Below are 144,179 nucleotides of genomic sequence, written 5' to 3'. Positions count from 1 at the left end.
TTAAAAATTCCCTAGAAGGAATCAATAGCAGAATAACTGAGGCAGAAGAACGGATAAGGGACCTGGAAGACACAATAGTGGAAATAACTATGGCAGAGCACAATAAAGAAAAAAGAATGAAAAGAATTGAGGACAGTCTCAGAGACCTCTGGGACAACATTAAACACACCAATATTCGAATTATAGGAGTCCTAAAAGAAGAAGAGAAAAAGAAAGGGTCTGAGAAAATATTTGAAGAGATTATAGTTGAAAACTTCCCTAACATGGGAAAGGAAATAGTCAATCAAGTCCAGGAAGCACAGAGAGTCCCATACAGGATAAATCCAAGGAGAAACAGGTCCAGACAAATATTAATCAAACTACCAAAAATTAAATACAAAGAAAAAATATTAAAAGCAGCAAGGGAAAAGCAACAAATAACATTCAAGGGAATCCTATAAGGTTAACAGCTGATCGTTCAGCAGAAACTCTGCAAGCCAGAGAGGAGTGGCAGGACAAATTTAAAGTGATGAAAGGGAAAAACCTACAACCCAGATTACTCTACCCAGCAAGTATCTCATTGAAATTCGACAGAAATTTAAAACCGTTATAGACAAGCAAAAATTAAAAGAATTCAGCACCACCAAACCAGCTTTACAATACATGCTAAAGGAACTTCTCTAGGCAGGAAACAGAAGAGAAGGAAAAGACCTACAATAACAAACCCAAAACAATTAAGAAAATAGTAATAGGAACATACATATCAATAATTACCTTAAATGTAAATGGATTAAATGCTCCAAACAAAGACATACACTGGCTGAATGGATACAAAAACAAGACTTGTATATATGCTGTCTACAAGAGACCCACTTCAGACCTAGGGACACATACAGACTGAAAGTGAGAGGATGGAAAAAGATATTCCAATCAAATGGAAATCACAAGAAAGCTGGAGTAGCAATACTCATATCAGATAAATAAGACTTTAAAATAAAGACTATTACAAGACAAAAGAAGGACACTACATAATGATCAAGGGATCAATCCAAGAAGAAGATATAAAAATTGTAAATATTTATGCACCCAACAAAAGAGAACCTCAATACATAAGGCAAATGCTAACAGCCATAAAAGGGGATATCGACAGTAACACAATCATAGTAGGGGACTTTAACGCCCCACCTTCACCAATGGACAGATCACCCAAAATGAAAATAAATAAGGAAACACAAGCTTTTAATGACACATTAGACCAGAGAGATTTAATTGATATTTATAGGACATTCCATCAAAAAATGACAGAATACGTGTTCTTCTCAAGTACACAATGAACATTCACCAAGATAGATCATATCTTGGGTCAAAAATCAAGCCTTGGTAAATTTAAGAAAATTGAAATCATATCAAGTATCTTTTCCAACCACAAGACTATGAGATCAGAAATCAATTATAGGAAAAAAAAACTGTAAAAACTAAAAACCCATGTAGGCTAAACAATATGCTGCTAAATAACCAAGAGATCACTGAAGAAATCTTAAAGGAAGTAAAAAAATACCTAAAAACAAATGACAGTGAAAACACAATGACCCCAAACCTATAGGATGCAGCAAAAGCAGTTCTAACAGGGAAGTTTATAGCAATACAATCCTACCTCAAGAAAAGAAAAATCTCAAATAAACAACCTAACCTCACACCTAAAGGAGTTAAAGAAAGAGGAACAAAAAGACCCCAAAGTTAGCAGACCAAAGAGATCATAAACATCAGATCAGAAATAAAAGCTGGTTCTTTGAAAAGATAAACAAAATTGATAAACCATTAGCCAGACTCATCAAGAAAAAAGGGAGAAGACTCAAATCAACAGAATTAGAAATGAAAAAGGAGAAGTAAAAACTGACACTGCAGAAATACAAAGGATCATGAGATATTACGACAAGCAACTATATGTCATTAAATTGGACAACCTGGAAGAAATGGACAAATTCTTAGAAAAGCACAACTTTCCAAGACTGAACCAGGAAGTAATAGAAACTATAAACAGCCCAATCACAAGCACTGAAATTGAAACTGTGATTAATACTCTTCCAACAAACAAAAGTCCAGGACCAGATGGCTTCACAGGAGAATTATATCAGACATTTAGAGAAGAGCTAACACCTATTCTTCTCAAACTCTTCCAAAATATAGCAGAGGGAGGAGCACTCCCAAACTCATTCTATGAGGCCACCATCACCCTGACACCAAAACCAGACAAAGATGTCACAAAAAAAGAAAACTACAGGCCAATATCACTGATGAACATAGATGCAAATATCATCAACAAAATACTAGGAAACAGAATCGAACAGCACATGAAAAGTACCATACACCATGATCAAGCGGGGTTTACCCCAGGAATGCCAGGATTCTTCAGTATATGCAAATAAATCAATTTGATACATCATATTAAAAAACTGAAGGATAAAAACCATATGATCATCTCAAGAGATGCAGAAAAAAATCTTTCAACAAAATTCAACACAAATTAATGATAAAAACTCTCCAGAAAGTAGGCATGGAGGGAAACTACCACAGCATAATAAAGGTCATATATGACAAACCCACAGCCAAAATCGTTTTCAGTGGTGAAAAACTGAAACCATTTCCTCTAAGATCAGGAACAAGACAAGTTGCCCACTCTCACCACTATTATTTTACATAGTTTTGAAAGTTTCAGCCACAGCAATCAGAGAGAAAAAGAAATAAAAGGAATCCAAATCAGAAAAGAAGAAGTAAAACTGTCACTGTTTGCAGATGACATGATACTATACATAGAGAATCCTAAAGATGCTACCAGAAAACTACTAGAGCTAATCAATGAATCTGGTAAAGTAGCAGGATACAAAATGAATGCACAGAAATCTCTTGCATTCCTATAGGCTTACAATGAAAAATCTGAAAGAGAAATTAAGGAAACACTCCCATTTATCATTGCAACAAAAAGAATAAATTACCTAGGAATAAACCTACTTAAGGAGACAAAAGACCTGTATGCAGAAAACTATAAGACACTGTTGAAAGAAATTAAACATGATACAAACAGATGGAGAGATATACCATGTTCTTGGATTGGAAGAATCAACATTGTGAAAATGACTATACTACCCAAAGCAATCTACAAATTCAGTTCAATACCTATCGAACTACCTATGGCATTTTTCACAGAACTAGAACATAAAATTTCACAATTTGTATGGAAACACAAAAGACCTCGAATAGCCAAAGCAGTCTTGAGAATGAAAAATGGAGCTGGAGGAATCAGGCTCCCTGACTTCAGACTATACTACAAGGCTACATTAATCACGACAGTATGGTACTGGCACAAAAACAGAAATATAGATCAATGGAACAGGATAGAAAGCCCAGAGATAAACCCATGCACATATGGTCACGCTCTCCTTTATAAAGGTGGCAAGTATATACAACGGAGAAAAGACAACCTCTTCAATAAGTGGTGCTGGGAAAACTGGACAGCTACATGTAAAAGAATGAAACTAGAACACTCCCTAACACCATACACAAAACAAACTCAAAATGGATTAAAGACCTAAATGTAAGGCCATACACTATAAAACTTAGAGGAAAACATAGGCAGAACACTCTATGAGATAAATCACAGCAAGATCCTTTTTGACCCACCTCCTAGAGAAATGGAAATAAAAAGAAAATTAAACAAATGGGACCTAATGAAACTTAAAAGCATTTGCACAGTAAAGGAAACCAGAAACGAGACAAAAAGACAACCCTCAGAATGGGAGAAAATATTTGCAAAGGAAGCAACTGATAAAGGATTAATCTCCAAAATATACAAACAGCTCATGCAGCTCAATTTCAAAAAAAAAAACTAAACAATCCAATCCAAAATTGGGCAGAAGGCCTAAAAATACATTTCTCCAAAGAAGATATACAGATTGCCAACAAACACATGAAAGGATGCTCAACATCGCTAGTCACTAGAGAAATGCAAATCAAAACTACAATGAGGTATCACCTCACACCAGTCAGAATGGCCATCATTAAAATTCTACAAATAATAAATGCTGGAGAGCGTGTGGAGAAAAAGGGATCCTCTTGCACGCTGGTGGGAATGTAGATTGATACAGCCCCTATGGAGAACATTATGGATGTTCCTTAAAAGACTAAAAATAGAACTACAGTATGACCCAGCAATCTCACTACTCTGTATATACCCTAAGAAAACCATAATTCAAAAAGAGACATGTACCACAATGTTCATTGCAGCACTATTTACAATAGCCAGGACATTGACACAACCTAAGTGTCCATCGACAGATGAATGGATAAAGAAGATGTGGCACATATATACAATAGAATATTACTCAGTTGTAAAAAGAAACGAAATTTAGTTATTTGCAGTGAGGTGGATGGACCTAGAGTCTGTCATACAGAGTGAAGTAAGTCAGGAAAACAAATACCGTAGGCTAACACATATATATGGAATCTAAAAAAAAAAAAAATGGTTTTGATTAACCTAGGTGCCAGACAGGAATAAAGACACAGACGTAGAGAATGGCCTTGAGGACACGGGGAGGGGAAAGGGTAAGCTCGGATGAAGAGTGAGAGTATCCTTGACATATATACACTACCAAATGTAAAATAGATAGCTAGTGGAAAGCAGCTGCATAGCACAGGGAGATCAGCTCAGTGCTTTGTGACCATCTATTGGGTTTGGATAGGGAGGGTGGGAGGGAGACGCAAGAGGGAGGGGATATGGGGATATATGTATACATATAGCTGATTCACTTTTTCATACAGCAGAAACTAACACAACATTGTAAAGTAATTATACTCCAATAAAAATGTTTAAAAATAAAAGAACTTATTATTGGGCAGGTTCTCTTCTTGGCACTTAGATGGTACCACTGGATGAAGTGGAAGGAAATCCCTGGCTTCATGGAATTTTCATTCTAAATGTCCCCAGTTTGTGTATAAGCTTAGGAAGATTTCAGTTTAAATTCACAAATATAAATCAATTTTTCAATGCATATTTTAGTTTAGAATTACAGATTGACGTTTTAATAAGCTAAACCCTTTTAAACAAGTTATTGACACTTAAAATTCCAAAACATGAACATATTTGGTAAAAATTTTAATACCATGGGTTTCATTCTCTTAAAAATTTCTATACAGAATTCTAAATCTCAGGCTTTAAAATATGCACAATTACTAAAAGAAAAAATTTTGGCATCCTAAATGATTTTGGGAGATAACATCACAGATTGTGATGGTTAGTTTCATGTGTCAACTTGGGTAGGCTATGGTGCTGGTTGTTTGGTGAAACACCAATTTAGATACTGCTGTAAAGGTATTTTTTAGATGTGATTAACATTTAAATCAGTAATATTTGAGTAAATCATTTTACCCTCATTAATTTGGTCGGTCTCATCCAGTCAGCTGAAGACCATGAGAGCAAAGACTGATCTTCCTTGAAGAGTAAGCAATTCTATCTCAAGATTGCAAGATAGAAGGAATCCTGCCTATATTTCCAGCTTGCTAGCCTGCCCTGCAGATTTTGGACTCAAGATTGTAACGTCATCTCTTACCTTAATCTCTAGCTTGCCAGCCTATCCCACAGGTTTAGGAGTTGCCCGCCTCCACAATCACATGAGCTAATTTCTTAAAATAAATTACATATGTATGTATATGTATATATATATACATATATAAAAAAATATATATATATGTATGAATGAATGAAATGGTGAACATGTTACATGAATACCCAATTTAGATGTTAGTTTTTTTATTTGATACTGAATGAAAATTAGAATACTAAAAATAGCTAGTCACCATCTTAAGCACTTTACATGCTTTACCTAATTTGATCATCCGTCAAACTACTCCTCCTAAAAATTTTAATAAGCTTCAGGTTCTTCCATCATCAGAATACTGTCCTTTGTTTAGCCCAGGACATGATGGATCAATGCAGTTATTAACCACAGACATATGTCAAGATGCCACGAGTATTTTTACATGAACTAAATTGAATGAGACAGAAATCAATAACTATGTTAAGAAAACCAGACTCAGTACCTGAAGTACAGCACATGTTAGTGGAAGGTGACAGGTAAGGAGTGACATAAAAAGAACAAAATATTGTGAGCAAAATGCATTCAACCACTAGGAAGGCTGTTTACTGTTCCAGTGACCAGTATATTCAATGGTGAATATAATATACTTGTACATCCCCCATTCCCCACTGTTACTTATCTTCATTTTCACCTTAGAACGTATGCACAATATTTGCCTCATAGATCACTGTATGTAAGAAGAGATATCAAATCTCAAACTATAGAGTAGAAAACTATTTTTGCTTTGAGTTTTGGTACCATCCTGCCTTTGGATCCCACTAAAGCAATTATTGCATTATCACCGTGAAAATACCATAGTAATTTGTTGCTGGAAATATAAGTATTAAATGTAACTGATGTGCTGTGGGTGTTCATCTAATTGCCCAGCCAAACTTGTTGGCTGAAAGGCCAACAGATTCTCTTGTGGTATATCTCAATCAATGCACCGTTTACAACTGACCTTGTTCATGGTATACTTTTTTCTTAGAAGCCCCTTGTATTTGATCTTCTGACTGTGACTATGCTTTTTATACAAGATGTTTGTGCATTTGTGTTTTGTGCACAAAGCCTCATTTGTGTTTATTGAGGCTTTGCAGACATCTTAGCTGTCTATCCTTTTACTGTTAAGAGTACTACCTAACTGGACTTCCTTAGCCATCTAAAGGCACCAAGTACAGCCATCCATTTCTTTTTATTTATTCCCTGTCATCAAAATTAAGTTTGGTTTAGAGGGCTAGGTAGTCTCTATATTTGAACTCCTATAATAAGAGGGGATAATCATAGTGATTAACCTTTGGTTATGGACTAGTTGCATATAGTTGGAAAAAGTATCTGTATACTTTACTAAGGGTCTTAAAGTTGAGAAGACCAATCCTGGAATTTAATTGTTTTTTCTTAAATACTATGGTGGGGTATCTTTGACATAATAAGCAATGTATTTCTAACTCGTAGCTTTGGTACTACCACTTTAAAAATCAGAGGACACTTCTCTCTTGGGAAAATAGTCAGCATCCTAACAGGAAACAGAATTTACTCTAGATGGTACAAATGAAGGGACTTTTACTGAAGGGACCATTAATGAAATGTGCGCAGGCTACAGGGATAAACAAGGAATATTACAACACTTATAAATAAGCAATTGTGGAAAACCACTAGCACTCCTAGGATCAAGTGGAGGAAATAATGTTATCAAAACCCAGTAAAAAGTGTTGCAGTACAGGAGAATTTCCCAGTGGGAAACTGCGTTCAAGGCCGGAGATGCAACTATTATCAGAGGCATTGTGCCAAAATAGGAGATGTATTAGCTACCTCAGACCGCCATATCAAAATAACATACACTGAGTGGCTTAAGCAACATAAATTTATTTCTCACATTTCTGGAGGCTGGGAAGTCCAATATTAAGGTGCCAGTTGATTGAGTTCCTGGCAGGGCTCTCTTCCTGGCTTGTAGATGTCCACCTTCTTAATGTGTGCTCACATAGCCTTTCCTCAGTGTGTGTGCTTAGGGAAAGAGAGAAGAGAGAGAAAAGGGAAGTGAGAGAGGAGAGGTGAGGAAAAAAGAGATTTCTACCTCTTCTTTTTTTTTTTTTTTTTATAAATGTTCAATGGAGTATTGAACATTTACTTTTACTGCTTTTTTAAAAATTTATTTATTTATTTATTTATTTATTTTTGGCTGTGTTGGGTCTTTGTTTCTGTGCGAGGGCTTTCTCTAGTTGTGGCGAGCGGGGGCCACTCTTCATTGCGGTGCACGGGCCTCTCACTGTCGCGGCCTCTCTTGTTGCGGAGCACAGGCTCCAGACGCACAGGCTCAGTAGTTGTGGCTCACGGGCCCAGTTGCTCCGTGGCATGTGGGATCTTCCCAGACCAGGGCTTGAACACGTGTCCCCTGCATTGGCAGGCAGATTCTCAACCACTGCACCACCAGGGAAGCCCTACCTCTTCTTATAAGACCACAAGTCCTTTTGGATTAGGATTCCATTTTTATGACCTCATTTAACCTTAATTGCCTCCTAAAAGCCCTACATCCAAATATAGTCACACTTTGAGGATTAAGGCTTCAACATATGGATCTGGGGACTGGGTCACAGTTCAATCCATAGAAGCGAGGGAGCAGCTAAGAAAACTCAGGACCTCTTTCTCCCTCTGTCCTCCCATATCTTACCAGTTCCTACCATTACTCAAAACCAACCACAGGCCAACTAGCAAGGGAATCTAGATAAGCAGTACATAAGCATCAGTATCTAAGGACACAGAACAGGCAAAGGACAGATTGCAAATATGGTGAGGCAGCAAGTGGAGAACTTACAACTCAGCTAATCCATGTGGCATCTTTACATCTGGAAAGGGAAGTTACAATATAAGCTTAGGTTCTGATATTACTCAGGGAGAAATGTGGTACATGACAGGGAGAGAAGTTGCTGAGGCCCTGGACAATGATACTGGATATGGTGAGCTAATATGGATTTGAGTAAAGAAATTACATTCTGACCACTCAAACCAGCATTGTCCAGGAATTAATTGGAAACTGAACTAGCTACCATAAACCTGAATTGAAAACCAGTCAAGTCAACAAGAAGTTACTCTCCTTAGGACCAAGGAGGCGCCCTCGCACCTGCAGGGCAACTTGTTGTCCCAGCCATAGGGAGGAATAAGCTTCCTGTTACAGCTGCAACTGCTGAGAAGCTGGCCTTGCTGCAGTTTCTCCCAGATGTTTTTTTAGATACACAAGAGGAAAGCAGCATAGGTGACTACTCAGTAGCAGAGGGAAACAGTTGACTCCCTAATTCACAACCATCACTCAATGAAAGCAAATACTCATAGACCCTAATGAATAGCCGTGGGAATTGCATTGCTGGAATTCTAAAAATAAAAGTATCAAAAAGCTTCTTTACAATGGAAATAATGGCAAAACAGCACACCTAAGACACCAAACCTGGAGCAAAGCAGTATTTCCCTGACATGTAAGAAATGGATCATTCTGACATCAAGGACTTCAAGACGGCTTCAATGACCTGTGTGCAGTTTTTGTGTTTAAAAAAAAGTCTCCATGCAGCCATGGGAACTCGGAGGAGGGTATCCATTAGGCCACACATGACCATAGGAGAAGTATGAATAAAGACATAAAAATACAGGAAACATAATACAGAAAACTATAAGCATTAAAGAAAAGATAGAAGTACTAAAGAATAAGGGAAGAAGAAATATAGTACATATCCATTATCATTCCACCTGTGCCTGCCATTAACCACTGATTAAGCCATGTGGCTGACAGGGTCTTGGTGCTCCTGCCGAGTGTCAGGCCTGTGCCTCTGAGGTGGGAGAGCTGAGTTCAGGCATTGGTCCACCAGAGACCTCCCAGGTCCATGTAATATCAAACGGCAAAAGCTCTCCCAGAGACCTCCATTGAAATTCTAAGACCCAGCTCCACTCAATGACCAGCAAGCTACAGTGCTGGACACCCTATGCCAAACAATTAGCAAGACAGGAACACAACCCCACCCATTAGCAGAGAGGCTGCCTAAAATCATAATAAGGTCACAGACATCCCAAAACACACCACTGGATATGGTCCTGCCCACCAGAAAGATAAAATCCAGCCTCATCCACCAGAAAAGAGGCACCAGTCCCCTGAACCAGAAAGCCTATGCAACCCACTTAACCAACCTTAGCCACTGGGGGCAGACACCAAAAACAACAGGAACTACAAACTTGCAGCCTGCAAAAAGGGGACCCCAAACAAAGTAAGTTAAGCAAAACGAGAAGACAGAGGAACACACAGCAGATGAAGGAGCAAGGTAAAAACCCACCAAACCAAACAAATGAAGAGGAAATAGGCAGTCTACTTGAAAAAGAATTCAGAGTAATGATAGTAAAGATGATCAAAAATCTTGGAAACAGAATGGAGAAAGTAAAAGAAACGTTTAACAAGGACCTAGAAGAACTAAAGAGCAAATAAACAATGATGAACAACACAATAAATTAAATTAAAAATTCTTTAGAAGGAATCAATAGCAGAATAACTGAGGCAGAAGAATGGGTAAGTGACCTGGAAGATAAAATAGTGGAAACAACTACTGCAGAGCAGATAAAGTAAAAAGAATGAAAAGAATTGAGGACAGTCTTAGAAACATCTGGGAACACATTAAAAGCACCAACATTCGAATTATAGGGGTCCCAGAAGAGGAAGAGAAAAAGAAAGGGTCTGAGAAAATATTTGAAGAGATTATAGTTGAAAACTTCTCTAATATGGGAAAGGAAATAGTCAATAGAGTCCAGTAGGCACAGAGAGTCCCATACAGGATAAATCCAAGGAGAAACACGCCAAGACACATATTAATCAAACTATCAAAAATTAAATACAAAGAAAAAAATATTAAAAGCAGCAAGGGAAAAACAACAAATAGCATACAAGGGAATCCACATAAGGTTAACAGCTAATCTTTCATCAGAAACTCTGCAAGCCAGAGGGCAGTGGCAGGACATATTTAAAGTGATGAAAGGGAAAAACCTACAACCAAGATTACTCTACCCAGCAAGGACCTCATTCAGATTTGATGAAGAAATTAAAACCTTTACAGGGAAGCAACAGCTAAGAGAATTCAGCACCACAAAACCAGCTTCACAACAAACGCTAAAGGAACTTCTCTAGGCAGGAAAAACAAGAGAAGCAAAAAACCTACGATAACAAAAAGAAAATTAAGAAAATAGTAATGGGAACATACATATCGATAACTACCTTAAATGTAACTGGATTAAATGCTTCAACCAAAAGACATACACTGGCTGAATGGATACAAAAACAAAACCTGAATATATGCTGTCTACAGGAGACCCACTTCAGACCTAGGGACACATACAGACTGAAAGTGAGGGGATGGAAAAAGATTCCATGCAAATGGAAACCAAAAGAAAGCTGGAGTAGCAATTCTCATATTAGACAAATAGACTTTAAAATTAAGACTAGGGCTTCCCTGGTGCCACAGTGGTTGAGAGTCTGCCTGCCAATGCAGGGGACACGGGTTCGAGCCCTGGTCTGGGAGGATCCCACATGCCACAGAGCAACTAGGCCCGTGAGCCACAGTTACTGAGCCTGCTCATCTGGAGCCTGTGCTCCACAACAAGAGAGGCCGCGATAGTGAGAGGCCCACGCACCACGATGAAGAGTGGCCCCCACTTGCCGCAACTAGAGAAAGCCCTCGCACAGAAACGAAGACCCAACACAACCAAAAATAAATAAATAAATAAATAGATAATGAAAATAACTTAAAAAAAAAGAAATTAAAATAAAGACTACTATAAGGGACAAAGAAGGACACTACATAATGATCAAGGAATCAATCCAAGAAGAAATAACAACTGTAAATATTTATGCACCCAACATAGGAGCACCTCAATACATAAGGCAAATTCTAACAGCCATAAAAGGGGAAATCGACAGTAACACAATCATAGTAGGGGACTTTAACACCCCACTTTCCCCAATGGACAGATCATCCAGCATGAAAATAAATAAGGAAACACAAGCTTTAAATGATACATTAAACAAGATGGATTTAATTGATATTTATAAGACATTCCATCCCAAAACAACAGAATACACTTTCTTCTCAAGTGCTCATGGAACATTCTCCAGGATAGGTCATATTTTGGGTCACAAATGAAGGCTTGGTAAATTTAAGAAATTTGAAATTGTATCAAGTATCTTTTGTGAACACAATGCTATGCAACTAGATATGAATTAGAGGAAAATATCTGTAAAAAATTCAAACACATGGAGGCTAAACAATACACTACTTAATAACCAAGATGTCACTGAAGAAATCAAAGAGGAAATCCAAAAATACCTAGAAACAAATGACAATGAAAACACGAATACCTAAAACCTATGTGATGCAGCAAAAGCAGTTCTAAGAGGGAAGTTTATAGCAATACAAGCCTACCTCAAGAAAAAAAAAACATCTGAAATAAACAACCTAACCTTACACCAAAAGCAACTGGAGAAAGAAGAACAAAAAAACTCCAAAGTTAGCAGAAGGAAAGAAATCATAAAGATCAAATCAGAAATAAATGTAAAAGAAATGAAGAAAACAATAGCAAAGATCAATAAAACTGTAGCTGGTTCTTTGAGAAGATAAACAAAATTGATAAACCATTAGCCAGACTCATCAAGAAAAAAAGGGAGAAGACTCAAATCAATAGAAGTAGAAATGAAAAAGGAGAAGTAACAACTGACAGTGCAAAAATACAAAGGATCATGAGAGATTACTACAAGCAACTATATGTCAATAAAATGGACAACCTAGAAGAAATGGACAAATTCTTAGAAAAGCACAACCTTCCAAGACTGAACCAGGAAGAAATAGAAAATATAAACAGACCAATCACAAGCACTAAAATCGAAACTGTGATTTAAAATCTTCCACCAAACAAAAGCCCAAGACCAGATGGCTTCACCTGCCAATTCTATCAAACACTTAGAGAAGAGCTAACACCTATCCTTCTCAAACTCTTCCAAAATACAGCAGAGGGAGGAATACCCCCAAACTCATTCTATGAGGCCACCATCACCCTGATACCAAAACCAGACAAAGATGTGGAAAGAAAGAAAGAAAACTACAGGCCAATATCACTGATGAACATACATGTAAAAATCCTCAAGAAAATTCTAGCAAACAGAATCAAACTGTACATTAAAAGGATCACACAGCATGATGAAGTGGCATTTATCCCAGGAATGTGAGGATTCTTCAATATACATAAATCAATCCATGTGATACACCATATTAACAAACTGAAGGATAATAACCATATGATCATCTCAATAGATGCAGAAAAATCTTTTGACAAAATTCAACACCAATTTATGATTAAAAACTCTCTGGAAAGTAAGCATAGAGCCAACTTACCTCAACATAATAAAGGCCCTAAATGACAAACACACAGCCAACATCATTCTCAATGGTGAAAAAGTGAAACCATTTCCTCTAAGATCAGGAACAAGACAAGGTTGTCCACTCTCACCACTCTTATTGAACATAGCTTTGGAAGTTTTAGTCACAGCAATCAGAGAAGAAAAAGAAATAAAAGGAATCCAAATTGGTAAAGAAGAAGAAAAGCTGTCACTGTTTGCAGATGACATGATACTATACATAGAGAATCCTAAAGAGGCTACCAGAAAACTACTAGAGCTAATCAATGAATTTGGTAAAGTAGCAGGATACAAAATTAATGCACAGAAATCTCTTGCATTCCTATAAACTAATGATGAAAAATCTGAAAGAGAAATTAAGGGAACACTCCCATTTACCATTGCAACAAAAAGAATAAAATACCTAGGAATAAACCTACTGAAGGAGACAAAAGATCTGTATGCAGAAAATTATAAGACACTTATGAAAGAAATTAAAGACGATACAAACAGATGGAGAGATATACCATGTTCTTGGACTGGAAGAATAAACATTGTGAAAATGACTATACTACCCAAAGCAATCTACAGATTCAAGGCAATCCCTATCAAACTAACTACCACTGGCATTTTTCACAGAACTAGAACAAAAAGTTTCACAATTTGTATGTAAACACAAAAGACCCGAATAGCCAAAGCAATCTTGAGAAAGAAAAATGGAGCTGGAGGAATCAGGCTCCCGGATTTCAGACTATACTACAAAGCTACAGTAATCAAGACAGTATGGTACTGGCACAGAAACAGGAATATAGATCAATGGAACAGGATAGAAAGCCCAGAGCTAAACCCACGCACCTATGGTCACCTTATTTTTGATAAAGGAGGCAAGAATATACAATGGAGAAAAGACAGCCTTTTCAATAAATAGTGCTGGGAAAACTGGACAGCTACATGTAAAAGAATGAAATTAGAACACTTCCTAACACTATACACAAAAATAAACTAAAAATGGATTAAAGACTTAAACATAAGGCCAGACACTATAAAACTCTTAGAGGAAAACATAGACAGAACACTCCATGACATAAATCACAGCAAGATCCCTTATGACCCACCTCCTAGAGAAATGGAAATAAAAGCAAAAATAAACAAATGGGACCTAATGAAACTTAAAAGCTTTTGCACACCAATGGAAAACATAAACAAGACAAAAAGAGAACCCTCAGAATGGGAGAAAATATTTGCAAATGAAGCAACAGACAAAGGACTAATCTGCAAAATATACAAGCAGCTCATGCAGCTCAATATCCCAAAAACAAACAACCCAATCCAAAATGGGCAGAAGACCTAAATAGACATTTCTCCAAAGAAGATATACAGATTGCCAACAAACACATGAAAGGATGCTCAACATCATTAATCATTAGATAAATGCAAATCAAAACTACAATGAGGTATCACCTCACACCAGTCAGAATGGCCATCATGAAAAAATCTACAAGCAATAAATGCTGGAGAGGGTGTGGAGGAAAGGGGACCCTTTTGTACTGTCAGTGGGAATGTAAATTGATACAGCCACTATGGAGAACAGTATGGAGGTTACTTAAAAAATTAAAATAGAACTACCATGCGACTCAGCAATCCCACTACTGGGTGTATAACCTAAGAAAACCATAATTCAAAAAGAGTCATGTACCACAATGTTCATTGCAGCTCTATTTTCAATAGCCAGGACATAGAAGCAACCTAAGTGTCCACCGACAGATGAATAGATAAAGAAAATTTGGCACATATATAAAATGGAATATTACTCAGCCATAAAAGGAAATGAAATTGAGTTATTTGTAGTGAGGTGGATGGACGTAGACTCTGTCATGCAGAGTGAAGTCATTTAGAAAAAGAAAAACAAATACTGTATGGTAACACATATATATGGAGTCTAAAAATAAATAAATAAATAAATGGTTCTGAAGAACCTAGGGGCAGGCCAGGAATAAAGACGCAGATGTAGAGAATGGACTTGAGGACATGGGGAGGGGGAAAGGTAAGCTGGGACCAAGTGAGAGTGGCATGTACATATATACACTACCAAATGTAAAATAGATAGCTAGGGGGAAGCAGCTGCATAGCACAGAGAGATTAGCTCAGTGCTTTGTGGCCCCCTAGAGTGGTGGAATAGGGAGGGTGGGAGGGAGACGCAAGTGGGAGGAGATATGGGGATATACGTATATGTATAGCTGATTCACTTTGTTATAAATCAGAAACTAACACACCATTGTAAAGCAATTATACTCCAATAAAGATGTTAAAAAAGAAAAAAAAAAAAAAAAAAGAAAACCAGTCAAGGATAGAATAAGAAAGAATTAAAAAAAGAAAGAAAGAAAGAAAAACACAGAGATTAAGCTCACGTATGAATAGGGATGTGAAAATCCAGAATAAAATATTAGCATATTGAATCCAGAAGTAAATATAAAAACAATCCATTCCTACCAAGTGAGATTTACCTTATTAATGTAAGGTGAGTTAATACTATCACTAAAATAATAAATATTAACAGGTTATAGAGGACCAATTCAAATGTTCATTGTAATATATCCAGCAAATCATGTGCTAATATTCAATGGGCATTCGTGACTTAACAGATATCCTCTTGGGAGTAATGTCAGCAACATGCTGACATTTGTTACTAGGAGGAAGGAAATAATTTGTTAGTAGGAGGAAGGAAAGTTAGTTGTTTAACTCCTGCTAACTTTGTGGGTTGCCCACCCAGGGGTATGAGACTTGACTATATCACAACTCTGCCTCTCCTACTTGTCTTCTTTATGTCTTTAGTTGTAGAAGATCTTTTATGGTAGGTTCCAGAAAAGAAGATCTTTTCTGATAGAAAAGATCTTTTTTATCAATGATTGTTCTGGAAATAGTTGTGATTTTTATGTGCTTGTGAGAGGAGGTGAGGTCAGGTTCTTTCTACTCTGCCGTCTTCTCAAATTAAAATTTGGGATTAAAAGTGCTGACATGATAAAATGAATGACTTACAAAGGAGACATAACAGTCATAAACATGTATGCAACATCAACATAGCATATGTGAAATGGAAATATTTTAAATGATTGGAAAACAATAAAAGTACTATCGTAGTGGAAGACTTTTAAGACACTCAAAATAAGACATGTCCATTAGGAAAAAAGAAAATAAAAAAAGAACTGAATGATATAATTAATAAAGTCAATTTAATCAATATCTATAAAATTTTGTAAAATTTGAATGATTCTCATATATCCATGTTTATTATATATCCATAAGTTGATTGGAAGAGGAATAAAAATATGCCACTTTAAAAGATGTGAACACCAGACCATTTCATAGTTGAGTTTCATGTAACCATAAAAGACAGGTAATACAATGTTATCTAAGCCATTCAAGGCTATGAATGGAAAGAACCTCAATTCATGAAGCAAGTAGACCCTAGTGTTCTAACCTGATAAAGATAGTGCCAAAAGAAAACTATGCACTAACCTTATTTAATAATATAGATGCCAAAGTTCTAAATTAAATATTAGAATATTTGACATTTCAGTATAGAAAAAAGTAAACTCTGTCCAAACAAAATTCATTCTAGAAATATAAGAATCTCAACATCAAGATATCTAATAGCATATTTAATTATTTTAACAAGTTCAAGGGAAAATGTGATCATGTCAATAGATATATTTGATAAAATTCAGCATCCCTATTCCTTATAAAAATTGACATATAATAGAAAAAGAAAGGAAATAATTAAATCTGAGAAAAAGTATTCATCAAATACCAACAGCAGAAGTAATTTTATGTGGTAAAATGCTGAAGCCATTTATATTAAAATAGTAGAATACTGTTATCATTATTATTTGAAAATAAATTATAATGCAATAGAAAAAAGAGGAAAATTAAATACTTGATAGAAGTAATGGAAAAGAAAAAGAAAATATTCTTTTCCTTCATCACGATATTATAGTAAATAAACTCCTAGTGTTTATAAGGGAATTTTGTAAATTAGCTGGGCATTAGATAAATACCCAGAGTTCAGTGCTGTTTCTCTTTACTAGCAATAACCAAAGCTACATATGGAAATCAAAGAAATTCCAAATTTTAAAAAATTTATAAAATAATAAATTCTACGTGGACTTATATATGCTTGAGTACAGGGAAGAAATCACGAAAAAAAGAATAATAGGGTGGTTTAGCTTTAGGGTTGAGGATAGGCAAGTTAGTGGAACAAAATAAGGAGCCCACAAATAAATCCGTGCATACATAGAAATTTAATCTATGAAAAGAAATGGTTTCATTTCAGTAGAAAAGAATGATTTATTTAAATAAATTGCCTTGGTGTATCTGGAAGTAAATAAATTTGTACTCCTACCTTATAAGATATGCAAAAATTAACACTGATGCATAAGTACTTAAGTTTTAAAAATACACTAGAAATTATGCAGAAAATTTAGGAAATTGTAGTGTAAAGTATGGGTTGGGTAAATATTTCTAATGAAGAAAGTGAATCCAGCTTCCATACTAGTTGTCTTGGAGGGCAATGCTGCCATATGAAGATCCTTAATGGTTAAAGACCACATGAAAAAAGAGGACAAACTGAGACCAGCATCAACCTCCTGATGTGTGATTGAGGCCATCTTGAACCTTCCAGGCCCAACTGAGTACCAGATGATATGGGCAAAACCAATAGAAGAACTGACCAGCTGATCCTAGCTCAACGTGCTAACCAATAGAATGCGGAACAAATAAAATAGATATTTTTTTAAAGCCAGTAAGTTTTGTGGCAGTGTTATAGTGAAAAATAACTAATATAATAGTCTTGATGGTTGTGGTAAATATTAAAGACAAAGTAAATTCTTCCCTAGTTTGCCTAAAGTAATATTTATGTGCTTGAAATACTTATTCATGTATTTTTTAAAAACAGGGAATAAAATCCAGAAGTATAATTAAAAGAAAAAAAAGAAAGTGAATCCAGAAGCTTTGAAAGAAAAGATGGACATATTTGACAATATAAAACAAAAAGTTTTTATGGCAAAGTATACATAAACAAAATCAAAGAGTACATAGTATTTATCCACTTTCTCAAATTTCTTTGTGTATTGGGCCTGTTTGTACTTACAAGATATATTACAGAAAACGATATCAGTCATACATAAGAAGACAAATAGCTAAATAGAAAAATGGCAAAGCATACAAATGGATGATTCATTTAAGTACAAATTGAAACTGGCTAAGATGTGATAATATGCCTATGGGAAAATGCCTATGAATGCCACCAGGGAAATGCTAATTAAAATTGATGTAGCATTTTTCACCCAAAATAGTGGCAAAAATAAGAAAAGGTGTGCTAATGGAAATGTGGGTGAAATGTAACTTCCAGTTTTGCTGGTGTAATATGAATTGTTCAGGCCTTTAGGGAAAGTAATTTGGTCCTTGCGGAAATCTACAATAGATATAAAGGCACCACTATGTAAGGATATATGTAACACTGTAATACTAAAACAAACAACCAAGACCAACATCAACAACTAGAAAGAAAGGGGAATGGTTGAAGAAAATGTGGTTCATTCATATAATGGAATATCATGCAAATGTTAAGATACCAAGTTATATTTATACCAACCAACTTATAAGACCTTCCACAATGTAATTTTAAGTGAGAAAAAGGAGATCTAGTGAAGTTTAAATGATTTATTTACATAAAACGAAGACAAATCCCATATATGCAAATATGTATTATAGGTTTATGTATAGTTTTTTGAAGATGGAGAAAAGTATTGAAGAGTGTATATCAGGCTATAAGCATTGATTATCTAGGGTTGGAGTGGAGTGATAAAGTGAGTTGGAGGAAAGTAAGGGGAGAAGGAAGAAGAGAAAGGAAAAAGTAAGAGCAATAATTACAGGTGGAACTTTGAGTACATGGATAAGTATAAAGTGCAGTACTCAACAGAAAAAGGATAAGGACACAAGCCATCAACTATATGGAACGAATATAGTGTGAGACACGCAGAGGAGGATTTAGAATATTTAGAACTATTCCCTTAAGCCCAATGGTTAAGAGTTATATCTGTTCTCTAAGCAGAATGAATTGGGGACTGATGTCAAGACCTGTTATGCACCATTTGTGTTTAGTTTTGTATATTATAAATTGTATAACTTTCTCATTAGAGAAAAATAGTACTAGAAGAAAAAGTGACTTAGATTCAACTAAATTTGACTAGTTATATTTCAGATATGCTGACACTGGGATAAAGGTGTCATTGTAATTTTTTTCATTTTGATGATATTGAATATTTTTCACTTTTTTGAGATTGAATTAATAATATTTTTGAATTAAAAAAAATTTATTGGAGTATAGTTGATTTACACTGTGTTAGTTTAGGTGTACAGCAAAAGGATTCAGTTATACATATATATATATTCATTCTTTTTCAGATTCTTTTCTCATATAGGTTATCAGAGAACACTGAGTAGAGTTCCCTGTGTTATACAGTAGGTCGTTGTTGCTTATCTATCTTATATGTATGTAATATATATATATTATCCATAGTAGTGTGTATGTTAATCCCAAGCTCCTGATTTATCCCCCCCCCCCCCCACATTTCCCCTTTGGTAGCCATAAGTTTGGTCTCGATATCTGTAAGTCTGTTTCTGTTTTGTAGAAAAGTTCGCTTGTATCATTTAAAAAAAAATTAGATTCCAGATATGAGTGATATCATAATATTTGTCTTTCTCTGTCTGACTTCACTTCGTGTGATACTCTCTAGGTCCATCCATGTTGCTGCAAATGCCATTATTTCATTCTTTTTCATGGTTAATGTCGCATTGTATATAGTACCACATCTTCTTTACCCATTTTCTGTTGATGGACATTTAGGCTACTTCCATGGCCTGGCTATTGTAAATAGTGCTGCCATGAACATTGGGGTGCATGTATACTTTCAGATTATGGTTTCCTCCAGATATATGCCCAGGAATGGGATTGCTGGATCATATGGTAGTTCTATTTTTACTTTTTTAAGGAACTTCCATATTGTTCTCCACAGTGGCTATACCAATTTACATTCCCACCAACAGTTCAGGAGGGTTCCCTTTTCTCCACACCTTCTCCAGCATTTGTTTGTAGATTTTTTGATGATGGCCATTCTGACTGGTATGAAGTGATACCTCATTGTAGTTTTTATTTGCATTTCTCTAATAATTAGTGACGTTGAGTATCTCTTCATGTGTTTTTTGTCACCTGTATGTCTTCTTTGGAGAAATGTCTATTTAGATTTTCTGCCCATTTTTTGATTGGGTTGTTTGGTTTTTTAATATAGAGCTGCATGAGCTGTTTGTATATTTTGGAGATTAATCCCTTGTCAGTCACTTCATTTGCAAGCATTTTCTCCCATTCTGTGGGTCGTCTTTTCATTTTGTTTATGGTTTCCTTTGCTGTACAGAAGCTTTTAAGCTGAATTATGTCTGATTTATTTATTTTTGTTTTTATTTTCATGACTCTATGAGGTGGATCAAAGAAGATATTGCTACAACTTATGTCAAAGGGTGTTCTGCCTATGTTTTCCTCTAAGAGTTCTATAGTACCCTGTCTTACATTTAGGTCTTTGATCTATTTTGAGTTTGTTTTGTGTATGGTGTTGGGGAATGTTCTAATTTCATTCTTTTATATGTAGCTGTCCAGTTTTCCCAGCACTGCTTATTGCAGAGACTGTCTTTTCTCCATTGTATATTCTTGCCTCCTTTGTCATAGATTAATTGACCATAGGTGTGTGGGTTTATTTCTGGGCTTTCTATCCTGTTCCATTGATCTGTATTTCTGTCCTTGTGCTAGTACCATAATGTTTTGATTACTGTAGCTTTGCAGTTTAGTCTGAAGTCAGGGAGCCTGATTCCTCCAGCTCCATTTTTCTGTCTCAAGATTGCTTTGGCTATTCAGGGTCTTTTGTGTTTCCATACAAACTTAAAATTTTTTGTTCTAGTTCTATGAAAAATGCCATTGGTAATTTGATAGGGATTGCATTGAATCTGTAGATTGCCTTGGGTAGTATAGTCATTTTGACAATACCGATTCTTCCAATCCAAGAACATGGTATGTCTTTCCATCTGTTTCTGTCATCTTCAATTTCTTTCCTCAGCATCTTATAGTTTTCAGACTACAGCTTTTTTTCTCCTTAGGTAGGTTTATTCCTAGGTATTTTATTCTTTTTGATGCAATGGTAAATGGGCTCAACAAAATACTAGCAAACTCAATCCAACAACACATTGAAAGCATCATACACCATGATCAAGTGGGATTTATCCCAGGGATGCAAGGATTCTTCAGTATATGCAAATCAATCAGTGTGATACACCACAGTAACAAACTGAAGAATAAAAACCACATGATCATCTCAATAGATGCAGAAAAAGCTTTTGATAAAATTCAACACCCATTTGTGATTTAAAAAAAAAAAAACTCTCCAGAAAGTGGGCATAAAGGGAACTTACCTCAACATAATAAAGGACATACATGACAAATCCATAACTAACATCATTCTCAATGGTGAAATGCTGAATGCATTCCCTCTAAGATCAGGAACAAGACAAGGATGTCCACTGCCACCACTTTTATTCAAACATAGTTTTGGAAGTCCTAGCCATGCCAGAGTAGAAAAAGTCATAAAAGGAATCCAAATTGGAAAAGAAGAATTAAAACTGTCACTGCTTGCAGATGACATGATACTATATATAGAAAATCCTAAAGATGCTACCAGGAAACTACTAGAGCTTATCAATGAATTTGGTAAATTTGCAGAATACAAAATTAATACTCAGAAATCTCTTGCATTCCTATACAGTAACAAAGAAATATCAGAATTTTTCACTTTGAAATATTTATTTTAAACCTTATATACAGAAGATTCCACATATATTGATGTACAGTTTTATGTATACAGATAAATGCATAGTTGTGTAATCACCTCCACAAATAAAACCAGTTCCATCACTCCCCAGAAATTCCCTCATAGTATCCCTTTGTCACACCTTTCCCTCTAATCTCCAACTCCTTGCCACTGTTCTGTTCTTCTTTCCCACATTGTTGCCTTTTAAAGAATACTGTATAAGTGGAATCAAACAGTATATAGCCTTTTGAGTCAGATTTCTTTCACTTGGCAAAATGAATTTGAGATTCATCCAGATTGTGACATTTTAATAGTTTGCTGCATTAATAACTGTAATAAAGTATAAGCATAAAGGAATTATTAGCTTAATATATTGACTTGCCAAAGAAATTCTTTCTTCTATATTGATGTATAGTTGATTTTCAATATTATATTAGTTCCAGGTGTACAACATAGTGATTTGATATTTTTATAGATTATGCTCCATTTAAATTTGTTATAAAATATTGGCTATATTACCTGTGTGCTATACATTGCATCCTTCTATCTTATTTATTTTATACCTAGTTGTTTGTACCTTTTAATCCTCTTCCCCTATCTTGTCCCTACCTCTACCACCTCACTGATGACCACAAGTTTGTCTACTGTATCTGTGAGTGTATTTCTGTTTTGTTATATTTATTTATTTGTCTTAATTCTTCAGATTTCACATATAAGTGAAGACATACATTATTTGTCTTTATCTGACTTCATTAAGCATAATACCATCCAGGTCCATTCATTTTGTTGCAAATGGCAAAAATTCATTCTTTTTTATGGCGGAGTAATATTCCATTGTGTGCGTGCGTGTGTGAGTGTGTGTGTGTGTGTGTGTGTGTGTGTGTATCATAGCTTATTTATCCATACATCTGTTGATGGACATTTTAGGTTGTTTCCCTCTCTTGGCCATTGTAAATAATGCTGCTATAGACATCGGGGTATACATATCTTTTCAAATTAGTGTTTTCCTTTTACTCAGATGCATACTAAGGAGTGGAATTGCTGGATCACATGATAGTTCTATTTTTAATTTTTTAAGGAAGCTCCAACTGTTTTCTATAATGGCTATAACATTTTTCATTCCCACCAACAGTGGACAAGGGTTCCCTTTTCTCCACATCATCACCACCATTGATTATTTGTTGTCTTTTTGACAATAGCCATTCTGACAAATGTGAGGTGATATCTCATTGTGGATTTGATTAGCATTTCTCTGGAATAGATCCCAGTTGATCATGGTGTATGACATTTTTATGTACTGTTGAATTCAGTTTGCTAATATTTTGTTGAGGATTTTTGCATCTATATTCATCAGAGATATTAGCCTATAAATTTCTTTTTCTTTTGTAGTGTCTTAGATTTTAGTATCAGGGTATGGGTGGCCACATAGAATTACATTGGGAATATTGCCTCCTCTATAATAGCTTGAGAAGTATAATTATTAACTCTGTTTTAAATGTTTGTAGATTTACCCTGTGAAGCCAACCAGTTCTGGGTTTTGTTTGCTAGGAGTTATGTTGTTTGTTTTCACTGATTCAATTTCAACGCTACTATCAGTTGGTTTAGATTATTTCTTCTTGATTTAATCTTGGAAGATTGTATGTTTCTAGGAATTTATCCATTTCTTCTAGGTTGTTCAACTTGTTGGTATATAACTTTGTAGTAGTCACTTATGATTGTTTTTATTTCTATGATATCACTTGTAATTTCTTCTCTTTCTTTTTCTTTTTAACATCTTTATTGGAGTATAATTGCTTTACAATGATGTGCCAGTTTCTGCTTTATAACAAAGTAAATCAGCTACACATACACATATGTTCCCATACCTCTTCCCTCTTACATCTCCCTTCCTCCCACCCTCCCTATCCCACACCTCTAGGTGGTCACAAAGCACACAGCTGATCTACCTGTGCAATGTGGTTGCTTCCCACCAGCTATCTATTTTACGTTTGGTAGTGTATATATGTCCAGGCCACTCTCTCTTTGTCACATCTTACACTTCCCCCTCCCCATATCCTCAAGTCCATTCTCTAGTAGATCTGTGTCTTTATTCCCGTCTTGCCACTAGGTTCTTCATGACCTTTTTTTTCCCCTTAGATTCCATATATATCTGTTAGCATACTGTATTTGTTTTTCTCTTTCTGACTTACTTCACTCTGTATGACAGACTCTAACTCCATCCACCTCACTACAAATAACTCCATTTTGTTTCTTTTTATGGTTGAGTAACATTCCATTGTATATATGTGCCACATCTTCTTTATCCATTCATCTGATGATGGACACTTAGGTTGCTTCCATGTCCTGGCTATTGTAAATAAAGCTGCAATGAACACTGTGGTACATGACTCTTTTTGAATTATGGTTTTCTCAGGGTATATGTCCAGTAGTGGGATTGCTGGGTCATATGGTAGTTCTATTTTTAGTTTTTAAGGAACCTCCATACTGTTCTCCATAGTGGCTGTATCAATTTACATTCCCACCAACAGTGCAAGAGGGTTCCCTTTTCTCCACACCCTCTCAAGCATTTATTGTTTCTAGATTTTTGATGATGGCCATTCTGACTGGTGTGAGATGATATCTCATTGTAGTTTTGATTTGCATTTCTCTAATGATTAATGATGTTGAGCATTCTTTCATGTGTTTGTTGGCAATCTGTATATCTTCTTTGGAGAAATGTCTATTTAGGTCTTCTGCCCATTTTTGAATTGGGTTGTTTGTTATTTTGTTACTGAGCTGCATGAGCTGCTTGTAAATCTTGGAGATTAATCCTTTGTCAGTTGCTTCATTTGCAAATATTTTCTCCCATTCTGAGGGTTGTCTTTTGGTCTTGCTAATGGTTTTCTTTGCTGCAAAAAAGCTTTTAAGTTTCATTAGGTCCCATTTGTTTATTTTTCTTTTTATTTCCATTGCTCTAGGAGCTTGGTGCGAAAGGATCTTGCTGTGATTTATGTCACAGAGTGTTCTGCCTATATTTTACTATAAGAGTTTGATAGTGTCTGGCCTTACATTTTAATGTAAGGTCTTTAATCCATTTTGAGTTTATTTTTGTGTATGGTGTAAGGGAGTGTTCTAATTTTATACTTTTACATGTACCTGTCCAGTTTTCCCAGCACCACTTATTGAAGAGGCTGTCTTTTCTCCACTGTATATGCTTGCCTCATTTATCAAAGATAAGGTGACCATATGTGCGTGGGTTTATCTCTGGGCTTTCTATCCTGTTCCATTGAACTATGTTTCTGTTTTAGTGCCAGTACCAAACTGTCTTGATTACTGTAGCTTTGTAGTATAGTCTGAAGTCAGGGAGTGTGATTCCTCCAGCTCCATTTTTCATTCTCAAGACTGCTTTGGCTATTCGGGGTCTTTTGTGTTTCCATACAAATTGTGAAATTTTGTGTTCTAGTTCTGTGAAAAATGCCAGTGGTAGTTTGATAGGGATTGCATTGAATCTGTAGATTGCTTTGGATAGTAGAGTCATTTTCACAATGTTGATTCTTCCTATCCAAGAACATGGTATATCTCTCCATCTATTTGTATCATCATTAATTTCTTTCATCAGTGTCTTATAATTTTCTGCATACAGGTCTTTTGTCTCCTTAGGTAGGATTATTCCTAGATATTTTATTCTTTTTGTTGCAATGGTAAACGGGAGTGTTTTCTTAATTTCACTTCCAGAATTTTCATCATTAGTGTATAGGAATGCAAGAGATTTCTGTGCATTCATTTTGTATCCTGCTACTTTATCAAATTCAGTGATTAGCTCTAGTAGTTTTCTGGTAGCATCTTTAGGATTCTCTATGTATAGTATCATGTCATCTGAAAACAGTGACAGCTTTACTTCTTCATTTCCGATTTGGATTCCTTTTATTTCTTTTTCTTCTCTGATTGCTGTGGCTAACACTTCCAAAACTATGTTGAATAATAGTGGTGAGAGTGGGCAACCTTGTCTTCTTCCTGATCTTAGTGGAAATGTTTTCAGTTTTTCACCATTGAGGACAATGTTGGCTGTGGGTTTGTCATGCATGGCCTTTATTATGTTGAGGAAAGTTCCCTCTATGCCTACTTTTTGCAGGGCTTTTATCATAAATGGGTGTTGAATTTTGTCGAAATTTTTCTCTGATTCTATTGAGATGATCATATGGATTTTCTCCTTCAGTTGTTAATATGGTGTATCACATTGATTGATTTGCGTATATTGAAGAATCCTTGCATTCCTGGAATAAACCCCACTTGATCATGTTGCATGATCCTTTTAATGTGCTGTTGGATTCTGTTTGCTGGTATTTTGTTGAGGATTTTTGCATCTATGTTCATCAGTGATATTGGCCTGTAGTTTTCTTTCTTTGTGACATCTTTGTCTGGTTTTGGTTCAGGGTGATGGTGGCCTCGTAGAATGAGTTGGGGAGTGTTCCTCCCTCTGAAATATTTTGGAAGAGTTTGAGAAGGATAGGTGTTAGCTCTTCTCTAAATGTTTGATAGAATTCACCTGTGAAGCCATCTGGTCCTGGGCTGTTGTTTGTTGGAAGATTTTTAATCACAGTTTCAATTTCAGTGCTTGTGATTGCTCTGTTCGTATTTTCTATGTCTTCCTGCTTCAGTCTTGGTGGGTTGTGCATTTCTAAGAATTTATCCATTTCTTCCAGGTTGTCCATTTTGTTGGCATAGAGTTGCTTGTAGTAATCTCTCATGATCGTTTGTATTTCTGCAGTGTCAGTTGTTACTTCTCCTTTTTCATTTCTAATTCTATTGATTTGAGTCTTCTCCCTTTTTTTCTTGATGAGTCTGGCTAATGGTTTATCAATTTTGTTTATCTTCTCAAAGAACCAGCTTTTAATTTTATTGATCTTCGGTATTGTTTTCTTCATTTCTTTTTCATTTATTTCTGATCTGATCTTTATAATTTCTTTCCTTCTGCTAACTTTGGGGTTTTTTTGTTCTTCTTTCTCTAATTGCTTTAGGTGCAAGGTTAGATTGTTTATTCGAGATGTTTCCTGTTTCTTGAGGTAGGCTTGTATTGCTATAAACTTCCCTCTTAGAACTGCTTTTGCTGCATCCCATAGGTTTTGGGTCGTCTTGTCTCCATTGTCATTTGTTTCCAGGTATTTTTTGATTTCCCCTTTGATTTCTTCAGTGATCACTTCGTTATTAAGTAGTGTATTGTGTAGCCTCCATGTGTTTCTATTTTTTACAGATCTTTTCCTGTAATTGATATCTATTCTCATAGCGTTGTGGTCGGAAAAGATACATGATATGATTTCAATTTTCTTAAATTTACCAAGGCTTGATTTGTGACCCAAGATATGATCTATCCTGGAGAATGTTCCATGAGCAGTTGAGAAAAATGTGTATTCTGTTGTTTTGGGGTGGAATGTCCTATAAATATCAATTAAGTCCATCTTGTTTAATGTATCATTTAAAGCTTGTGTTTCCTTATTTATTTTCATTTTGGATGATCTGTCCATTGGTGAAAGTGGGGTGTTAAAGTCCCCTACTATGATTGTGTTACTGTCGATTTCCCCTTTTATGGCTGTTAGTATTTGCCTTATGTATTGAGGTGCTCCTATGTTGGGTGCATAAATATTTACAATTGTTATAGCTTCTTCTTGGATCGATCCCTTGATCATTATATAGTGTCCTTCTTTGTCTCTTGTAATAGTCTTTATTTTGAAGTCTATTTTGTCTGATATGATAATTGCTACTCCAGCTTTCTTTTCATTTTCATTCGCATGGAGTATCTTTTTCCATTCCCTCACTTTCAGTCTGTATGTGTCCCTAGGTCTGAAGTGGGTCTCTTGTAGACAGCATATATACGGGTCTTGTTTTTGTATCCATTCAGCTAGTCTGTGTCTTTTGGTAGGAGCATTTAATCCATTTACATTTAAGGTAATTATTGATATGTATGTTCCTATTCTCATTTTCTTAAATGTTTTGGGTTTGTTATTGTAGGTGTTTTCCTTCTCTTGTGTTTCTTGCCTAGAGAAGTTCCTTTAGCATTTGTTGTAAAGCTGGTTTGGTGGTGCTGAACACTCTCAGCTTTTGCCTGTCTGTAAAGGTTTTAATTTCTCCATCAAATCCGAATGAGATCCTTGCTGGGCAGAATAATCTTTGTTGTAGGTTTTTCTCCTTCATCATTTTAAATATGTCCTGCCACTCCCTTCTGGCTTGCAGAGTTTCTGCTGAAAGATCAGCTGTTAACCTTATGGGGATTCCCCTGTGTGTTATTTGTTGTTTTTCCCTTGCTGCTTTTCATATGTTTTCTATATATTTAATTTTTGATAGTTTGATTAATATGTGTCTTGGCATGTTTCTCCTTGGATTTATCCTGTATGGGACTCTCTGTGCTTCCAGGACTTGATTAACTATTTCCTTTCCCATATTAGGGAAGTTTTCAACTATAATCTCTTCAAATATTGTCTCAGTCCCTTTCTTTTTCTCTTCTTCTTCTGGGACCCCTATAATTCGAATGTTGGTGCGTTTAATGTTGTCCCAGAGGTCTCTGAGACTGTCCTCAGTTCTTTTCATTCTTTTTTCTTTATTCTGCTCTGCAGTAGTTATTTCCACTATTTTATCTTCCAGGTCACTTATCCGTTCTTCTGACTCAGTTATTCTGCTATTGATCCCTTCTAGAGTATTTTAAATTTCATTTATTGTGTTTTTCATTGTTGCTTGGTTCCCCTTTAGTTCTTCTATGTCCTTGTTAAATGTTTCTTGCATTTTGTGTATTCTATTTCCAAGATTTTGGATCATCTTTACTATCATTATTCTGAATTTTTTTTCAAGTAGACTGCCTATTTCCTCTTCATTTGTTAGGTCCGGTGTGTTTTTACCTTGCTCCTTCATCTGCTGTGTGTTTTTCTGTCTTCTCATTTTGTTTATCTTACTGTGTTTGGGGTCTCCTTTTTGCAGGCTGCAGGTTCATAGTTCCTGTTTTTTTTTGGTATCTGTCCCCAGCGGCTAAGGTTGGTTCAGTGGTTTGTGTAGGCTTCCTGGTGGAGGGGACTAGTGCCTGTGTTCTGGTGGATGAGGCTGGATCTTGTCTTTCAGGTGGGCAGGTCCACGTCTGGTGGTGTGTTTTGGGGTGTCTGTGGCCTTATTATGATTTTAGGCAGCCTCTCTGCTAATGGATGTGGCTGTCTTCCTTTCTTGCTAGTTTTTTGGCATAGGGTGTCCTGCACTCTAGCTTGCTGGTCGTTGAGGGAGCTGGGTCTTGGTGTTGAGATGGAGATCTCTGGGAGATTTTCGCCGTTTGGTATTACATGGAGCTGGGAGGTCTCTTGTGGACCAGTGTCCTGAAGTTGGCTCTCCCACCTCAGAGACACAGCCCTGATGCCTGGCTGGAGCACCAAGAACCTTTCATCCACATGGCTCAGAATACAAGGGATAACAAATAGAAAGAAAAAAAGAAAGAGTATAAAATAAAATAAAGTAAGATAAAATAAAATAAAGTTATTAAAATAAAAAATAAAAAATAATTATTTAGAAAAAAAGAAAAGAAAAAAATTTTTAAGTAAAAACAAAACAAAACAAAACAAAAAAGGACGGACAGAACCCTAGGACAAATGGTGAAAGCAAAGCTATGCAGACAAAATCTCACACAGAAGCATCCACATACACACTCACAAGCAGAGGAAAAGGGGAAAAAATAATATATCTTGCTCCCAAAGTCCACCTCCTCAATTTGGGATGATTCGTTGTCTATTCAGGTATTCCACAGATGCAGGTACATCAAGTTGTTTGTGGGGCTTTAATCCGCTTCTTCTGAGGCTGCTGTGAGAAATTTCCCTTTCTCTTCTTTGTTTGCACAGCTCCCAGGGTTCAGCTTTGGATTTGGACCCGCCTCTGCGTGTAGGTCGCTTGAGGGCGTCTGTTCTTCCCTCAGACAGGATGGGGTTAAAGGAGCAGCTGCTTCAGGGGCTCTGGCTCAGGGCGGTGGGAGGGAAGGGTACGGATGCGGGGCAAGCCTGGGGCAGCAGAGGCCTGCGTGACGTTGCAGCAGCCTGAGGAGTGCCATGCATTCTCCCGGGGAAGTTGTCCCTGGATCACGGGACCCTGGCAGTGGCGGGCTGCACAGGCTCCTGGGAGGGGAGGTGTGGATAGTGACCTGTGCTCGCACACAGGCTTCTTGGTGGCAGCAACATCAGCCTCAGCGTTTCATTCCCGTCTCTGGGGTCCGCGCTGATAGCCGCAGCTCACGCCTGTCTCTGGAGCTCGTTTAGGCTGCACTCTGAATCCCCTCTCCTCGCGCCCCAGGAAACAAAGAGGCAAGAAAAAGTCTCTTGTCTGTTCGGCAGCTCCAGACCTTTTCCCGGACTCTATTCTGGCTAGCTGTGGTGCACTAACCCCTTCAGGCTGTGTTCACACCGCCAACCCCAGTGCTCGCCCTGCGATCCGACCGAAGCCGGAGCCTCAGCTCCCAGCCTCCACCCTCCCCGGCGGGTGAGCAGACAAGCCTCTCGGGCTGGTGAGTGCTGCTGGGCGCCAAGCCTCCGTGTGGGAATCTCTCCGCTTTGCCCTCTGCACCCTTGTGGCTGCGCTCTCCTCCGTGGCTCCGAAGATTCCCCCCTCTGCCACTCACAGTCTTCACCCGTGAAGGGGCTTCCTAGGTGTGGAAACCTTTCCTCTTTCACAGCTCCCTCCCACTGGTGCAGGTCCTGTCCCTATTCTTTTGTCTCTGTTGTTTCTTTTTTCTTTTGCTCTACCCTGGTACGTGGGGAGTTTCTTGCCTTTTGGGAGGTCTGACGTCTTCTGCCAGCGTTCAGTGGGTGTTCTATAGGAGCAGTTCCACGTGTAGATGTATTTCTGATGTATTTGTGGGGAGGAAGGTGATCTCCACGTCTTACTCTTCTGCCATCTTCCCTGGGTCTCTGTTTCTTTTTCTTTCATTTTGTATCTATATGAGATGATGGATATCCACTAAATTTATTGTGGTGATCACTTTATGATGTATGTAAGTCAAATCAGTATGCTGTACACCTTAAACTCATGCAGTGCTGTATGTCAATTATATTGCACAAAAACTGGGAAAAAATGAAGTCTTGCCATTTGTGACGACATGAATTTCTTTTATGGCATTCTTGGTCACATAAGTCAGACAGAGAAAGACAAATACCATATCTCACTTATATGTTATATTAAAAAAATAAAACCCAAGCTCATAGAAACAGAGCAGATTGGTGGTTGTGTGGTTGCCAGAGGTGGGGATGGGTGAAATGGGTGAAGGGGGTCAAAGGTACAAATTTTCAGTTTTAAAATAAATTCGTTATGGGGATGTAATGTACAGCATGGCATCTATAGTTAATATTACGGTATCACATATTTGAAAGTTGCTAAGAGAGTAGATCTTAAAACTTCTCATTATAGGAAAAAAAATTGTAACTATGTATGCTGGTGGCTATTAACTAGATTTATTGTGGTGATCACTTCACAATATATACAAATATTGAATCACTATATTGTATACCTGAAACTTATATGAAGTTATATGTCAATTATACGATATTTTATTGTATGTATATAACACATTTTGTTTATCCATTCATCTGTAAAAGGACATTTGTGTTGTTTCTACTGGTTGGATATTATGAATAATGCTGCTATGAACAATGATGCACAAATATCTATTTAAAGCCTAGGTTTCAGTTCTTTTGGGTATATACCTTGAGGTGGAATTGTTGGATCACATGGTAATTCTATGCTTAATTTTTTGAGAAACCACTGTACTGTTTTCCATAGTGACTGCACCATTTTACATTTGCACCAGCAATGTACAAGGTTTCCAATTTCTCCTCATTCTTATAACACTTGTTATTTTTCTCTGTTTGTTTATTTGTTATAATAGCCATCCTAATGAGTGTGTAGTGGTATCTCGTTGTGATTTTGACTTGCATTTCCCTAGTGATTATTGATTTTGATTATCTTCTCATGTTCTTATTGGTCATTTGTGTATTTTCTTCAGAGAAATGTCTATTCAAGTCCTTTGACCATTTTTTAATTGGGTTGTTTTTTTTTTTTGTTTTTGAGTTATAGCAGTTCTTTATATGTTCTGGATATTAATCCATTACTGGATATATAATTTTTAAATATTTTCTCCCATTTGGTGGGTTGCCTTTTCACTCTGTTCATAGTGTTTTTTTGATGCACAAAAGTTTTAAATCTGAATGAAGTCTGATTTTGTTGCCTGTGTTTTGGGTTACATACTCAAGAAATCAGCACCAGATCCAATGTCATGAAGATTTTCCCCTATGTTTTCTTCTAAGAGTTTCATAGTTTTAGCCCTTATATTTAAGTCTTTGATCCATTTTGAGTTAATTTTTATATATGATGTAGTGTTAGGGTCCAATGTCATTCTTTTGCATGTGGATATCCAGTTTTCCCAGGACCATTTGCTGAAAAGAGGTATTCCTTTTGAAGCAAAGAATTTGCTCTTTTTGAGTGCCTACAATAAACTTTGATACAAATTGCAGCATTGATAGTTAACTTTAAATTGTGTCATCCAATCACATAAAGTACCCTTTATTTCATTACATTTACTTGCTTAATATGAAATCAAGAAAAAGGCCTCAAGAGAAAATATTTATGTAGTTTAGAAAAGGAACACACTGAACAGTAGACAGGGATAGGTGCATTAGATGCTCTTCCTAGGCAAAAGGCCTCCTTTCTCTGGAATCAGTAGAGGATTCCACCTTCCCCTTCACTCTTCTTCTTCATTATATTGGGGAGTGTTATGGGCCTGAGGAGGAAAAATAATCCTTCTGGAAGCAGCAGTATCCTAAAAGGTTAAAGTTCCTCTCAAACAAATTAAGGTTTTAATTGGTTCTACCAAGAAATGACATAGGCTGAATTGCCATCAAATAATTGGTTCCAGTTATTTAGTGGTACCTCAGTCATCATATATTAATACACTCGATTTGCTGGCATTTAACCTGTAATTTAATGATAGTCTAGACAGAACCATTTGATTTTCCATAAAGAAAAAACTATAGATGCAATTCATGGAATTGACTTAAAGAAAAAAAATTATGCCTAATTGTTTTCATAACTTTCCAGAAGTTGTTAGGGAATAAAAATGGTTTTATAAACTTAAATATTAAAATTAACGAGCTATATTCATCTGGTGTCTCATATTCTGTATGAACAACTTTAGCATGGTTAAGAGTTTAATTAAACATGTATGACAGCTGAATGTGAGGAAAAACAACCCAAGAAAACCATACAACATACAACTGAACTACATAAAATTAAAAAGCCAAAAAAATTATATCAAAAAATGGCATCATGAAATTCTGAAGAACAAAGAGATTCTAGGTACCCACTTTATCTTTCTAGGTTCTTTAAAACAAACTACCACAAACTGGGTGACTGAAAGCAGAAATTTATTCTTTCACATTCTGGAGGCTAGAAGTCTAAAGTCAAGATGTCAACAGGACCATGATCCCCCTGAGACTCTGGGCAGAATTCTTCCTTGCCTCTCTCTAGGTTCTGGTGGTGGCCATCAATCTTGGCATTCCTTGGCTTGTAGTTGCATCACTCCAGTCTCTGCCTTTGTTGTCACATGGCGTTCTTTTTAGTTCTCAGAATGCTTCCGTGTCTTCATATGGCATTCACTTCCCTGTGTACCAGTCACATTACATTAGGACCTACCCTAATTGAGTATGACTTCATCTTAACCTGATTACATCTGTAAAGACTCCATTAACAAGTAAGATTACATTCACAGGTGCCAGGGAGTAAGACTTCAACATATTTTTTGGGGGTATAAAAGTTAACCCATAACAGTAGCTATCTCACTTTCTTTGGGATCTAGGCAGAGGGAAAAAGAGCAACTATAATTATCACTTATCAGAATAGTTATCTACAACCTTGGTTCTAGTCTTACTTGTAATGACAGGGTTTGGGGTCCTTAAATGCCATATAGTAGTAGAAAGTGCAATGACTTTGGAGTCAAAAAATCTGAGAAATCCCTCTGACCTCCTAGATTTATATTATTGAATAAGTTAATTTACCTCTAACTCCCATTACTCATCTCTGAATTGGAGCTAATAATGTACAAATTTCTTAGGGTTATAATGAGGATTGTGATAAAATACATAAAGCCCTTACAAAGTACCTGGGCCACTGTAAGTGCTCAAAAATATTAGCAAGTATTATTATTTCCATGCTAGAGCACACTATGAGGTACTGTTTACTAAATTTGGCCTGGGTTTACATTTCTTAGTCCTATGTGGGTCATCAGGAAAAGGTCTTCAGGAATCTAGACCAGGTGTCAGCAAATATTTTCGCAAAGGGCCAGAGAGTAAATATTTCAGGCTTTGTGGAAGTTGCTCAACTCTCTTGCAGTTCTCTGTGGAACTGCTCAGCTCTGCCAATGTAGCACAAAAGCAGTCACAGATAATATGTAAATGAATGAGTGTGGATGTGTTCCAATAAAACTTTAATTATAAACACTGAAATTTGAATTTCATATAAGTTTCACATGCCACAAAATATTATTCTTCTTTTAAATTCTTTCAACCATTTAGAAATGTAAAATCCAAAGGAATGATGTTAACAAAATGGCATAATAGTAAGCCCCCAACCCTTCTTCTTCCATGGATACACTGACTTAACAACAATACATGGACCAATTACCTTTGTAAGAAATCCAGACTAGTTAAGAGGTTTCTGCATCCTAGGTGACAGTTAAGCTAACTGCATCAAAACATGGTAGGAACATTTGTGGCAGTCACTGACCAGAGCCCTTCCTCCTAGTACAGAACTGCAAGATTTGGAGAAAACTCCAAACTTCTGACTTCTCTCTGGAGAAGCAAAGAGAAGAGTGGAAAATTCACCCAATGTTGTTACTGGTTGAATTGATTAAAAAAAAAAAAACAGCATCCAACAATATGCTGTGTATAACAGATTTACTTTAAATTTAGGACACACATAGACCAAAACTGAAAGGATAGAAAAGGGTAGTCTACGAAAATGGAAACCTAAAGAGAGCAGGAGTGGCCATACTTATATCAGACAAAATAGACTTGAAGACAAAAGCAATCATAAGAGATAAAGAAAGACATTGTATAATGATAAAAAAACAAATTCAGCAGGAAGATAGAACAATTATAAATGTATATACACCTCACATTAGAACTCACAAATATATAAAGCAAACATTGATAGAACTGAAGAGAGAAAGAAAATAATGTCAGTAGACTTCAATACCCAACTTTCAGTGATGAATGGACCAACCAGACAGAAGACTGATAAGGGAATAGAAGAATTGAGCAACACTACAGACCAACTGGACCTAACAGACATATGCAAAACTCTACCCAACATCAACAGAATACACATTATTCTTAAGGAAATATGAAACATTCTCCAAGACAAACCACATACTGGGCCACAAATATATATATATATATATATATATATATATATATATATATATTAACAAATTTAAGGAGATTAAAATAATACCAAGTATCTTCTTCAGCTACAGTAGAATGAGACTAGAAATCAATACCAGAGAGGAACAGGAAAATCCATAATTTGTGGAAGTTAAACAACTCACTCAAACAACCAATGAGTCAAAGAAGAAGTCACATGGGATTTTAGAAAATATTGGAGACAAATTAAAACGAAAAGACAACACACCAAAACTTATGGATGCAGCAAAAGCAGTTCTAAGAGGGAAATATTGATAATACAATACATAGTGATAAACACATTAAACAAAATCTCAAGTCAACAACTTAACTTTACACTTCAAGGAACTAGAAAAAGACAAACTAACCCAAAAGTTAGCAGAAGGAAGGAATTTTAAAATATTAGAGCAGAGATGCAAAATGGAGAACAGAAAAACAATAGAAAATAATCACTGAAATCAAGTTTTTGTTTTTTTTTTTAAGATCAACAAAGTTGCAAATTCTCAGCTAGACTAAGAAAAAAGAAAACTCAAAGAACTAAAATTAGAAATGAAGGAGGGGACATTACGATGGCTGCCAAATAATTAAAAAGAATTATGAGAGACTACTATGAATAAGTATAGACCAACGAATTTGCTAACCTAAAAGAAATGGATAAATTCCTAGAAACATACAGCCCACCAAGACTGAATCATGAAAAATAAAAAATCTGAACAGAACTATAACTAGTGAGGAAACTGAAGTAGTAGTCAAAAACCTCCCAACAAAGAGCAGTGCAGAACTAGATGGTTTCACTGGATTATTATACCAAACATTTAAAGATGAACAAACACCAATCCTCCTCAAAACCTTCCAAAGAATTCAAGGGGAGAGCAACACCCTGATACCAAAACCAGACAAAGACACAACCAGAAAATAACACTAGAGACCAAAATCCTTGATGAATATTGGTTCAAATATCCTCAATAAAATATTAGCAAGCTGAATTCAACAGTATAGAAAAAAATATTGTACTATGACCAACTGGGATTTATACAGGGATGCAAGGAGTTTGGTTCAACATATTAAAAACAATCAATATAAATACCACATTAACAGAATAAAGAATGAAAACCACATACTCGTCTCAACTGATATAAAAAACACATTTGACACAATTCAACATCCTTTCAAAACTAAACAATTCAACAAAAATTCAACAAACTAGGAACAGAAGGATACTACCTCAACATGATAAAGCCATATATGAATAGTTCACAGCTAACATCTTTAACAGTGAAAGACTAAAAGTTTTTCCTTTAGATCAGGAACAAAGGAAGGATGACCACTCACCACTACTATTCAACATAGTACTTGAAGTTTTAACTAGAGCACTTAGACAAGAAAAAGAAATAAAAGCCATCCAAATTGGAAAGAAAGAAGTAAAATTATCACTGTACACAGATGACATGACCTTATATGTACAAAACCCTAAAGATTTCACACACACAAAAAAAAAACTGTTAAAAATTAATTTCATCAAATTTGCTAGATACAAAATCAACACTCTAAGTTCAGTTGCATTTCTATACACTAACAATAAACCATCTGAAAGGAAATTTAAAAAGCAATCCTATTTATAGTAGAATCAAAAAGAAACACTTAGGAAGAAACTTAGCCAAGGAGGCAAAAGATTTTTACACTGAAAACTAAAAACTATTGCTAAAAGAAATGAAAGAAACAAATAAATGAAAAGACATCCCATGTGCATGGATTAGAAGTTTTATATTGTTAAATGGTCCATACTATCCAAAGCAATCTACAGATTCAATGCATTCCTTATCAAAAACCCAATAGCATCTTACACAGACATAGAAAAAAATACTCAAAAATTCATATGGAATCTCAAGGGATTCTGAATAGCCAAAACCAATCTTTAAAAAGAAGTTGGAAGCTTCATACTTCACAATTTCAAAATATACTATGAAGCAACAAAAATCAAGATGGTGTGGTACTAGCATAAAGACAGATATGTAGACCAATGGAACAGAAAAGAGAGCCCAGATAAACCCTTGTATACGTGGCCAAGTGATCTTCAACAAAGGTGCCAAGACTACACACTGGGAAAGGACAGTCTCTTCAACAAACGGTGCTGGGAAAACTGAATATTCACATGCAAAAGAATAAAGTTGTACCATTACCTTACACAGTATACAAAAATTAACTTAAAACAGATTAAAGACCTAAAACTATAGAACTTCTAGAATAAAACAAGAAAAAATTTCAGGACATTGAATTTGGCAATGATTTCTTGGATATGACTTAAAAAGCAGAGGCAACAAAAGCAAAAATAGATAAAGGGTTCTACATCAAACTCGAATACTTCTGCAAAGCAAAGGATACTATAAACAGAGTGAAGAGCCAACCTACAGAATGGAAGAAGATATTTGTAAGCCACATGTTAGATAAATGGTTAATATCCAGAATATATTAAACTCCTACAACTTAACAACAAAAAACAAATGACCCAATTAAAAAATGGGCAAAAGACATTTCTCCAAAGAAGATACAAAAATGGCCAACAAACATATGAAAATATGCTCAACATCACTAATAATGACAGAAATGCAAATCAAAACCTCAATGAGATATCAACTTACACCATTAGAATGGCCACAATCACTAAAACAGACTACAAATACTGAAGGGGATGTGGAGAAATTGGAACCTTGTGCACTGTTAGTAGGAATTTTAATGGTACAGCCACTATGGGATACAGTATGGAGGTTTCTCAAAAAATTAAAATTACCATCAGTCCAGCGATTTCACTTCTTGATATGTATCCGAAAGAAAAAAAAAAACAAGATCTCAAAGAGATATTTGCACACCCATGTTTACTGCAGTATTATTAACAATAGCCAAGAGGTAGAAGCAATCTAAAATCCACTGATGGATAAATGGAGAAAGAAAATATGGTATATATAAACACTGAAATATTATTCAGCATTAAAAAAGAAGGAAATACTGTCATACACTACAACATGGATGAACCTTGAGGACACTATGCTAAGTGAAACAAGTTTGAAGTCTGTCCCCAAAAGACAAATAATGCATGATTCCAGTTATATGAGGTATCTAAATTAATCATATTCATAGAATCAGAAAGTAGAATGTGGTTACCAGGGGCTGGAGGAGAGGGGGAAATGGGGAGTTTTTGTTGAATGGGTATAGAGTTTCAGTTTTTCAAGATAAAAAAGTTCTAGAGATCTGTTGTACAACAGTGTGCATGTAGTTATTTCTACTGTACTGTACATTTAAAAATGGTACAGATGGTAGATTTTGTTTTATGTTATCTCTACCAAAATTTTTTTAAATGTAAATTCATTCTTAGCTTATGGGCTGTACAAAAACAGGTGGTGGGTGAGATTTGGCCCATGGGCTGTAGTTAGCCAACCCTCGGTCTAAGATAAGAGGGAAATTGGAATGGAATTAAAGAGTAGGTTTTGCACCCAGTCTAGAGTAGAATTTAAGTGACAAATGAATTACAAAAACCTTGTCTTTTCCCAAAACACCATGTTATATGTTGCTTTGTATCCCTCAAAAAGATATGTTGAAGTCCTAACCCCTGGTACCTGTGAGTGTGACCTTCTTTGGAAATAGAATCTTTGGGAAATAGAGTCTTTGCAGGTATAATCAAGTTAAGATGAGGTCATTAGGGTGGGCCATAATCCAATATGACTGGTGTCCTAATAAGGATAGGGGAAGAGACACAGGCGTACACACAGGGGAGAATGCTATTTGAAGACAGAGGCAAAGATTGGAGTTATGCTGCCACAAGCCACTGAATACCTAGGGCTGCCAGAAACTGTAAGAGGCAAGGAAGGATCTTCCTCCAGAGACTTTGGGGGAAGCCTGGCACTGCCAACACCTTGATTTTGGATATCTAACCTCCAAATCTGTGAGAGAATAAATTTCTGTTGTCTTACCTATGCAGTTTGTGGTACCTTGTTATGGCAGCCCTAGGAAACTAAACTCCACTATTTGAGAGAAAAGTTACAATTTGTTATTATCTATTACATTCTGTGTTGCAATAAAAGAATGATGTAAAACAAGAATTGTTACCCAGAGAGAAAAACCTAGTTGGGCAATCAAATATAACACTCGTGAAACAATCTGAGAGCACTGTATTATTTAAACACTACATTGTGTTGGGTATTGCAAGGAGTGGTAAAGAACATTTAGTGATCCCACCATAATTTAAATTGTTCCTTGAATAAAGTTTATAATGTTAATTGGTATAATTTAGTGTCTATGGTGAACAAGTCCAAATGAGTTGCCCTTATATTGTTATATTTCATCTAAAAGTGATTCTTTCCAGTCTATTTCAAATATTTGCCAGTTGAAAAATATTTAGCATAATCACTTGTTAAATCATTCTGCATTTCATTAGTTATTTTTAATATAAATATGAAGTACACTCCCATTTACTAAAGAATATTGACTCCTAAAAAAATTTGCAGCCAGTGAGAGCAAAATGTTTGTGTGAGGCAGAAGACATTCCTTCCCTCGCTATGTCCCTAATGCTCCTGCTCTCATTGGAACCTAGCAGAAGCCTAAATAATACTGGCAATACTGGAGCCTACATTAAAAATAGAAGCAAATGTCAAGTCTTGTAGTGCATGGAAAATAAAACTGAAGACTGTCATAAGAAATTGCTATGATAAAAGCCCAGCTGTGTCTGGGCTTTTATCATAGCAATGATATGCTATGATAAAAGCCCACAACTAACTAGTTGTGTGGGCAATTTATTTAACACGATTGTCTCAGTTTTCTCATCTATGGAATGGAGATATAAATACCTCCAGCTACCTATTTCACAAAGCTGCTGTGAGAATTTCATGATATTGTACTGGTAAACCACTTAGCACAATGTCTGGAATATAATAATGATAATAATAAGTACTTAATAAATGAAGTCTAGGAAAAGAGACATTTTAATACAATAAAACACGGGAGGTATTCTGGCAAGAAGTTAATCTTAAGAAAAATAAATGATTTTGAGATATTTCAAACTGGCATCAGACCATGGTAAGGGACTCTATCCAGGTATCCACCAATAAAAGTAGATGAAACAGAGGAAACTAGTAACAAACCCTGTCAGATGCTGAAACGAGAAGAGGCTGGACCTTGGTGTGAAAAGAAGAGTTCAACAAAACTGAAGGGTGAGGAGGAATTACAACTGAGAGAGTAAAGACAGACACAGAATGAATGCAATCAGAAAGTATGATCTGAATGTCTTTAATAAAGAATTCAATTCAAGACACAAAGATCAGGGATAAAAGTAATAGAACAGGGAAGCCACTTCCAAATATATGCCTCTTGGTAGACTGTAGTTTGGAATATGTTTGGAATATATTGCTCAAACCTGCCATGAAGGATGTATTAAACTTTCTCAGGTATTCTGTGTACATCTTAGTCCAGCTGAATGTGAAGTCATTTTATCATGAAATGCATGTACCACCAGTTGTTACTTCCATAATAAATGTGTAGTGTCAAGGACAAAACTGGAATCAAAATCTAACACTTCTGTAAGTATTAGTGAGCATGAAGTGAGTAAACTGTGACTCCCCTGAGCAAATTCTGAGTGACTACTGCTCATGGCTAAGGGGAAACAGTGGTCGATAGAAGGAGAGGTCTTTAATTGTTGAGCTGAAGAAATGACTTGGAGTCCGTTTTTCCACACAGTAAAATATCTAGTTAAAGTCAAAACTCTAAGCAGAAAAATGAGTATTCACAGTGAATAAGTTTTAAACTTGGCAACAATAACAGTGATCCTTTACCACAGAAGTAGCACACAGATACCATAGAGAACATAGGTTCTCAGAATGGAAAGGTAGAAAAGCACACCCATGGCATTCAGTTAAGCACATTAAAGGGAAGGAAAACCCTCTATAAACATCAGTGATTGCAGATTTGGCACTTAATTAATGGCTGTTCTTTGAGCTCGTGCATAAATGACCAAGAATCAGTAAATAATCGCAAAGCCAGTGTCTCAATAAGATCAGGCCATGTGAAACTAAAATTATATGAGACATGGCACATGGGAACAGATTGAACTATCCAGAAGCTATTCCCTTGGCCACACTGGTCAAAGATTATTACAAGTTCCTTAGTAAGGTGAACTAGAGATTAATATCAGGGTCCATGAAATAAATTTTATAGTTCATATATACGTATAGTGAAATCATATCTACTACCTAACTTAGGCAACAAGTTCTCTTATCTTCTTAAATTCTAGAGTTAAACAACCACTCGAGGTACTCATATTTTGATAACTGGACCAGTGTATTATAGCTGACTGTTAAACTCAACACTCAGGTATCCACAATGCGCAAATACAAGTAACCCTTTTTATAAGATTTTTTTTTTCTTAATAAGGCATATTTATCTCTGGTGATTCTACATATTACAATCCATTCTATCTGTCCTTAATACTTCACATAAAAGATGACTTTATTAAACAGTAATACTGTTGCATTTATAAGAGAAAACATGGTGAAAAAATATAACATGCATGTTTTTATTTCACACTTTCCTTATTAGCTTTAGCTTTGGGATATAGGGGAAAGAGACGAATCTAGATGCTTTAGCTCTAGCATTTAATTCCTGCTAATGTCTCATCTAGAAAAAAATGAAATCACGTTGGAGAGTTGACAGTAATATTTCTTTTTAGCAGGTAAGGCAAAATGCAGATGTAGAAAAGAGGAAGAACTAGGGCTGGGGTTGGCAGGCAGGCTATGGGAGAGAAATAAGTCAGCCAGTAGCAGTGAGTGCCATTTTCTAGTTCTTAGTTTCTAGTTCCCCATAATCCATCCCCAAATAAATTTTATTATCTGAATTAAGCAAATTTAAGTAGGTGGAGAGATAGAACTAATATGCACAAACAAATGCCAAACTCCACGCTACTCTCTATAATTGCAATAGTAGCTCAGAGAAGGGAGCCACCAAGACAGTTCCTATGTTAATTTAGCTCTTTGTTACCCCTGGCAGTAGTGATTATTGTTTTATACTAATATAATGTGAAAAGTAGGGTTGAGGTGATGGGGATTACATAAGAAAATATATTCTTCATTTTTTTTCTCAAAATGTGTAGAGAAGATTGAGCAGAAATGTAGGAAACACACATGCAGAAGGAAACTAACAATAATAAACTCTCAAGATAATCAAAATGCAATAATCAACATATATAGGCATCCCATAGCATTAAGCTTCCCTTTCAAAACAAGTAAATAAAATTTTGTTTCTTGAAATATTAAGAAAAAATATAACAATAAGATAAGATTTTTAAAAGTCATTATCTTACAAATGGTTATTAAATGAGTCAATGTTATAAGTGGAATCCATCTGTGATACATCACTGTACTATATAAAAATGGTTTCAATGCACAGAGTATCTATGGTAGTTTAGAAGAAATAAATTGATAAATGGTAGAAGAAAACACTTGACAAGGATAAGTGGAATTTTAAGCTGAATGTGTTTCTGCTGTCTGATTTTATAACAGGTTGTCTGATTCTCTGCACATGAAACAGTCTTCTCTTGCGTTATCTGTAGAGAAGAGATAAGAATAGAGCAAAGTATTTTGTCTTAAAATCTGTCTCATGAGCCTCAATATCCCAACCACATATTGATAGAAATATCTGCCTCTGATGCACATGCAATTTTTTGAGGTGGGGAGGGAAACTATATGGCAAGTCTCCAAAAAAGATATTTTTCTATCACACTCCAATATGTCTGTGAAGGATATCCATCATAACTGAAGCAAAACCATTAATTTTCAGAACTGTCAGTCTAAGCAGATAGATAAACAATGGGAACCCAATCTAACACTAAAAAAAAAAACAGACTATACTTCCTCCATTGAAGTTTATCATTTTAAGGTGAACTCTGATGTGCACAAAGTTTTCCTTCCTGGCAGTTGTTTTTTTACCTTTGTAATAAGCAGCTCAAGTGTCATTATAAAAGCAAGCACATATTAACTCAGTAATACCAGAAGAAAGCATTTGCAAAATTTGTTGAAGGAGTAGATCAACTAAAGTTAAAGAAAAAACTGACAGCAAGCCCACTGTTCTGCCTCAAAAAAATATGAAGGTGATGGTCTTATATGACACTGGCAGTCTCTGGCCTTCTGTTTGATATTGCATCTCTAGCGACAATTTACCTGTGAGTAATCCAATTATTTAACAGGGGAATAGCAAAGGCTGATGCAACCAACAACTAGAACACCAAGATATTCAATAACTTTCAGAGCCTTTTAAAGAGGTTTGCTTAAAGGTCATTGTGACAAGTGTTCTTTAACCAGCTAGCACTTTAAGGCAAATGATGTTTTTGGCCCTTTGTTGAAGTGAGCCTAGGCAGTGATTAACTTAGGTCCAATTTGCAGCTAGTTGAGTCACACAAGAGCAAAGCTATGCTATCACACCAGATGGTGACTTGTTAATATGTCATACTTTTGATCATACCCTAGCAACTGTCTTCTGGGTTGTAAAATAAAATGGCAGCTCCTTTTCTTGTCAGAAAATAGAGGTTTTTATTATTGGCCATTGTAGAAACTTGATAATAATGGGTGCTTAAACCCTGCAATTATATAAAATCTGGAGAATTTTCTAGACCGGAGGTGAAATCAGCTAAAAATGAGAAAATTAATGTTTGTGTCTCTTAGAGTTTCAAAGTTTCCTTTAATGTACTTAGTTTTCAAACCATCATATTATCTTACTACTTGTTGTTATCAAGTATAACAAATGATCAGACAATTACTAAGGAAGTGATGATTACTATGGTGACAATACTGTTGCTGAGGTTTCACAATCTAGAGAACTATCTCATATATAAATCTCTTAAGCAATACCCCATAAATGTACTAATTTAATTCATTGATTCATTTACTCTTGGAAAGATGTTATAAAATGATATATATTTAGTTAGGAATTGGCTAAATAAAAACCTTCCTTAAATGATTTCCATGAAGATAATTACTTTAAAAATGTTTCACTAACATATTTTTGAGGTGAATGTGCTTAAGGAATGATGGTTATCTGAGTTGACTTTCAATTTAAGCATCAGCTTTTTAACGTGGATATTTTGAATGAGAGCTTATAAAATTAAATAATGGTAAGATAATAAAATGGGTTGAAATTTCTCAAGGAAGTGTGGTAACTTTGTATCAAGGAATAAGCAGACTATTGCTATCTTGTGTTATTCATACCAGATTTCTCCACAACGATAGCGTTTAATCATGACTATCATGATTATCTGCTTCCATGTAGAGCATTGTCCTAAAAAGCCTGTGTTTATAACTGATCAAACAAAACACTAGTGTACAATTTAAATGGTATCTCTATAACCTTGTAAGCATATGGGGTAGGAGTAGGGGAGTGAATAAATTTGTTTCATAAATGAACTGCACTTTAAGTCCAGAAAGAAAACTACATACTGAATTCATAAAGACAACCAAAGTAGCAAAGTCTGGAGCCACTTTGGAATTTTCTTTAGAAAAGAATTATTTAAAATGTGATTAAAAGGGCATTTCATTTAATAATTGGGAAGATACTGTTTGATCATGTTACTTCCCTGATCAGAAAGTTTTGGTGGCTCCCTACTGAAACCAGAAGAGTGTCCAAACTCTTAAACAACACACTTCTCAAATAAAACACTGCAATAGCCACTAATGGGTTTGGCTGCTTCCACTTTTGCCATGCACACTTAACCCCTGTTCTGAAATCCATTCTCTACACACCCAGCAGACAGAGTGATATCTTTAAAATACAAATCAATCAGTGCCCTGATCTAGACTCTCAAGCAGCTTCCCATCACATACACCATCTTCATCACTAACACTTATTCAGCAATTCCCCTGTGCCAGGCCCTGTTCTATGGGCTTTAATTAGTATTCCCCACTCATTTAATGAAGCAAAATCCCCTTAACATGGCCTGCTGTGCCCAGCATGATATGGGCTCTGCCTACCTCAGGGTGCACCACTCCCCTACCTCCTCAATTCCCACTAGCTATACTAGCTTCTTTATTGTTCTTGGAGCACAGCAAGTTCATTTCTGCTCCAAGGCCTTTGAACGAACTGTTGCCTCTGCCTCAAGGATTCTTGTCCCAGCTCTATGCAAGACTGTCACGGTTCCTGACTTCAGACTATACTACAAAGCTACAGTAATCAAGACAGTATGGTATTGGCACAAAAACAGAAATACAGATCAATGGAAGAGGTTAGAAATCCCAGAGATAAACCCATGCACCTATGGTCACCTAATCTATGATAAAGGAGTCAAGAATATACAATAGAGAAAAGACAGCCTCTTCAATAAGTGGTGCTGGGAAAACTGGACAGCTACATGTAAAAGAATGAAATTAGAACACTTCCTAGCACCATACACAAAAATAAACTCTAAATGGATTAAAGACCTAAATGTAAGGCCAGTCACTATAAAACTCTTAGAGGAAAACATAGGCAAAACAGTCCATGACATAAATCATAGCAAGATCCTTTTTGACCCACCTCCTAGAGAAATGGAAAAAATAAATAAATAAACAATTGGGACCTAATGAAACTTAAAAGTTTTTGCACAGCAAAGGAAAACATAAACAAGACAAAAAGACAACCCTCAGAATGGGAGAAAATATTTGCAAACAAAGCAACTGACAAAGGATTAATCTCCAAAATATGCAAGCAGCTCATGCAGCTCAATATCATAAAAAAACAAACAACCCAATACAAAAATGGGCAGAAGACCTAAATAGACATTTCTCCAAAGATATACAGATTGCCAACAAACACATGAAAGGATGCTCAACATCACTAATCATTAGAGAAATGCAAATCAAAACTACAATGAGGTATCGCCTCACACCAGTCAGAATGACCATCATCAAAAAATCCACAAACAATAAATGCTGGAGAGGGTGTGGAGAAAAGGGAACCCTCTTGCACTGTCGGTGGGAATATAAATTGATACAGCCACTATGGAGAACAGTATGAAGATTCCTTAAAAAGCTAAAAATATGTATAACTGATTCACTTTGTTATAAAGCAGAAACTAACACACCATTGTAAAGCAATTATACTCCAATAAAGATGTTAAAAAAAAGAAAAAAAAAAGAACTGCAATATGACCCAGCACTCCTACTACTGGGCGTATACCTTGAGAAAACCATAATTCAAAAAGAATCATGTGCCACAATGTTCATTGCAGCACTATTTACAATAGCCAGGACATGGAAGCAACCTAAGTGTCCATCAACAGATGAATGGATAAAGAAGATGTGGCACATATATACAATGGAATATTACTCAGCCATAAAAAGAAATGAAATTGAGTTATATGTAGTGAGGTGGATGGACCTAGAGTCTGTCATACAGAGTAAAGTAAGTCAGAAAGAGAAAAATAAATACCGTATGCTAACACATATATATGGAACCAAAAAAAAGAAAAATGGTTCTGAAGAACCTAGGGGCAGGGCAGGAATAAAGATGCAGTTGTAGAGAATGGACTTGAGGACACAGGGTGAGGGAAGGGTAAGTTGGGACGAAGTGAGAGAGTAGCATTGACATATATACACTGCCAAATGTAAAATAGATAGCTAGTGGGAAGCAACTGTGTTGCAAGGGGAGATCAGCTCGGTGCTTTGTGACCACCTAGAAAGCTGAGATAGGGAGGATGGAAGGGAGAAGCAAGAGGGAGGGGATATGGGGATATATGTATACATATAGCTGATTCACTTTGTTATACAGCAGAAACTAACACAACATTGTAAAGCAATTATACTCCAATAAAGATGTTAAAAAAAAGAGAGAGAGAGAGAGAAAAAAAAAAAGTCTGTCACTGAACCCATGGCAACATCCTGTGGAAAAGACTCAGCCTCTAATCTACTTCATAATTCAGTCCAGACTTTCACAAGTAGCTTTGCCAGGGTCACCATATAAGATTACATAAGGGGCAACATTTACAAAGATTATGATATGAACTATGTCCTTTAGAGTTGTGGGTGCATAACTGCACAGCTATTCACGGTGTCCTGAGCTGTTGATGCCTTTAGCAATGTTCCACACCTCCCTACATAATAGATTGTGTATGATCATTCTGAGAATGAGTAAAGCATCCTATATTGCTACTACCTGATGTCTATGAGGCAGCTGACACCAGAGCTTATCCTATCCTGTCATCCTAGGACAGACTTTCATACATGACTGGATGAAAGAAAATAACTTTATTTCAAAGAGCCCTCACCAGTTTGTTAGGGAGCCCTTTCACTGATTGTAATAACACCTGGAAGTGAGCATCTCCCTTTGAAGAATCTCCAAGAAAGCAGGTGATGTCACTCAGCTTTCCTGTTTCACTTGATTTATCAGCAGCCAAAGCCCTTAGATTGTAATCAGCACAATATAAAAAGGAGGGCCAATAAAAACAACTCTTCCTACCCTCAATCTCACAAAAAGATATTCACAAGAACTTAGATATCCCTGGATAACAGACTGGGAAGAGAGAGATACTTGGAACTTTGTAAAAGAATAGACTGACTTTCTGAACTCTCTGATATTACCCATAGGGAAGGCATAAGCATTTATTACACTTTGGGGATTGATACTTGAAACCTTTTTCACCTAGAATTGCATAGGAAGTCTCTAATTTCATTTGCTTCCCCGCAGCAATTTAGGTCAGTGCTTTGCATGTAAGAGGTAGTTAGTAAATATTTATTAAGTTAAAATTAGTTACTCACTACCCCCACCTACATCCCATGCAATTAATGAAGCAATTATTTTAGTTCAAGTTCATGTGTAGTCTCAATTTTTATTTCAATGTATTCCTAACTCCTGGGTCCTTTTTGTAGAGAAGGATTTATGTGAATTTCTATTTCTTTTTTCCTCTGTTCTTAATGCCTATGAAACCATTACTCTGTTGTTTTATTGCCAGCCTTTGTATACCTTCTGTTTATCGTTGACTCCTACTTTTTACTTTGCTATCACTGTTAAAATAAATTGCCCATCTTTGCTCATTTCCACAGCGTCTCACTTTCAGACTCTAAAAGTATTTTGTAATGTTTAGGTCTACTCCAATGTTCTACTGATTGTGTAACAACATCCACCATGATTTCCTTGTAATTCATTCCTTGATAGTGGGAAAAGAGGTGACAGACAAAGTCAGCAAGGGTAGGAGGGGAAGCAATACAGGGGAAAGCATTGAGGAAAAATATTTTTTGAAAGTCCTTCCTATAACTGCAATAAACCATCATGCAATTCCATGGGGGGGGGGGGAAGAAAAATGACTTCTACACAATCAGTGTAGATGGAAATTGAACAATATAATAATCTTTCCAAAAGGGTGAATGGTAGAAGGTAATAAAAAGGAGAGTCATTCTCTGGCTTCTTATAATATTCAGTATGACTCTATTTATATTATTGTGAAAATAAATGACCATTTGTCCTCTACCAATAAACTATTCATAACAACAATAAAATAACAAGCCAAAAGCAAACCAGTGACAAATGCTTTGGGTGGTGGCCAGTGTGTGGTAGAGGTCATTGGATTAGAAAATTACTATAATTTAGAGTGATGAACAGGTTTCTGCCATTATCCCATTTGTATTTCACTTGAATTTCTGGGAAATTATAATTATGAACCACTCGGGTGGTATTTTGAAAAAAAAAAACAGCTCCCCACCCATGAGCCTGACCTAAGCAAGTTAATGAGGATAACAGTGTTTTAACCTTCTTCATTCTTGGCATACTCTAGGGAGAAATCGCAGATGATAGTGAAAAATCGCTACCAGATTAGAAAAGAAGAAATGCAACTAATTACCAACTGAAGCCTACTGCTCATATTTTGCAAGAAAAACATATTTTGAGTATATAAATTATGCAATAATAAGGAAATGTAGAAGTTAAAAATAGTTGGATATTTCACCATGGACTAACCTTAAGTGAGAACAGAATATGAGAAAAAAATAGGTGGAAATAGATAACGAAAATAAATGGGAAAGTAGATTTAAATAATATTATCAAGTAAGAAATGTACTTTTAAAAAACAAAATACAAGCACAAGCTCATCTTATTTTAACTAAACATCTTAAAAAGAGTTTTGAACTTAGTAAAATAAGATATTAGGTGATGATAACTATAGCAAATCATGGACAAAATATTTTTCAGGCAGAGGTACATCACATTTAAAGATTGCATTCAATTTTAGAGGTTCATCCAGCTTTTAGCCTCTGTAAATGACCAGACAAAATAAAGAGAATAGATAAATCTAAGGACTTGTAAGAGATTAATAATTGCCTTAGTACCTGCCCAATGAAATGTCTTTTGTTGACGTGCATATTTTCTACACTTTTACTTATAAGCTCCCTTTACACAGTGCTCCACATAGCACAGGGTAGAACCTTTCCTTTGTAACATGTTAACATGAATATTGAAAATACTAATTTCATTTTTTATTACTCCAAGAAAAAAATAAACTCTATGATCCTTATTTTCTCCATCTGAAAAAATGAAGATGACAAAAAGACCCCCTTGACCAGGTTGTTATGAGAATCAGATGATGAACATACTTATAAACCTACAAGGAGGCTTCCAAAGTGAGATATTTTGGCACCATCATCATAATCATCAATCAGGTAAGTCTGCCATGGTAAAAGGATGATCAAATTGATAGTGACCTAGAATCCTCCTGGAACAACAGAGTTTTCTATATTTTGGTCAATCAGCTCCATATTATAAATCAAAAAAATATATATACATATATATATATATTTACTTGTTTATATTTTAGATTATAAGGTTATAAGCCTGTAAACCTGAAAGTATATTTCATTTCACTTAATAATAGTGAACTATAATATTTATTATGAGCCAGGTACCATTTAATGTGCTTTACATGTAATAACTCATCTAATTCTCTACATAATCCTATAAGGTAGATCCATTATTATCCCCATTTTACAGATTCAGAAACTTAGGCACAGGGATGTTGAGTAATTTGGTCTCACAGTAACTGGTTGAACTAGATTTGAACCAGAAATTGAAAATCATGGTATTTGCCACTATATGATTCTGCCTCATTTCAATATTGATCAAGAAAGTACTATATGACAGACACAGTGCCTGGCAATAGAACTACAATCCTGTTCAAAGATAAACAACATCCTTGACCTCATGGACTTTATAATATAGAGGAGTAGGCAGACATTTACCAAATACTCAAATGTAAAACTGCAACTTTGACAAGTGCTATGAAAGAGTAGTACAGCATGCTCTGAGAAGAGGAGCATTTGACCTAGTCCAAAACTTAACAGAAGGATTCCATCAGGAGTCTCAGCTGAAATTTCAAAGATGAACGGAATTTAACTAGGTGAAGAGGGGAGGGAAAAACATTTCAGACAGAGGAAATAGCATGTGTAAAAGCCCTGTTATAGGACAGAATATGGCACAATTGAGGACTTGAAAGACCAATTCCAGCAATTTGCAGAAATGTGAGAGTGAGGGGGGAAATAGTACGAGACAGTTGTAAAGATCAGCAGGGGCCAGACCAAACCAGGCCTTGTAGTATTTATTGAAACTTTTGACTTTAATTTTTAGAGCCATGGGAATCCATTGACATGTTAAAACAGAGTTTACCTGCTAAAATCTACAGTTTTAAATGATTATTCTGGCAGTTGAGTGGAAAAGAGGTTATTTTTGTCTTGCCAAGATGGTAGTTTACCACAAGATACTAGATATTTATCACTCAAACTCCATTATCCACTAAGTTCGACCATGGAGGAATTTCATAGATGAATATCCTAGAATATAGGAAATATAGGGAAACTGGAAAAAAAATTCTGGAGATACAAAAAGCTATTTTGAACTGGAGAGGGGATGAGGAAGGTTGTGAAGAACAATAAATTTTATCTCTTGGATACATACAGAAAATTTCAACCAACAATTAAAGAATATATATTCTTCTCAAGCACATATGGGACATTTTCAAAAATAGAACATGTACTAGGTCACAAAATATATTAATTTTCAATGCTTCATAACAAGTCAAGGTGTTGGTTTGGCCACATTCTCATCTGGTGGATTAAGTAGGGAAGAAGTCACTTCTAAACCTCTTCTGAAAATTGGCAGATTCATTTCCTTATAGCTGTACAAATTATGACAGCTTTCATCTTCAAAACCAACAAGGAGAGAGGTTCTCTGCAGCTTCAAGTCTCTAACCTCTAGATCTTCTTTAAAGGCTCAACTTATTAGGTCAGGCCCACCCAGGATAATCTCCCTTTGATTAACTTAAAGTCAAGTAATTGGGGACTTTAATTACATCTTCAAAATCTCTTCATCTTTGCCTTATAAGATAAATGAATCAGGCAGCAATAGCCGAACACCCTGGCCATATAGTGTTGCTTAAAGGTCACAGGTACCATCCACATTTAAGTGGAATTGATTATACAAGAGCGTGACTTACTGCGGTTACCTAGGATGAGTCTGTAAAGACACATTTGAGACAAAAATTTTGAAAGAACAGATAATATAAAACCTATATTTTGACCCCTAACAAAAATAAGGTAGAAGTTAATAATGATAAGACAAATTTAAATATCTAATATAATTAGAAAAATATTTTAATTCTAATTTATAGGTCAAAGGAAAAATCATAATAAAAATTTAAAAATACTTAAAACTAAATGATAATAAAGCATTATATATCAAAATGAGGGAACTGAGAAACTTTAAATCAGACACAATACAAAGGTTGCCACTATCACCAATTTTATTCTACATTATAATGGAGATCTAGCCAGCACACCTGGAAAAGAAAAATAAAGTCATAAAGATTAAAAAGGAGGTAAATTGCCATTATTTGCAGATGAAATACTTAGCGACATAGAGATTCCAATGGAATCTACAGACAAAATATTAAAATGAATAGAAGGGTTTTATTAGGTAGCTAGAAATCAATATTCAAAAGTCAAATGCATTTTCATAAACTACAACTAGAATCATTTAAAAAATCACAACAGCATCAAAAATGATGATTCCTTAAATATATATCTAATCAAAGATATTGAAGATCTCTACAGGGAAAATAATAAAATTATATTGATGTATTAAGGAAAACTTAAATAGGAGAGAGACACCTGTTCAGGATAGAAGACAGTATCATAATGGTAGCAATTTTCCTTAATATATACATTTAGTGCAATTCCATCAAAATTTCAACAGTTTTTCATGCAGGTTGATAAGCTAGTCATAAAATTTTATGGAAAAATTAAATTCCAAGATTAGCCACGGTACTTCTGAAAAACACAGCAGACTTGCTTTACCAGCTACCTGGAATTATTATGAATAGAATAGAGTTGAGAAAGGGACCCAATGTTTTTAAAAAGCTGTGAAGGGTTTGATAATTTATCCTGTTATGGCAGGCAGGTAGCTAGGTATGAGCAGAGAAATGGGGGCAGGGGCCAGCTGGCAGGAAATCACACATCTTGTAAACAGAGGGGATGTATAGGCAGACAAAGAAAAGCAGGAACCTCCACACTGACAGGAAACCACACATTTTGGGTGATAAGTGTCCTGGAAGTACACAAAGAAAAGTGGGGAAAGACGGGAATCTCCTACATCTGAATATAACCTGTTGCTCATTATGCTCTCATTACAATAAAGTTAGCCTTACAAATAAGAAGTACCCATCATGCGCTGACGCCATGACACTTCTGATCTAAGCTAAATAAGTACAATAATCCCTCCTCCCCTTGGGAAGATGGAGGTGGGATGAAAATCAGGGAATATGACCCCCAAACTCCTCCTTCCCCAGTGAATATTCCACCCCTTCATTTGTATACCCCTCATAACCAGCTTGCCAAAAAACCCAGGGCAGCAGCTCCTCACCTGTCTGCCCACTCTTCCTCTGAGAGCGTATCCTTGCACAAATAAACTCTCACTTTACTTTCTTAACCTCTCTGCTTTGTCTCCAAATTCTTTCACGACAAAGAAAGAATCTTAAATTCACTAGGAGCAATCCTACTTGCAAAATAATTATATATGTATACATAGTTATTAATATATAATACAATTAATAAAATATTTTATAATTAAACAATATTACATAATATAATTATAGTATATATTATATGGTGCATAATTGTATACCATATATATGCTATAGATACATTTATACTATATATGCTATATATATATAAAACATAAGGCACTTAGGTCAGATAAAAAGAGTTCCTTATTGATACAACCAGATGAACAACCAGAATAACACTGCAGCCATCAGTCCCCACATTTAGACCCACAGGTGATGCAAAAGCTTATGGACTCTTCCTACTGGGGTGGCAGGTTACCTGCCACAGACAAGGGATGGCTAACAATGAATTTTTTTCATTTATATACAAGAGATAGATAACCATCCTCTTTCCTACCCACACCCTCAGGAAAAAAAGAAAAAAAAAAACGGGGGAAAAATACCCTTTTGCTTGTTTGAGATTTGATAGAAAGGATCCTGGGTTCTTACCATCACCTGTTGGAATATAAATATATCTTTCTAAGGGCTAAATAAACAACAGCTGTCTCTGGCTTTTAACACAGAGATGTTGCCAAGTTCTGGGTTTCATCCCTTTGGCATGTAAATACCAAGGAAAATAGAGTTCTAGTCTTCCTGGAACCTTGGGACTTAACCTAGGGACCTCGTCAGGACTGTGACTATTTGACCCTCTCTGGAAGAGACGAGACATTTTATTATTCTTTTGGATCAATGCAATTAACAGACAAATGGCTACAATATCATTCTTGTAGTATGTGAGGAGTAAAATCTTCCTAGGAGAAATCAAGACAAATATTTTCTATCTTTATATTTTTATATCTTGGAAGGCTAGGGCTTTTTAACAGAAGAACTGAGAAATCTGGAAAGTTTTATTTCCCCACACCCACACATGTATAAAACATTGATATAAGTCCAATATAGCATTGTAGATAAATAGGGAAAGAAAGGACTATTCAATACAAGCAGGTGGAAAAATGGTCATTCATAGGGAAAAACTGAAATTGAATCTCTACACCATTCAAAAAGTAACTTTAGATAATGGATCAAATACCTTAAATATAAAAAATAAAATGGTATAATGTTTAATAGGAAATATAGGTGAATATATTCCTGAATTTGGGGTGGAGAAGGACCTCTTAAGACACAAACATTATTTTTTAAGAGATGATAAAGTTGACTATATTAAAATTAAGAGAGAAATAAGGAGAAGATGGCAGAAGAGTAAGACACGGGGATCATCTTCCTCCCCACAGATACAACAGAAATACAGCTACATGTGGAACTGCTCCTAAAGAACACCCACTGAACGCTGGCAGAAGACCTCAGACCTCCCAAAAGGCAAGAAACTCCCCAAGTAACTGGGTAGGGCAAAAGAAAACAGAAAAAACAGAGACAAAAGAATAGGGACAGGACCTGCACCAGTGGGAGGGAGCTGTGAAGGAGGAAAGGTTTCCACACATTAGGAAGGCCCTTCGCGGGCAGAGACTGTGGGTGGCAGAGGGGAGAAGCTTTGGAGCCACGGAGAGCGCAGCAACAGGGGTGAGGAGGGCAAAGCGGACAGATTGCCGCACAGAGGATCGGTGCCGACCAGCCCGCACCAGCCAGAGAGGCTTGTCTGCTCACCCGCCGGGGAGGGCGGAGGCTGGGAGCTGAGGCTCGGGCTTCGGTCAGATCCCAGGGAGATGACTGGCGTTGGCGGTGTGAACAAAGCCTAAAGGGGTTAGTGCACCACAGCTAGCCGGGAGGGAGTCCGGGAAAAGTCTGGAACTGCCGAAGAGGCAAGAGACTTTTTCTTCCCTCTTTGTTTCCTGGTGCATGAGGACAGGGGATTAAGAGCGCCACTTAAAGGAGCTCCAGAGACGGGCGCGAGCCACGGCTATCAGCGCGGACCCCAGAGATGGGCATGAGACGCTAAGGTTGCTGCTGCCACCACCAAGAAGCCTGTGTGCGAGCACAGGTCACTCTCCACACCTCCCCTCCTGGGAGCCTGTGCAGCATGCCATTTCCAGGGTCCTGTGAAACAGGGACAATTTCCCTGGGAGAACACACGGCATGCCTCAGGCTGTTGCAATGTCACACCGGCCTCTGCCACTGCAGGCTCACCCCACATATCATACCCCTCCTTCCCCCTGGCCTGAGTGAGCCAGAGCTCCCTAATCAGCTGCTCCTTTAACCTGATCCAATCAGGGTGGGGAACATATGCCCTCAGGTGACCTACACACAGAAGCAGGGTCAAATCCAAAGCTGAACTCTGGGAGCTGTGGGAACAAAGAAGAGAAAGGGAAATTTCTCACAGCAGCCTCAGAAACAGCAGATTAAGGCTCCACAATCAACTTGATGTACCCTGCATCTGTGGAATACCTGAATAGACAATGAATCATCCCAAATTGAGGAGGTGGACTTTGGGAGCAAGATATATTATTTTTGCCCCTTTTCCTCTGTTTGTGAGTGTGTATGTGTATGCTTCTGTGTGAGATTTTGTCTGTATAGCTTTGCTTTCACCTTTTGTCCTAGCATTCTGTCCATCCGTTTTTTCTTTTTGTCTTTTTCCTTTAAAAAATTTTTTTCTTAATAATTATTTTTTATTTTTTATTTTAATAACTTTATTTTATCTTACTTTATTTTATCCTCTTTCTTTCTTTCTTTCTATATTTTCTCCCTTTTATTCTGACCTGTGTGGATGAAAGGCTCTTGGTGCTCCAGCCAGGCATCAGGGCTGTGCCTCTGAGGTGGGAGAGCCAACTTCAGGACACTGGTCCACAAGAGACCTCCCAGCTCCATGTAATACCAAAAGGCGAAAATCTCCCAGACATCTCCATCTCAACACGAAGACCCAGATTCACTCAACGACCAGCAAGCTACAGTGCTGGACACCCTATGCCAAACAACTAGCAAGACAGGAACACAGCCCCATACATTAGCAGAGAGGATGCCTAAAATCATAATAAGGCCACAGACACCCCAAAACACACCACCAGATGTGGACGTGCCCACCAGAAAGACAAGATCCAGCCTCATCCACCAGAACACAGGCACTAGTCCCTTCCACCAGGAAGCCTACACAACCCACTGAACCAACATTAGCCACTGGGGACAGACACCAAAAACAACGGGAACTACAAACGTGCAGCCTGCGAAAAGCAGACCCCAAACACAGTAAGATAAGCAAAATGAGAAGACAGAAAAACACACAGCAGATGAAGGTGCAAGGTAAAAACACACCAGACCTAACAAATGAAGAGGAAATAGGCAGTCTACCTGAAAAAGAATTCAGAATAATGATAGTAAAGATGATCCAAAATCGTGGAAATAGAATACACAAAATGCAAGAAACATTTAACAAGGACATAGAAGAACTAAAGAGGAACCAAGCAACGATGAAAAACACAATAAATGAAATTAAAAATATTCTAGAAGGGATCAATAGCAGAATAACTGAGGCAGAAGAACGGAAAAGTGACCTGGAAGATAAAATAGTAGAAATAACTACTGCAGAGCAGAATAAAGAAAAAAGAATGAAAGGAACTGAGGACAGACTCAGAGACCTCTGGGACAACATTAAACACACCAACATTCGAATTATAGGGGTCCCAGAAGAAGACGAGAAAAAGAAAGGGACTGAGAAAATATTTGAAGAGATTATAGTTGTAAACTTCCCTAATATGGGAAAGGAAATAGTTAATCAAGTCCAGGAAGCACAGAGAGTCCCATACAGGATAAATCCAAGGAGAAACACGCCAAGACACATATTATTCAAACTATCAAAAATTGAATATGAAGAAAACATATTAAAAGCAGCAAGGGAAAAACAACAAATAACCCACAAGGGAATCCCCATAAGGTTAACAGCTGATCTTTCAGCAGAAACTCTGCAAGCCAGAAGGGAGTGGCAGAACATATTTAAAATGATGAAGGAGAAAAACCTACAACCAAGATTACTCTACCCAGCAACGATCTCATTCAGATTTGATGGAGAAATTAAAATCTTTACAGAGAAGCAAAAGCTGAGTGAGTACAGCACCATCAAACCAGCTTTACAACAAATGCTAAAGGAACTTCTCTAGGCAAGAAACACAAGAGAAGGAAAACACCTACAATAACAAACCGAAAACATTTAGGAAAATGGGAACAGGAACATCCATATCGATAATTACCTTAAATGTAAATGGTTTAAATGCTCCCACCAAAAGACACAGACTGGCTGAATGGATACAAAAACAAGACCTATATATATGCTGTCTAATAGAGACCCACTTCAGACCTAGGGACACATACAGACTGAAAGTGAGGGGATGGAGAAAAATACTCCATGCAAATGGAAATGAAAAGAAAGCTGGAGTAGCAAGTCTCATATCAGGCAAAATAGACTTTAAAATAAAGACTATTACAAGAGACAAAGAAGGACACTATATAATGATCAAGGGATCGATCCAAGAAGAAGCTATAACAATTGTAAATATTTATGCACCCAACATAGGAGCACCTCAATACATAAGGCAAATACTAACAGCCATAAAAGGGGAAATCGACAGTAACACAATCATAGTAGGGGACGTTAACACCCCACTTTCACCAATGGACAGACCATCCAAAATGAAAATAAATAAGAAAACACAAGCTTTAAATGATACATTAAACAAGATGGACTTAATTGATATTTATAGGACATTCCACCCAAAAACAACAAAATACACATTTTTCTCAAGTGCTCATGGAACATTCTCCAGGATAGATCATATCTTGGGTCACAAATCAAGCCTTGGTAAATTTAAGAAAATTGAAATCATATTAAGTATCTTTTCCGACCACAACACTATGAGAGTAGATATCAATTACAGGAAAAAAATCTGTAAAAAATACAAACACATGGAGGCTACACAATACACTACTTAATAATGAAGTGATCACTGAAGAAATCAAAGGGGAAATCAAAAAATACCTAGAAACAAATGACAACGGAGACATGACGACCCAAAACCTATGGGATGCAGCAAAAGCAGATCTAAGAGGGAAGTTTATAGCAATACAAGCCTACCTCAAGAAACAGGAAACATCTCGAATAAACAACCTAACCTTGCTCCTAAAGCAATTAGAGAAAGAAGAACAAAAAAACCCCAAAGCCAGCAGAAGGAAAGAAATTATAAAGATCAGATCAGAAATAAATGAAAAAGAAATGAAGGAAACAATAGCAAAGATCAATAAAACTAAAAGCTGGTTCTTTGAGAAGATAAACAAAATTGATAAACCATTAGCCAGACTCATCAAGAGAAAAAGGGAGAAGACTCAAATCAATAGAATTAGAAATGAAAAAGGAGAAGTAACAACTGACACTGCAGAAATACAAACGATCATGAGAGATTACTACAAGCAACTCTATGCCAATAAAATGGACAACCTGGAAAAAATGGACAAATTCTTAGAAATGCACAACCGGCCGAGACTGAACCAGCAAGACATAGAAAATATGAACAGAGCAATCACAAGCACTGAACTTGAAACTGTGATTAAAAATCTTCCAACAAACAAAAGCCCAGGACCAGATGGCTTCACAGGCGAATTCAATCAAACATTTAGAGAAGAGCTAACACCTATCCTGATCCAACTCTTCCCAAATATAGCAGAGGGAGGAACACTCCCAAACTCATTCTATGAGGCCACCATCACCCTGATAACAAATCCAGACAGAGATGTCACAAAGAAAGAAAACTACAGGCCAATATCACTGATTAACGTAGATGCAAAAAACCTCAACAGAATACTAGCAAACAGAATCCAACAGAAAATTAAAAACATCATACACCATGATCAAGTGGGGTGTATTCCAGGAATGCAAGGCTTCTTCAATATACGCAAATCAATCAACGTGATACACCATATTAACAAATTGAAGGAGAAAAACCATATGATCATCTCAATAGATGCAGAGAAAGCTTTCGACAAAATTCAACACCCATTTATGATAAAAGCCCTGCAGAAAGTAGGCATAGAGGGAACTTTCCTCAACATAATAAAGGCCATATATTACAAACCCACAGCCAACATCATCCTCAATGGTGAAAAACTGAAACCATTTCCACTAAGATCAGGAACAAGACAAGGTTGCCCACTCTCACCACTATTATTCAACATAGTTTTGGAAGTGTTAGCCACAGCAATCAGGGAAGAATAAGAAATAAAAGGAATCCAAATCGGAAAAGAAGAAGTAAAGCTGTCACTGTTTTCAGATGACATGATACTATACATAGAGAATCCTCACGATGCTACCAGAAAACTACTAGAGCTAATCAATGAATTTGGCAAAGTAGCAGGATACAAAAATAATGCACAGAAATTTCTTGCATTCCTATAAACTAATGATGAAAAATCTGAAAGTGAAATTAGGAAAACACTCCCATTTACCATTGCAACAAAAAGAATAAAATATCTAGGAATAAACCTACCTAAGGAGACAAACGACCTGTATGCAGAAAATTATAAGACACTGATGAAAGAAATTAAAGATGATGCAAATAGATGGAGAGATATACTATGTTCTTGGATTGGAAGAATCAACATTATGAGAATGACTCTATTACCCAAAGCAATCTACAGATTTAATGCAATCCCTATCAAACTTCCACTGGCATTTTTCACAGAACTAGAACAAAAAATTCCACAATTTTTATGCAATCACAAAAGACCCCAAATAGCCAAAGCAGTCTTGAGAAAGATAAATGGAACTGGAGGAATCACACGCCCTGACTTCAGACTATACTACAAAGCTACAGTAATCAAGACAGTCTGGTACTGGCACAAAAACAGAAACATAGTTCAATGGAACAGGACAGAAAGCCCAGAGATAAACCCACGCACATAGTGGAGAGAAGACAGCCTCTTCAATAAGTGTTGCTGATAAAACTGGACAGGTACATGTAAAAGTATGAAATTAGAACACTCCCTAACACCATACACAAAAATAAACTCAAAATGGATTAAAGACCTAAATGTAAAGCCAGATACTATCAAACTCTTAGAGGAAAACATAGGAAGAACACTCTATGACATAAATCACAGCAAGATCCTTTTTGACCCACGTCCTAGAGAAATGGAAATAAAAACAAAAATAAACAAATGGGACCTAATGAAACTTAAAGGCTTTTGCACAGCAAAGGAAAACATAAAGAAGACCAAAAGAAAACCCTCAAAATGGGAGAAAATATTTGCAAATGGAGCAACTGACAAAGGATTAATCTCCAAAATTTACAAGCAGCTCATGCAGCTCAATAACAAATAAACAAATAACCCAATCCAAAAATGGGCAGAAGACCTAAATAGACATTTCTCCAAAGAAGATATACAGATTGCCAACAAACACATGAAAGAATGCTCAACGTCATTAATCATTAGAGAAATTCAAATCAAAACTACAGGGAGATATCATCTCACACTGGTCAGAATGGCCATCATCAAAAAATCTAGAAACAATAAATGCTGGAGAGGGTGTGGAAAAAAGGGAACACTCTTGCACTGTTGGTGGGAATGTAAATTGATACAGCCACTATGGAGAACAGTATGGAGGTTCCTTAAAAACTAAAAATAGAACTACCATACGACCCAGCCATCCCACTAGTGTGCATATACCCTGAGAAAACCATAATTCAAAAAAGAGTCATGTACCAAAATGTTCATTGCAGCTCTATTTACAATAGCCAGGACATGGAAGCAACCTAAATGTTCATCATCGGATGAATGGATAAAGAAGATATGGCACATATATACAATGGAATATTCCTCAGCCATAAAAAGAAACGAAATGGAGTTATTTGTAGTGGGGTGGATGGAGTTAAAGTCTGTCATACTGAGTGAAGTAAGTCAGAAAGAGAAAAACAAATACAGTATGCTAATACATATATATGGAATCTAAGGGAAAAAAAAAAGGTCATGAAGAACCTAGTGGCAAGACGGGAATAAAGACACAGACCTACTAGAGAATGGACTTGAGGATATGGGGAGGGGAAAGGGTAAGATGTGACAAAGTGAGAGAGGGGCTTGGACATATATACACTACCAAAAGTAAAATAGATAGCTACTGGGAAGCAACCGCATGGCACAGGGAGGTCAGCTCTGTGCTTTGTGACCACCTAGAGGGGTGGGATAGGGAGGGTGGGAGGGAGGGAGATGCAAGAGGGAAGAGATATGGGAACATATGTATATGTATAACTGATTCACTTTGTTATAAAGCAGAAACTAACACACCATTGTAAAGCAATTATACTCCAATGAAATAAAAAAGAAAATCAAACGAAACAGTATTTTTCCCTGTGATGATAACTCTTGAGATTTACTCTCTTAAAAACTTCCATATTTACCATACAGCAATGTTATATTAATGATTATATTAATCATGTTGTACATTACATCCCTAGTACTTGATTATCTTATAACTGGAAGTTTGAATCTTTTGATCATCTTCATCCAGTTGTCCCTCCCTTGATCCCCCCGCCTCTGGAAATCACAAATGTGATCCCTTTTTCTGAGTTTTTGTTTGTTTGCTTGTTGAAGTGTAATTGACCTAAACCATTATGTTAGTTCCTGATGCACAATATGGTGATTTGATATTTCTATACATTACAAAATTATCAACATGATAAGTCTAGTTACCATCTGTCACCATACAAAGATATTACATTATTTTTGACTATATTCCCCACACTGTACATTTCATGCCCATGAGTCATTTGTTTTGTATTTGTAAGTTTGTACCTCTTAATCTCCCTCACCATATTGCTACCTGTTTGTTCTCTGAATCTGTGACTCTGTTTCTGTTTTGTTATGTTTGTTCTTTTTTTTTTTAGATACCACATATAAGTGAAATCATACAGTATGTCTTTTGCTGTCTGACATGTTTCACTTAGCATAATACACTGTAGGTCCATCCATGGTGTTGCAAGTAGCAAGATTTCATTCTTTTTTATGGATGTGTAATATTCAGTTGTATATATATACCACATATTCTATATCCATTCATCTATCAATGGACACTTAGGTTGCTTCCATATCTTAGCTATTGTAAATAATGCAGCAATGAACATAGGGTACATATATCTTTTTGGATTAGTGGTTTTGTTGTTGTTGTTGTTCAGATACTCAGGAGTGGAATTGCTGGGTCATATGGTATTTCTATTTTTAGTTTTTTGAGGAATCTCCATACTGTTTTCCATAGTGGCTCTACCAATTTATATTCCCACTAACAGTGCAGGAGGGTTCCATTTTTTTCACACCCTTACCACCACTTGTTATTTATTCATTTTTTATAATAGCCAATCTAACAGGTTTGAGGTGATATTTCATTGTGGCTTTGATTTGTATGTCTCTGATGATTAGTGATGCTGGATATATTTCAGGTACCTGTTGGCTATCTGTATGTGTTCTTTGGAAAAATCTCTATTTAGCTCCTCTGCCCGTTTTTTAATTGGGTCTTTTTATGTTTGTTTGTTTGTTTGATGTTGAGTTGTATGAGTTCTTTATGTTTTGGATATTAACCCCTTATCAGATATATCATTTGAAAAAATCTCCCTTTCAGTAGGTGGCCTTTCATTTTGTTGGTAGTTTCATTTGCTATGCAAAAGCATTTTAGTTTGATGGAGTCACATTTCTTTGATTTTGTTTTTGTTTCCCTTGCCTGAGGAAACATATCGAAAAAAATATTCCTAAGACTGATGTCAAGGACCTTACTGCCTGTTTTCTTCTAGGGCTTTCATGGTTTCATATCTTCCACTTCAGTGTTTAATCCATTTTGAATTTTTTTTGTATATTCTGAGAAAGTAGTCTAGTTTGATTCTTTTGCACATAGCTGTCCAATTTTGCCAGCACCATTTATTGAAGAGGCTGTGTTATCCCCACTGTATATTCTTGCATCCTTCATCATAGATTAATTGACCATAAAGGGTGGGTTCATTTCTGGGATTTCTATTATATTCCACTGATCTATGTGTCTGTTTTTGTGTCAGTACCATACTGTTTTGATAACTGTAGATTTGTAGTATAGTTTCAAATTAGGGAGCATGATAACTCCGACTTTGTTCTTCTTTCTCAAGATTGTTTTGTCTATTCAAAGTCTCTGTAATTTCATATAAATTTGAGAATTCTTTGTTCTAGTTCTGTGAAAAATGCCATTGGTATTTTGATAGGGATTACATTGAATCTGGATATTTCCTTGGGTCCTATGGTCATTTTAACAATATTAATTCTTCCAGTCCGTGAGTATTGTATACTTTTCCATTTGTTTCTGTCATCTTACATTTCTTTCATCAATGTCTTATATTTTCTGAGAACAGAATATATTTTAGTTAGCTTATTCCTAGTTAATTTTTTCTTTCTTTTTGATGAGATTGCAAATGGAACAGTTTTCTTAATTTCTCTTTTTGCTAGTTTGTTGTTACTGTATAAAAATACAACAGATTACTGTATATTAATCTCATATCCTGAAAATTTGCTGAGTTCATTGATTAGTTCTAATAGTTTTTTGGTGGCATCTTCAGGATTTTCCACATATAGTATCATGTCATCTGCAAACAGGGGCAGTTTCACTTCTTCCTTTCCAAATTGGGGTCATTTTATTTCTTTTTCTTGTCTGATTGTTGTGGCTAGCACTTCCAATACTACATTCAATAAAAGTGGCAAGAGTGGGCATCCTTGTCTTGTTCCTGATCTTTGATAAAATGCTTTCAGGTTTTCAAAGTTGAAAATGAGTTGGCTGTAGACTTGTCATATATGGCCCTTATTATGTTGACGTATTTTCCTTTTATACCCATTTTTTGGAGAGATTTTATCATAAAAGGATGCTGAATTTTATCAAAATCTTTTTCTGTATCTTTCAAAATGATCCTATGATTTTTATTCTTCAATTTGTTAATCTGGTATATCACATTGACTGATTAGCTGGGGTTGAAACATCCTTTCATCCCTGGGATAAATCACACTTGATCATGGTGTATGATTATTATGATTATTTTAATGTATTGTTGAATTCAGTTTGCTAATATTTTGTAGAGGATCTTTGCATCTATGTTCATCAGTGATATTGGCCTGTAGTTTTCTTTTTTTGTAGTGTCTTTGTCTGGTTTTGTTTTCAGTGTGATGCTGGTGTCATAGGATCAGTTCAGAAGCATTCTTAATTTTTTGAAGTAGTTTGAGAAGGGTAGGTGTTAACTCCTTTTAAAATGTTTGATAGAATTAAGCTGTGAAGCTGCCTGGTCCTGGATTTTTTTTTTGTTGGGAGATTTATTTTTTATTACTTATTCAATTTCATTACTGGTAATTGATCTGTCATATTTTGTATTTCTTTCTGATTCAGTCTGGGGAGACTGAATGTTTCTGGGAATTTACCCATTTCTTCTAGGTTGTCTACTTTGGGGGGCATGTAATTGTTTGTATTAGTCTCTTATGGTCCTTTACTTCTGATTTTATTTGGATCCTCTCTCTGTTTTTCTTGATGCATCTGGCTAGAGGTTTATCAATTTTGTTTATCTTTTCAAAGAACAAGCTCTAAGTTTCATTGATCTTTTCTATTTTCTAGTCTTTCATTTATTTCTGCTGTGATCTTTATCATTTCTTTCTTTCTACTAACTTTGGGTTTTGTTTGTTCTTCTTTTCCTAATTCCTTTAGGTGTGAGGTTAGGTTGTTTATTTGAGACATTTTTTGTTTCCTGAGGTAGGCTTGTATCATTATACACTTCCCTATTAAGACAGGTTTTTCTGTATCCCATAGATTTTTTTTTAAACATCTTTATTGGAGTATAATTGCTTTACAATGGTGTGTTAGTTTCTGCTTTATAACAAAGTGAATCAGCTATATGTATACACATATCCCCATATCCCCTCCCTCTTTTGTCTCCCTCCCACCCTCCCTATCCCACCCCTCTAGGTGGTCACAAAGTACTGAGATGATCTCCTTGTGTGGTGCAGCTGCTTCCCACTAGCTATCTATTTTACATTTGGTAGTGTATATATGTCAATGCTACTCTCTCACTTTGTCCCAGATTACCCTTCCCCCTCCCCTTGTCCTCAAGTCCATTCTCTACATCTGGTCTTTATTCTTGTCCTGCCTCTAGGTTAGTCAGAACCTTTTTTTTTTTTAGATTCCATATATATGTGTTAGCAAATGGAATTTGTTTTTCTCTTTCTGACTTACTTCACTCTGTATGACAGACTCTAGGTCCATTCACCTCACTACAAATAACTCAATTTCCTTTCTTTTTATGGCTGAGTAATATTCCATTGTATATATGAGCCACATCTTCTTTATCCATTCATCTGTCAATGGACACTTAGGTTGCTTCCATGTCCTGGCTATTGTAAATAGTGCTGCAATGAACATTGTGGTACATGACTCTTTTTGAATTATGGTTTTCTCAGGGTATATGCCCAGTAGTGGGATTGCTGGGTCATATGGTAGTTCTATTTTTAGTTTTCTTATCCCATAGATTTTTGAACATTGTGTTTATGTTTTCATTTGTCTCCATGTATTTTTTTATTTCCTCATTGATTTCTTCCGTGACCCACTGGCTGTTTAGTAGCATACTGTTTAGCCTCCACATGCTTGTGGTTTTTTTGCATTTTTTTCTTATAGTTGATTTCTAGTCTCATAGTGTTATGATCAGAAAAGATGCCTGATATGATTTCATTCTTCTTAAATTTACTGAGACATTTTTACTTGGCCTAGCATGTGATCTATCCTAGAGAATATTCCATGCAAACTTCAAAAAGAATGTGTGTTCTGCTGCTTTTGGATGGAATGTTTTATATATATATACATATATATATGTATATATATATGTATATATATATATATATATATATATACTATCTGATCTAATATGTATATCTATATATAAATACAATATATATGTATATATACCATCTGATCTAATATGTCATTAAGGGCAGTGTTTCCGTATTGAGTTTCTGTCTGGATGATCTGTCCATTGATGTAGGCAGGTTGTTAATGTCCCCTACTATTATTGTGTTACTGTCAATACCTTTTTTATGTTTGTTAGTATTTGCTTTATGTATTTAGGTGCTCCTATATTGTTTGCATATATGTTTATAATTGTTATATCTTCTTGTTGGATCAACCCTTTTATCATTATGTAATGTCTTTCTTTGTCTCTTGTTAGTCTTTGTTTTAAAGTCTATTTTTTTTTCTGATGTATGTATTACTACTCCAGGTGTCTTTTCATTTTTATTTTCTTGGAATCCTTTTTTCATTCTCTTACTTTTAGTTTGTCTGTGTCTTTAGATCTGAAGTGAGCCTCTTGTAGATAGCATATATGTGGGTCTTGTTTTTCTGTCCATTTGGCCATGCTTTGTCTTTGGATTGCAGCATTTAGACCATTTACATTTAAAGTAATTCTTTATAGGTATGTACTTAATTCCATTTTGTTACTGCTTTGGGGTCGTTTCTGTTGTTCTTTTTTGTTCCTTTCTTCTTCTTTTTCTCCCCTTATGATTTGGTGGCTATGTTTAGTGATATGTTTGAGGGTTTCTTTTCCTTTTTTGTTTGTACGTCTATTACAGATTTTTCTTTCTTTTTCCTGGCTGTGTGGTCTGCTTATGTTTTCTTTTTTTTTTTTAATATCTTTATTGGAGTATAATTGCTTTACAATGTTGTGTTAGTCTCTGTTGTACAACAAAGTGAATCAGTTATATGGTTAGTGGGAAGCTGCTGCATAGCACAGGGAGATCAGCTTGATGCTTTGTGGCTCAAGAGGGAGGGGATATGGGGATATATATTACAGATTTTTCATTTGTGGTTACTATGAGGTTATGTATAGTAACTTATATTTTTACATAATTATTTTAAGTAGATGGTGTCTTAAGTTCAAATGCATCCTAAATGCATATTTACTCCCCCTCCCCCATGTTTAACTTTTTTACATCATATTTTATAACTTTCCAATGAGATTTTTTCTTTCATAATCTTCATATTTCTAGTTGTGGTCTTTTTTTCCACTTAGAGAAGTACCTTAACATTTCTTGTAAAATTTGTTTAGTGGTACTGAACTCTTTTAGCTTTTGCTTGTCTATGAAACTCTATCTCTCCTTCAAATCTGGATGATATAGCCTTGCTGGGTAGAGCATTCTTGGTTGCATGTTTTTATTCCTTTAATCACTATAAATATATTGTGCAACTTCATTCTGGCCTACAACATTTCTGCTCTAAAGTCAGTTGACAGTCTTATGGGAGTTCATTTTTATTTAACTAGTTGCTTTTCCCTTGTTGCTTTTAATATTCTCTATTTTTTTTGCCATTTTAATTACAATGTGTCTTGTCATGGACATCTTTGTGTTGTTGTTTAAGACTCTCTCGTCTTCCTGGACCTGGATGTCTGTTTACTTCCATGTTGGGGACATTTGTCAGCTATTATAGTTTCAAATAAGTTGTCTGCCCCTTTCTCTGTTCTCTTTCTGGGATCCCTGCAATGTGAATGTTAGTGTGCTTGATATTGTCCAGAGATCTCTTAAACATGTCCTCATATTTTTAAATTATTTTTTCTTTTTTTCTGTTGAACTTGCATGATTTCTACTACTGTCTTCCAGTTCACTGATCTGTTTCTCTGTATCATCTAAGCTACTGTTGATTCCTACTAGTGCATTTTTTATTTCAGTTATTTTAGCTCTGTTTGGTTCCTCTTTATATTTTCTAACTCTTGGTTAAACTTCTCACTGTGCTTATCCATTCTTCTCCTGAGTTCATTGAGCATCTTTAAAATCATTACCTTGAGCTGTTTATTGGGTAGATTGCTTATCTCCACGTTGCACATTTTTCCTTCCAGTGTTTTAGCTTATTCCTTCATTTGGAACATATTTCTTTGTTGTCTCGTTTTGCCTAATTCTCTGTTTATTTGTATTATTAGGTAGGTCAGTTCTATTTCCCAATCTTGGAGAAGTGGCCTTATTTAGGAGATATCCTATGGGGCCCAGCAGCACACTCCCTTCTGCTCACCAGAGCTATATGGTCTAGGGGTGCCCATTCTGTGGACTGAGTGGGACTTTCTGTTGTGATGGGGCTGTATATTGTGAGTACACTCTTTGATATGGCTGGTCCCCAGCCTGGTTGGCTATCAAGATTTGCCTCATGTAGAGACTGCTGACCACTGGTGGGTGATGCTGTGTCCTGGCATGGCTGTCTGCATGGCCTGATGAATCTTGGATTGGGTGTCAGTCTGCTGGTGGTTAGGGCCAGGTCCCAGGGCAGCTGGCTGTGGGGCCTGGGGCTGCTGCTGGCCTGCTGGTGGGTGAGACCAGATCCTAGCATGGCTGGCTGTGGGGTATGGGGTATCCAAAGTAGTTGGCTTTGGTGCCTGGGGGTTCTGGGGATGTCGCCATCCCTCTGGTGGGCAGGGCTTGGTCCCAGAGTGGCTGGCTGCAGGTGCTGGGGTGTCCTGGGGCTAGTACTGGCCCAGTAGTTGGCAGGACCAGGGCCTTGAAATTTGGGGGATGTGCTGGCCTGCTGGTGGACAAGGCTGGGTCCCAGTACTGCTGGTGACATGGCCTGGGGAGTATCCAGGCTGGTCCTAGCTTGCTGGTGGACAGTACTGGGTCCCTGGGCAGCCTCCTGAAAGGCTTGGGGAAGCCTGGGGCTAGTTTCAGTCCACTGGAGTGTGCGGCTGGGGTCTCACACACCTGATTGCTAGGCCTGGGGTGTTCTGAGACTGGCTCTTGAGTGGGGCTGTGTCCCAGTGCTAATAGTCTAGAGGGAGGACTCCAAAATGCTACTTGCCAGCACCAGCATCCTTTTGTTTGAACAAGCTCCCCAAAATGGCTACCACCAGCATCTGTGTCCCCAGGGGGAGTCCCAGCAACCTCCTGCCTCCCTGGAAGACCCCGAAATTCAGCAAGTGGGTCTGATGCAGGCTTCTTTCAAATTACTGCTTCTGCACTGTGTCTTGGAGCATGCAAGATTTTGCATGTGCCCTTTAAGTGCAGAGTCAGCATTTCTTACAGCCTTACAACTCTCCCATGTGCAAGTCCTGCTGGCCTTCAAAGCCAGACATTCTGGGAGCTCTTCTTCCTGGTGCAGGACCCCCAGGCTAGGGAGCCGAATATGGGGCTCAGACACCTCAACCTTTGGGAGAACCTCTGCAATTGTGGTTATTCTCCCATTTGTGGGTCCCCTACCCAGGTGTGTATCTCTACTCTACTGTGTCTCTGCCCCTAGTACCCATTTCATTGTGGTTCCTTCTTTATATCTTTAGTTGTGGAAAATATTTTCTGCTAGTCTTTAGGTTGTTTTCATGGATACTTGTTTTGTAAATAGTTGTAATTTTGGTGTGCCTATGGGAGGAGGTGAGCTCATGCTCTTCCTACTCTGCCATCATGGTCACTCCTCCAATTTCATTCTTTTTATGGTTGAATAATATTCCATTGTGTATATATACCACATCTTCTTTATCCATTCATCTGTTGGTGGACACTTAGATTGTTTTCATGTCTTGCTTATTATAAATAAGGCTTCAATGAATATGGGGGTATGTATAATTTTTTGAATTAGTGTTTTCATTTTCTTTGGATAAATACCCAGAAGTAGAATGGCTGGATCCTAAATTAGTTCTATTTTTAATTTTTTGAGGAAATTTTTTAGTGTTTTTTTGTAGTGGCCACACTAATTTACATTCCCACCAAAAGTGCACATGGGTTCCTTTTTCTCCACATCATTGTCAACACTTACTATTTGTTGTATTTTTGATAATAGTCATTCTGACAGGTGTGAGGTGATATCTCATTGTGGTTTTGATTTGCATTGCCCTGATGATTAGTGATATTGAGCATCTTTTTATGTACCTGTTTGCCATCTGTATGTCATCTCTGGAAAAATATCTATTCAGATTCTCTGACAATTTTTTAATTGGCTTATTTGGGTTTTTGTTTGTTTGTTGCTATTGAGTTGTATAAATTCTTTATATACTTTGTATATTAACACCTTTTCAGCTATATGATTTACAAATCTTTTCTACCATTTAGTAGGTTGCCTTTTCATTTTGTTGATGGCTTCCTTCTAAGTGCAAAAGCTTTTTGGTTTGATGTAATCCCAATTGTTTACTTTTGTTGCCTTTGCTTTTAGTGTCAAATCCAAAAAAATCATTGCTGAGACTGATGTCTAGGAGCTTAATATCTATGCATTCTTTTAGGAGTTTTATGGTTTCAGGTCTTATATTCAAGCCTTTAATCCATTTGGGGGGTAATTTTTGTGTATGGAGTAAGATAGTTGTCCAGTTTCATTTTTTGCATGTGGTTGTTCAGTTTTCCCTACATCATTTATTGAAGAGGCTGTCCTTTCCACATTATATATTTTTGGCTTACTTGTAAATTAATTGACCATATATATGTGGGTTTATTTCTTGGCTCTCTATTCTGTTCCAGTGATTTATGCATCTTTTCATGCCAGTAACATACTGTTTGGATTACTATAGTTTTGTAATATAGTTTGAAGTCAGGGAGCATGATGCCAACAATTTTGTCTTTCGTGGTTCCATACAAATTTTAGGATTGTTTGTTCTATTTCTGTGAAAAATGCCATTAGAATTTTGATAAGAATTGCATCAAACCTGTAGATTGCTTTGAGTAGTAAGGACATTTTAACAATCTTAATTCTTCCAATATTGTACATATTGTACCTAACAATATTGTATCTTCATCAATTTCTTGGATTAATGTCTTATAGTTTCCAGTATATAGGTCTTTCACTTTTTTGGTTAAACGTATTCCTAGGTATTTTTTTTTCTTTTAGATAAAATTATAAATTGGATTGTTTTCTTAATTTCTCTTTCTGATAGTTTATTATTAGTGTATAGAAATGCAACAGTTTATGTATATTGATTTCTTTGTCTTGTATTACTGAAGTTTGTTGATTAGTTTTAAAAGATTTTGGTGGAGTCTTTAGGGTTTTCTATATGTAATATCATGTCATCTGAAATAGTGACAGTTTTATTTCTTCCTTTCCAATTTAAATGACTTCTTTTTTTTTCTTGCCTAATTGCTCTGGCTAGGACTTCCAATACTATGTTGAAAAAAACAAGTGGTGAGAGTGGGCATCCTTGTCTTGTTCCTAATCTTAGAACAAAAGCTTTCAGCTTTTTATCATAATGGAATAGTATTTAAAAAGGAATTTTAAAAAAGGAATAAAATTCACAAATATGGTACATAATGGATGAACCTTGTAGATGTTATGGTCAGTAAAATAAGCTAGGTAAAAGAGGATAAATATATGATTTTATTTTTATGACTTTCCCAGAATAGTCAACTTGTAGGGACAGAAAGTGTCAGTAGAATGTTGGCTACTGGGGACTGGAGAGATGGGAAAATGGAGAGTTATTGTTTAATGAATAAAGACTTTTGGTTTGAAATGATGCAAAAGTTCCGGAGATAGATAATGGTAATGTTTGCACAACAGTATGAATGGACATAATAACATTGAACTATACTCTTAAAAATGCTTAAAATCATAAATCATATATATATATATATATTGCCCCAATAAAAAAAGAAAGAAAGGTATACATTCCATTATTCCTTATAATTTCTGGTCTCTAGTTCATACAGAAAGATGTTTTTGTACATTTGTTTAAATAATTTAAAGACCCCATAATTTGACACTATTTGTAACAGCTGATTTCATTTAGGAGTTAAAGTAAGACATTAAATTAGCTCAGCAACTGCATAATTCTTTCATCTGAAAAGGCTTTCACCTAAATTATCTAATTCATCCTGGTATCATCGTAATACTGACAAAATTAGATATTAATATCTCCATTTTATGGGTTAACTTCTTCAGTTATTAAATCCTTACTATATGCAAAACACTGGATTTGTTTCTGAAGCCACAGATATGGCCCTTAAGCTGCTTAAGGTATAACAGAATCATACTACTAAAGATACAGGAGGGGCCCTAGAGACCACCTGTTTTACTATACCCATTTTATAGGCTCAGAGAAGTTAAGTTACTTACCTGTGGTTACACAGTTGGTTACTGTGAATCTGGACAAGAATCTCCTTTATTTTCAAATGAGAAGAGTGATCTTTTGATTTCACCAAGATACCAGTGAAATAGGATATATAAAGAGACAATGATGGGTTATAAAAAGTCATATGAAAGGTTCAAATCATGGAATAACTGCTCTTTTATAAGAGGATAGAGAGAAGAATTCATCCTGGAAGAGATGATTCTTGAAGGATGGTCAGACTTAAGTATACATGATTGAGAGAGAGAAAGAGTGAAAAGGAATATGAAGCAGAAGGATTAATGTGAATAAAAACATAGACTTTAGAAAACATGGGTTGTATGCTAGGAATAGCAAGTTTTTCTATTTAGCTAAGTGTGTGAAGAGAAGTAGTAGGAGATAGGGCTGAACAGTTTGTTTGGAGTCAGGTCATGAATACTGGATTTGATTAGTTGGGCAAATTCAAGGTGAATGAAGTGTCTTTTATGGTTGAATGGGGAAAAATTCCAAGGCAACTGTCAGAAGTTGCACAGTAATCTCTTAGTAGAACCAAGTCAAGGATTTAGGCCAAAAGGCTCCAAGTAATCCAATGTATTTCCTGGTATGCTCCATTGTTTTTAAGTTTAGATATTATCATCTATATTTGTATGTCCTGGCATAATTTTAATGTCTTTCTATAGTCTTTTCCCAATCTTGAAAGTTAATATGATGTCCTAGTGTATTAAAAGAAGAATCCACTATTGAAGCCTCTAGTGGTAATTTTAATGCTGACCAGAACTTATATGTTCTGTATTACTCTTACCAAAATATTTTGCCTTAAATTTCATTAATTGTCTTTGAAAATGAACTGTTTCCCTTGAGTGAAATTTTTATGTTAAAATTATATTGTATTTGATTTCAAAAGCAATCTAATTAAGGTAGACATCCTGTATGAGATTTAAGCCTCACCTCCCAATGGAATCATGAAACAGTTAGAAAAATAATGAATTGCTTCTTTTATAATCTTTATTGCTACTTTTAAGATGAATAATATATTCAGTGTGGGTTGAAATAACATATCCCCAAGGAGCAATTTGTTTTCACAAATTAGATTGGTTCCTCATATACAAGATTATTAAGCATGAAGGAGGAAGTTATTGGGCATTGTATGCCTTGTAGGAATATTTTTTTTTTCCAGAACTGAGCTCAATTCACTGATTGAAGTCAAAGATAGTTAATAATGAAAAAAAAAAGGAAAATGTTACTCTTTTTCTTAACAACTTCTTGTTCTTTTTACCTCCTTTCCCTATTTGTTGGCTATAAGTCAGGTGAAACTTAAAACTTGACCCAGTTTCCTTCAGGGATTCTTACAATTGCTCAGATTAGTGGCATGGCTATATGGTTATCTTTAGCAGAAAATCATTTACAGGCATGGTCACACCTATGACTAATATAATATGTATAAAATGTTTTCATTTTTGTTTTGTTTGTTTTGAGATGCGGAAGGCAAAAGTGCCAACTTTACACCTTTTATCTTCCATCATAAAAGAAAGTTTTCAAAATACCAGAGTGCTTATCTACCAAAATTTGGACTAAGTAAAGTTAATAGAATGTTATTTACTTGTTAAGAAATTTGAAATCATTTAATTGGCTAATTTAAACAAGGTAATTTTGAATGGATCTAATTTTTTTTTCGTTTATCTTTCTAATACCTAAGACAAATGAATAGAAATAACAGAATGTTCAAGCAGGAAATAACATACAGACATGGATAAATAAACTCCTCAAAATTTTCTCTGCAGATCCAGGGAACTCGTTTCTCAGAAGTTCCCAGGAAACTTTGTCTTATATCTTACTAGTTGGGTTTTCATATGTTCTAGTTTGGGGCAGTTCCAGTTTATGCCTCATGTTTTGGTATAATTATTAGCAGCATCCCCTTTTCTCTCTTAAATGTGTCCTATTGAATTACTTAGATTCTAATATATATAGTATGCTTACCTACTTATTGCACTGAATTGGGCATATTCTTACCCCTAAAAATAACTGTTGGCAATAAATGATGTTATGCTAATTACCTTAGGCCTAATTCACATGATCTATCCTAGAGGCCAGAGATGGAGCTGTCTTCTTCCAAAGCACAAGGGCTGATGGGAGAGGTATGAATAGCTGAATAAAAGTCAGGATATTTACCAAGATCAGTATCAGATGGTTGATAGGGAGATAATTACAAAATCTTTAATATCTGCCCTTGCTCTCTTTCTAAATGTCCTAATATCTGTTTAATCTTTTATCATTCTAATTCCAAAGCACAGCATATTTTTATCTTTCAGTACTGTTTGTCTCCCTGCTTGAAAGCAGTTATTGCAGAAATAAACACTTTAATTGGTGATAGGTGGAAATATTTGGAAAGTTCATTTAGAGAAAACTAATTTTGCCTAACTCTAAAGACAAAGGTAGAATTTCTAATAAAAGTATCTTTTATTATAAAGAGGAGATATGGTTTTAACCAGATAGGTTTCTAAATGTAGCAGAGTATTTATGCTAGAGACCAAACTTAGAATACCGACCCCCACCTCCCAATCTAGCAAGTCAGAAACTTAGTTCACTGGTTGTTTTCCTTAGAATTATAAATTATCTTTTAGCCACTAAGTTTATTAATAATCCTCTGAGAAGAAAGTATTAAAATTTAAGGAAGCCAATTTAAAAAGGGGAGGTAGTAGCCCTATTATCTGGAAAAGATAACGAAATAAGATTCTTTGTATTTTAAGAGTTATAAAGGAAAATCTGCCTGATTTCTGGTGTGTATCTACTAGCCTGGAAATAGGAATACTAGATGAAAGTTCTCAAAGGTTAACAACCTTAACACATCTAGACAGGTGATTCTATCAGTAGCCGTAGTTTTAGAGGGGAATGGATTGGAGAAGATGAAAGATTAGGGGTCTAAAAACTGTAACCCTGGAAAACCAATGAGAGATATCTTGGGACATTTTTAGGACAGTGAAAATTGTACCCTTAGAATCATCTAAACTTGAAGGACAATACTGGCTTGTACTGGACAGCTGAGACCAGTGAGGCATTCCTTCAATGTAGACCTGCAACAGAGGTCAGTTATGGAAGATCATTGTTGAATAGTGATTCTATGTAGTAGGAAGAAACAAAGGCAGTGATAGTAACAGACGCATTGGACACCCGAGCTCTCTCTGTTTAAGTGTGGAAATTAAATAAACCTCCTCATTCAAACTGTAAACCTTGGAGTTCTTGGCCAATAAAAGGAAAATGGGAGCTCCAAACAAAAGATGTTGGACTTTCTGCTAATTTACAAATGTGTTCTCAAGCCAGTTTTAATTTAGAGAAATAAGCATATCAGCATTCAAAAATTAATGAATGATGCATACTAGCTACATTAAAAGAAAATGAAACAGTTGGAGTATCTCAGGGATGAAATACTCCTTAAAGATGTCCCTCTACCATTTCATCTAATATTCATTTTGCCTTTCCCATATCCTACTGAGTGGACCCTTAACCTATGACTGAGGTAAACTCATCATCTCTTTATAGATCTCTGATTATTCAAGAGGCCTTCCTCAAATTGACCTGAAATATATTTCTAGGGTAACAATAATTTGTTAGTCTTAATTTTGTCTCATTGTGTCCTACAGACAAATCCTAAATCCTTTTTTTTTTCAGCAAAATGGCCTTCTAAATATTTCAGGGCAGCTATTGATACCTGCTGTGAATATTCTCCTTCTTTCCCTTTCCTTCCTTTGTCCCCTTCTTTCTTCCTTCTTTTTTCATATTCAGACTAACATTTTGTTTCCTCAAAAATTCCTCAAGTTAAATAACTTTGACTCCTCTCACCATTTTTTAAAAGTTATTATAAAATATTGGCTATGATTTTTCAAAATGGTTCTTTTTCCCTTCTCCTTCTGGGAAGCAGGAGGGATTTTCTTCAATATTTACTGTAGAATCCTTGCCAAATTCCTGGAGGTAAATCTCACAATATTGTAAGGAACCTGCTCTAATACTGAATCAGGACTGGTTCTTCCTGGAGGTTTTAAGTCTCAGAGTTGTCTACATTGAGCCTTCAGCAATTCATCAATTACAGTTCCAGTTTTCCTACTCCAGCACTGATTCCTGTGGCAGTTTCCCTCTTGAACCTCCACTAAGATGGGATCCAGATGGTGGAGTAGGTGGACATGGAACTCACCTACCCCCACAAACACATCAAAAATACATCTGAATGCGGAACAATTCTCACTGAAAACTAACTGAAGACTGCAAAAAGACTCCTGTACAACCAAGGCTGCAAGAAAGATCCACACGGAATTGAGTAGGAAGGAAAGCGAAGCGATCAAGTCAGGACTTGTGCCCCTAGGAGGCATAAGAAGAGGAGGGCAATTACATGGGTGAAGATCATCCCTGTAGAGTGAGTGGTTTGAGCCACATATTGGATGCCCCAGTCTTGGAGTCTGACACTAGGAAGATGAGTCCCCTTGGCTAGTTGGAGGGCCAGTGGGACTAACAAAAGGGCTGTGGGAAACCTGGAATTCATTTATGAGGAATGTGCACACACTTGTTTGCTCCTGAAACAGAGCCGAGAGGGGGGATTGAAACTGCATAGGATGCTGGTCGGTTTCCCATGACCATTCTGGCATGTGCCCCAGCCTGAGATGAGTGCCTGTTCCAGACCCACTTGCTTCATGACCTCCACACTTGGGCAAGGACTGCCATAGCTTAGAGGAGAGATCAACTGTGAGGGACAAAAGCAGCTCAGACCTCGAGCAGCATCTGAGCAGCATAGGGACAGCCATTACTGGCACTTATGCAGGCAGTGCAGCAGAGGAAGTCTGGGTCTCTGAATGTGGCCAGAGCCACCACAAGCTATGCCTAGACCCATGCCAAAAACCCACAGCAGACCCTTTTGCTCAAGCACTGCTCCCCTCTGGGGCGAGGGTGCTGGTGCTCGGAGGTGGAGAGTACACACTTAAAAGTAGCAGAGCTGGCTCAGACTTGACACCCAGGGCTTCTTCTCCAGTAACTTGGGACCCACTCCTGCAATCAATAGTCTGGTGCTGGCTACTGAGGAGAAGAGAAGCTCCAAATCACACCTGGCTCTGGCCCTAACCCCTCCATCTCCAGCCCCACTTCCTACAAAGGTGATAGCTGCCAGCATACACTGGGAAAGATGTGACTCATGCACACGTCCAATCTAGCTCTCTCACCAAATCCACTGGGCACATGCAGACTCTATAGTGATGCTCCCACATAAGGACACCCCTTCAAGAGCACAATAAGTAACTGTTTCACTTAATTTCATAAAGACAGAGAAAGCTAAGCAAAAGGAGAAGACAGAGGAATTTATTTCAATTGATATTACAAGAGAAAACCCCTGAAAAAACAATTAATGAAACAGAAAAATATAATTTACCAGATAAAGTGTTCAAAGCATTAGTAGTAAGAATGCTAACTGAATTAGGGAAAAGAATAGATAAGCACAGTGAAAATTTAACAAGAAACTAGAAAATATAAAAAATAATCAGTCAGAACTGAAGAATATGATAAATGAAAAAGGAATTAATTAACAGCACACTAAGTGATACAGAAGAATACATAAGTGATCTGGAAGATAGAATAATGGAAATCACCCAATCAGAACAACAAAAAGACAATCAAATTTTTTAAATGACAGTGGTTAAAGAGACTTCTGGAACAACATCAAGCATACCAACATTTGCATTATGGGGGTCCCAGAAGGAGAAGAGAAAGAGAAAGGATGTTGAAAATGTATTTGATGAAATTATGGCTGAAGATTTCCCAAACCTGAAGAAGGAAACTGATGTTCAGGTACAGGAAGAACAGAGAGTCACAGACAAAAGGAACACAAACAGACCCACACCAAGACACATTATAATTAAAATGCAAAAGTTAAAGGTAAAAGGAGTATTCTAAAGGCAATAAGAGAAAAAAAAGTCATATAAAAGGGAACCGCCATAAGGCCATTAGCTGATTTTTCTGCAGAAATGTTGCAGGCCAAAGGGAGTGGCATGGTATATTCAAAGTGCCAAAATGGAAAAACCTGCAACCTAGGATACTCCACCAGCAAGATTATCACTTAGAATTGAAGGAGAGATAAGGAACTTCTCCAGCAAAAACTAAAATAATTCATTCATGCGAAATCTACCCTAAAATAAATATTAAAATGTCTTTTCTAAGTCAAAAAGTAAAGGATATAGCAAGAAATAAATATCTATAGGAAAAGAAAAATCCTACTAGAAGAGGCAAAAGATACATATAGTAAAGGCTGAAGATCAACCACTTCAATCAGCTAGTACAAAGAGTAAAAGAAAATAAATAAAATCAACTATGATTACAATAAACAGTAAAGGGATAAACATGAAGATGTAAAATATGACATCAAAGACACAAAATGTGTACAAGGGGAGTAAAAAAAGTGTAGATCATTTAGACTGTGTTTAAAGAAGAAGAACAGAGAAGAATCACAAATAAGTAACAAGATGTCAGTAAGTACATACCTATCAATAATCACTTTAAATATCAATGGACTGAATATTCTGATCAAAAGACATAGGGTGGCTGATTGGTTAAAAAACAGGACCCATCTATATCCTGTTTAGAAGAGACTCTGTTCATAGCTAAAGACACAAGCAGACTGAAAAGGAGGAGATGGAAAAAGATATTCCACACAAATGGAAATGAAAAGAAAGCAGGGATAGCAATGCTTATATCAGACAAAATAGACTTTAAAACAAAGACCTTAAGAAGAGACAAAGAAGGGCAATGTATAATGATAAAAGGATCAATACAAGAAGAGGATGTAATGTGCTTATTAACATATATGCACCTAATACAGGAGTACCTAAATATATAAAGCACATTAAAGGATATAAAGGGAGAAATTGGCAATAATACAATAAAAGCAGCTTCTTTAACACCCCACTTACACCAAAGGACAGATCATCCAGACAGAAAATCAATAAGGAAACAATTCTCTTAAATGACACATTAGACCAGTTGGACTTATAGATATCTACAGGACATTTCATCCAAAAACAATAGAATACACATTCTTTTCAAGTGCACATGGAACATTCTCAGGAAAAATCACATGCTAGGCCCAAAACATGTCTCAACAAACTTAACACATTATTGACTGGGGGACTTTTGCAGAAACTAATGCCTGTGGCTGGCAATTTGTTATGTAAGTGAATATTGAAACACTCATGTTTGAGTAAATATCAACAACTTTTTTTGCACTTAATGTATTTATTTGAAACTTTGTACATGTCTTACTAAAGCATTCTAATATTTCATTAAGAGTGTGGTAGGCAATATGGCAGGCACCTCTGTGCAGGGGAACAGAACATCTATTACAAATATACCAGGTTTCACTGCACTTTCTCCTGGAAGAGCAGACTCTATGCTTTCTGGTGGCATTTTTTTTTTTTTTTAGTCCTGTGGGTATTATTTCTTCTAGAATATGTTCTTTTTTTTAACCTTATAGTCGACAAGGTGGATCTTTGGGGGGGGGGCTCTTTTAGAAATGCCACAAGAAGGACCAGGTGTGGGACTACCACTGCATTCACCAGAATAGTCAGTTATCCATTCTCTACCTCCTGCTAACAAAAATTGCTTGTAAGTCATTTTGTTCTGTGCATTAGGGTTACAATAAATTTTAAATGTATTGAATAAACTGCAATTACTCAAATATCGACAGAAACCCACTTTCTTATTCCATTTTCGAGTTTTCTGGAGGATATTGAAGTTTTCCAGATATTGATTGGATCAACCAACTCCTTTCGTATATTTATTATACTCTAATACACAAGTGGGCTTAGTTATCTGATGGCCAGTCCTCCTGTCTTCCTTTCCTGTAGATACTATGGAGGCATCATGAATAATTGTCACCATGCGGATTAGCCTCTTGTCTTTCCATACATGAATGCCATTTCTCCCCTCTGTAGATTTTTAGATTTCTCCTTTAATTGGTTTGGTAGACCATGATTCTCTCAGAGTCCCACAAACTCTGGTTTTAGTTTTCAACAATATTTCAGATGTGGACACTGTTTTTGTCTTAATTGTCTTGGTAAATATGGTGCCATGAACCAAGATAAGGTTGTAGGACTGATAATACTGTTTCTTGCAGTTTCTTTCCTTTACCCATGTAAATCTCAATGTTGCATATATATCCAGTTTCATTTTCGCTAACCATCCTGACCAAAATTCCATATTTTGTAAGTTTTCCGGGATTATAGGATTTGAATCTAAGTCGTCCTCTCCTCTTTATCATTGCCTCACCAAGGGATAGCTCCTATTTGGGTATATAGACTGATTGAAATTTTGGTAGAAAATAATCCAAAAGAGGTTTAACTTTTGAAATTCTGTCTGCAGGCAGTGGAGTTTCCGAGTTATCATTAAAGTGAAGAAATGTCATTATTTCTTCAAACTTTCTTCTGGTCACAATATTTGGAAAGATAGGTGTTTCAAATAAGGGATCAGTCAACCAATATTCTTTCCAGTGTGACTTTCTTATTTGTCCCATCAAAATTATTAATCCAAGAAACTTCTTCATGTCGCTATTGGTTACATCAGTCCATTTTAAAGGCTTATCATACTTTTTATATGATTTTTCATTCTGTTGGTAATACAAGTTTGTTTGAGAAGTGACCAACTTGAAAAAGTCGTTACGAAAAATTAATTCTAATTCACTAACACTTTGTGGGTTATTACATTCAATAGTTACACCTGACACACCTGTAAAGTCTTCTAATTTTGGTGAAATGTTGTCTTCAATCCACTCTTCTGTAGAAGCAAAGGAGCATTCTCCAACACAGTGAGTTTCATTTTCACTTTCTGCATCAGAATCAATCACTAAGTTTTTTGTCTTTTTGTTGGTCTAATATTCACATCATCTGAATCAGAACTCTATTCTGAAGAACTATCAACTTCTGAGACACTAGGGTATATGTCACTCAGAAAATCAGAGAAAGTATCTGCATAAAATTCACTGAAAAATTCTTCTTCACATAAATTCCACGATGTGTCATTTTTGAAAATTTTACTGGAATAACCTTGTGTTTGTAACATACACAAAGTTGGAACAAAAACCTAATGGAGCAAAATGTGAATGATAACGACAATCATAAGTTGTATAATGAACCTTGATCAAGTTTAAGCTCTAACAACTTCACACAGTGATGTTAATTGTATCACTCTCTAAAAGTGTATTGATACGTCTCTGGTCAATAATGTTCAGGTAACAAAAGACGTACTAATACATCTCTGGTCAATAATGTGTTAAGAGGATAGAAATTATATCAAGTATTTTTTTTCAACCACAGTGGTATAAAACTAGAAATCAATTACAGGAAGAAAAATGGAAAAAGTACAGACATATGAAGACTAAACAACATGTTATTAAAAAGCTAATGAGTCAATGAAGAAATCAAAGAAGAAATCAGAAAATACCTTGAGACAAATGAAAATGGAAACAAAACTTTCCAAAATCTATGGGACCAGCAAAAGCAGTTCTAAGAGGGAAGTTTATAGTGAGGCAGGCCTACCTCAAGAAACAAGAGAAATCTCAAATAAACAACCTAACCTACCATCTAAAGGAATTAGAAAAAGAAAAAAACAAAATTCAGTGTCATGAGAAGAAAGGAAATAATAAAGATCAGAGAGAAAGTAAATAAAATAAAGACCAAAAAAAAAAAGACCAATGAAACCAAGTGCTGTTGTTTATTTTGAAAAAAATATTGATAAACCTTTAGCCAAGCTCAACAAGAAGAAATGAGAGAGGACCCAAATAAACAAAATAAGAAATGAAAGAGGAGAAATAACAACTGATATCACAGAGATACAAAATATGATAAGAGAATATAATGAACAGTTATATGCCAACAAATTAGACAACCTAAAAAAAATGGACAAATTTTTAGAAACATACAACCTTCCAATACTGAATCAAGAAGAAATAGATAGTCTCAATAGACTGAACACTAATAGTGAAATTGAATTTGTAATAAAAAAAAAAAACTCCCAGCAAATAAAAATCCAGGACTGGATGACTTCAAAGGGGAATTCTATTAATATAAAGAAGAGGTAATAACTATATGCTCAAACTATTCCAATATATTGAAGAGGATGGCACACACCCAACTTCATTCTATGAGGTCACAATTACCCTGATACCAAAACCAAACAGAAAGACACTAGAAGAAAAGAAAATTACAGGCCAATGTCTCTGATGAATATAGATGCAAAAATTCTCAACAAAGTTCAGCAAACCAAGTTCAACAATAAAGAAAAAGGATCATGCACCATGATTAAATGGTATCTATTCTAGTGACGCCAAGATGGTTCATTACCTGCAAATTGATCAATGTGATACTCCACATTAACAAAAGGAAGGATAAAAATCACATGATCTGTTCAATAGATGCAGAAAACGAATTTGACAAAATTCAACATCCATTCTTGATAAAAACTCTCATCAAAGTTGGTATAGAGGGAACATATCTCAACATAATAAAGCCCATTTATGACAAGCCCACAACTAACATCATACTCAACTGCAAAAAACTGAAAGCCTTTTCTCTAAAATCAGGAACAAGGCAAGGATGCCCACTTTCACCACTTCTACTTAACACTGGAAGTCCTAGCCACAGCAATCAGACAAGAAAATAAACAAAATTCATCCAGTTTGGAAGGGAAGGAGTAAAACTGTTACTATTTTCAGATGACATAATACAATATACAGAAAACTCTAAACTGTCCAGTATTATTAGAATAAATGAATTCCATAAAGTTGCAAGATACAAGATTAGCATACAGAAGTCTGTTAGTTTTCTACACACTAACAATAAACTATCAGAAAGAGAAAGCAAGTAAACCATCCCTTTTATAATTGCATCAAAAAGCATAAAACACCTAGCAGTAAACTGAAACAAGGAGGTGAAAGACCTATACTCTGAAAACTATAAAATATTGATGAAGGCAACTGAAGATGATACAAAGAAATGGAAACATATATCATATTCATGATTAAAAGAATTAATATTGTCAAAATGTCCATACTACACAAAGTATAGCCATTAGTTTGCAGTAAATTTAAATGGAATATAATCTATAAAAATATTGAATCACTGTGTTGTACACCTGAAACTAGTGTAACATTTAAATCAACTATAATTAAAAATATTAGCTATATTCCCTGTGCTGTACATCACATCCTTGTATCTTGTTTTATACCTAGTAGTTTGTACCTCTTTATCCCCTTCCCCTATCTAGCCCCCCCCCCACTCTCCTCACTGGTAAGAACTAGTTTTTTCTCTGTATCTCTGAGTTTGTTTCTCTTTTGTTTTGTTCATTTGTTTTATTTTTTTAGATTCCACATATAAGTGAAAACATACAATATTTGTCTTTCTCTGAGTTACTTCACTAAGCATAATATCCTCCAGGTCCATCCACATTGTTGCAAATGGCAAAATTTCATTCTTTTTTATAGTTATGTATATATATATATATCACAGCATCTTTATCCATTTATATGTTGATGGACACTTAGGTTTCTTCCATATCTTGGTTATTGTAAATTATGCTGCTGTGAACACTGGGGTGCCTCTATCTTTTGAATCAATGCTTTTATTTTTTTCAGATATATACTGAGAAGTAAAATTGCTGGCTCATATGGTAGTTCCATTTTTAACTTTTTAAGGAACTTCCATACTGTTTTTCATAGTGGCTGTACCAATTTACATTACCACCAACAGTGTACTAGTGTTCCCTTTACTCCACATCCTCACAAGCATTTATTATTTGTTGTCTTTTTGATGATAGCTATTCTGACAAGTGTGAGGTGATATCTCATTATGGTTTTGATTTGCATTTTTCTGGTGATTAATGATGTTGAGCATCTTTTCATGTGCCTGTTGGCCATCTGCTTGTCTTCTTTGGTAAAATATCTATTCAGATCTTCTGCCCATTTTTAATTGTGTTGTTTGATCTTTTTATTGAGCTATATGAGCTCTCTATATATTTTGGATATTAAGCCCCTATCAGAAATATCATTTGCAAATATCTTCTTCCATTCAGTAGGTTGTCTTTTCATTTTATTGAGTTTCCTTCACTGTGCAAAAGTTTTTAAAGTTTAATTAGGTCTCATTTGTTTATTTTTGCTTTTGTTTCCCTTGTCTGAAGAAACAGATCCAAAACAATATTGCTAAGACTTTGTCAAAGAGTGTACTGCTTATGTTTTCTTCTGGGATTTTTATGGTTTCTGGTCTTACATTTAGGTATTTAATTTATTTTGTCTTTATTTTTGTATATGGTGTGAGAAAATATTTTAATTTCATTCTTTTTCATGTAGCTTTCCAGTTTTCACAAGACCACTCATGGAAAAGACTGTCTTTTCCCCATTTTATATTTTTGCCTCTTTTATTGTACATTAATTGATCACATGTGCATGGGTTTATTTCTGGGCTCCCTATTCTGTTCCATTGATCTATGTGTCTGGTTTTTTTGTGCCATTACCATATTGTTTTTATTACTGTAGCTTTGTAGTATAGTCTGAAACCAGGAAGCATGATTCCTCCAGCTTTTGTTTCCTCAGTATTGCTGTGGTTCCTCTGATATCACAGAAAAACAGAAAGCGCATGCGATTGGAAAAGCTTTAATAAAAACTCATATTGTAAAAAAGTGTCCATGTGCTTTTCAGTGTTTATCTTCTATTTGTCATCATTCTTGTTAATAATGTATTTTTGGGTAACAGAACAATTCTTTGGCAATGACCCAGGGTATTCTGTAAAGATGTCATAGTTAATTTAGATAAATATTAGATTTTCTACATCTTCTGGCAGCAGGGCTTGTTGTTCGGTATCAATGCTTCTATCAGTGCTAAATATTCTCTGCAGGTGTGTGTTGGCCAGCAGATAACCTGGGTAAAATATAGCCCATCTAGTTAAGGCTAGCAAGAGAGTGATTGCTTTTCCAAGTCACTTTTTCAAAGTGTCTTCTTTTTTCTGTCTTTGACTTTCTCTTCAGGTATTTTTCTCTATTCATTTCAAACACTGTTGGCTGTGGAAGTGGAAGAGAATGGCACTTTTTAAAATTCTAAGTTCAAAATATTGATAATCTTTTTTCTTTTCTACTGATTTCTCTCTAAATGTCTGCATTCATTTCCTTAGATTTAACCTCCCTAGATAATTTTTAACCTCTGTCTGAGTTCATGTTCAGATTTGTATATGCATTTCTCTTCTGCTGAATATTGATTACTCTTTCATTGTGTTACACTATACCTTTCTACGTGTTTTCCAATTTCTTATCTCTACATTGTTAGCCATTAATTTTTAAATAATGTTTAGTTTTTGTTTTAACCTTTTTCTCTACGGGTATTTATTAGTTTGATTCATTTGCTTATTATTTCAACAAATTACAATAGAGTAAGTGTATTGCTAAAATAGAGGTATATACTGTTGCTAAAAAAGGACATTGGTGACATAGAGGATGGAGCACCTTATTGCTTGGGCTGTCAGGAAAGGCTTTTCAGAGGAGGTAGCATTTGTGCCCAGACTACAGGGATGAATAGGACTTTACAAGTATAAATAAATGGAGGGCATGGGAGTCAGAGGATACACTATATGTAGGGGCATGTAGGCATGAGGCAGGATGGTATGTGTGAGGAAATCTTAACAGTTCAGGATGATTAGTGTAAAGTAGGAAGGGGAAGGTTGCTGGAAATGTGGATAGATGAACATACAGAATCTATATCATGAAAAGTCTTATATTTCAGTGGATGATGTGGAACACCAAATAAATTTTGAGAAGAAAATGAAATGACTAAGGTTGTGTGTTAAAAGTATGATTCTGCAGATGGTTTGGAGGATATATTGAAGAGTGTGAAAACTGTAAGCAAGAAAGGAATTATTGAAATAATTCAAGTGAGAGATGATGAGGGCTTGCCCTAAGGCAGTGGCAATGGAGATGGAGAGAATAGGGTAGGTACAAGAGAAATTCAGAACTTGATGATTGATTATGTGCCAGGGGATATTTGAGAAAGAAGAATATAGGATCATTCCCTAGTTTCTGGCTTAGGCGACAGGATGGATAATGACGCAACTCAGCAGAATGGGGGACATATAAAAAGAGGACAGAATGGAGAAAGTTGAAGAATTCAGATTTAGAGATGTTTGTTATGAGACGGCATTGGGACAAGCAGGGGGGAGATATTAAGTAGAATTTAAGCTTAGGAGAGAAAACTGGGAGTTTTAGATGCAGATGTAGGAATCCTTAGCATAAACCTGGTAGTTGAAGCTGAAGTGTGTATTTGAGATTGCTCAGGCTGAGTGTGTGAAATAAAAACAAAACAAACAAACAAGGTATGAGGATAGTATCCTGGAGAATTTCCCAAAGTACACAGTAGAATTATTCTTCATCCTGTGTAAATTCTTGATTATTTCAGTGGGTCCCTAATTATCTATCACTGCAGCAAAATTTCATTAAAAAGTTAAAAATTAAATGACTGTGTATCAGTGTTCTGTGGGTTTTGCTCATATTTAAACATTCTTCATCTTCAAAAAAATTGTTTAACTTATTCTAGTGTTAGCAACCTGGGTACATCTTTGTTCTTCAGCTTTATGGCATAACACTTACCTAATACTTAAAATGGTTTAGGTCTTGGGACTTCCCTGGTGGTCCAGTGGGTAGACTCCACACTCCCAATGCCGGGGGCCTGGGTTTGATCCCTGGTCAGGGAATTAGATCCCTCATGCAGGCCGCAACTAAGAAGCCCACATTACTCAACGAAGATCCTGCATGCCGCAACTAAGACCCAGCACAGCCAAAATAAATAAATTAAATAAATGAAGAAATAATTTTAAAAATGGTTTAGGTCTTCATCTAAAAATAATGGGATACTCAGCATTCCCCAATAGCTAAGGATTCTCAAGAGATTTGTTTCTTTTAATCACTTCTTGTCCTCTCTGCTTCTGAATTTTCAATATATTCCTTTCTTGCCTCTTATATCTCTTTCCTTTTCTCTAAGCTCTGTGTACCTAAACATAGTGTATTGTCCTTTTCTCCTGGTTTCTCCAAAGTCTTTCACATATATTGGTTGTGTATGGTACACATTTACTCAAGTGTCAGGAGGATAATTGATAAGTGTTTTCTGTTGCAAAACTACACAGCAGAGAAGTAAAACTGAATAGTGGAGATCTTTGTTCTTGAAAATTATTTGGCTCTATCAGCCACAGGGAATATTCTTCCTCAAAACTCCTGGTCTCTTTCCAGATATTTTGGCTTAATCCCTAGCCAGATTTATTCATTAAGATACTTGAATTCTGGCTTTATCATTTACCTGTTGTCTGATTTTGGGAAAATTATCTAACTTCTCTGTGGCTCACTTATCTCATTAGTAAAATGGAGATATTACTTTCCTCATAGGATTGTACTGATGATTAAATGAGCTAATATATGTAAAGTGTTTAGAATGATTATTGGCAAATTCCCAATATGTTAGCTGTTATTATTTTTATTGTTATCATTATTACTTTACTCCTTACCTCTGATTCCTATCTGTGTTTCCTTCAAAGCCTTCTCCCCATCTAAAATTCCAAATCTCTACAAGTTTTTATGAAAAACAACTCTGTTCCCTGTTTGTTTTTTAAAAATCCTTAAAGTAACAATAACTGGGCCAAAACACATATTAGACATAAAAAAAAATTAAAGATATTAATAAAGTTCTTACGCACTCCTCCCAGTAGGGAAACTTATAAATATTTTATAGTTTATAAATTGTTTTGTTCTTACCAAAAATATGGCTAAAGAATATTTGGTCTAAGAGAAATAAATTTTTATCTGAAAATAAAGAATTATCTCTTAAGTAACAGAGAATGGGAAAACTAAGAAGAAAAAAATATTCTCTTTACATGAAGTAGGTTCACAACTGAAAAATGAAGTTGTTACCACTTTTTTCACCTGAGGAAACTTATATCTCTTCTCTGTCTTCTACAGTGTCTAACCTGAGTTTCACTTAGTAAAAGGGATGCTGCTGCTTGTTTAGGCATAGTATAAAAGTAGAAGTGTCCAGGGAGACCCGTCTCTATGCTGGCATTTACTAAGATTTTCTAAAGTGTTCACATTATGTGACAAATACGTTTTACTCAAACTGGTAGAAAAATCACATCTCAGAGATTTTTTGGTTTTTGTTTAAAGGAAACTTCCAGAAAGAATAGGAATAGTGTGATAAGAATAACACTTTTCCTTAATATATCCCTCTATCGTAACCCATTATAGTTCAGATATATGTCTTCCATTTTAGCAATTGAAGATGGTATTATTCAACAATAAAGTGCTGTTTTATACTTTGTTTTTGGTGAATGAGTAACTTAAAATTCTATTAAACTGCTATTAAGAGAGAAAATGACATAGAGAAAAATGCCCAGCTTTGTAGTCAAACAGATTTGCATTTGTAGTTATGCTCTACCACTCACTAGTTGTGTATTCTTAGACAAGTTAGTTGATTATTCTAGGCTTCAGTTTCTCATCTGTGAAGTGAAGATAATAATAATACATACTACAAAGATTTTGATAAGGATTACCGTAATGCCTATGAAGTACCTAGCATAATTTCTGGCCCATACCAGATGCTGAAAAAACACTAGCTGTGAGTATTATAATGAATAATTATTTGTTTGAAAGTATTTATTTAACACCTCCTATATGCTGAGTACTGAGTTAGCTATTAGATGTATAGTGATGAACAAATTAGGCATGGCCCCTCCCTTCATAGAAAGTCATCATCAGTATTATTGCTATTATTCTTAACTCCCATATTTAGATTATCAATTTTTATATATTAGGAGCAAAAGAAATAAGCACAACAATAATATTTAGAATGACCATAGCTTATTTTTTATTCTAAAGTCAATACAGTATTTGAAATGTCTTAGGACTGTTGTTTCAACTATCAATTCTTCTATTTGATGTTTACAGAAATTTGGAAGTTATAGGAGCTTGGAATGATTCTGTATCAATTTTAAGGCATATCCTAGAAGTGTATTTGTTAAATAACTTTTGGCTGATATGTTTCTATGTTTCAGAATATAGAATGAAACATTTCCAGGATATTTTAACTTTCTGATATTTTGGATTCTAGATAAATTGAGGTATAGCAATATTTTAAAGAAAATTATGTACACATATAGGACTAACAATTATTACCTTCCAAAGAACATTAATTTTTAAAATAATTTTATTTTGTTTGAAAATTATCTGTGTTTCTCAAAACACCTATCCCTGGATATATATATATATATATATATATATATATATATATATATATACACACATATATATAGTAACTAAACATTTTTAAATATGCTTAGGATCTCTGAGAAATGGAAATTTTTCTAAGTATGAGATATCAAGTGATATTATACTTTTAAGTAAAATAAAATAGCTAAGATTTTGAGTACTCACTATTTTTAATTATTGTATTAAATACTTTACATGGATTTAAGTCTTTCAAAGTCCACAACAACCTATCAAATAGTGCTATTAATGTCCCAATTCTATACTTGTTTTCCAAACATGTTCTATACATATAAGGCACTGTTATGGGTATTTATGCTAAGAGATGTCTTGACAATCACATGGAAAAAATAATTTATAAAATAAGTTCTAGATAAGTGGTTAAAAGGTAGAATTCACCTTCCTAGAGGGTAAGATTTATAAACTTTACATTGTGGGACAGGAATGTGATCTGATTCTTGAAGGACAGATTTGACTTTACTAGATAATGAAAATGAGGGCAGGCTTTTCAGGCAGAGAAGTGTCATGAACAAACCAACTTGACTGACATAGTGTAGTGTTTGTATTTTAGAGTAATGGGAGCTTATGTTGGACTAGAACATAGAAGATCCTGTATACTAGACAAGGGAGTTTAGCTTTAGCCAGAGGATATATTTATTTTTTATTTAAAGAAAGGGATAGCGTAATAAAAACAAAGTTTGAGGAAATGTAGTTTCATAAAGATAAACAGATGAATTGATTCAAAGATCCATGTTAATTGGCTACTGCAATAGTTAATCTTAAAGAAATTAAGGCCTAAACTAAGGAGGTGAACATGAAAATGGATAGAAAAGAGAGACAAATCTTATGGCAAGAAAAGTAGGGAGAGCTTCTTAGCTGAATAGGAGTAGAGAGCAAATCCAAGGTGGTACCAGCATTTGGTTTCCTAGTGGCTGAATGAAGTCCTTAACCAAAATAAGAAATTAAAGTACAATAGATTAATTGAATGTGGGAGAAAGAAAAAGAGTTATTTTTACACCTGCTGAGTTTGAGGTGACAATCCAGAAATGTCCAATAAGTATGTGAAACATAAGAATGGAGCTCAGACAAGAGGGAAAGGATGAATGAAAATAATGGTTGAGGGAGGGTTCTCTTAGAGATAACAGAGTATAGGAAGACTCACTATGAGAAGTCACAAGGAAAATCCAGAGTCAAGGTTAAGACTTTGATAGAATGTCTAGTTTGCCTACTTGAGATAGAAGGCAGTATTAAAAATGATTATATACTGAGGGTCTAAAATCAAGGAGCCCTTATCTAAATCGTGGCTCTGCCTCTTACCAGCTATGTGAGGAGGAAAGTTACTTAACTTCTTTGAGACTCCGTTTCCCCATCTATAAAATAAAGATCCTAATATGATAATAGAGGTTTGTTGCACTGATTAAATGAAATAATGCATGTAGTCATCACAATGCTTTAAACATTGCATGAGTTCAAAAACTTGCACAGTAATAGTAGTATCCTTAAGATTCAATATCCTTTAAGATTAAAAAAGATTTTGTGGGGCTTCCCTGGTGGCGCAGTGGTTAAGAATCCGCCTGCCAATGCAGGGGACACGGGTTCGAGCCCTGGTCTGGGAAGATCCCACATGCCGCGGAGCAACTAGGCCCGTGAGCCACAATTACTGAGCCTGCGCGTCTGGAGCCTGTGCTCCGCAACAAGAGAGGCCGCGATAGTGAGAGGCCCGCGCACCGCGATGAAGAGTGGCCCCCGCTCGTCGCAACTAGAGAAAGCCCTCGCACAGAAACGAAGACCCAACACAGCCAAAAATAAATAAAATTTAATTTAATTTAAAAAAAAAAAAGATTTTGTGCCCACTACTTAGCTACAACCATCCTTGTCAAGGCTGTAGACAACCTCTACCTTGCCAAATCCAGTGGTCAATTCTCAGTCCTCATCTTGGCTTCTTAACAGTATTTAACAGAGTTGATCATTCCCTCCTTCTTGTAATACATTTTTCATTTGGTTTCAGACACATGGTCTCTATCCTGCATTACCAGCTGCTGCTTTTCAGTCTCTTTTTATGGTTCCTTCCTCTCTGTACACCTCTAAATATTAGAGTATCCTAAGGCTCAGTTCTCAGACCTCTGTCATACGTACTCCCACGGCTTTTAATATCTTTTATATGCTCGACTTCTGAATTTATATCTCCAGCCCAACCTCTCCTTTGAATTACAGACCCATCTATTCATACATCTACATGACCTTTCCACTGTTATCTAGTGAGCATCTCAAACATAAAATGTCTGAAACCACACTCTTGATTCCCACCCCCCAACCTATTCCTCTCATGCTTTACTACTTCTCAGTAAATGGCAACCATCTAATTATTTAAGTTTAAAACTCAGGAATCTTAACCCCTTGCTTTCTCTCACACCCTGTACTTAAACCATCAACAAATACTTTCAGCTCCATTTTAGAAATACATCCTATTTGACTACTTCTCACCACCTGCGCCATTATTATCCTAGCCCAAGCCACCAGTATTTCTCATCTGGACTATTGCAATAGTTGCCTAACTGGTTTCCCCTGCTTCCTTCCTTGCCCACTTTTAACACTGTTTTCCATACAACAATCAGAATCATCCTTAAAAAAGTTCCAAATCATGCCACTCAAATTTGCTAATCACTCTCAGAGTAAAATCCAAACTCCATACTATGAGCAACAAAACTGTACATGATCTAATCTAGCTCTGTACTATATATTTCACCTCATCTACTACCATTCTCCCTTCACTGTTCATGCTGGCTTTCTTATTGTCACTTGAAAACATCAAGTTCTTTTTCAACCTTAGGAATTTTGTATTTCTATTGCCTTTGCCTGAAATACTCATCACCAACAAAGCTCCCTCATTTCATTCAGATCAGGTCTCTGCTTAAATGTCACTTTTTCGGGAAGGTCTTTCTTCAACATCTATTTAAAATAGCTCCAGATTCATTATCCCCTTATCCTGCCTTATTTTCCCTCATAGAAATTGTCACTGCACAGCATTATAAGTTACATTGTACCCTGTTATATTATTACACTATTTTTGTCTCAACTTTATCTCTGTCTTATTTATTATCTTATTTATCATTATAAATAATAAAAATGTATTTATCAACATCAAAATGTAAGCTCCCTCTTAGTCAAACTATTTTGGTTTATGTTAGTTACGTCTCAAATTTTTGCTAGAAAATTTTATCATAATTTCTTGGATTCAAGTAAATATTGAAGCTGGCATGCATTCTGAATTAATGAGAAATTATTATTTTTTAAAATTCTAATTAGCTGATAAAAGAGTCCTAATTCTTCCCTGAAGGTAAAAAATTGCACAAAATAAATGCTTCAAAGTGTTTAGCATCTGATTATTTCAAATTTTTCTATTTAAATAGACCTTTTTAAAATTTATTTTTATTTATTTTTCTTCCAGTTTTATCAGGTATAACTGACATGCAGTACTATATAAATTTTAGGTGTACAGCATAATGATTTGACTTACATACATCATGAAATGATTACAAGTTTAGTGAACATCCACCATCTCATATAGGTACAAAATAAAAGAAAAAGAAAAAAAAATTTTCCTTGTGAAGTGAACTCTTAGGATTTAATCTCAACAAGTTTCATGTATAACATACAGCAGTGTTAATTATCTTAATCATGTTGAACATTACACCCCAGTACTTATTTATAACTAGAAATTTATGCCTTTTGACCAGCTTCATCCAACTCCTCCTCCTCTCAACCCCGAAATAAGCTCTTTTTATTAAAAGATCATCAATATACAATCAAAGAAGCATAGAAAGATTTACACATTTAAAATAAACCCAGATTAAGGCTAATCTATCTTTCTTCTCATTTTCTTTCATGACGCGAAACAATTCCAGCCAAATATCTGTCTGAAGAACAGTATAGCTGCAATTTCCCCATTTTTTTATTCTTTCTAAAAAGGATTCCTTCATCCTAGCTTCTTCTTCTTTTTTGTTTTCCTGAAGCTATTAAAGTCATAGGAAGTGGCAATTTTTTTCTAAATAAAGCAGACAAATCTAGAAACTGACTGACCACAATAGCCTTTGAGTGGAAGACACCATTTTGAAGATATCTACATGAGCTTTCCGAAATAAAACTTTCTGAAGTAGAAACATGTAATGATTTAATGATTTTCTCTGGGTCAGGTTCTGCAAGGATTTCCATGATCAAGGATCAAATCCTTCCACTTATGACATTTCTTTCACTTATTACATTTTGGTTTGTAAAATATAAACACCTCTAAGAAGACTTATGGTAATAATAGATTTTTTAGATCACCTACTCAAAAGTTTTCAAAAGTAAAGATAACTTGAAGGTACAGAGTACTCTTAAAAGGGAGACTACACCACTGAGGCAAGGAGAGAAGGAAGACTGAGGAATATGCAGGATAAACTTAGCATTCTTATGTTTTTCTACCTTCTCTTTTTTGTTCATTTGTTCCTTCATTGCTTCATTACTTCCTTCCCTCCACTCCTCCTTCCTTCAAGATAGTATTTATTTTTCACTGTGCTAGGGTGATAGGAGTACAATGGTGAATATAGTTCTTGCCTTCATGAAACTTACTATTCAGTGAGGGGGATACAGATATTAATCCAAAGGTTAATAATACTAATAAACACATAATTAAAAACTGGATAAGTGTCTTGAAAGAGTGATGTTATCAGAGTCTGTAATGGTGGTTTATCAGTTAGGGTTACATTTAACTGAGAGTAAGAGAAATCCAAACATAGCGAATTGAACAAGATAAATGCTCTCTCTCATATAAAAGCCAGAAGAAGGCCATCAGGACTGATAAGGTGGCTTTGCTCCACAGTGTCCTTAGAGACTCAGACTTCTGTCAGCTCATTACTCTGTTCTCCCTAACTAGGGTAATGCTCTCATTCTTATGTTCTAAGATGGTGGCCATCATATCCGGTCTCCAGGCAGCAGAATAAAAGAAGGAAAGGAAAAAGAAATGAGTGATATATTTCATGTCACTGGAGCTATCTGTTTTAGTTCTGTTACTTGAACTAAGAGCTGAGTGATGTAGGAATAGAATTTAATTTGGGTAAGAAGTGAGGAAAGAATATTTCAGGCAAAAGGAAGAGCAAGTGCAAAGGCCCTGTGGCAGGATGAAGCATAGTGAGTAGAATGGCCATTGTTTCTGTTTCAGTGCATCTTTTTTTTTTTACTTTTATTTTTTAATTTTTTCATGCAAAAGAGACTTTTATGCCGAAACACATTTCAATCCACTTTTGCGATGATCTCTGGGTACATTAGGGAAGGGAGTAGGAATAAAACATGAAAAGCCCTTAGTGATTCTGTAATATTTTTCTCTGTAGTACCAATCTTCTGAAGCAATAGCCTCTTCATCAGTCTTCTCATGCATTGCCCAGGTGACTATGCATGAGACCAGTTGACAACCTAGTGTCCTTTCTCCTTCAGCATCTCTAAAAATGTACTTCAGTTACAGAAGAGATAATGTAAAATTACATTTTAAAGTCCATCTTTCATAGTAATCAAATTGGCAAAAATTAAAGACAAAGAAAAATTATTGAAAGCAAGGGAAAAACGACAAATAACATACAAGGGAACTCCCATAAGTTTAACAGCTGAGTTTTCAGCAGAAACTCTACAATCCAGAAGGGAGTGGCATGATATACTTAAAGGGATGAAAGGGAAGAACCTACAACCAAGATTACTCTACCCAGCAAGGATCTCATTTAGATTTGATGGAGAAATCAAAAGCTTTACAGACAAGCAAAAGCTAAGAGAATTCAGCACCACCAAACCAGCTCTACAACAAATGTTAAAGGAAATTCTCTAAGTGGGAAACACAAGAGAAGAAAAGGACCTACAAAAACAAACCCAAAACAATTAAGAAAATGGTCATAGGAACATACATATCAATAATTACCTTAAACATGAATGGATTAAATGCTCCAACCAAAAGACACAGGCTCGCTGAATGGATACAAACACAAGACCCATCTATATGCTGTCTACAAGAGACCCACTTCAGACCTAGGGACACATACAGACTGAAAGTGAGGGGATGGAAAAAGATATTCCATGCAAATGGAAATCAAAAGAAAGCTGGAGTAGCAATACTCATATCAGATAAAATAGACTTTAAAATAAAGAATGTTACAAGAGACAAGGAAGGACACTACATAATGATCAAGGGATCAATCCAAGAAGAAGATAAAACAATTATAAATATATATGCACCCAACATAGGAGCACCTCAATACATAAGGCAACTGCTAACAGCTATAAAAGAGGAAATCAACAGTAACACAATAATACTGGGGGACTTTAACACCACAATTACACCAATGGAGAGATCATCCAAAATGAAAATAAATAAGGAAACAGAAGCTTTAAATGACACAAAAGACCAGGTAGGTTTAATTGATATTTATAGGACATTCCATGCAAAAACAGCAGATTACACTTTCTTCTCAAGAGCACATGGAACATTCTCCAGGATAGATCATATCTTGGGTCACAAATCAAGCCTCAGTAAATTTAAGAAAATTGAAATGATATCAAGCATCTTTTCTGACCACAACGCTATGAGATTAGAAATCAATTACAGGGAAAAAAAACGTGAAAAGCACAAACACATGGAGGCTAAACAATACATTACTAAATAACCAAGAGATCACTAAAGAAATCAGAGGAAATCAAAAAATACCTAGAGAGGGCTTCCCTGGTGGCACAGTGGTTGAGAATCTGCCTGCCAATGCAGGGGACACGGGTTCGAGCCCTGGTCTGGGAAGATCCCACATACCGCAGAGCAACTGGGCCCGTGAGCCACAATTGCTGAGCCTGCACATCTGGAGCCTGTGCTCCGCAACAAGAGAGGCCGCGATAGTAGGCCTGCGCACCGCGATGAAGAGTGGCCCCCGCTTGCCACAACTAGAGAAAGCCCTCGCACAGAAATGAAGACCAACACAGACATAAATAAATAAATAATAAATAAAAAATTAAAAAAAAAAATACCTAGAGACAAATGACAATGAAAACACGACGATCCAAAACCTATGGGATGCAGCAAAAGCAATTCTAAGAGGGAAGTTTATAGCTATACAAGCCTACCTCAAGAAACAAGAAAAATCACAAGTAAACAATCTAACCTTACACCTAAAGGAACTAGAGAAAGAAGAACAAACCAAACCCAAAGTTAGCAGAAGGAAAGAAATCATAAAGATCAGAGCAGAAATAAATGAAATAGAAACAAAGAAAACAATAGCAAAGATCAATAAAACTAAAACCTGGTTCTTTGAAGATAAATAAATTTGATAAGCCATTAGCCAGACTCATCAAAAAAAAGAGGGAGAGGACTCAAATCAATAAAATTAGAAATGAAAAAGGAGAAGTTACAACAGACACCGCAGAAATACAAAGCATCCTAAGAGACTACTACAAGCAACTCTATGCCAATAAAATGGACAAGCTGGAAGAAATGGACAAATTCTTAGAAAGGTATAACCTTCCAAGACTGAACCAGGAAGAAACAGAAAATATGAACAGACCAATCACAAGTAATGAAATTGAAACTGTGATTAAAAATCTTCCAACAAACAAAAGTCCAGGACCAGATGGTTTCACAGGTGAATTCTATCAAACATTTAGAGAAGAGCTAACACCCATCCTTCTCAAACTCTTCCAAAAAATTGCAGAGGAAGGAACACTCCCAAATTCATTCTATGAGGCCACCATCACCCTGATACCAAAACCAGACAAAGATACAACAAAAAAAGAAAATTACAGACCAATATCACTGATGAATATACATGCAAAAATCCTCAACAAAATACTAGCAAACAGAATCTAACAACACATTAAAAGGATCATACACCACGATCAAGTGGGATTTATCCCAGTGATGCAAGGATTCTTCAATATACACAAATCAATCAATGGGATACACCATATTAACAAATTGAAGAATAAAAACCATATGATCATCTCAATAGATGCAGAAAAAGCTTTTGACAAAATTCAACACCCATTTATGATAAAAACTCTCCAGAAAGTGGGGATAGAGGGAACCTACCTCAACATAATAAAGGCCATATATGACAAACCCACAGCAAACATCATTCTCAATGGTGAAAAACTGAAAGCATTTCCTTTAAGATCAGGAACGAGACAAGGATGTCTGCTCTCATCACTATTATTCAACATAGTCTTGGAAGTCCTAGCCATGGCAATCAGAGAAGAAAAAGAAATAAAAGGAATAAAAATTGGAAAAGGAGTAAAACTGTCACTGTTTGCAGATGACATGATACTATACATAGATAATCCTAAAACTGCCACCAGAAAACTACTAGAGCTAATCAATGAATTTGGTAAAGTTGCAGGATACAAAATTAATGCACAGAAATCTCTTGCATTCCTATACACTAATGATGAAAAATCTGAAAGAGAAAGTATGGAAACACTCCCATTTACCATTGCAACAAAAAGAATAAAATACCTAGGAATAAACCTACCTAGGGAGACAAAAGACCTGTATGCAGAAAACTATAAGACATTGATGAAAGAAATTAAAGATGATACCAACAGATGGAGAGATATACCATGTTCTTGGATTGGAAGAATCAACATTGTGAAAATGACTATACTACCCAAAGCAATCTACAGATTCAATGCAATCCCTATCAAATTACTAACGGCATTTTTTACGAAACTAGAACAAATCATCTTAAAATTTGTATGGAGACACAAAAGACCCCGAATAGCCAAAGCAGTCTTGAGGGAAAAAATCGGAGTTGGAGGAATCAGACTCCCTGACTTCAGACTATTCTACAAAGCTACAGTAATCAAGACAATATGGTACTGGCACAAAAACAGAAACATAGATCAATGGAAGAAGATAGAAAGCCCAGAGATAAACCCACGAACCTATGGTCAACTAATCTATGACAAAGGAGGCAAAGATATACAATGGAGAAAAGACAGTCTCTTCAATAAGTGGTGCTGGGAAAACTGGACAGCTACATGTAAAAGAATGAAATTAGAATACTCCCTAACACCATACACAAAAATAAACTCAAAATGGATTTGAGACCTAAATGTAAGACCAGACACTATAAAACTCTTAGAGGAAAACATAGGAAGAACACTCTCTGACATAAATCACAGCAAGATCTTTTTTGATCCACCTCCTAGAGTAATGGAAATAAAAGCAAATATAAACAAATGGGACCTAATGAAACTTCAAAGCTTTTGCACTGCAAAGGAAACCATAAAGAAGACAAAAAGACAACCCTCAGAATGGGAGAAAATATTTGCAAACGAATCAATGGACAAAGGATTAATCTCCAAAATATATAAACAGCTCATTCAGCTCAATATTAAAGAAACAAACAACCCAATCCAAAAATGGGCAGAAGACCTAAATAGACATTTCTCCAAAGAAGACATACAGATGGCCACGAAGCACATGAAAAGATGCTCAACATCACTAATTATTAGAGAAATGCAAATCAAAACTACAATGAGGTATCACCTCACTCCTGTTAGAATGGGCATCTTCAGAAAATCTACAAACAACAAATGCTGGAGAGGGTGTGGAGAAAAGGGAACTCTCTTGCAGTGTTGGTGGGAATGTAAATTGATACAGCCACTATGGAAAACAGTATGGAGGTTCCTTAAAAAACTAAAAATAGAATTACCATATGATCCAGCAATCCCACTACTGGGCATATACCCAGAGAAAACCATAATTCAAAAAGACACATGCACCCCAATGTTCATTGCAGCACTGTTTACAATAGCTAAGTCATGGAAGCAACCTAAATGCCCATCGACAGACGAATGGATAAAGAAGAAGTGGTACATATATACAATGGAATATTACTCAGCCATAAAAAGGAACGAAATTGAGTCCTTTGTTGAGACGTGGATGGATCTAGAGACTGTCATACAGAGTGAAGTAAGTCAGAAAGAGAAAAACAAATATCGTATATTAACGCATGTATGTGGAACCTAGAAAAATGGTACAGATGAACCAGTTTGCAGGGCAGAAGTTGAGACACAGATGTAGAGAACAAACGTATGGACACCTATGGGGGAAAACCACGGTGGGGTGGGGATGGTGGTGCGCTGAATTGGGCGATTGGGATTGACATGTATACACTGATGTGTATAAAATTGATGACTGATTAAAAAAAAATTAACTCCAGTATATAAAATAGTACCAAACTGTTTTAATCAAAAAAAAAAAAAAAGTCCATCTTTCATACACTTTTTTGTAGAAATCATATGCATCCTTTACTTTTTAAAATTGTTTTTGGGGTTTTGTTGTGATGGGTTATTTTATTTTTTTATTTTTATTTTATATTGGAGTATAATTTATTTACAATGTTGTGTTAATTTCAGGTGTACAGCAATGTGATTCAGTTATAAACATACATATATCTATTCTTTTGCAGATTCTTTTCCCATTTGGGTTATTACAGAATATTGAGTAGAATTCACTCTGCTATACAGTAGGTCCTTGTTGGTTATGAATTTATATATAGTAGTGTATATATGTTAATCCCAAACTCCTAATTTATCCCTCTGCCTCCAACTTTCCCCTTTGATAACCATAAGTTTGTTTTCTATGTCTGTGAGTCTGTTTCTGTTTTGTAAATAAGTTCATTTGTATCATTTTTTAGATCTCACATATAAGTGATATCATATGATATTTGTCTTTCTCTGTCTGACTTACTTCACTTAGTATGATAATCTCTAGTTCCATCCATGTTGCTGCAAATGGGATTATTTCGTTCTTTTTTATGGCTGAGTAATATTCCATTGTATGTATGTGTGTATATGTATATATATATATGTGTATATATATATATATACATATATATAAGATCATTTTTATTATGACTTTCTTCTTGCCCCTTTTAATTTTTTTAACTTTTTATTTTATATTGGAATAAACTTGATTAACAATGTTGTGTTAGTTTCAGGTGTACAGCAAAGTGATTCAGTTATACATATACATGTATCTATTATTTTTCAAATTCTTTTCCCATTTTATTCCCAGGTTATTACAGAATATTGAGTAGAGTTTCTGGTACAAAAAAGTAGGTCCTTGTTGGTTATCTGTCTTATATATAGTAGTGTGTGTATGTTGTCTATTTTATACATAGTATCAATAGTGTATATGTATATGTATAGTGTATATGTGTCAACCCCAATCTCCCAATTCCTCCCACCCCCCTTTCCCCCTTGGTATTCATACATTTGTTCTTTATGTCTGTGTCTCTATTTCTGCTTTGCAAATAAGTTCATCTCTACCATTTTTCTAGATTCCACATATAAGAGATATTATACAATATTTGTTTTTCTCTTTCTGACTTACCTCACTCAGCATGACAATCTCTAGATCCATCCATGTCTTTGCAAATGACACTATTTTGTTCCTTTCTGTGGCTGAGTAATATTCCATTGTATATATGTACCACATCTTCTTTATCCATTCATCTGTTGATAGACATTTAGGTTGCTTCCATGTCCTGGGTATTGTAAATAGTGCTGCAGTGTACATTGGGATGCATGTATCTTTTTGAATTATGGTTTTCTCTGGGTATATGCCCAGGAGTGGGGTTGCTGGGTCATATGGTAGTTCTATTTTTAGTTTTTTAACAAACCTCCATACTGTTCTCCACAGTGGCTGTACCAATTTACATTCCCACCAACATTCCCTTTTCTCTACACCCTCTCCAGTATGAAGCATAATGAGTAGAAGGGCCTTGGTTTCTGTCTTAGTGCATCTTGTAACATATTAGCTTTGTAGCCCAAATTGTAAATAACCAGATTCATTAAAATCACTCAGTACAAAAAATCTTGATAAATTCTTCCATTTCTGGAAGCAGTTGGCTTAAATTTTTGAAGATTGTTATACTGCTTGTTTTTTTAACATGTAAGATCTCAAATTTTACATATTTCTTTTGCTACGTCTTGTACTGAAAGAAAAAATGAAAACACAGCACTACTATGCATATCTTGAAAACAGTACTTTCCCCTCAAAATATGGATCAAACTTTTTGATTAATGTCAATAATACTTTGTACTAGAGTTATTTGAATAATGGTAGTAGTCAGATCAAGGATTATTAAATATAATTTTCCTTTTAATATGGCTCTTTTTACTAGTTGATAGCCTAACTCAAATTTGAGAATAATTGTTCTACTTAGTTAATTTGTTAATAGTTATTTCATTACCAGGTGGTCCTTAATGCTGAGACTATTAGTGATCCTAACAAGAAAAGGAAATATTCAACATTACCTCAAGTATGGATGTTTAGGATACATTCTATTTTAGTATTTCATTACCTTAATTACCAACTCTTACATTGCATGCTAGTTAGCATAGATCACTATGTTTATTTTCCCAGTTTCAGCATAGTCCCTTGTTTAAAGGGTCACTCTATTTGAAACAATATTGAATGGTCAAATTGAGGAGCCAGATAATGTATCAAAATAATATGGAATATTTTTAGAATTATTATCTAACTTTCAAGGAAAGGTTATATATATACATATGTATACATTTATTTATTTTTGGAAAAAAATCTTTTGGTTTAAAAAAGAACAATCAAAATAGGCAAACAGGATGATCATGGCATTAACCATTAAAGTAAATACTGTAAAAATTTTCAAATATCTGTGGCTTCCCCAGAATTATTATTTGTGACGAAGACCTGATCATAATTGCAATTTTTATCAAATATTCTTTTTTTTTAATTCCAAGGAAGGTCAAAGTATTTTATTTACTGCACAAGGCATTGATTTCTTTTTGTCCTAGTTCACCTTTTAAAAATTACCATGTTAACTCTTACAAGATTTTTCCTATGACTTTGCTGTTAAATATATAAGCAGCCCCATTTTTCTTTATTAAATCCGTTAGAAGGAAAAGAAGAGATATGGGCAACAAGGGAATTAGATTAATTATTGTTAACATAATACAAGGTCATATGTGAAGAGAATATATATTGTTACACTCCTAAGCTTAGAATCAATGACAATATGAGTTTTTAAGATGTCCAATAAGACCTAGACACAGTAATCATCTTGACAAGAATTGATGGGAATAGTCATATAGTTACTGATCTTAGGGATAGCTAGAGAAAACTGGCTGGGAAGTTCAAAGAAGTCTGCCACATAACATATATGATGACTGCCAAATTTTCAAAATCTCCAGTTCAGATTTCCTATAGAAATCAGGTAGCACAGGCAGGTTTAAGAGGATTTAGTTATAACACTAACTAGCTCTATGACCTTGGATTAGTGGTTCTCAAACACACTATTAGAAATAGAACCCCACAAAAATAAAGAAATAAGAGTGGCGATGCTTTGGCTGAAGTAGAGTGAAGAGGTCTATAGTCCCAGCACTTGTCCTTCCCCTTTTCCTCTCTAGGCCCCTGAGACATCTCTGAGGACACTAGAGATGTTTCTGCAATCCGATTCCTAGATAGCTGTGATGCTAAATAGAGAAATCATATCAATTGCTGCATGGGAGGGACAGTGTATTGTACCAGCATGAAGATGTAAGAGAATGTAAGAGATAGCATTCTGGTAATTTTGATTTTTTATTAAGGTTTTTATTCATTCATTCATTCATCCATTCATTACTGAATCATAGAAACTTTTAGTGTTGAGGAATTTTTAAAAATCCCCTTTCCAATCTCTTCTTACTACATTGTAATGGAAATGGAGTGGACAAGTGAGATAAGCTCAGTCTTTTGGAATCTCTCTCCCTGAACTTTGGATCCAAAACAAGTAAAACATGAGAGGAAGCAAGTGGAGTTCATTGAACTCAGCAATTGTGCCCTGACAATTGAAGAGTTTATCTCCTCTCCACCATAGTTCCTGTCTTGCTTACAATTCTATTTCTCCAGTTTTCCTATCCACCCTATGAGCTACCTTACATTCAACAAAATACCCCTAATGGATATGTATCCTCAGTAGCAATGACTATGAAAAACTGATATTCAAGGTCCAAGATTTACATGCCTGAATTCTCAGGGATTTTGGACATTCTCAACACAGACCCCTTTCCCTGGTTAAATGAAGTTAAGGAAACTTGTTTCTCTGACTCTTGTCTGAATAATTTCTGTAGCTTTTTACAATCAGTTTGAATAGTAAGTTTGGGATACTTACATGTTATAAAGACAGTAATAAACATTTTAGGATGTTTACATAAATAGTAATTGTTGGCTAAAATCAACTTCCACAATTTACTTGAAGTTCAGTAATCAAGTAAGATAAAGGTTATATCATTTAGGCAGTTGGAAATCCTGGGAGTAGCATAAACATTTTATGACAGGGAAAGTGGTTGTTGAAATATAAGATTCATAACTAATCCAAATTAAAAGGTAATAATTGCCTCATTTGTTCAGATAAATGAATAGAACAATAGAATTTCAGATATAGTAAAGATGAAGGAAATTATATACACACAGACACTCAAACAAGAGGAATTATTATGGAAGAAACACAATATTTCATGTGTATCATTGTCTGTTAAAGTGTAGTTAGAGAGGAAACTGTTACTCAAGATAAAAAAAAGGAAATCGATTAGGCTGTCAACATTTCCATTTCCTTTTGATTGGTTATATCTATCCCTTTTTTATTACAAGAAATGAAAGACGGCCTCTCATTCATCAAAGAGGAGGAGGAGCTCTGTAAGTGAAGAAACACACATCCCAAATATTCTTAAAATCACAAATTGGATCATTAAATAATAGCAATAGCTCATGCAGAGTTATGCTGCGACATAATGAATAAATTACAAATTTTATCTTTCATTGGAGAGATATAATTTCCTTATTAAACATTAAGTATCAGTCCTTAAGGTTTCAAAGATTAAATTGGATCTGAACTGAACCCCCCATAAGCAATTAAACTTACTATATTACATGAATTTTATGATCTTTGGGTTGCATACATTTTTTTGACCCAGAGCTTCAATTTATTTTCTCAATTTAAAAGAGGAATTTTTTTTTTTTTGGCCGTGTTTGGTCTTCGTTGCTGCACGCGGGCTTTCTCTAGCTGTGGAGAGCAGGGGCTGCTCTTCGTTGCGGAGCACGGGTTTCTCATCGTGGTGGCTTGTCTTTGTTGAAGAGCATGGGCTCTAGGTGTGCAGCTTCAGTAGTTGTGGCACGCGGGCTCTGTAGTTGTGGTGCACGGGCCTAGTTGCTCCGCGGCATGTGGGATCTTCCCAGACCCAGGCTCAAACCTGTGTCCCCTGCATTGGCAGGTAGATTCTTAACCACTGCGCCACCAGGGAAGCCCTAAAAGAGGCATTTTTGAATTAATTAGATCTTTAAAGAATGCACTCTCGTATTTACATACATTGTGATACTGAAACTTGCATCAATATTTTGTACAGCTGCTCATCTCAGAAACAGGCAGGATATGTAAGTTTCTTGCTAAATATATCATGCCTTTCTTTTGACCATTTAGGGTTAGTTGGAAAGCAGTTATCATTAGTATGTTTTTTGTTTAAAAATTATCATTAGTATGTTTTTGTTTTATCATATATCACTTAGTCACTGGGAAAGAGAAAATATGCAAAGATTGCTTGGGTCTTTTATGACATTAGTGCTCTCCTTTAGATAAATTAAAAAATTGAACTCTAAAATCAATTATTGGAAAGGGATAAGAGAACACATGTAGAAAGCAAAATCATTAGTATCAGCAAGCAACTCTATCTAGTTGTAGAAATGCAACAAACATGAAAAGGTGCTTGGCAATAGTGAGGAAGAATTCTGGGCTACAGCTACTAAACATCCCTTTAGGTCAGCTGTGCATATTTGCTGAATTCAGGAGCAATATCCCTGTTCTCACAAGTAGTCTGAAAAGAATTCTTATTAAAAGAGGCTTAGGGCTGAAGGATGAAGTGAATAGGAAAGCATTTTGTTTTCTGCTGGCAAAGGATAATCTCTCATAATCCAAATAAAAATCTATCCAGTCTACCCAATGCAGGGGAAACTAGATCTCTAGCCCAAGAACTCTAGTACATTCACACTTTCCTTATCAACTTCTCACTGAGTTGTCCTTTGTAACTAGAACACCACTTGGTTCATACACGATACTCAGATAATATTATAATTCCTGTCCTTTTTTTTCCTTTCTGTCTCCCTATATTGTCGGTTAAATATTTACAGATATTTTACTTTCCTTTATTTTGTCTTGTCTAGTTTCTAAGTGAAATTTTCACAATTTTCTCTTTAATTAATTGAGCATAGTTTTTAATTTATTGAATTGGTTAAAGGTACAGACTCTAGGGATGGAACACTTGGATCTGAATCCCAGCAACACTACCATTAGTTGTGTGACCTTGGGCAAGTTACTTAATCTCTGTCTACCTCAACTTTTTCATTTATAAAATGGAAATAATAACTGCCCAATAAAGTTATTATGAAAGTTATATAAGGTAATATTGTATAAAATTGAGAATGGTACCTGGCACAGAGTAAGCACTATTTAAGTATTAGTAATAAAAATACTAGTAATAATAATAACAACTATTATTTTCATGGTTATATCTTAGTTTGTTGGTCTTCACTGATTCCTTTTACTAAAATCTATTTTTAAAATCTCTTAAAAATTCAAACATATATTATTAGGATTTTAATGAAAAATATTTTTCTTTTACAAAATTTCTATCCTCTGTCCGTGTGTGTGTGTGTGTGTGTGTGTGTGTGTGTGTGTGTGTGTGTGTATAAAAATTTGGAGTTGCTTTGTGACCTCTGACATGATCTAATCCTTGTATGAGGAGTTATGTATTTTAAAAGTCATTATATAGCCATAGAACTTTGGCCAAATGATTCCAAAGGCATGTCACAAGCCATATTATTGTGCTAAATATTAGAGTAACTAAGATGAGATGTTGAAAGAATCTATTAATCAGAGGTGCATACTGGAATCAACTTAAGGAGCTTTTTCAACCTGCATATCCCTAGGCCCATTCTTCAGATTCTAATATGGATTTTCCTTATTTTAGCCTTCGACATAATTTTCCTGGAGTTATCACGATTTGGAATTTATATTTTTTTAATACTGCAAGATATAAAGATCCATTTTACTTTTTTTCTACATATAGTAAGGCAGTTTTTCCAATTGAGAATAATTTACGTTTTCCTCACAGATGTTTTTAGATAGACTGTTTCTCAGAGCAGATTTAGGTCCACAACAAAATTGAGCACAAGATACAGAGTTAGCATATAACTCTTGTTCCCAACACACAGAGCCTCATCCACTATCAACATCCTGTGCTAGAGTGGTATATTTTTTATAATCTATGAACCTACATGGATACATCATTATCACCCATAGTCCATAGTTTACTTCAGGGTTCACTGTTGTTGTTTCAAACATTCTATGGGTTTGGACAAATGTATAATGACATATATCCACCATTATAGTATCATACACAGTATTTCCACTGCCTTAAAAATCCTCTGTGCTACACCTATTAATCCTTTTTTCTTCTCAACTTCTGGATACTACTAATCTTTTTACTATCTCCATAGTTTTACTTTTTCCAGAATGTCATATAGTTGTATGTCATATAGTTGGTTTCCTAAAACCTTTTTTTGATTGGCTTCTTTCATTTAGTAATATGCATTTATGGTTCCCACATGGTTTTTCATGACTTAATAGATAATTTCTTTTTAGTGCTTATAATATTCCATTGTCTGGATGTACCAGTTTATCCATACACCTACTGAAAGACATCTTGGTTGCTTCCAAGTTTTGACAAATATGAATAAAGTTGCTATAAACATCTGTGTGTAGGTTTTTTGATGGACATAAGTTTTCAACTCATTTGGTTAAATACCAAGGAGGTTGATTCCTGGATAATATGGTAAGAGTATGTTTAGTTTTGTAAAAGACTGCCAAATTGTTTTGCAAAATGGTACACATTTTGCATTCCCACCTGCAGAGAGTAAGAGTTCTGTTGCCCTACATCTTTGTCAGTATTTGGTGTTGTCCACATTTTGGATTTTAGCCATTCTAATAGGTTTGTAGTGATTTCTCGTTGCTTTAATTTGCAATTCCCTAATGACATATAATATTCATCACCTTTTCATATGCTTACTTGTCACATTTACATCTTCTATTGGTGAGGTTCTGTCAAGGTCTTTGACCCATTTTTTAATCAGGTTGTTCACTGTCTTTTGTTGAGATTTAAGAATTGATTGAAAGTTCTGTTGAGTTCAACTATATCCTTACTGATTTTCTGCCAGCTAGATCTGTCCTTTTCTGAGAGAAAGGTGTTGAAGTCTCCAAATATAGTAGTGGATTCATCTATTTCTCCTTGTAGTTCAAACACTTTGTGACTCACACATTTTGACTCTCTCTTGTTAGGGACATACACATTATGAATTTTTATGTCTTCTTCGACAATTGACCTTTTTATCTTTATGCAATGTCTCTCTTTATCCCTGATAATTTTCCTTGCTCTGAAGGTAGCTCTGTCTATAATTAATAAACCAACTCCAGCTTTCTTTGATTAGTGTTAGCATGGTATACCTTTCTCCATCCCTTTAATTTTAATCTATATACATATCATTATATTTAAAGTGGGTTTCTTACAGACAACTTTTATCAATAGTTTTCTTGATTTTTTGATCCACTGTGACAGTCTCTGCCTTTTAACTGGTGTATTTAGGCCATTGACATTTGAAGTGATTGGTGATATTGTTGCATTAATATCTACCGTATTTATGATTGTTTTGTATTCACTGTCCTTATTCTTTGTTCCAATTTTTGTATTCAACTCTTTTTCTGTCTTTAGTGGTTTCAATTTAGCATTTTATGATTCCACTTTTTTCCCCTTTCTTAGTGTATCAATTATACTTCTTTTTTTTTTTAAATTTCCCTAGAGTTTGCAATATGCATTTAGAAGTAATCCAAGTCCACTTTCAGATGACACTATAACACTTCATAGATAGTAAAGTACCGTATAACTATTCCTAATTCCTCCATCCTGTCCCTGTTATCATTGTTATCATTCATTTTATTTATACATGAGCTAAAATCAATGAATATATTATTGCTATTATTATTTTGAAGAAACTGTTATCTGTTAGATCAGTTAATAATAAGAAAAATAGAAGTTTTTATTTTACTTTCACTTATTCCTTTTCTAGTGCTTCTCCTTTATGCAGATCTGAGTTTCTGACATATATCATTTTTGTCCTTTATGGAGAATTTCTTTTATCATTTCTTATAAGGCAGGTCTGCTGGCAACATTCTCTCAGTGTTTGTCTGAGAAAGTGCTTATCTCTCCTTCACTTTTGAAGGATAATTTCATAGGATACAGAATTCTAAGTTGGTGTTTTATTTTCTCTCAACACTTTAAATATTTTACTCTCATCTTGCATTCATGGGTTTGTATGAGGAATCAGATGTAATTCTTATTTTTGCTGTTTTTTAAGTAAAGTGTTTCTTTCCTCTGACTTCTTTCAAGACTTTATCTTTGATTTTCTGCAGTTTGAATATGATATACCTAGGTGGATTTTTTTTTTTTTTTGACATTTCTCCTGCTTGGTTCTCTGAGCTTCTTGAATCTGTGCTGTTGTGTCTGACATTAATTTAGGAGAAGCTTTCAGTCACTATTACTTCAAATATTCCTTCTGTTTCTTTCCCTCTTTCTCCTTGTGGTATTCCCATTACCTATTACACATTTTGTAACACATTTTGTCACACAGTTCTTCGATATTCTATTCTTTCTTGAGTCTTTTTTCTTTTTTGATTTTCAGTGTTGGAAGTTTCTATTAACATATCTTCAAGCTGAGATATTCTTTCCTCTACCTGGACCAGTCTATTAATAAGTCCTTTGAGAGCATTCTTCATTTCTGTTTTAGTATTTTTGATCTCTAGCATTTCTTTTGATTCTTTCTTAGAATTTCCATTTCTCTTCTTACATTGCCCTTCTCTTCTGGCATGACGTCTACTTATCCATAGAGCCATTAGCATATTAATCATAGTTTAATTTGTTGGTCTGAGAATTCTAATATTCTTGCCTTATCTGGCTCTGCTTCTGATGCTTGCTTGCTCTCTCTCTTTAAACTGTTTCTGCCTTTTAGTGTGCTTTGAAATTTTTTGTTGAAAGCCAAACATGTTGTACTGGGAAAAAGGACCTACAGCAAATAAACTTTTAATAATATGGTGGTAAGATGTGTGGAGAGGAAGAGTGTTCTTTAGTCCTATGATTAGGTCTCAGTCTTTTAGTGAGCCTGTGCCCCCGGACTGTGAACTTAACAAGTGTGTCTTGGTTCCTCCTCCACCTAAGGAGGGACTGGATGGCTAGAGGGGACTGGGAGTGAGTATTTTCCTTCCTCCACATGGAAGATTAGTGAGATCTGTAGTTGAGTGTTTCTGTTTTCCCAAGTGTCAGGCTAGAGTGGGCTGGAGTTGGATATTTCCATTCCCCCAGATCATTAGACTATGATAGAACCCCAATAGTTTATGCTCTAATAAATTACTTTCTCCTGAGGGCAAACCTTATGAAGAACAGAATGCTCTGGCCCACTTCAAAATAGCTACATTTCCTCTCCCCTACAGGAAGTACGAGGGGATTTTTCTCCAATCTTCACTTTGAGCACCTGGTACAACTCTTGGAAGTAAAACTCACAAAAATGAAAGTACTCCCCACCCATAGATTGGGATCCCCTTTAGTTTTTATCTCTTTTAGAGTTGTCCACATGGAGCCTCCAGCAATTCATCAGTTATAGTTCAGGTTTTCTACTCCAATACTTTTTCCCATGGAGGTTTTTGCTCATAGCCCTCCTTTCCTGTAAGTTGTGATTTTTCTTTATATACCTATATGTCTCTTTAACATGGGGAGCAGAAATTTGCCTTGTAACCTCAATTCTCTGAAAGATTTAAGAAAAACTGTTGATTTTTAGTTTGTTCAGCTTTTTATTTGTGGTAGGATAGAGTGACCACTTCCAAGCTCTATAAATGCTGGACTGGAAACTCAAAGCAATTTTCTAATTAATTTTTACCACTTCTGTTGTATACATAAGTCTTCCACTGTGATCTTTAAGATATATTCCTTGGCTTATTTTCTCTTTCTGAATCTGTTTTAATTACTATGATTTGGTGGTGTATATTCAAACTTGGTAGAGCCCACTTAATCTTTTACTTCCTTTTGGTATTGTTGTTTAGCTATTTGTGCTCCTTTATTTTTCCATATACATTTTAGAATACTTCATAAATTCCTTCCCATAAAATTTTGCAGTTTTTAATTAAAAATGTATAGGTTAAGTTTTTAAGAATTAAGATATGTAAAATATTGACTTTCCTTCCATGAATGTGGCATATCTTTCCATTTACTGAAGTCTGTTTTATGTCCATTAATAAAGATCTTGTTTATTAATCATTAGATTAATTCCTTGATATTTTGTAGATTTTGTTACTATTTTGAAAGGTAATATATTAAATTTTCAACATAATTTTTGTGAATGTAGAAGAATGCTTTTGATTTTTGAATTTTTATTTTTTATCTAGCAACCTGACAGATCTGTGTCTCTCTCCCCATCTCTCACTCTCTCCCTCTCACTCTCATGATTTAATATTTCATCTATTATATATTATATAATAAATGTTATATCTTTTCACATAGATTATGTTGGCTTTTTAATGTAGATGGTTATGGCTATTGCAAAAGATAAGTTTTTCTTCACTTCTAATCTTTAGACATCTTTCTTTTTATCTTATCTCATTGTCTTGACCTGGATCTCCACTAAATGTTCAACCTATAACTGATGTTGAAATCCATCAAGTGAATTTCTTCTTTTGAGCTAGCTATATAATTTTTACAATTAATTTCATTAATGTGTTAAAGTATATCAATAAGCTTTTCTCTTGTTGAAGCATTATTTCCTTCCTAGTATAAATCCTAACTCTGATCATGATCAATCTTTTATGTAACTCACTGATGATTTGAGTTAACTAATATTTTCATGTAGGGCTCTCACAAAATGTTTATGAGTGAATCAGACATATCATTTTATTTTCTCTATTGTCCCTTTTTCTTTAATACAAAAACTTGTATACAATGGAGATTATCTGCCTGAATTTTTTTTGACATGTAGTACTTTCTTTGTCATCCAGATCTAATTTTACTCAAAAATTTCCTGAATTTTTTCACATACAAAAAAAACTACAGAAAATAAGACTTAATGGGAGGAGGATAGAGACAAGATGGTGTAGTAGAAGGACTTGAGCTAATCTCCTCTCACAAAAACACCAAAATCACAACTAACTGCTGAACAACCATTGATAAAGAATACTGGAACCTACCAAAAATGATATTCTACATCTGAAGAAAAAGAAGCCACAGTGAGATGGTAGGAGGGGCACACTCGTGATATAACCAAATCACATACCTACTGGGTGGGCGACACACAAACTGGAGAATAATTATATCACAGAAGTTCTCCCACAGAAGTGAGAGTTCAGAGCCTTATGTGAAGCCCCAAGCCTGGGGATTTGGCACCAGGAGGAGGAGCCCCCAGAGCATTTGGTTTGAAGGCCAGTGGGGCTTGATTGAAGGAACTCCACAGGACTGGGAGAAATGGAAACTCCAATCTTGGAGGGTACACACAAGGTCTCTTGCCCACCAGCACCCAGGGAAAAAGCAGTGACTTCACAGGGGCCTGGGCCAGACTTACCTGCTAGTCTTGGAGGGACTACTAGGGAGGCAGTGGGAGGCTGTGTCTCTCTCTGGGGTCATAAAAGCTGGTGGTGAAAATATCCATAAGTGTTCAGCTCTAAAGGAGACAGACATTTTTCTTGAGTCATCAGCACCAAGACCTGGCCCCATCCAACAGCCTGTAGTCTCCAGTGCTGGGACGCCTCAGGCCAAACAACCAACAGGGAAGGAACACAGCAGACAGGCTGCCTAAACTCTTCCTGAGCCCACAACCACTGCTAAACACAGCCCTTGACATGGCCTTGCCCACAAGAGGGACAAGACCCAGCTCCAACTACCAGTGGGCAAGCATCAGTACCTGCCACCCAGAAGCCTGCACAAGCCACTAGACGAGACTCACCCACCAGGGGGCAGACACCAGAAGCAAGAGAAATACAATTCTGCACGCTGTGGAACAGAGTCCACAAACACAGAAATTTACACAAAATAAGACAGCAGAGGAATATGTTCCAGATGAAGGAACATGATAAAAGCCCAGAAGCACAACTAAGTGAAGTGGAGATAGGCAATCTGTCTGAAAAAGAATTCAGAGAAATGACAGTAAAGATGATCCAGGATCACAGAAAAAGAGTGGAGGCACAGATGGAGAAGATACAAGAAATATTTAACAAAGAGCTAGAAGATCTAGAGAACAAAGAAACAGAGATGAACAATACAATACTGAAAGGAAACAACAGCAGAATAAATGAAGCAGAAGAACGAATAAGTGATCTGGAAGACAGATTGGTGTAAATCACTGTCTAAAGGAAAAAGAATGAAAAGAAATGAGGACAGGTTAAGAGACCTCTGGGACAACATTAAACATACTAACATTCGAATTATAGGGGTCCCAGAAGGAGAAGAGAGAAAGAACCTGAAAAAATGTTTGAAGAGATTATAGTTGAAAACTTCCCTAACAAGGGAAAGGAAATAGACACTCAAGTCCAAGAAGCACAGAGTCCCAGGCAGGATAAACTGAAAGAGAAACATGCCAAGACACATAGTAATGAAACTGACAAAAATTAAAGACAAAGAAAAATTATTAAAAGCAACAAGGGAAAAATGACAACATACAAGGGAACACTCATAGGTTAGCAGCTAATTTCTCAGCAGAAATTCTACAAGCCAGAAGGCAGTGGCAGATTATATTTAAAGTGATGAAAGGGAAGAACCTACAACCAAGATTACTCTACCTAGCAAGGATCTCATTCAGATTTGACAGAGAAATCAAAAGCTTCACAGACAAGCAAAAGCTAAGAGAATTCAGCACCAACACACAAGCTCGACAGCAAATGCTAAAGGATTTCTCTAAGTGGGAAACACAAGAGAAGAAAAGGACCTACAAAAACAAACCCAAAACAATTAAGAAAATTGTCATAGGAACATACATATCAATAATTACCTTAAATGTGAATGGCTTAAATGTTCCAAACAAAAGACAGGCTCGCTGAAAGGCTAAAAAACAAGACTCATATATATGCTGTCTACAAGAGACCCACTTCAGACCTAGGGACACATACAGACTGAAAGTGAGGGGATAGAAAAATATACTCCATGCAAATGGAAATCAAAAGAAAGCTGGAGTAGCAATACTCATATCAAATAAAATAGACTTTAAAATAAAGAATGTTACAAGAGACAAGGAAGGACACTACATAATGATCAAGGGATCAATCCAAGAAGAAGATATAACAATTGTAAATATTTATGAATCCAACATAGGAGCACAACAATACATAAGGCAAATGCTATAAAAGAGGAAAGCGACAGTAACACAGGAATAGTAGGGAAATTTAACACCTCACTTACACCACTGGACAGATCATCCAGACAGAAAATTACTAAGGAAACACAAACCTTAAATGACACAATAGACCAGATAGATGTAATTGACATTTATAGGACATTCCATCCGAAAACAGCAGATTACACTATCTTCTAAAGTGCACATGACAAATTTTCCAGGATAGATCACATCTTGGGTCACAAATCAATCCTTGGTAAATTTAAGAAAATTAAAATCATATCAAGCATCTTTCATGACAACGTTATGACATTAGAAATCAGTTACAGGGAAAAATGTAAAAAACACAAACACATGAAGGCTAAACAATACACTACTAAATAACCAAGGGATCACTGAAGAAATCAAAGAGGAAATCAAAAGATACATAGAAACAAATGACATTGAAAACACTATGATCCAAAACCTATGGGATGCAGCAAAAGCAGTTCTAAGAGGGAAGTTTATAGCAATACAATCCTACCTCAAGAAACAAGAAATATCTCAAATAAACAATCTAACTTTACACCTTAAAGAAGTAGAGAAAGAAGAACAAACAAAACCCAAAGTTAGTAGAAGAAAAGAAATCATAAAGATCAGAGCAGAAATAAATGAAATAGAAACAAAGAAAACAATAGCAAAAATCAGGAACACTAAAAGCTGGTTCTTTGAGAAGATAAACAAAATTGATAAGCCATTAGCCAGACTCATCAAGAAAGAGAGGGAGAGGACTCAAATCAATAAAATTAGAAATGAAAAAGGAGAAGTTACAACGGATACTGCAGAAATACAAAGCATCATAAGAGACTACTACAAGCAACTCTATGACAATAAAAGGGACAACCTGGAAGAAATGGACAAATTTTTACAAAGGTATAACGTTCCTAGACTGAACTGGAAAGAAATAGAAAATATCAACAAACCAATCACAAGTAACGAAATTGAAACTGTGATTAAAAATCTTCCAACAAACAAAAGTCCAGGACAAGATGGCTTCACAGGTGAACTCTATCAAACATTTAGAAAAGAGCTAATGCCCATCCTTCTCAAATTCTTCCAAAAAATTGCAGAGGAAGGAACAGTCCCAAACTCATTCCACGAGGTCAACATCACCCTGATACCAAAACCAGACAAACATACTACAAAAAAAGAAAATTACAGACCAATATTACTGATGAATATAGATGCAAACATTCTCAAAAAATGCTAGCAAAACAAATTCAACAACACATTAAAAGTATCATACACCATGATCAAGTGGGATTTATCCCACGGATGCAAGGATTCTTCAATATATGCAAATCAATCAATGTGATACACCATATTAACAAATTGAAGAATAAAAACCATTTGATTATCTCAATAAATGCAGAAAAAGCTTTTGACAAAATTCAACACCCATTTCTGATAAAAGCTCTTCAGAAAGTGGGCATAGAGGGAACCTACCTCAACATAATAAGGGACATACATGACAAATCCATAACTAACATAATTCTCAATGGTGAAAAGCTGAAGGCATTCCCTCTAAGATGAGGAACAGGACAAGGATGCCCACTCTTGCCACTATTATTCAACACAGTTTTGGTAGTCCTAGCCACAGCAGTCAGAGAAGAAAAAGAAATAAAATAATCCAAATTGGAGAAGAAGAAGTAAAACAGTCACTGTTTGCAAATGACATGATACTATACATAGATAATTGTAAATATGGTAAGAGAAAACTACTAGAGCTAATCAATGAATTTGGTAAGGTTGCAGTATAGAAAATTAATGCACAGAAATCTCTTGCATTCCTATACGCTAACAACAAAAGATCACAAAGAAAAATTACGAAAACAATCCCATGTACCATTGCAACTAAAAGAATAAACTACCTAGGAATAAACCTACCTAAGGAGGTAAAAGATCTGTACACAGAAAACTATAATACACTGATGAAAGAAATTAAAGATGACACAAACAGATGGAGAGATATACTATTTTCTTGGATTGGAAGAATCAATATTGTGAAAATGACTACACTACCCAAAGCAATCTATACATTCAGTGCAATCCCTATCAAATTACCAATGGCATTTTTCAGAGAACTAGAACAAAAAATCTTAAAATTTGTATGGAGACATAAAAGACCCTGAATAGCCAAAGCAATATTGAGGGAAAACAACAGAGCTGGAGGAATCAGGATCCCTGACTTCAGACTATACTACAAAGCTACAGTAATCAGGACAATATGGTACCAGCACAAAAACAGAAATATAGATCAATAGAAAAGGATTGAAAACCCAGAGATAAACCCATGCACCTATGGTCAACTAATCTGTGACAAATGAGGCAAGGATATACAATGGAGAAAGACAGTCTCTTCAATAAATGGTGCTGGGAAAACTGGACAGCTACATGGAAAAGCATGAAATTAGAACACTCCCTAACACCATACACAAAAATAAACTCAAAATGGATTAAAGATCTAAATGCAAGGCAGAACACTATAAAACTCTTAGAGGAAAACATAAGAAGAACACTCTTTGACATAAATCACAGCAAGATCCTTTTTGACTCGCCTCCTGGAATAATGGAAATAAAAACAAAAATAAACAAATGGGACCTAATGAAACTTAAAAACTTTTGCACAACAAAGGAAACTATAAACAAGACAAAAAGACAACACTCAGAATGGGAGAAAATATTTGCAAATGAATCAACAGACAAAGGATTAATCTCCAAAATATAAAATCTAAATAGACATTTCTCCAAAGAAGACATACAGATGGCCAAGAGGCACATGAAAAGCTGCTCAACGTCACTAATTATTAGAGAAGTGCAAATCAAAGCTACAATGAGGTATCACCTCACACCAGTTAGAATGGGTATCATCAGAAAATCTACAAGCAACAAATGCTGGAGGGTGTGTGGAGAAAAGGGAACCCTCTTGCACTGCTGGTGGGAATGTAAATTGATACAGCCAATATGGAGAACACTATGGAGGTTCCTTCAAAACCTAAAAATAGAATTACCATATGACCCAGCAATCCCACTACTGGGCATATACTGAGAGAAAACCATAATTCAAAAAGTCACATGCACCCCAATGTTCATTGCAGCACTATTTACAATAGCCAGGTCATGGGAGCAACCTTAATCCCCATCAACAGACGAATGGATAAAGAAGATGTGGCACATATACAATGGAATATTACTCAGCCATATAAAGGAACAAAATTGGGTCATTTGTAGAGATGTGAATGTACCTAGAGACTGTCATCCAGAGTGAAGTAAGTCAGAAAGGGAAAAACAAACATCTTATATTAATTCATGTATGTGAAATCTAGAAAAATGGTACAGATGAACTGGCTTGCAAGGCAGAAATAGAGACACAGATGTAGAGAACAAAAGTATGGACACCAAGGGGGAAAGCAGGGGGTGGGGAGTTTGGTGGTGGGATGAATTGGGAGATTGGGATTGACATATACACACTAATATATATAAAATAGTTAACTAATAAGAACCTACTGTATAAAAAAATAAAAATCAAAAGAAATAGAGAATTAAAGTATCTGTGGCAGCATACAGCAGTGTATTTACATAAAGGGCATATGGATATCAACTGCACTATTCTTTCAACTTTTGTGTATGTTTGGAAATTTTTAAGTTAAAAGTTTGGATAAAAGTGTAAAGAGCCATAAAGTAATAATAATGATATGTGCAGTTTTGTGGAATTCTTGAAAGTATGACAATAGAAACCTGTCTGCCAGACATTGGCTAAACTTCAGAGAATAGAAATAAAGGAAAACTTTGCCCCAAAGAAAATATATGTTATTAGGATCAGACATATAAATAGACGAATGAATGGAATGATTATGGAAGAGTGAAAATGGACTGTGATACTATATGTAACATAAGGTTTTTATAATATACTATTAATAGTAAAGAGTGATTCAAAACAAGAATACAAATTTAAACATCCTATACATCAACAAAATACAGTCAAACAAAATTGCAATAAAGTTAAATATTTCTACAAAGTAAAAGACTTTACCAGAATAAAATTACAATAAGAAGGGGGTATGATCACATTTTGTTGTTTATATCATTTAACTGTTCTCTAATTTCTTAAAAACTAAACCCATTGAATTATAGCCCCAGTTTTCTTAACCAGAATTGTGTATTCTCTTGTCATCTCCAGTTATACTCAAGAAATTGATGCACAAATATGTCAAGATAAGACAAAATCAATCATACCCTCTTGGAGATAAGTATATAATGGAAGAAAACTTTCCTAAAATGAAAGAACTGATTTGTCAATTCAAATGGTCTTTCCATGTACAAGGAACAGGAATAAAATTTCACCAACACCAATACTGAAATTTACTACACATTATTAAATTTTAAGAATAAAGACGGACTCCTAAAATTCTGGTAAATGAAGAAAATCATCTACATAAGACTTTTCCTCAGCAACGTTAGATGCCAGAAGGAAAAAGAAAGACATCTACAGAGAATTTTAGGGCAGGATACTGAAATTTTACATCCATCCAGTTTGTCATACATGTTTGAAAACATCATAATAGATCTTAAGTATATTCTTGCATATACAGGGAATCAGGAAGTACATCAATTCTGCCCCCATTTTGATAAATCAAGTTGATATAATCTATCCAACTGAGAAATAAATCTAAAAATAATAAATCAGTGAATAGGAAAACTAAGGTATGAAAGAAATGGTAATGAGCATGAAATCTATGTAACAGAAAATTTAATCAACATTAAGAAGTGTTACAAAACCCTACCCAGACAGAGACCTTCAAGATGGCGGAGGAGTGAGACATGGAGATTACCTTCCTCTGCACAAATACATCAGAAGTACCTCTACATGTGGAACAACTCCTACAGAACACCTACCGAATGCTGGCAGAAGACCTCAGACTTCCCAGAAGGCAAGAAACTCCCCACGTACCTGGGTAGGGTAAAGAAAAAAGAAAAAACAGAGACAAAAGAATAGGGATGGGACCTGCACCAGTGGGAGGGAGCTGTGAAGGAGGAAAGGTTTCCACACATTAGGAAGCCCCTTCGTGGGCAGAGACTGCGGGTGGCGGGGTGGGGGGGAGCTTCGGAGCCATGGAGGAGAGCTCAGCAACAAGGGTGCGGAGGGCAAAGCGGAGACATTCCCGCACAGAGGATGGGTGCCAACCAGCACTCACCAGCCCGAGAGGCTTGTCTGCTCACCTGCCGGGGCAGGTGGGGGCTGGGAGCTGAGGCTCAGGCTTCGGTCAGATCCCAGGGAGAGGACTGGGGTTGGCTGCGTGAACACAGCCTGAAGGGGGCTAGTGCGCCACAGCTAGCCGGGAGGGAGTCCAGGAAAAAGTCTGGAGCTGCCTAAGTGGCAAAAGACCATTGTTTCAGGGTGTGCAAGGAGAGAGGATTCAGAGCACTGCCTAAACGAGCTCCAGAGACGGGCGTGAGCCATGGCTATCAGTGCAAACAGCAGAGACGGGCATGAAACGCTAAGGTTGCTGCTGCAGCCACCAAGAAGCCTGTGTGCAAGCACAGGTCACTATCCACACCTCCCCTCCCAGGAGCCTGTGCAGCCTGCCCCTGCCAGGGTCCCGTGATCCAGGGACAAATTCCCTGGGAGAACACACGGTGCACCTCAGGCTGTTGCAACATCACGACGGCCTCTGCCACCACAGTCTCACCCTGCATTCCATACCCTTCCCTCCCCCCAGCCTGAGTGAGCCAGAGCCCCCTAATCAGCTGCTACTTTAACCCCATCCTGTCTGAGTGAAGAATAGATGCCCTTGGGCGACTGACATGCAGAGGGGGGGTCACATCCAAAGCTGAACCCCGTGAGCTGTGCGAACAAAGAAGAGAAAGGGAAATTTCTCCCAGCAGCCTCAGGAGCAGCAGAGTAAATCTCCACAATCAACTTGATGTACCCTGCATCTGTGGAATACCTGAATAGACAATGAATCATCACAAAATTGAGACAGTGGACTTTGGGAGCAAAGATATATATATATTTTTTCCATTTCCTCTTTTTGTGAGTGTGTATGTGTATGCTTCTTTGTGTGATTTTGTCTGTATAGCTGTGCTTTTACCATTTGTTCTAAGGTTCTCTGTCGGTTTTTTTGTTGTTGTTGTTTATTTTACTTATTCAATTTTTAGTATATTTATTAGCACTTGTTATCATTGATGGATTTGCTTTTTTGGTTTGGTTACTCTCTTCTTTCTTTTTTTATTTTTCTTTTTATATTACTTTTTAATATTTAAAAATTATTCCTTTATTTTTCATTTTAACAACTTTATTTTATTATATTTTAGTTTTTTCTTTCTTTCCTTCTCTTTTTCTCCCTTTTTTTCTGAGCCGTGTGGCTGACAGGGTCTTGGTGCTCCGGCCGGGTGTCAGGCCTTTGCCTCTGAGGTGGGAGAGACAACTTCAGGACTTTGGTCCACCAGAGACCTCCAAGCTCCATGTAATATTAAATGGTGAAAGCTCTTCCAGAGGTCTCCATCTCAATGCTAAGACCCAGCTCCACTCAATGACCAGCAAGTTACAGTGTTGGACACCCAATGTCAAACACCTAGCAGGACAGGAACACAACCCCACACATTAGCAGAGAGGCTACCTAAAATCATAATAAGGTCACAGATACCCCAAAACACACCACCGGATGTGGTCCTGCCCAGCAGAAAGACAAGATCCAGCTTCATCCTCCAGAACACAGTCACCAATCCCCTCCACCAAGAAGCCTACACAACCCACTGATCCAACCTTAGCCTCTGGGGGCAGACACCAAAAACAACGGGAACTACAAACCTGCAGCCTTTGAAAAGGAGACCCCAAACACAGTAAGTTAGGCAAAATGAGAAGACAGAGAAATAAACAGCAGATGAAAGAGCAAGGAAAAACCCACCAGACCAAACAAATGAAGAGGAAATAGGCAGTCTACCTGAAAAAGAATTCAGAGTAATGATAGTAAAGATATACCAAAATCTTAGAAATACAATGGAGAAAATACAAGAAACGTTTAAAAAGGACCTAGAAGAACTAAAGGGCAAACAAACAATGGTGAACAACACAAAATATGAAATTAAGAATTCTCTAGAAGGAAGCAATAACAGAATAACTGAGGCAGAAGAAAGGAAAAGTGACCTGGAAGATAAAATAGTAGAAGTGACTACTGCAGAGCAAAATAAGGAAAAAATAATGAAAAGAATTGAGGATAGTCTGAGAGACCTCTGGGACAACATTAAACGCACCAACATTCGAATTATATGGGTCCCAGAAAAAGAGGAAAAGAAAGGGACTGAGAAAAAATTTGAAGAGATTATAGTTGAAAACTTCCCTAATATGGGAAAGGAAAATAATTAATCAAGTCCAGGAAGTGCAGAGAGTTCCATACAGAATAAATCCAAGGAGAAACATGCCAAGACACATATTAATCAAAATATCAAAAATTAAACACAAAGAAAACGTATTAACAGTAGCAAGGGAAAAACAACAAATAACATACAAGGGAATCCCCATGAAGTTAACAGCTGATCTTTCAGCAGAAATTCTGCAAGCCAGAAGGGAGTGGCAGGACATATTTAAAGTAATGTAAGAGCAAAACCTACAACCAAGATTACTCTACCCAGCAAGTATCTCATTCAGATTTGATGGAGAAATTAAAATACCTAGGAGTAAACCTACCAAAGGAGACAAAAGACCTATATGCAGAAAACTATAAGACACAGATGAGAGAAATTAAAGATGATACAAACGGAGAGATATACCATGTTCCTGGATTGGAAGAATCAACACTGTGAAAACGACTATAGTACCCAAAGCAATCTACAGATTCAATGCAATCCCTATCAAACTACCAATGGTATTTTTCACAGAACTAGACCAAAAAATTTCACAATTAGTACTGAATCACAAAATACCCCGAATAGCCAAAGCAATTTTGAGAAAGAGAAATGGAGGTGGAGGAATGAGGATCCCTGACTTCAGACTATACTACAAAGCTACAATAATCAAGACAGTATGGTACTGGCACAAAAACAGAAATATAAATCAATGGAACAGGATAGAAAGGCCAGAGATAAACCCACACACATATGGTCACCTTATCTTTGATAAAGGAGGCAAGAATATACAGTGGAGAAAAGACAGCCTCTTCAATAAGTGGTGCTAGGAAAACTGGACAGCTACATGTAAAAGAATAAAATTTCAGCACTCCCTAACACCATACACAAAAATAAACTCAAAATGGATTAAAGACCTAAATGTAAGGCCAGACACTATAAAACTCTTAGAGGAAAACATAGGCAGAACACTCTATGACATAAATCACAGCAGGATCCTTTTGACCCACCTACTAGAGAAATGGAAACAAAAACAAAAATTAAAAAATGGTACCTGGGCTTCCCTGGTGGCACAGTGGTTAAGAATCTGCCTGCCAATGCAGGGGACACGGGTTCGAGCCCTGGTCTGGGAAGATCTCCCATGCCGAGGAGCCACTGGGCACGTGAGCCACAATTACTGAGCCTGCGCATCTGAAGCCTGTGCTCCACTACAAGAGAGGCCGCGATAGTGAGAGGCCCACGCACCGCGATGAAGAGCGGCCCCCACTTGCCACAACTGGAGAAAGCCCTCGCACAGAAACGAAGACCCAACACAGCCATAAATAAATAAATTAATTAATTTAAAAAAAATGGTACCTAATGAGACTTAAAAGCTTTTGCACAGCAAAGGAAACCATAAACAAGACGAGAAGACAACCCTCAGAATGGGAGAAAATATTTGCAAATGAAGCAACTGACAAAGGATTAATCTCCAAAAGTTACAAGCAGCTCATGCAACTCAATATCTAAAAAACAAACAACCCTATCCAAAAATAGGCAGAAGACCTAAGTAGACATTTCTCCAAAGAAGATATACATATAGCCAACAAACACATGAAAGAATGCTCAACATCACTAATCATTAGAGAAATGCAAATGAAAACAACAATGAGGTATCACCTCTCACCAGTCAGAATGGTCATCATCAAAAAATATACAAAAAATAAATGCTGGAGAGGGTGTGGAGAAAAGGGAACCCTATTGCACTGTTGGTGGGAATGAAAATTGATACAGCCACTGTGGAGAGCAATATCGAGGTTCCTTAAAAAACTAAAAATAGAACTACCATATGACCCAGCAATCCCACTACTGGGCATATACCCTGATAAAACCATAATTCGAAAAGAGTCATGTACCACAATGTTCATTGCAGTTCTATTTACAATAGCCAGGACATGGAAGCAATCTAAGTGTCCATCGACAGATGAATGGATAAAGAAGATGTGGCACATATATACAATACAATATTACTCAGCCATAAAAAGAAACGAAATTGAGTTAGTTGTAGTGAGGTGGATGGACCTAGAGTCTGTCATACAGAGTGAAGTAAGTCAGAAAGAGAAAAACAAATACTGTATGCTAACACATATATATGGAATCTAAAAAAAAAAAAATTGTTCTGAGGAACCTAGGGGCAGGACAGGAATAAAGACGCAGATGTAAAGAATGGACTTGAGGACTTGGGAAGGGGGAAGGGTAAGCTGGGACGAAGTGAGAGAGTGGCATGGAGCAATATATACTTCCAAATGTGAAATAGATAGCTAGTGGGTAGCACACACATAGCACAGGGAGATCAGCTCTGTGCTTTGTGACCACCTAGAGGGGTGGGATAGGGAGGGTGGGAGGGAGGGAGACGCAAGAGGGAAGAGATATGGGAACATATTTATATGTATAACTGATTCACTTTGTTATAAAGCAGAAACTAACACACCATTGTAAAGCAATTATACTCCAATAAAGATGTTTAAAAAATAAATAGGAAGTGGGAAGAAATGTAAAATGCTAATTTTCTCATGTTCTATAGTCAGTGGATTTCAGTTTTTTTTCTGAAAGTGACAAATAGATCAATATATTCCTATGCATTATATTTAAAATTATAAAAATAATCACTAGTAGAACCAAAAAAGAAGGTACATTTTTCAAACTCCTAGAGAGAACAATAAAAGGAAGCACAGATCATGTACCAAAAGTTAGAAAATAAATGAGAAACGAAACATAGAAAAGAGAAAACTTAAAATAAGGTGACAACAGTAAGACCAAATTTATAGATTTTTAGCGTAAATGAAAATTGAGAAACCTAACAAATAAAAAATTCACAAATTGGATGAAAAACCAGTTCTAACCGTATTTTACCTAAAAGTCATACACCCAAAACTTAAAAAGTAGAAAGGAAAAAATTAGGCATCTACATCAAATAAATGCAAACAAAGAAAGCAAGTATAGCTATATTAATGTCAAATAACGTAAAAATCAATTAGCATTAAGTAGTATGACATGAGTCATTTTATATTCATGAAAGTTGAATGCTGCAATGAAAATTTACCTGTCATGTATATTTATGGACTGAATAATGTAGCATATTGTATATTAAAGTGTTATATTAATGATATTATAATATATATTGAAATTTTCTGTAAATATAAGAATTTGCTAGAAAAAATAATGATTTATAGCACATTTCTGCTTTTCAGAATATTTAGACAAAAAGTATGTAACTATATATATGATGGGAATAATATAATTTATAAAGTTGTTCTAATATATGCATATCAAATACTCTTCTTTGAACACAGAGAATGCCCTTTTAATTTATCAAATTTCTACGTGTAATTTAAACAACTTGAAAATACCTTAGGCAAAAAATTAATAAATTCAAGAAAATAAAAATATTATAGAATACATTTTCTAACCATAGTATAATACAAGAAATGCATTGAAAAGTAGTAACAGGCAAACTAAAAAAATGTTAACACCCTTCAGACACCGTTTTGTTTTCTTATGTTTCCTCCTGCACAGATGCCAATATTATCCAGGACTTATGACTAGTGATGGTTTCATCTCCCTTTGCTGATGCTGATGAATATTTATATTATTTCTAATTGTTTGCTGGAATGTAATAAACATTCTTGTGTGTGCATTTTTGAAAATTTCTATACGATAAATTACTGGAATTGGAATTTTAGCATATACTGTCAAACCCTTCTTCAGAAAACTTGTGCCAACCTATATATCTATCAATGTTGCCTGAGGATGCCTGTTTACAGGTGTATTTATTCAACTTTTAAGCAATGGCTACTTATTAGTGTACTTAAATTGTTCCACAAATTATTAAAAGAAATTTCCCTCAATTTTTTGAAACCAGAAAATTACTTGACAAAACTAACACTCAAAAGGAACACTACAATGCAGTCTCACTTATGAACGTAGAAACTTCTAAACAATATATGAGAAAATTACATCTAGAGACATACTTAAAGAGTAGCATACTATGACTAGGGAGTAAATATGATAATGTTAGGAAATCTATTCCTATTGCTTACTATAAGGAAAAGGAAAAAGGCCATGTACTTATTTTGGTGGCTGCTGGAAAGGCATTTGTTATTTCAAAATCTGTTATGATTATATATGACTAAATAGAGAATAAAAAGATACTTTCTTAAAATTAAGAAAATTATACATTTCAAATTATTGGCATTATGCTTAATGTTACACTGAAAGTATTTCAATTAAAATCTAGAACTAGAATGACAACACTGCTATTTAACAATGATCTGTAAATGGTAGTCAATGCATTTTAGTAAAAATTATAAAATACGGTGTAAAATTAGAAAGAGGCAAAATTACCATTTACCTACAAATGATATGATCATGTATCTGTAAATCTCAAGGATTTAATAAGCTAGCTGAAAAACTTTGTAAATAATATAAAGCATCTAGATAAAAATATCAGTTGAACAACTCTCTACCAGTAGTAACCAAGTAGAAAGCTTATCAAAGGTATTTACTTTAGTAATAACAAAAACATATAGACTACCCTGGAATCTATGTATAAAGATCTAAAACCCTATTAAGGGATAAAAATAAAGACCTCAATAAATGGAGAGTCAGATCTTTGATAGGAAGATTAAATATTACAATAATATCAATTTTTCTAAATCTATAAAATTTGTAGTTATGTCAAGCTAGTTCTAGGATTTGGGAGAGAGAACACTTGACAACATTATTTTCAAATTTATATACAAGAATAGTAATGTGAGCCTATTAGAATAGCCACTAAAATGTAAGTTCCATAATGACAGGGACACATATGTATACCAAGTATCTCTAAGAATTCCCAGCACATAGTAGGTGACCAAAAATTTAAAGAACTAAGAAAATTGACAATAATTAGGGAGGGCTTGACCAAGCAGATGTTAAAACATATTATAGTGCTACAATACTTAAAATAGTGTGAAACTAGTACAGAAATAGACATTTCAATGGAACTGAATTGAGAGTATAAAGAGAGATCAAATCACATATGGGGAGTTGGTATATGACAGAGTTTATTTTTAAGATCATTAGGAAAATATGAATTTTTCAATATATGATGCTGGTTCAATTCCTTATCCATTTTGAAAAAATAAAGCTGGGTTCACTATGTCATTTCTGACTCTAAAAGCATTCTCAGATTTTTGAAATATTTGAAAGCAATAACAATTCTAGAAGAAATACTGGTGAAGCAACATAGTTTAGTAAAAATGCATGAATCCCTTGTGGGTAAAGGTAATACTGTGGTAGGTGGCTGGTTTTGATCAGCAGAAGTCTATAGGCTGTACAGCCTGTGGCAGAAGGTTATGCGGAAACGCTGGGAGGGTTCTATCCAGAGCCACATCTCTCATGGCAGGCATTGAAGAAGATTTGCCTGGCTTTTCAAATAGCTCAACCATATGTCCCACCAGAGAATCAGCATTTGGATGCTGAACACACTGAAGACATCCAGAACCAGCAGGTGTTAACCAGATAAGTATTAATGATCAGCAAATAGAACTTTATAACTTCAGTTAAATAAACATTAAAGACCTTGGTCCTTTTCCTTCATTCTACCTCTCAGCTTTCAAGCTTAGATAACCTATATTGGGGTGTATAAAATATACCATACCCCCCTTAATCAGATTTAAATCAGCTATGAGATTATACTTTTAAATTGAGTAAGTCTGAGTGGTAACATGGGCAAAATCCTTGAATGGATGATTGTATTAGATACCAATTTTGCACCATTTAAAATCCTTTTGGCCTCATTGCTTATTCCAACCACTGATACAGCATCCAGTTTAACCAGATTCATACAGGTTCAGCCTGACTGTGCCTCACTTTACTTCTCTTTGTTCTTTATCCCTGGGTTTATCTGGTACCATAGCACAGGAGCCTTTAGGAAATTACTTAGTATCCATAAATGAGCAACCCAGAAATGAGGGGGAGTTAATGCCCAGTAGTTGATCCTTGACAGAAGCCTATGTCTAAATACTTCTGTTTTTCTTTGCAGAGCACATAGTTCTGGGATGTACTTCACAATTATCTTAGAGATCTCATGGCTTCTATGTATCAGTTGCTTGTATTAGTGGCTAACAATAACTCATCCTTTTTTTTTTTCATTTTTCATTACCCTTGAATCTCCCACTGCTCCCTGGGAATATTCCCAAACTACTCATATATAACCCTTTATCTCAGGGTCTGCTTTTGGGAGAATTCATGTTATAACAGTTAGTACCAAGAATTGCCCTAAAAAGGAGAACCCTGGTATAGGGTTTTAGAGCTGGATCACTCACTGATCGTGTGTCAATAAGAGGTCCATTGCTGTTAGTAAGTGGCAGAAATAGCCATTAGCAATAGTACCACTATTACTTAGAACTTCCACCTGTTTGTGATTGGGATAAGTGGCAGGTGGACTATAAAGCATTAGGTTATGCTTTGCTATGGCACAGAAATTGTATGACTGTAATGGTAATTATAATTATAAAAACTGTGAAGTGGGCTAGCTGTTGTTAATTCTTTTGAAAGTTTTGAAAAAAGAAAATGACATGTTCAGGCCAGCCAAATATCAACTCAAGCCATGATGTGAAAGACAGATGGCCTCTTTGGTGGCAAGTAGTGGAAATTCATCTACCACAGCTGACTTTCAATATCTAATTGAAGGGTGGCAGACAGCAAACGTGACCATCTGAATGATCTCCTATGGCAAAGCCAGGGCTATGAAAGGAGCAAACTGGACCTGGAAACAGGAGATGGTCATACTTAAGTGGACAATCCTGAGAATCTTCAATCTTCAGTTTTGCTCTAACTTTCTGCACCAACATTAGCAGCCTTCTTCCCCTTGTTAGAGATGAGTGGCCTCCCCTAGCTGAAGACTGCAAAGACCTCACCTTAGCCAGGTGCATTGCAAGATGATGTTCGTATTCCTTAAGATCTGGCCCCTCTTCTCCCCACTGCCTCCAGACCAACAACCAGGGTTGGGTTCCAGCACAGCGTGAGCTAAAATAAAATCCCTGTGATGGGAAGAAATAACTTACACACTAAAAGAATTACAGAATCAGACAGATACACCAGAAGAAATAGGAGATAGAAGAAGCATAGGAGTATCGGAAGAAGAATCATGGAAGTATCAGATTGGAGTAGGTGGTGGAATATAAATCTATATAAGGGAAAATTTATTGAGGTGAGGGTAGTCACATGTGACCCAGGATCCTATGTTCTGACAAAGGTGCCCGGAGCTCTTCATAGAACTCCTTTGGGATAGCTCCCTAAAGCTTGGACAAAGATAATGGCATAGAGCAAATGATATAAAGATGACATAAGTCCTTTGAAAAACTGTTGAGGAAGAAGTTAGAGGCCCAGATAAGTGGGATTCACACTAGTGATGTGGACACTTGCATCTTTAAGAAGCTCAATGGTGGTTGTCCTCTATAGGTTAAGGTTGACAGTGGGAGACACTGCCAATGAACTGAGCTCCCTAGGAGATGTTCTAAAGGGATGATGGGATTATGGAATGTTAGAGACCAGGTGACAGCATTTAACTCTTAAATGCAAGATGAACAGAATGATTCATCCTATGGATATCAGGCAGACTTTCTCCTTTATGATTCCAAATGCTGACCATAACAGTGTGGGTGTGGTAGCAAGAATAAAGGTTATGCATAGCTCAATAACATGGGCTCCCCTCTCTTCAATGTTCATCTAGCTATTGCTATTGCTGAGTGCCTCATCTACCAGAATTCAATTCTAAGCCCTAAATATGGCACCATTTCTTCAAGAGACTAGCCCGCAACTAGAGACCACGTTGATTATATTGGAGCCCATCCACCCTAGATGAATTAGTGATTCTCCTTTATTTAAATTGACACCTACTCCAGATATGGATTTGCCTTTCCTCCATCACCATTGAAGGTTTACAGACTATCTAATCTATCCGCACAGTATTCAGCATGTTATTACCTCAGACCACAAGATCAATCTTATGGCAAAGGAGGTGTGACAATGAGCTCATGACAATGGGATTCCCTGGCTTCACCATATACCTCATTGCTCAGAAGAAGCTAGCCTGATATAAAGTTGGGATGGCCTATTAAAGTTCTGCTAGAGTGCCTTGCTCAGGTATGGCAGCTTGAGTCAGGGTGCTGTCTTCCAGTATACAGTATTTGTATTGAACCAATGACTAATATTTGATGCCAGGTCTCCAGGAACCAGGAAGTGGAAATAGGATTATCCACTCTCACCATCACTCTCAATGACTTCACAGAAGTAATTTAAAAGTCCATTCAACATATGAAAAAAATGCTGAATCTCATAAGTAATCAAGGACTTGCAAGTTAAGACTTCAATGAAATCCTCCTTTTTATATCCATTATATTGGCAAACATTTTAAAAGTAGTTAATACTAAGTATTAAAGAAAAAAATGTATCAACAGGAACTCCTGCATTGCTGGTGGAAATGTGTGTTGATGCAGTCATTTAATGAAAACATTTAAGCATTATATTGTAAACTTGGATAGTCACATACCCTTTGACAGCAATTCCACATTAATTATATACTTCAGGAAAGCTCTTGCCTATGAACACCAGGAGATATGCACCTAGAGTTTAACCAGCTGTATCCATAGTAATTCTGAACGGGAAAAAAATCCCCACAGGTTTATCAGGAAGAGAATGGGCAAATTGTATTGTATTTGGATACTGAAATAATATACAACAATAAAAATGGACAGATTAAAACTACACTAGGCAACATGTATGTATCTCACAAACATGATATTGAGTAAAAGAAATAAGACGTAATGGAATACAACCAAATATTCCTTTTATATAAAATTCATAAAATAGGCAAAACTAAGTTATATAGTGTTTAAGGAAACATACATGTAGTAAGGATAGTGCATACCCTAGAGGAAAGGCGGTGAATTGGGAGGCATTCATGGGGGTTCTCTAGGGTGCTGGCAATGTCCTATTCCTTGGCGTTGGTAGCAGTTTCATTGTACGTGTTTTACATATTCCTCTGTATGTAGGATATAGCTCATTAAACAAGTTTTTAAAAATTTGTTTGGAATAATGAGAGGCCACGCAACTAAGCTTATGATAGGTTAGTTGATGTTGGTAGACTCCGCCAGCAGAAATACTGTAATTGAGTAATGATGGACAAAATTTTCTTTATACGGAATGATTTGTTCCCTTATCTAAAGTATAAGTTCTTTAGAATACTTCCCAAAGAGTTGTCATGTTTCGAAGATTGCAGAGGAAAACTAAAGAGAGAAGAGCTGAAATTGGAAAAGGTTTTATAAGACAGAGTGAGAGAGCACTTTTAATATATTTTCAGCAAGATTTGTAACTCAAACTACATAAGTTACCTGTATTCTTAGTGAGTGTATATGACAAATGCAATCTAGTTATAAGGAATGAAAAAATTGTGACATGATAGACAATTCCAAATAAGTTAAAGTGTTATGTTATATTCAGAACATACGTTCCTTTTAATATATAGACTAAAGGAAACCATTTTATTAATACTATGTCAATTTCACACCTCTAAGTAAATATTTATATTTTATAACATTAAATAGCTATTCAAAGAATATTGGTTTCATGGAAGACAAAATTATGAACCTGTATATTGGATTAGCTCAGCCTGATAATTTTTTCCCTATTTTTATTCATTCCTCCAATATAAGCTCACCTATATTGGCTTAAGTTTAGTTTGATTTACCTGCTTTAATAACTGTATCTTCAACCATAAAAATTCAATTATGCTTAAATCTTAAAATGTAAAACTAGCATGTCCAAATAAGCCTTTCTTCCTCAGCTTTTCTTATTTAGAATCATGGAGCATTATCTTTGGACAGAGTGATACTAAAAGATAATTTAATTGCATGTTATTGAAAAGATGTGTATTATAACTTTTTATCATTTTGCCTTTGCTTTAAATAATTGATGACCTTAAGACTTAGATGAAAAACTCCTGACTATTTACTTTACATTCCAAGAATTCCTCTGTATGTTTAACTGATAGTGCTCAAAGAACTGTACATTGAGAGACAGACAACATTCTCTATGCTAATAATAAGTATATTGACATTTGGATACTGGAAATAAACAGATATTTGATTAAAATTTTGAACATGGCAATACTATCTGGTATTTTCTTTGCTTTAGCATCTCTGTTTTCCATAGTTCTAGAAAAACTTTATACATCACTGTTATGGGCTATATTGTGTCCCCACAAATTCATATGTTGAAGCCCTAACCCACTACCACAGAAAGTGATTGCATTTGGAGATAGTGCCCTTAAAGAGGTAATTAAGTTAAAATAGGGTCTTATGGGTGAACCATAATCCGATATGATTGGTGTAATTATAAAGGAGATTAGGACACACACACAGAGATGACCATGTGAGGTCACAGCAAGAAGGCTCTCAACTGCAAGGCAAGGAGAGTGGCCTCGGAATGAAACCAACCCTGCTGACACTATGATCTAAGAGTTTTAGCCTCCAGAACTATGAGAAATATATTTTTTATTGTTGAAGCCACTCAGTCTGTGGTATTTTTTTATGGCAGCCCTAGCAAACTAATACAGTCAGCATATTCTACAACCTCTTTATCCCACAGGGGAAAAAAAGTAAAAAAAGCAATGCTTAATATCAAATATTTGTATTACAACATTTTCATAAGTAGAAAACAGAGGTCCATTGTCTTGATTCTTCACTGAGTTCAGAAAAAAATAATGTAGATAAATCTATATCAGTTATCTTCCACCTGGTGCCATGACCCCTTGGATAAGAGGAACTATCTGAATCTCAGACTCAGCTTATGTGTGTATGAGGACACAGTAATATTTATGGCCAACACATAAAGATTTTCAGGTGCCACCTACTATTATTGGATTTCTGACCCCTCTAAAATCTACTCAACTAATTTCTGGGTATACTTAGGATCATGTCTTATCTATATCTAGCAGGAAGCCCATTCACATGTTTCTGCTCTGTTCTTATTGTCCATTTGTCTTGCTCTGCTGTTATTGCCCTTTTACCCTTTTTGAGAATGTTAACACATGTAGAACATCCATTTTCTGCTAGTGGCTACCTTGAGTACTTAGGTACTAAAGCTGTACTGTGTAAAGATCCAAATAAGAGATGGGATGGATAGCTCTACTGACAATCCTATGTTTCAGTTATGTCAATTAGGCCTCAAAGTCCTACTTTTCCCGAAGTCTCATAAAATCTTTTTATGAGCACAGCTACTTCTAATTCATATTCTTCTATGGGAGGATAAAATGATTCCCTACTGGTGAGAGAACCAATACTAGGCAGTCACTTACATCTTAAACATCTTTATGGAAAATATTAAGTATGTTCCTCAAAAACTTCAAAGCAGAATTACCCTATAACCTAACAATCCCATTTCTGGGTATATATCCATAAGAATTCAAAGCAGGATCTTAGAGATGTTTCCACACCCATTCTCATTGTATCACTATTCACAATAGCCAAGAGGCAGAGGAAACTCAAATGTCCATCGATAGATGACTGGGTAAAGAAAATGTGGTGTATATATATATATATATATATATATATATATATATATATATATATGTGCATGTGTGTGTGTGTGTATATACATATACACACACACACACATACAGACACACACATATACAATGGAATATTATTCAGCCTTAATAAAGAAGGAAATCTTGTCCCATGCTACAGCATGGATAAACCTTAAGAACTTTATGCTAAGCTAGTCATGAAAGGACAAATACTGATGATTCCACTCATATGAAGTATCTAAAGTAGTCACAATCTTAGAAACAAAACGTAGAAAGGTAGTTGCCAAGGTCTAAGGAGAAGAAGCAGGAGGAATTAGTGTTTAGTGGGTATAGAGTTTCACTGTTGCAAGATAAAAAAGTTCTAGAGATCTGTTGTACAACAGTGTGAATATACTTAACACTTTTAAACTGTAAACTTAAAAACTGTTAAGATGGTAAATTGAATGTTATGTTTTTTTAACACAGTAAAGAAACAAACAAATAAAAAAGAGTGATTTATTTCAGATGTGATTTTTAAACTTGGGTAAGAGTGCCCTGTTAAAACAACAATGCATCTCTAAGAATCCCAGGCAGGTGTGAGCAGAGAGAGAAGTTTGTAAATGAAAACAACAAAAAATAACAAAATTGGAATCAAAGAAAGAAACTCAACTAAAGAATTATGATGTCAAAAAGAAATGAAAATACAGATGATTTATACAATAATTACTTGGGGAAGATATACATTTTACAGATGAAGTAACTGAGGCTTAGATAGAGTAAGAAAATTGGCATACAGTGGATATTTTGTAGAGAACATATTAAAATTTGACAGAAGTTGTACATAAGGATTTTTATGACCATAGAGCAAATATATTGTACATTCACATCAACAAATCAGAAAATAACAGCACAATAAACCTAAGGAAAGCATGAATAATCAATTAATGTAGATTAAAAATCAATGTGAAACAGAAAATTATATATACTTGATTAAACCAAGAGCTAGATTTTCAAGTGTTAATAAAATAGACAAAATATGGCAAGTAAAGTCAAATGAAAACAGCCACAGTATAATAGAAATGAGGAGAATATAATCATGGAGGGAGGTGGCATTTTAAATATATAAAATAATTCTACATAAAACATTATCTAATAAATTTGAAAATACCTATGAAATAGATGATTTTCTAAGAAAAAAATAACTTAGAAAAGAAATATTCATTCAAAATATAGGAATAGAAGAAATCTTTAACTTAGGGCAATACATGTGAATGTCTTTTAAAAAATGAAGTTAACCAAAACTCTGTGATTGGGTAAATAAAGAAAACTCAACAATAGGTAAAAGAAAACAATTTAAAAGAGAAATGATAGAAAAGGTATAACAGGCAAATGCTAATAAGAAGACAGCTAGATGCATCTGTGGAAATTTAAGAAAAAGATTTCAAGGTCCAAAATATCATATGGAATTAAGAATGACATTTTATAATGACAAAGATGCACTTACTCAAGGTGATGTAACAGTTACAGATCTCTACACATCAAACAACATTTTATTGAAAGAGGTAAAGAAAAAACTTTAAGAAAAAATATTTTGGCAATACCAAAATTATATCAGGAAACTTCTCTTAGAATGTGATCAGTAATCTAAGGACAAAAATGGAAGATGTACACTATTTTAATAATACAATTAAGACTTTTATATATAAAAATGTATTTTAATTTGTATCTTTTATTTCTTATATTACATCGTGTTTGGAGAACATGGCTTGTCAAATTTCTACATTTTGAAATCTATTTTTAAAATATATATGCTCCTTGGATGTCTGAAAAAAATGATGTTCTCTGATTAGAAAATACTGGGTAGTCTCTGTTTTAAGGTACATTGAGTTATACATACATATATATACATATATGTATATATAACTGTTTACATATATTTATATTCTGCTTGTAATGATCATTGTTTATTTAAATATGGGCCACACAAAAAAACCCTCAATAAATAAAATATGTATTTATTTGTAATAATATATTAATATATTAATATTTGATATGTCATGAATAAATATTTGTAGACCCCAATTAAACAACTTTGGAGTTAAAGAGGAAATCAACAGAATATTTAGAAATTGACAACAATTAGAAGCCTGTAAGATGTGGCTAAAGCCATACTCAGAGGACAATTATTGGTTATATATTACTTTAATATTAAGTAGTCTAGACTGAAAATTAAATGATGATTTAATGAACAAGTTGCAAAAAGCAACAATGTGCGGAAAAATAAAATCTGAAAAGGAGTTAATAAGATTGAAAGCATAAATTTGTGAGTTAGAAAATATTTTGTATCATTGACAAATAAAACTAAAAAATGTTTTTCAGAATAGAGCAGTAAAATTAAAAACAACCACCACCAAACTTGACCAAGAAAAAAGGTAGAGACAATGTAAATATAAACATTAATATGAAAAAGGGGATTACCTACATATTCAGAAAACATTTAAAATTATGGGACTTGGTACACCTTTATATTTTAGATGACATGAGTAATTTTCCAGAATAAATTACTGAAGATGACTTGTGATGAATTAGAATAGAAAAATTATATCAAAACTCTATGCCCCAGTGGCCAACTATGTCATCATGTGGAATTATTCAGTCCCCAACCCCTTTCTGTGTAAAAAAGATTAGGCATCCCCACCCACACATAGTGCTCACCAACCTCTGGTGGGAGACAGTATTTGTCCCCACCTCATTGCCTTTGGGCTGAGCTAATGAAATATGAGCAGAGATGATACATGTCACATCTGAGCAAAAGATTTAAGAGAACTCATAATTTCACAATCTTTCCTGACTTTCTTTGTAATGAGAGTGGGTATATCATGCATAGAGTTCCTACCTCAACTGTGTCCTTGAATGAGAAGACACAGGGTAGCCTCCACAGGAGCACAACAGGAAACTATAACTTATTTGGGATGTAAACAAGGAGTATTCAGGGGTAGTTTGTCACCACAACAAAGCTGACAGCATCCCCCTCAAATGGTGCCAAGCCCAAATGCTGTCATACGCAAATTATATCAAACATCCAACACCATACATTTTCTTCTGACATTTTGTAGATATTGATTTTTCTCTTTATTTTCTCTTTGTATAAAAATTATATTGAGAAGGGTATATTTATTTGATATGCAGATGACTGCTGTTTTCTGTTTCTTATCTAGTTCTAGTTTCATTACATATTAATTAGAGAATGTTGTGTGTGCTATCTGTACCTGTTGCAATTTGTTGATGTTTTCTTTGTGGCCTACTAGCACTCTATTTGTATTCATGTTTAATGGACATTAAAAAAGAAGGCATAGCCTCAGCTTTCAAGGTATAAAGCTTTACATAATTCTATTTACATTTATCTAGTTTATTGTTATTTAGATCCTGCATTTGCTTGTTTTGGACTATTTGAATTTGTCATGAACTGAGGGGATTAAAGTCTAATATTATTATTGTGTTTATATATATTTCTCCTATTTTACATAGCTTTCCTTAATGGATTTTTTTGTTTTTGTAATTCCCCCCTCCCCGCACTCCCCCCCCCCACCACGCTGTGCTGAGGCTTGCAGGATCTTACTTCCTGGGCCTGAGATTGAACCTGGGCCCACAGCAGTGAAAGCACCGAGTCCTAACCACTGCACTGGACTGCCAGGGAATTCCCATCGTTATGGATTTTTTATGCTTTTTAATTGCTGCATTAAAATTCCTGGCAGATCTTCACTGTGGATTTTGTCCTTTATTAGTATAAGGTGTTTTTCTGTTATGGGCTGAATGGTGCCTGCCAAATTCATACACTGAAGCCCTGTATTTGGAGATAGGGCCTTTAAAGAGGTGAGTAAGGTTAAATGAAGTCATAAGGGTAGGGCCCTAATATGATTAGGACTGGAAGAGGAAGAGTCACCAGGGTTGCATGAACACAGAGAAAAGGCCATTTGAGTGAGTTATTTGTCATAGTTCACATTGTCAGTGGGAAACTCACCCAACACAGGTTTGTAAAATTACATCAGTGGTGACAAGGAAGCTGGAAAAAGTGACTGGAAAGGTTGAGTCACAATTAGCCTTAGATAGGAGCAGTTCATCCTATAGATGCTATATCATACATCACTTCTTTACAATCTGCATGAAAATCACCTGGGGCTCTTATGGATTCTAACTCAGTACATCTGAGGTGGGGCCTGAGGCTCTGCATTTCTAACAAGCGCCCCTAACATGCTGAAAGCCACTGATCCTCAGACTACACTTTGCATAGCAAGCCCATAGACCTCCTTGACACAGGTTTAAAAATGTAAAAATACAGCTGACTTACTTGATCTAAGTCATGCATGCAGGTGACATTAGAACCTTCCAGCCAAGGTGCATGATCTAACCAGAAAAGTAATCATTCTTAGAGGAAAAAGACCAAGCCAGCACTGAGTCTCAGAGCATAAGGTAGATGGAGCCTGGGGTTGAGGGGTCTGGAAACACATATAGAAATCAAGAGAGGGAAAGAATGGGCAGCAGTCATAGAAATAGCAACAATGTTATTCAACTGAATAAATAATCCATGTTTGAAAAGCAGAGAAAAAGGTAGCCTGGGGCATTTGAAGTCAGGCCTGGGAATGCCAGACCCAGGTCACTAGACTCACTGGCACAGAAAAGGCAAACTTCAAAGTCTTAACAACAAGCAATGGAAAGAAGTCAGCGCAGCCAAACCAATACCACCAAGGTGTGCATGGGGTCACAAATGTCCAGAGGGCAACCAGGTAGATTCTCAGATGTGGGAAGTGAACTTACCTGCTCATTTTCAGCTTCCAGAAGGAACTAAGCAAGGGAAATCAAAGTGTCCTAGCCCTGGAGGAAATAGCATGTCCAGCAAGGAATCTAGGAAGGAATGAAGTACAGGAGCTAGGAATCTCAGGAAAGGCTCAGCTCTGCTACCCACATCAAATCTGCCGTAAAATCATGTCATAATGAACCAATGAAAGGCCTGTATTCCTTACTATGTATGTGGGGCAGAATCAACAAGTGTAAGTTAAGTGGCTCTAGCTGTGAAAATTGACAAACAATAGGAGGCAGAAGGCATACTGGTAGAGCCCGGAGCCTCAAAGTGAGGTCCCAGATCAGCGGTATCAGCATCACCTGGGAACCTGACAGGAAATGTAAATTCTCAGTCTCGTTCCAAACCTACCAATCAGAAACTGGGGGTTGCATTCTATAGCCTGTGTTCCTACAAGCCCTCCAGGCGATTGTGATGCATGCTCACTGTAGTAGAGTCTATTGAAAGCATGGCAGAAAGACAAGGCCAGATGTGGCAAAGGGCAGTCATTATAAGTGGGCTTGATAATAGCACTTTTAAAGAGCTAGTGAAGACTAAAGCCTGTTTACAGGGAGAAGAAAACCCAGTAGAGATAATGTAAAGTAATAATTAATAAAACAAACATGCTCAGTGATCAACAAAGTTAGGCAATGATATTCCGTGGCAGAGTTTTATCAATGTTGAGGAATCATCCAGTCATGTGTAGGACAATAATGTTTTGATGCTGATAATGAGAGACATCATGTGTGCCAAGAGTGGTCAACTCACAATATGTGTTTGAAAATTTTCATGATGTATTTTTAAGACTCACTAAAAAGAAGTGCTATTTGGTGCCCATGGTTGTGAAGAGATCTTCTCAGAGGGAAAAAACAACTTGATGGTCTAATGGGATCTGTTTCACAAAAACATTGAGAAAGAATTTTGTTTTAAATATGAACACAAGTGTAAGACACAAAACCCAAAAAAACACATAAGGGCTTTAATTACAGGCACACCTTGTTTTATTGTGCTTTGCTTTATGGTGCTTCACAGATATTGTATTTTTTACAAATTGAATGTTTGTGACAACCCTGCATCAAGCAAGTCTATTGGCACCATTTTCCAACAGCATTTGCTTGCTAACTTAGGGTCTCTGTGTCACATTTTGGTAATTCTCACAGTATTTCAAGCTTTTTCATTATGATGATATTTGTTATGGTGACCAGTGATCTTTGACGTTACTATTGCAAAAAGATGGCAACTCACTGAAGGCTCGGATGTTGGTGAGCTTTTATCAGCAATAAAGTAATTTTTAATTAAAAAAAAAACATAAAGAAGGAAGCAATCTGAAAAAATAAAAAGAAAAGAAAAGAAAGGAAGAAAAGGCCATGTGAATGCAGCAAGAAGGCAGACATCTGCGGGCAATGGAGAGATGTCTCAGAAGAAAGCAAAACTGCCAAAACCTTGATTTTGGACTTCTAGCCTACAGAACTGTGAGAAAATAACTTTCTGTTGTTTAAGCCACCCAGGCTATGGTATTTTGTTATGGCAGCCCTAGCAAACTAATACATCTTCTTTGTCTCATGTAATAATTCTTGTCAGGAATTCAAGTTTTTCTCAGTGTTCAGCCCCTACTTTTAATTGGTTGATTTGTCTGTCTGTATTTGCCTATTCTTAACTTCCAACTATTCTGAGTCACTTTGTTTTACATGTATTCTTGTCTACGGATTATAAGAATCTTGTTCTTTTAATAGGTGAGTTTATTCTATTAATATATATAAATATTATAGATGTGTGGTCTTTTTATCTTATCTTGTGCTATGATTTCTGTTTTTAATGAACTTTTTTCTTATTTGTTCTCTGTTTCACTGCTGTAATTCTTCTGCTGCTGTAAACCTTTATTCTAATAACATAGGTAGCTTATGTTATGTTTTGAAATCTTTGAGAGGTTACCTATTTATTGATAGCCCATTATAAAATGTGCACATAAACTTCCTTCACCTACTGACTTTTTTTTTATTGAAGTATAGTTGATTTACAAAGTTGTGTTAGTTTCAGGTATACAGAAAAGTAATTCAGTTATGTGTGTGTGTGTATGTATATTTTCTTTTACAGATTCTTTTCCATTATAGGTTATTACAAGGTATTGAATATAGTTCCCTGTGCTATACAATAGGTCCTTGCTGTTTACCTATTTTATATATAGTAGTGTGTATATGTTAATCCCAGACTCCCAAATTATCCCTCCCCCACCCTTTCCCCTTTGGTAACCATAAGTTTATTTTCTATGTCTGTGAGTCTGTTTCTGTTTTGTAAATAAGTTCACTTATATCATTTTTTGGATTCCACATATAAGTGGTATCATATGATATTTGTCTTTGTCGGACTTAGTTCAATTAATATGATAATCATTACATCCATCCATGTTCCTGCAAATGGCATTATTTCATTCTTTTTTTCTGGTTGAGTAATACTCCATTGTATATATATACCTCATCTGCTTCATCCTTTCATCCATCGATGGGCATTTAGGCTGCTTCCATGTCTTGGCTATTGTAAATAGTGCTGCTATGAACATGGGGTGTGTGTATCATTTTGAATTAGAGTTTTCTCCAGATATAAGCTCAGGACTGGGAATACTGGATCATACGGTAGCTCTATTTTTAGTTTTTTAAGGAACCTCCATACTGTTCTCTATAGTGGCTGTACCAATTTACATTCCCACCAACAGTGTAGGAGGGTTCCCTTTTCTCCACACCTTCTCCAGCATTTATTGTTTGTACATGTTTTTATGATGACCATTCTGACCAGTATGAGGTGATACCTAATTGTGGTTTTGATTTGCATTTCTTTATAATTAGCAGTGTTGAGCATCTTTTCATGTGCCTGTTGGCTGTCTGTAAGGACAAGTTCTTTTTATTCTTTTTTTTATAACAATTTTATTATTTGTTCTTGTGTATTCTCTTCTCAATTCAAATGAATTATTCTAGAAAAAGTTTGTTAAATCCTATTAAAATACTTTTTATAGATTAATTTTCATGAAAGTTGACATGTTTATCACATTGAGTTTTCCCATCTGATAGCATAGGTTCTTTTTATTTCCTTTGCATTTTAGGTGTATTTTATGCTCTTGATAAAGTTTAAAAAGTGTCTTCATAAAGGTCACGTACATGCCTTCTTAGGTTTATTCTTAGGTAGTTTCATGGATTTCATCACAATTTTGCATAGATTTTTATTTTCCATTCAATTTTTCAATTGAGTAGTGCCACTGTATAGACATGATATTAATTTCTGCATGTTGATCTTAAATTTGCATCCTCTTACTAAATTTTATTTGGTGGGATAGTTTTTCAGGCGAATTTCTTAAATTTTCTAAGTAGATGATCATATCATATGTGAATAATGACATTGCTTCTCTTTCTAATATTTTTACTTAAAAAAAAGTCTTATTAGATTCACTTGGACCAGAACTACAATTTCAAGTAGGCAAAGTTATAGTGGAAATTCTTGTTTTACTCTTAACTTCAGTAAAATTGCATCCAAGGATTCATTATTAAATGAGATAATTCATGTAGTATTTAAAACAGTGCCCAGCACTTAATAAATATTCAATAAATAATGTTCACTGAATCCTGTGCTCAGCCTGAAGTTACCATCCTCTACCTGGGTGGGGGGCCTTAGTTCATGCATAAGAACTCAAAGATATTGTTATGTATATTTCTTGAGGGGGAACCAGGACCCTGCCCCAAGGCTGCACTATTGTCTCTTGGCTGCTCCTCCCTTGTCTCTGCATCCCCTCCCTTCCCTGATTAGCAACTGTTTGAATCTGTCCTTTGGGACTCAGGGAAGGTCATGGAGGCTGGAGTCTGTTCCCTACAAACAAGGAGTGGCAGACATGGAAAAGTTTCCATGCCCAGGAGCCCCAAAGGGTCCTGCTTGGTTTCCGCCCTGGGACGACCAGGGCACTGCAGTCAGAGACCCTGTGACCAGGGTTTGTGCACCAGCAGGCCCAGACCAGCTCCAAGAAACTTGGATGCCTCAGCCAGCTGCCGCAAGATCCAGCCCCACTCACCAGCAGGAAAACACCAGCTTTGAGACACCCTGGACCTGGCACTCACCCACTCCAGAACATGGCTCCACACACCAGTGGGCCAGCAATAGCCTCAGGGCCCCATGTGACCCAACCTTGCCCACCAGTGGATGGCAGCCTCTGCACAAGGCAGGGTCTAGCAACCAGTGAGACTGGGGGTCAGCCACCACTACCAGACCACTTATACCAGTTAGCCTGTCACAACAGAAGCACCCATGTGGCCCACATAGGGGGCACCCCTAAAGCACATAGCTCTGGTGACCAGAGGGTAGTGTGCTGCTGAGACGCATAGGATGTCTCCTATAAAAAAAGGCACTTCTCCAAGGTTGGGAAACATAATCAACCTACCAAATACATAGGAATAAAAAAGCAAATTATGCAGAATGAGGTGACAGAGGAACATGTTCCGAATGAAGGAGCAAGATAAAACCCCAGAAGAACTAAGTGAAGAGGAGATAGGCAATCTACCCAATAGAGAACTCAAGGTAATGATCATAAAGATGATCAAAGAACTCAGGAGAAGATTGGATGAACAAATTGAGAAGTTAGGAGTTTTTAAGAGAAACATAGAACATATAAAGAACAACCAAACAGAGATGAAGAGTACAATAAGTGAAATGAAAAATATACTTCAATGGTAGGTTGGATGATACAGAGGAGTGGATCAACAAGCTGGAAGACAGTAGCGGAAATCACTGAAGCTGAACAGAAAAAAGAAAAAAGAATAAAAAGAAATGAGGACAGTTTAAGAGACCTCTGGGACAACATCAAGCATAGAAACATTGGGATTCTAGGGGTCCCAGCAGGAGAAGAAAGAGAGAAAGGGGCAGACATATTTGAAGACATAATAGCTGAACACTCCCCTAACATGGGAAAGGAAATGGACATCCAGGTACAGGAACACAGAGAGTCCCAAACAGAAAGAGGACCACACCAAGACACACAGTAAATAAAATGGCAAAAATTAAAGAAAAGAGAGAGTATTAAAAGCAGCAAGGGAAAAGCAACAAGTTACAAACAAGGGACTTCTCAGCAGAAACTCTGCAGGCCAGAAGGGAGTGACACAATACATTTAAAGTGATGAAAGGATGGACTTCCCTGGTGGTGCAGTGGTTAAGAATCTGCCTGCCAATGCAGGGGACATGGGTTCAAGCCCTGGTCTGGGAAGGTCCCACATGCAGTGGAGCAACTAAGCCCATGTGTCACAACTACTGAACCTGTGTGCCACAACTACTGAAGCCCGTGCCCCTAGAGCCCCTGCTCTGCAACAAGAGAAGCCACCACAATGAGAAACCCATGTGCCACAATGAAGAGTAGCCCCACTTGCCACAACTAGAGAAAGCCCACGCACAGCAATGAGACCCAACGCGGCCAAAAGTTAAAAATATTAAATCTTAAAAAAAAAAAAAGTGGTGAAAGGGGAAAACCTGCATCCAAGAATATTCTACGGGCAAGGCTTTCCCTCAGATTTGAAGGAGAGATCAAAAGCTTTACAGACAAGAAAAAGCTAAAAGAGTTCATTACCATCAAATCTGACTTCTCTAAGCAAAACAGAAAAGACACAACTAGAAACATGAAAATGCTGAAAGGAAAAATCTCACTGATAAAGGCAAATATACAGCAAAGGTAGTACATCAATCACTTACAAAGCAGAAGGTTAAAAGACAAAAGTAGTAAAATCATCTATATCTGCAATAAGTAGTTAAGGAATACACCAAACAAAAAGATGGAAAATATGATGTCAAAAACAGTAAACATGAGGAGGGGAGTAAAAATGCGGGGTCGTTAAAATGCGTTTGAACTTAAGAGGTCAGCAACTTAAAATAATCAGATAGATACAAAGAGATATGCACAGTGTAGGGAATGTAGTCAATAGCTATGTACTATCTTTGTATGGTGACATATTGTAACTACAATTATCGTGCTGACCATTTTGAAATGTATAGAAATACTAAATCACTGTGTCGTGTAACAGGAATGAACATAGTGTTGTAGGTCAACTATACTTCAAAAACAAACAAACAAACAAACAAACTCGGAGAAAAACAGATCAGATTTGCGCTTCCCAAAGGCTACGGGTGG

The sequence above is a fragment of the Balaenoptera ricei genome, chromosome X, assembly GCF_028023285.1.
Source record: "Balaenoptera ricei isolate mBalRic1 chromosome X, mBalRic1.hap2, whole genome shotgun sequence".
NCBI classification, from domain to species: domain Eukaryota; kingdom Metazoa; phylum Chordata; class Mammalia; order Artiodactyla; family Balaenopteridae; genus Balaenoptera; species Balaenoptera ricei.
Note: the sequence above shows the minus strand (reverse complement) of the source record.